This window comes from Martes martes, assembly GCF_963455335.1.
Source record: "Martes martes genome assembly, chromosome: 9".
Taxonomy (NCBI): domain Eukaryota; kingdom Metazoa; phylum Chordata; class Mammalia; order Carnivora; family Mustelidae; genus Martes; species Martes martes.
The window spans coordinates 91,695,469-91,839,647 of NC_137896.1; positions in this window are offsets into that span (position 1 = coordinate 91,695,469).

Sequence of the window (144,179 nt, forward strand, 5' to 3'; positions counted from 1 at the left end):
GTCCACACACCATTTATTAAGTCCTTACTCTTTGCTAGCACTGAGCTGTTTTTTTCACACTCTGACAGTTATATATTATCATATCCATTTTATACTTGAGGTGTCTAAGGCTAAGGGAACCTAAGGAAATTACTCTGGGTCCACAGTTAGCAAATTGATAATAAATATAGCCCTGGGTCTGAGTCAATATCCATACTTTCTGCGACTCTAATTTTGGCCTGAAGGGGGAGTCAAAGCATTCTCTCATCTCCCATATTTACCTTCAGTTTGCTGGGTTAGAGTCAGTTCAAACATAAGTAATGGACATTTACTTATGATTTCCTTTTTATTGTGCACCCACAAAGGTGGTATGGCACACATGGATGGAGGGACCTCATCTGCTTGGGCACTACTTTCCCATAGGAAGACTAAGTGGGTGTTTCATTCCACCTGTGCTCTGAACTTTGTGAGGGATTTTCATTTCACTTGTTGATTCCAGATTTCCCTTTTTTTTTTTTAAACTGTCAATGACAACAGCCAGAACTATGTTGCCCAATACAGTAGCCACTAGCCACATGTGGCTACTAAGCACTTTTAGTGTGGCTTCTCCAAACTGATATGTCCTTTATGTGTAAAATGCACACCTGCTTGTAACAATTTAGAAAAAAAAAAAAATACAAACCCTAGAATTTAAGGTATCTTCTTAATCGTCTATGAAATATATTGGATGTATTGGGTTATCCAACATATAATTTCGCCTATTATTTTTTACTTTTTTTAGTGTGACTATAGAAAAATTTTAATTATATTAGATTAGCATTATATTTCTATCTTACAGATCTGATCTAGAGGCCTGATATTCAGAAACCATCCTCAGAGAAAAGAGGCAGGGTGCCATTAAAACTGCTATTTTGGGCATTAGTCCCATTAGTAGCCTATAAAATGAATCAATGTTCTATAGCATACCAGGTTATCTAAACAGAAGACTAACTTAGGGTTGTGGAATCAATCTTAGGACAAAAAGATTACATGGTCTTGGTGAAGCTCCTCAATAAGCAATAGAAAATGTAAACAGATTCCATAACTTTTTTGGAAAGGTAAAGGCCTGCGTCGATTGTAAGAAGCCTCTAGTACTTCTGTCTTAAACTTCTGATCTAATAAAATGTGTATTTTGTAGAAAGAAAATTAGAAACCAATATTGAAAAAGTTACAAGTTCATTTCAGTGCCCTGGGACACTTCGTAGGGAACCACAGACTATTAGTGGGGCAGCAAATTTTCACAGGCAGTTTGAAGAGTTGAGGGTATAGCTTTTCTCTGGATCAGCACCTTGGGAAGGGTGTCCATCAGGTCCGGTGGGGTGCCAGTGTGTTGGGTATTTTGGCCCTTGGTATGAATTCTCTTTGTCTCTTTATCCTGCATTGTATATAAGGCTGAACAATGGGCAAAGGTCTGCATATTTATAATAGTCATGAATTTGGGAAATGTAGAACATCGTTTTAATTAAAGGGAATTTGTGAACAGAAAAGTAAAAAGGGGTAAGACCACTTCTTTCTTGTTGTGGGAGTTAGGGGAGTAGGTGAGAGGTGTGTTCTCTTCTTGGATTGCTTAAGAAAAAGATCTCAATGAAGTGCAGCAATCCAAGGCTGAGAAAGAAACTTTTAAACATTTGGAAACATTTAGGTCTTAGAAATTGTGGACAGTGTGGGTTAGAAACAGAGAAACAATTACAATGAAAAGTTAAAAGGGCTTCACAAATAGGCATGTTATTATAATATTTCCTTTGGCTTTGAACATCAGAAACTCAGAGATAAAAAGGGTTGGATGAAAATGGACTTTTTTTTTTTTTAAGATTTTATTTATTTATTTGAGAGAGAGGCAGCACAGAGGGAGAGTCAAAGGGAGAAGATTCTCTGCTGAACAGAGATCCTGACGCTGGGCTTGATCCCAGGACATTAGATCATGACCTGAACCGAAAGTCGACACTTAACCACCTGAGCCACACAGGCATCCCTGAAAATAGATTCTGATGCTGAAACTCAAACAAGATTTATGAGAAATAGAAAGGGAAAGAGAGGAAACAATTAGATTGAGCAAAGTGAATACCTACAAATGGTAGAAAAGGAATGGGGTCAATTTGAAGTAGTTTGAAAGGAATTAGAGGGCATTAAAGAGAAATGCAAGTGGGCCCCAGAGAAATGAGAGACAGAAAGAAGGGGACCTTTATGGCCTCAGGAATTTAAACGTTGTCCAAAGAGGCAGTTTGGGAGAAGAGCACATGGTACCTGGTACAGCACTTCTGAATGGCTCCTCAAGGATGGCCGATCTAGTAGAACCGTTAGTTCCTGTCTGGTTACCTGTTGAGAGAAATTTTCTAACAGGAATAACTGGGAGAGCAGGGCAACAATCTGCCCAGAAGCAGGATACTCAGGCTGAAGGAATACAAAAGTAGAAAGCAGAGGCAGTAGTCTTCCAGGCAGAAACATGGCAGCACAGAGCTCAAAGCCTTAAGATATTTCCGGGGATCGAAAACATCTAGAGAAGGGCAGAAAACAGGGACCATGGAACATTTAATATCACGACATTTTCTTGGAGAGTTGCTTGGGTTTAGTATGGGGAAACTTGTTCGTATTGGAAATTGGATATTGTCTCTCTGGTCAAGGCTCATTATTAGTCATTAAGTTATAAAGAAACACAGGGATCAATTGAAACTTTAGAAGGAAATGGACATTTTAAATGTTTGGTACACACTGACAGGGAGGAGGTAATGTCTGTAAAGATTTAGAGGATGGGCAATAAAGCCATTTTAATTTCTAAATATTATACTTTTTTTTTTTTTTAAAGCAGGTGTGTTTGGGGCCCCTCAATGTCCCAGGAAGTTAAGCATCTGACTCTTGATTTCAGTTCAGGTATGATCTCAGGGTCCTGGGATGGAGCCCCACAACACCTTCTGCACTCTGCGGGGTGTCTGCTTGAGATTCTCTCTCTCCCTCTCCCCCAACCCCTTCCTCCACTCATGCTCTCTTTCTGTCAAATAAATAAACCTTCTTATATAAAGCAGGTGTGTTTGATATGCTGTCTTAGAGAGAAAAGATATTTTAAGTAGTAGATTTTTTCCCCCTTAGGATTTTGGAAGCAGAGTGTCAAATTAGTCTTTTGATAGAAGACTTCTCCCAATTGAGTATAAAGTTCACAAGTATCCATTTCTGGCTAAACCAGCATGGATTGATTTATCATTGGTCAAGATAAAAAAAAAATTTTAAAGCTTTTTTTTTTCTTTCATATTTTCTCTGTCTACCATTTTTGTCCCAAATAACACTATCTTCTCCAATCTGGTAATATGAGTGTACCTCTAGGCCCCATAGGATTGGATGTTGGGAGCATAAAACTGTCAAGGGAAATGGTGTTTAAGAGCTGGATGTTTGGAATGTTTCCTGTTATTACTCTGGAATTTTAGAAAACTGGAGTGCTTCTTAAAGATATACATCAGTTGCTGAAGAAGGTATCCCTGGAGAGCAATTCGCATCCCCTCTGTGATTCGCGTGAGATCCCTTTAAGTGGGACTAAGTCTAATTAGAAAATGATGAAGGAGATGGCATGCTTTGTCGATACTGTGTTCCTAAATTTACCTCTGGGGAGAAAGGAAAGTAATTAATTTTGTTTTAGATTTAATGCATCTGCAGGAACTGAATGGATTTGCTGATGGGGGAGCTGATATATCAGAACTTTAGAGGGTACAGAAAAATTGGAGGCATTGTGTACTTTCAGCACATTGGTTATAATCAAGATCTTTACCTCATCTGGTGCACTTGACTGGACGCCAAAACTCTCATAATTTGGACAGGGGATATCTCAGCAGAGTAGACTATGTGCTTTGAGATACACTTAATAACCTATCTGGAGAGATATAGATAGATTTGGGTGCAAAAGGAAAAAAACTCTTCTTGAAAGACCTTGAAGTATCTGAGGGTTTGCACTCCTTTTCCTGGGTTCCCAGAACAACCAAAAGTGGGCACAAAGATTTAACAGAACTTTTCTCATCCTTTGCCAATGTTCTCCCTTGATGGGAAGATTTATACCACTGACTGACCAATAGAGTCTATACTTCCACTTCTTTGTTTCTAAGCTCAGTGGTTCCTTTCCTCATCTATCACCCCTACAGGATAAGTCTGGATAAAGGATGAGAGTGTATATTGGTTCAAAATACTAGAGGTGATTTTTTTGGTATTCATTTCCTTTTTGTTTATGTCCCCCTATTCTTCCCCCTATTGTCCTTATATGTGTCCATACTTGTTTCTTACTTAGGAGACAAGGCCTAGAAGAATAGCCTCGCTTGGCTTTGCCCTATAGATTTGATAGACTTAACTAATAAAAATACAGGACATAGATGTAGTGGGTATACTTTTTCTTGTTCCTCCATTAAGGATAACTAAAAATCCTGGGAATTATGTATAAACCAAGAATATTCTGAAAGGTAGAGAGATGAAGAGATTTGGGGAACCAAGGAATGGAATGGTGTTGAATTCCCTGATTTCCCTGATTTTTTTTTTCTTCTTTTGTATATCTCAGACTTATACCTGAAGAAGCTGGCAAACTGGAAATGCCTATGATACCACAAACACACACACACACACACACACACAGATCCCAACCCAAATGAAGCCTCTTATCTCTAGCCAAAAGACCAGGAAAAAGCCAAGAAGGAAAACAGAAAACTTTTAGGTTATAATCATTCTACTGCAGTCAAACACCACAGCAAAATCTCTGCCTCATGCCAGCAAAGACTGAGTGGGGAACTTAGACTTCCATCCTTATGTGGTTGCAATAAAACACCCTGATATTTCTGCTAGGGTATTGTAGAGAAGGCCAAGGAGTCAGGTTTTCCTTCCAGCCAGCTGCTAAGGAAGCTCTCCGATGCTGTGGTGTCAGTGAAGATCATATGGGGACCCTAGATTTCAATCCCCACATGATGCCCTTTTCTCTGTTAATGTGGATCATATGGCAACTTCATTTCTTAATTTTTGAGGAACCTTCATACTCTTTTCCATAGTGGTTGCACCAGTTTCCCACCAACAGTGCACAAGGGTTCCCTTTCCTCCACCTCTCCACCAGTATTTATTATCTCTTGTCGTTTTGATTGATAGTACACATCTTAGCAGGTGTGAGGTGATATCCCATTGTGGTTTTGATTTGCATATCCCTGGTGATGTCGAGCATCTTTTCATATACCTATTGGACATTTGAATATCATGTTTGGAAAAAAAAATGTCTATTCAAGTCCTTTGCCCACTTTTGAATTAGATTATTTGAGTTTTTGTTTGTTTGTTTTGCTTTTTAACTACTTTTATCAAGTTGTATAAGTTCTTTATATACTTGTGTGTTAATATCAGATGTATGATTTACAATTACTTTCTCCCCTTCCATAGGTTGCTTTTTCATTTTATTGATTGTTTCCTTTGCTGTGCAGAAGCTTTTATCATATAATCCATAAATTCCATTTCTGGGCATATATCTGAAAGAAATATGATTACTGTGTTGAAAAGATATCTGCACTCCCATGTTCACTTCATCATTACTTACAATAGCCAAGACAAGAAAACAACCTACGTGTCCATCAACAGATGAATAGATAAATAAAATATGACACACACACACACACACACACACACACACACACACACACCATGGAATACTATTCAGCCATAAAAAAGGAAGGAGATCTTGCCTTTTTCAACAATATGGATGGACCTTGAGGGTATTATGCTAAGTGAAATCAGCGGACAAAGACAAATTTTGTATGATCCCACTTATAGGTGGAATTTTTTAAAAGAACAAACTCAGAAAAACTATGGCTACCAGAGGCAGAGGCTAGGAGCTGGGGATGGGGGGAATTGAATGAAGGTGGCCAAAAGGTACAAACTTCTAGTTACAAGTAAGTACTGGAGATGTAGTGTACAACATCATTACTATAATTAACATTGTTATATGGTATATTTGAAAGTTTCAATGAGAATAAATCCTGTGCTCATCACAAGAAAAAAAAAATTTTGGGGGGGGTATCTATATGAAGGGATAGGCATCAACTAAACTTATATGGTAATGATTTCACGCTATGTATGTCATCATTATGCCATACACCTGAAACTTACACAGTGCTATCTGTCAATTATATCCTAATAAACCCCCACGAAATGGGAAAAATTACAATCATTCAAAATAAACAAAATGAAATACGTAGGTGTAAGTCCATCAAAATATTTATAGGGTTTTTATGCTGAAAACATAAAATGCTGCTGAAAGAATTTAAAGATCTACATAAATAGACATATTTTATTCATGGACTGGAGGACCTAACATAGTAAAGATACCAATTCTTCCACAGTTACTATCCATGTTAAGTGCAGCCCATAATCTCATAACATGCCAAGCAAACATTTTATACAGATATAAACAAAATTATTTTAAAATTTATATGTAATGGTAAATAAACTGCAATAGGAGGAAAAATAGACTCACCAATGGAATGGAATAGAGAACCTATAAAAAGACCCACACAAATAAGCCCAAGTGCTTTTTTTTTTTTTTTTTAAGATTTTATTTATTTATTTGACAGAGAGAAATCACAAGCAGGCAGAAAGGCAGGCAGAGAGAGAGAGGGAAGCAGGCTCCCTGCTGAGCAGAGAGCCTGATGCGGGGCTCGATCCCAGGACCCTGGGATCATGACCTGAGCCGAAGGCAGAGGCTTTAACCCACTGAGCCACCCAGGTGCCCCCCAAGTGCTTTTTTGACTAGGAATTCAATGGAAGAAAAATAGTTTTGTCAACAAGAATTGCTGCGTGAATAATCGAATATTTATGGGCAAAAAAAAAAAAAGATAGAAAGAAAGAAAACAAAAGAAAAAAGAAAGAAAAAGAACCTCAACCTAAGTCTCACAACTTATATAAAAATTATTTCAAAAATGGATCATGCACTTAAATGTAAAAATGTTAAATTTTAAAATTTTTAGGAAAAAAATAGAATTTCTAGGACTAGGAAAAAACTCCTTACAACTGGCATCAAAGTTATATCCATAAAAGGAAAACTAATAATTTGGCCTTTATCAAAGTTAAAACATTTTGCACTGTGTATGACCCTATTAAAACAATGAAAAGATACTGAGTGGAAGAACTGTCAAAATTCAGCAGTAAAAATTTCAATTGAAACATGGATGAAAGAAATTAAGAGATATATTTATTCACTGTCTTAATTTTAATTTTTTTTTTTTTTAGTTGTGGAGTTCTTATTCTTGAAGTTTTATAATAATTTTTTTCTTGTTTGGCCCTAGTATGTTTCATGAACAGAACACATTCCCAAAATAGTAATGATTACTTCATTTTGTTTTGTTTTCCCAACTCTGGGGTGTGAGGCATCATCCTTTGTTAATGATTATAAAAATCTACTTGTGTTTGTGTTTGTGTGTGTGTTGGAAGTTGTGGAGCCCTTGGTGCATATATATGCATGTGTCTGGATTGTGTGGGTCGATAAAGCACTCCAAGATTCCAATTACCTTGGGAAATGTATCACCTTTTGAATTTGAGGGAAAGTAATCTGGAAGGAAATATTTACAGGGGAGCCTTTGGTACAGCAGTCAAGTAGCTCCCTCTGCTTGGTTTTATTCTAGGTCTTTATGATCTAGTGTAGATAATCAGAAAAGTATTTTGTGGCTGTAGCATACATTCTCAATGGGAGTGATATCACCTCCAACGAAGCAAAATTTTGTTCTTCAGGGTAAAAAAAATCCATATTTCTTTTATGTATATAGTACAATTATATATTCAATACAAAAGCAGATATTCAATACACATGTTGTAAAATATGCAATGAGGATGATTGGGGGAAAAAATCCTCTTGAGGGGTATGAGGAAAAGTTTGAGAACATTGTTCTATAGCAATAAACAAAAGAAATTGATTCCTTTACGTATCTTTGAATCTGTTTTGGCCATAGGTGGTTGCTTAAGGATTTGTGAATGCAATATGCAAACCTAGTAAAGTTTCATGTAATCTTAGCCCACAACTGGCCTAATATTTGAAAATTACACGGTAAATGATGACTAACGTAAGACCAAATAACTTCTACGAATCCATAATAACCGTGATTAACCTCATGATTAAAATGGGGTCTTACGTTTTAAATGAGAAGTGGGAAGGGAAGGAGAGAGAAAGATAATGAGAGAAAGGGAGACATGGAGGGAAGAAGAGGGGAGGGTTGGGGAGGAAAGAAAGAGAGAAGAGAAGAAAATCTCTATTGTTTTTCCAGCTTTAGAAATTTAGTATTTAGACAGAAAACAAAACTATAAAGGAAACCCTTAGTGTTTAACAACACTCAGTCAATCATCAAAAAGACTATCTTGCTGCTCTTCTTAAAGCACATACGCAGAAACTAGAAGCCACGGATATTTGTGACTGGAGTATAGAAAGGCAGACAACCAATGTAGTAAATCATTCAGGGGTGAGGTGAGGGAGGAAATGATATCATGTAATTTTCTTTAATGTTCTGTGTTTTCCCTCCACCACACATTTGATGATGGTCCTTTCCGAGAAAGCACTACTGTTTTTGTTTGCTTTCCTTGTTCTTATTCTGTTATCACATTTCTCTCTTAATGGAGAATTCCAAGCAGATAAGAGGAGTATGAGATAATAATTCTGTGGCAAGCTCAGTAGAATAGCACACTCTTTAACAACAGGAGCAAGGTAACAAGATCAAGTAGATGTGAGCAATGTGCTTTCTACAGGTAAGGAATCCTACTTACAGCGGACCTCATTCCCTAATGACTTGATGTTGTAGGATCCTGCTACCTTTTGCTTCTTGGCAAGCCCATAAGGAATACTGTATGTAACTCATTAACTTAGAATAATAACTTCACAGAATTTAATTACTTTAAATACTCATAAAAAAGAAGGTGAAAGAGGGCTAGTCTCAATACAAATGGGCATTAATGTTCTTGAATGCAAATGATTGCCTTCTCACGCAAGTAACACAAGGTATGCCATCTAAGTGATCTGTAACTCACTGCAAATGGCAACATATTTCACACAGAAGGTATTTATACACCAAGCTAATAGGCAATCAAGGCTTTGAGAAAAATAGGTATCAATGTGCGGTGGGACAAATTCAAGGAACCCTAATTACATTTACATTAAACAATCAAGTAAAGCAAATCCCAGCAGAGATGCAAAAACACAGGGACAGACTTACATGCAGACGAGATGAGCACTAAAATGATCTCGAAATGTAAGGAAGACTCTTCTCCTCCAAAATAATCTCTGGTAGTGTTTATGACATTGTAATTTATAAGAAGAAGTGTATATTTGTCTTTGTCCCCTTCCTAGCACAAAACTCCTCAAACAGTTGGAATTTCCTAAATAATGAAACCAATAAAGCTGTCATTTGTTGTTCATTACAAGCCTTTTCAACCACACCTGAGTTTATGTTAATGAAGTGATTTTTAAAGAGCCTCTAATAAAGCAGCAGGATGGGGGCTGGTTGTAGGGACCAAAGATGTAATTAGAATGTTAGAACTTTCAGCTCCAACTTTCAGAGGCTGGAGGTTGACTTAATCACCAATAGCCAGTGTTTTAGTCAGTTATGCCTAGATAATTAAGCTCCATTAAAATCCCTAAAGCATCAGGTTTGGAGAGCTTCCTTGTTGGTCAGCATGTGGAGATGCTGGGAGGGTGGCACACCCAGAGGGGGCATAGGGCTCCACATCCCTTCCTCCAGACCTTGCACGATGCGACTCTCCCTTCTGGTTGTGTCTGAGTAATAGCCTTTATAATAAATCAGTATTGTAGTAAGTAAACTTGGCCTGAGTTTTGTGAGCCATTCTAGCAAATGATGGAACCCAAAGAGGAGATCACAGGAACCTTGGATTTACAACCAATAGATCAGAAGTCAGGTGAGGATGTCAGAGAATTGCTTGATGTGGAAAATTATTCGACAGGTCTGGTATCAAAAGTGAAGAATTGAGAGTAGAAGAGAACGGAGTCTTTCCTTTCCATGTTGAATTTTAAAACATTACAAATTGTGCAGGCCTTTCAGAAGGCAATATGCAGATATCAAAACATGGTATGCTGGTCATGGGGAATAATCATAATCTAGGTTTCGGAAGTGGAATGAAAGGTCACTAGATCAAGCAGGAAACACACTGATGCAAAAATCATTGAACGTTCAACCAGAGTTTAGTTTAATATACTTTTGTTGTTGCTGGACTCTAGGAACTGAGTCTATAGACAGTAAAAAAAAAAAAAAAAAAAGTGAAATATACACATAATGCCAATGTAATAAGAGAAGAGGTAAGAAAGTTTGGGATAATGATCAAGGACTTGTGCCTTGTCGTCAAAATGACCTGTGAAAGCCTAGGGCAATTTCTTATAAACTTTGTGGTCTAAGGTAGGGTGGGCAAACTTTTACTGTAATGGACCAGGAAGTAAATATCTCAGGCTTTGTGGACCACATATGGTCTCTGATACACATTTTTTGTGTCTTTGTGTGTTTACTGTCCTTGAAATTCACTGACTACATAAAAATAGGTTGTATGGCATATTAGGTCTGTGGGTCAGTTTGCCAATCCCTGGTCTAGGACAAGTTACGTATCCTTAGTGTGCTTCAGTTTCCTTATCTTGTATTGGGTATAATAATTCTCTTGTACTAAATATTAAATAAGGTAATGCTTGCATTACCTTAAAATATGGTATCTGTTCAATAAATGGTAGTTGCTGGAGACATTATGGTAGTTGTCACAGTTGAGTAGTTTACTATTTACCTAATTATTATCATAAAATCACTACTGTTTTTATTTTATTAAAACATTTGTTATAAAATTGCTGTCATTTTACTCCCCAGTGTTGTGGTTGTTCCACGGAATAAAATTATGTCCATTTTGAGGGAGAAGAAAGCCTTTGAGAAGAAAATGGTCAGCTATGTCTAGTAGGTGTAGTAAGTAGACACACAAACAGAAGTAGAAAATGGACTAGGATTAGCAAAAGTATCAGGTAATTTAACAGAAAGCTGAGGAAGAACCCATGCAGCATAGCATTTCTAGCATATTCATTCAGTGTGGGATTATATGTAATGTGGCATTTTAAGTACATACATGTAGTGTTTTTCTTGATCAACTTTCATTAGGTTCCTCTCAATTCTCTTCCCAACTAGGCCTTGCTTTTTGTACTTCCATTGCCTAATTTTAGCAAGAATCCTGCTAAATTGGTACAGGCAGAATTCCCCACCCTCCATTTCTGATCATCCTCAATGATATCTAATCAGATTCCTCATCCTCCACCATCCCCCCTGTGATGTCTTATCACCTTAGTCTACCTTCAGGAAGAATATTATTAGGTCAGTTTAGCCAGAATCCCTCCTAGCCCAAAGTTTCTTAGTAATTTTCCATCCAATGAGCCCCCAACCCTCCATCTCACAGGCTGCTCCTTGGCTATAAATTCCCACTTTTCCTTGTCGTATTCAGAGTTGAGCTTAATCTCTGTCCCCTTTTGCAAAATCCCATTCCAGTTATCCCCCTGAATAAAGTCTGCCTTCCTATTATATAATAAGTGTCATAAATATTTTTTTCTTTAGCATCACATGTAGGGTTAGGTAGAGCTAGATCACAGAGCATTTCTTCAACATAATACAGCAGTGGGTGTTATCCTCTAGGAAAGGATTAACTAACATTGGATAAAGGAGTTAAAGTATGGAAGTCAGATGGGCCTGACCCTTCTGATATTGGGCAAATAATGGACAGATCACTTGATCAAGGAAAAAAAAAAAAAGTCACTCTGGCTGGAAAGCAGAGAATGTGTTAAACGTGGAGGAGATAGCATTGTGGGCAGGATCTTAACATATTTCCAAGTAATAGTGCAGGATTTTATCTAGTGCATGCTAGAGACATATGCAAGAATGGTCTGGAGTTTCTGACTCAGGTGGTACTCAGATACAAGCACATTAATAGGGATTATGATGACAGGAGTAGTGACAGATTGGGCTGAGAAGATGCACTCAGTTTGGACATGCCGAGTTTGATGTCTACCATGGTCATTTAATTACACACATCTAGCTGATTGTTGCATATTCAGTCCTGAATATTGCAACTGAATATGCTAATATATGTATAGTCATTTTACCTAAGTGGAAGTGGGTGAATTTGACCAGGACAATAGGTAGAACAAAAAGAAATATGGATGAAAACAATATGCCCCACTCCTTGATAAAGTTTTCTGTTAAAACCTGAACGAAGGACTAGTTTTGCAGTTGTGGCTAACATAAATCATGCTAGGAGGAAAAGAATGATGCAGAGATAAGGAATCATGCAGAATTTGGCAGATCAACCTGTCCCTTAAAATACTGCAAATCTTAAGAACCACTATATGTTGGCTAACTGAATATAATTAAAAAAAAAAAAAAGAATCACTATATTGCAGAATTTCCCAAAATGCAATTTCAACATGCACTAAAGTTAATTGAATACAAGTCTTGCAGTTATAACCCAAATCAAAACACGACCCACGAAGAAATTAGGCAGGTTGATAGAAAGGTGCAATTTCTATTCTGTGTTGAATTGAGTAAAGCTATCCTTTCTTTATCTACTTATTATCTCACATTGTTTAAAAACAATTAGGCAAATTAAATTCAGACCTTTCAAGCCAAAGCAAATGAGAAAAAAGAAAAAAAAAAAGTACTGTCCTTTTTACTGATCACCTGATCTTATTGGTCTTTAAACTGGCATGGAAACAAAGAGGCAATTGGCTATGTTTGCCAACATCAACATCAATTACGTCAAAATCAGAAGGATTGTATTCGCCATCAGAAATTGCTCCTTCTTAACTGATTCTTCATAGCAGGACAATACACTCAGCAATGATGATGGCCTATAAAATAGAGGCAGATTTTCAATATATTCAGCAGACTGCTGGAATCTTTCCTAAATATTTTGCAGACCAAAAACAATTATATGGCACAAACACTTGGGATCACGTGTAATAAATATGGAGACCAATCTGCCAAAAATAATATGCCTCTTTTTTGTCTCAAATGTTCTAAATTACAGTAGTCAGACAATACTAAGTGGGATGTCAGCTACTTCAAAATAGTACCTGCATACCTACTCTGATGCACGGTGGCTTTCATTCCATTTGGTATCATTGATCCTGGCTAAGAAAAGCATGATCATCATTACTAAAAGCACATATAATATTTAATTATGGCAAATAGTTTTCTCGAATCTTCATGTGAATTAACTCATTTAATTCTCACAACAGCCTTGCAGTTTAGATGAGATATTATCACCCTTTCTGAAGATGAGCATATAAACAGTATAAGTAATTTTCCCAAGTATTTGCCCAATATTAAATAGCTAGTAAATAGCAAAGGTGAGCTTTATACATAAAGTGGCTTGTTTCCACGGTCTGTGCCTTTAACCACTGAATCTCACAAAGATTTCCTAAAGATATAAAATTGGGGACATGGTACGCCAGAATTCAGATATACCAGAGGCAGAACTATTGGTTAGATTAGTGAGGATTGGTTTAGAATATTACAAGATTTTTATCTACTTGAGGAAAGGAATTAGCTTCTTCCTTTTTGGGAGCATCCATTATCATAAAAATGGAGACAGTTCATTTAATGAAGAGAGTCTTTAATGTGTGACAAAATTCAGTGGAAAAATGACATTTCAACCATGGCCATTTTAAAAGTCTGTGAATAATGCTAATTGGCACTTTGGGGCAATGTGAGCTTAGCAATTAGATGTCTCAGACCTGTAAGTAAGAACACGTAGCCCTCAATGAAAACCGGAATGATACTTCCGGTTTTCCATGACTTTTTCTAGGTTAGAAACAACTATTATAACTCTCCAATTTATCTATAGACATGGAACATAGTGATTACTTATGCAAATGTGGAAATAAATGAATTCCACCTAAAAGAGTACAATCAGAGACTATTCAGAGCTTTCTATAACAAGAGAGTTAGCCACCATCACTTGCATTTGGCAGAGACTCAAAGGCTGACAGAGGAGTGGGAAAGATTCAGAGTGATAAGAGGGGAAGACATCATGGGTTATACTTAAGCTCTATTGGAAGTGGTTGGCATGGGGAAATTGGAGTCAGGCTAACTAGAAGTAGCATTTCATATTATTCATTTGGAGAATATGTTTGTCTTTCTCTGGTTGGTCCAGAGAAAGGACCAGTGGGAACAGTGGTGAAAAATGAGGAAGCTGTCAGTCTTAACTAAGTTCTTAACTAAGTTCTGAATGTTCTGGGCTGTTTCAGAGGTTATAGGTCAGAGTTCTACAACTATATTTGGTCTGGCCATGGTTTCTTTATATCTTCAGACTCAGATAAATTTTAAGTAGAGAGTAGGATGGTCTTTAGATCTGTGTAGAAAAATTCTTCAGTGGTAAGAATGGCTACAGTGAAGGTGTAACAGTGAAAAGTTCAAAAGCTAATTATTTAGGAGCACAAAACTAGAAGTCACAAGGTCTGCTCTAACTCCTTGGGCATGTTCTTCTATGTGGAGGTCAGGGCCTGCCTGGAGCTGCTATGTCAACAGCTGCCACCAAATCTCCTGTCATGGGACAGGGATAGGGTAGCCCCAGGTACTGATTGTTCTCAGGGGTACTATTTTATCCCCTTTCCATGTGAGGTGAGTCCTGGATATGAGGCTGTTCTGGGAAGAACATCAAGGATGATGAGAGATTACAGTGATAGGAGAGGTTCTTATAAGAATTTCCATGAAACCAGAGAGTAAATAGAGGCTGACAAAGTTGAAGGCACACTGATTAGTATGAGAGAAGGATGTTCTCTCATACTAAGAGAGTGGGTAGGTTTGTGTGGAGTTGGGTAGGTTTGTGTGGGATGGTAATGTGCTCAAGAGTTAGGGTGTCAGAGATCGAAGATGAGCCAAGTAGATAGATGGTGGATAGTAAAACAAATCTGAAGGAACTGGCTAGATTTTCCATGAGATCTTTAATAACCCATAGATTCCTCTTGTATACAAATGAAGATGGCACTTAAAGGTTGGAAAACAGCATAAACAGCCATATATGGCAGCATAGCACATGTTGAAAAATTCATAGGTGTTGTTGCAATTGTTTTCCATAGACATTTATTAAATACCCAAGCAAAGAGAGCCATATAGATACTATCTCTCCCTTCTGAGAAACTGGGGAGCTGTACAGTAACACTTAAGGAAGGTATAATCAGTAAAAAGAACACTGATCATTCACTCAGTCCTTTGCTATTCATCTGCAAAGTAGAATACTCATAACTACTACTTCATAGGGTTGTTGTTACAATTCAATGAACTAATAATGCAAATTTCTGAGAGTAGTGCCTAACACACAGAAAGTGTTATAAATGCACTATTATTATTATTGTTGTTGTTAATGTTATTATTACTGTTTAGTAAGTTTTGAGATCTGTACAAAAGACCAAAGATACAAAGACAAATTAAGACATAGGCCTAATCAAAGAAGTTCATGTTTGCGAAAGGAAATAGGGGTGTAATCAAATAATTATAATACAATATAAGTGCCGTGATTATGGTTATACACATGCGCCATAGGGACACAGAGAAGAAAGTCACAACCGGAATACTAACCCTGGACTGGGATACACTATCGGTGCAATTCCATTATCATTAAAATCACAAGGTTGTTTTCTGTTAGAGACATCCCAGATGGCCACTGATTAAACTTGACCTGAGTGAACTTTGAAAAGGATTAATTCTGATTTAAGAGATGAGTGAAGAGTTTGCTTTTTAAATTTCTAATTTAGAAGCTCTTTAATTTCACACTAATTTAAGTCAAACTACTTTAAATTGAGACATGTCTCAGTAGGGCTGGTTTGTATTAATTGAGTATTTGCATATGCAATTCATATTTGCTGCCAAGATTTTAAAGTTATTTATCTCAGTTATTGCTCTTGGAGATGAAGTTAAGGAAAGACAAAAGGTTAGTAGTGTTTATTAAACACAAATATATCATTTAATCTTCAAAATATTTTTATCATAAAAGTATTGCTAAATCCATTTAATAAAAGAAGAAATTTTATATAAAGAGGTTGAGTATCCCAAAAATATTTGTCAATAATTCATTTAAACCTGGGTATATCTAACTCCAAAGACAAAACTCTGGCACTTTTTTTAAATCTATGCTACTTCTGATAACATAACCATCAATACTTATTGTCTAAATTAATACAACTATATAATGAAATAATAATGGAGCTCCTACTATAATCATAGTATCATGATACAGATATATATTAACCAAGCTAACAAAAATTTAAAAAAAAATTGATTTTGTCAAAACCATTTTCAATAATATTAGATTATTGGTCTGGAAGAAAAAAACCACATTATGTGGCCTTAAATAGATTAAAGTTACTTGTTTACAAACATCTCTAATTTTTTTTTTTTTTTAAAGATTTTATTCATTTGACAGACAGAGATCACAAGTAGGCAGAGAGGCAGGCAGAGAGAGAGGGGGAGGCAGTCTCCCCACCGAGCAGAGAGCCCTATGCGGGGCTCGATCCCAGGACCCCGGGACCACGACCCGAGCCGAAGGCAGAGGCCCCAACCCACTGAGCCACTCAGGTGCCCCTCTAAATTTTTTTTTTTTTTAACTTAAATGACTCAAATGTATTGTCTCATAGTTCTGGAGGCTAAAAGTCTGAGGTCAAGATGTCAGGGCCTTCCATTTGAGGGCCATTAAGAAAGGATCTCTTTCAAGTCCCATTTCTTGGCTTATAAATGGCTTTCTTTTCCCTATGTCTTCACATTGTCTTCCCTATGTATCTATTTGTGTCCAAATTTCCTGTCCTTGGGTTTTTTTTTTTTTTTCTTTCATATTTAAAAACATTTTAGGGTTAAAGAGATGGGAAGTGGAACATTCATGAGATGCAAACTGGAAAAGGTAAAAGTATTTCTTATATGCTTACCAACATTGAGAATTGTTTTTCTTTTTCACCTTTAACATATTGATACATAAAAACTAGTCCTTTAGTATTGCTTTAATTTACATTTTCTTGCTTACTAATGAAATGAAACTTTTTTATGTTTATTAGCTGCTTTTCTTTACTCTGCTATGAATTATTCATTCATGCCCCTTATCCATTTTTCTAATGATTTTTTTTCTCATTGATCATAAAAGATACATCTCTTCTTTGACTTTTTTTTAACCAAAGTGTTGGCAAAACAAATATACTATTGGATTAAAAATACAATGTATCAAGACTCTATTAGTGAATGCCAAGGGAGGGGAATGATATCAGAAATCCTCATATCAAAGAAGAAAAACAAAATCAATCATCTTAATGATATAAAATAATACTTTCTCATAAAACAAAATACCAAATCTTGATAAAAATATAAGTGCCTAAGGATGGAACTTCTTTTGTCTGATAAAATATATTTATCAAAATCTATAGCAAAAGTATATTTAATAAAAATATTAGAAGCCTTCTCTTTACAATAAAAAAAAGACAAGAATACTAAGTACTATTATCATTGTGTGTAACAAACATTTAAGTGGAGATCTAGATGTTAACCTATTAAACCATGGTAAGGAATAATATGTCATCTCTATTATAATTATATTGGCTTTCCTCAAATTAAAATATTAAGTCAATGCAATTCCTTCAAGATTCCAAAAAAAATTTTCATGGAACTTGAGAAGCTACTTCTCAGTTAATATTTATGGACAAGGAGTGCCTGGGGGGCTCAGTTGGTTAAGTGTCTGCCTTTGGCTCAGCTCATGATCCCAGGGTCCTGAGACGGAGCCCCATGTTAGGTTCCCTGCTCAGCTGGGAGTCTGCTTCTGCCTCTCCAACTGCCCCTCCCCTCCCCTTCTGTTTCTGTTCTCATGCGCTCTCTCTCTCTGTCAAAATAAATAAATAAATAAAATCTTTATATACAAAAACTTATATACAAATATACAAAACTTATATGAATTTTTATGGAGAAAATATAGACCTCTATAGACCTCTATAGACAAGGAGAACAGAATCAAGAGCCTAGAAACTTATCTATGCATGTTTGAAAATGTGATATATAATAGAAGTAGTGATCTATAACACTGGAAAAGATATTTAGAATGATCCCTTACATAAAATGTAATAATTCCAGGTAGAAGCAACAAAATATTTTTAAAAAGGAAAATCTTACAAATTTTAAATGAGACATAAAAAGCAGAAATCTTAAAAGAAAATGAGCTAATTTCAAAACCAAAATTTTTTTCTTTTTTTTTTTAAAGGGAAACACACAGATTTTATTTATTTATTTTTAAAGATTTTTATTTATTTGACAGAGAGAGATCACAAGTAGGCAGAGAAGCAGGCAGAGAGAGAGGGGGAAGCAGGCACCCTGCCGAGCAGAGAGCCCGATGCGGGGCTTGATCCCAGGACGCTGGGATCATGACCTGAGCCGAAGGCAGACGCTTAACTGACTGTGCCACCCAGGTGCCCCGAAAACCAAAATTTTCTTAAATATCAAAAAATACCTTGAAAATTGAAAATATAAACCACAATCAGGGAAAAGAAAGATGAGACCACTATAACTGAACAATTAATATCCATAGTGTGCATAAATAAATATATATAATTTTAAATACCTTTTCTTTAAAAAAGAATACATATATACATATATGTATATGTACGATATGTATATGTACATATATACACACATATATATGTATATATGTAATTTTAAAGTATTATTCTAAAAAAAAGAAAAAAACAGTGAACAAAGGAAATAAAATGAAAAGGAGTAAAAGGCAGCAATAGGCCTTTCACAGATGAAGACATAGAGAGGCCAATAACGATGAAATACAGGAGACATTGATGTTCAGGAAATCCATACTAAGCCACACTGAGATTCCATTTAATGAAAACCAGACTGGCAAAAATTAGGTCATCAGGTTGTATAGAGGGAATAGACTAGGAATGAGAATTTCTGTCTACTGTCGAAGGATGTGTAAGATTTTATAACACTTTTGGAAAACAGGTATATTAGTCAGTAAAGTTGAAGTTGTGAATGTCCCAAACTCCCAGCACTTCCCTTCTAGAAATGTAGCCCAGAAGGTTTGTCATATAGATGCTAAGAAGCACACATTTGAGTGAAAACCGAAACAATGTTCTAGTAGCAAAACACTGGAAACAAGACAAATGTATATCAACCAGGAGAATGGATAAACAACTGTATTTTTCAATAGAATACGATGCAATGAAATAATACCACATTCATAAACTTTAATGAACCTCAGTAATATGTAAAAGAAGGGAGTCATGGAAGAATATTTATGTTATAATTTCATTCATATAATGGGCAAAAAACATCAATGTAGTCTTAAAGATGATACATACATACATTTGCAAAAAAAGCAAGGGAAAACATAAACATAAAATTCTGATTCCCATTCTGGAGAAGAGGGGTATGCATCATGAAATACAGAATCAGAGAGGGAGACTTGGAAGATATCAATTACTGACAGTATCCATTTTTTTTTAATGCTGTGTGGTAGGTCTTAGTGGTTCATTTTATTAAGCTTCGTACTTTATATATTTCATAGTTTTTTTTCTTTTATGTATTAAATATTTTATAATAAATGAAGAAACCTCAAGTATTTATAAGAAATGATCTCTGACCTACATTGTTGAATGCAAAAATAAAAAGACTAAAAAAAAGACAAGTTCAGGGCTGGATATATAAACTGCTACCATTTTTATACATGTAGAAAAATACTGTATAGCATATTTCCTCACATATTCAAATAAATTACCTCTAGAAGTAATAGGCCAAAATGTATTCTTATGTCTCTTGAGATCAGCCAGCATTTCAGTGAGAGATTTAGAAACAGAAAGGTTTAAAAAAAAAAAAAAAAGCTTTCTCAAAGTCACAAAATAGGGACACATGGGTGGCTCAGTCAGTAAGATGTCTGACTCAGTTTCAGTTTTGGTCATGATATCAGGGTCATGGGATCGAGCCCCACATAGGGCTCCACACTCAGCACAGAGTGAACTTGAGATTCTCTCTCTCCCTATCCCTCTGCCTCCCACCCTACTCTCTCAAAGAAAGAAAGAAAGAAAGAAAGAAAGAAATCTTTTTTAAAAAGTCACAAAATAGTGGCAGAGCCAAACCCAAATTCAGTTTTTGCTTTTGCAAATATTTGTTGAGCACCAGCCATGTGCCAGGTCAGGTGTTTTGGATGTGTCAGAGAACAAAATGAAGAACCCTGCTCTCATATAATTAAATTCTAGCTGGAGGAAATGGGAATAAAAAATAAACACAATAATACATCATGTTAGAATGTGATAAATACCCAGGATACAATGATGGGTTTGAAGAAGTTTAGGGAGTAGTGAGACCTGAGATGGGGGGAGGGCTGGGGTACAGTTTTATTACATAGAGCAGTCAGCAGTCTTCACGAAGAGGGTGAGGACTGAGAAAAGGCTTGAAGAAGGGGAGTGAACCAAGTATGGTTCTAGAGAAAGAGCATTCTGGGCAACTACAGCAGGCCCTACGGAGCAGACACAGCATTCAGGCTGGCAAAGTGAAGCCTGCTGATTTGAAGTTTCATTACTGCCATCATTATGCCCCATTGATTATCCTGGATTGTTAGACACAAACTGTGTGAATAGAAACAAATTTTTCCTTTGCAAAATATCAACTAATTTGTAATTTAGTATTTTGTATCAGTTGTATAGGGTCCTAAAATGGGAATATAGTAGGAACCCCAGGAATATCATGCAAGACACGAGCAATTATGGTGTGCAGAGGCTAGAAGACTTTCTCCTCTTTCCTATCATCCACATCTTGAATGTGGCTGAAGTTCATGGGGCACATGTGAGACTCACTTGTTTTTAAAGATTGAATGATTTGTTTCAGAATAAAGAAAATAGAAAAAACAATAATCCCTAAGCCCAGCACACTTTTTTCCCCTAGCACATTTTGAAAACAATGGTGGGAGGCTTCCTCTAAAACTCTCTCTTTCAAAAAAAGTTGCTCAAAGAAAAGCATGTTTACTGGTTTAAAAAAAAAAAAAAAAAGTATCATGGCGCCTGGCTGTAGACCATTTAGCAGACCGTGCAACTCTTGATCTTGGGGTTGTAAGTTACAGCCCCACATTGGGTGTAGAGATTACTTAAAAATAAAAATCTTTTTTATAAAAAGTATCAGCGTATAAAGAAGAAATAAAACAGTTGATATTAAAGATACAAGTTGGTGTTAAAGGAGAAGAAAAATCAGTCCACAGTCTACCTGGGAGATTTGCAGAGGAAAAAGGAAAGAGAACAAGGAATGCAACTTTTATCCGTGCAAAATATGCTGCTGTAAGGACTTAAGTTGTTTTAATCTTCTCTCTGCATACCACTGGTTTTCTTGACCTTGCAAAAGTCATTTCATATCTGTTCATATATCTGTGAAAACAAGGGCAATGATCTCTTCTCTCTGTGGATCCTTTGGGATAATTTAGTAACTTTAATATCTAATACCAATGACTATTCTGTCCATTGCCTTTGTTCTGAAAACTCACACCACTGACCTAATAATGGACAAAATGACAGCCATGTCTGTAGCCACTTGCAACAAAAGACTCTCCATAGTCTCATATTGCAGTATAATGAAGAGAAATTATAAGTGGGTAGAGAGCAGCTACCCAGAGAGAATCCGAGGATGGAATGAAAGGAACAGTCTCAATGATGTCCTTATAAATGTGCCACCAGCCTAACGGGAGAGAAAGCATGCTTCCTAGTTAATTTTCCATATTAGTGTAATGAGAAGAAATAGACAAACTGCCAGCAGGTTCATTTGGCTAATGTTTCAGCTAGCAGACACGGCACAGCTCCCACTAAAAGGGGTTAAAGGTGGACAAAAATATATATTATTCTAAGCTGCTTCTTTTGGCCTTACAAAATAACAGGGTAGAGCCACTATGGAGAGTGGTTTGGGGATGCTACCAATCATTTATAGTTCATTTCTCCTACCAGATTCTGACTTTTTGCAAAATATTTCATTTTAATAAACCTTGGCTGGCTGAATTATACCTAGAGTATCAAGACTACTTTACACTTCCCATTGCTTTCAATAGCCCCCCCTCCCTGAGAAGTCAAATAAATATCATTTTTGTGGATGCTTATTCTGCCCGTTTTCAAAATATAATAGTGAGTATTCATCATTCAAACTAAATAACAGCTATTCAGCCTAAAGCCCGGCTTCTCAGAATTTTGACAAGGAACAAATGAACATAATAAAAATATGTAGTAAATACTTGTCTTTGCATATAGACTGGAAAAACCACTGACTTCTAGCATAAACGCCCAATATCGTAGCCATAGAATGACTGGTTAAAGGATTGTACTATTAGGTTTCAACACTACAGAGTCATTGGGAAAACAAGATGGGCTGTAAAGTATTTATATGGCATATTTTTCTAAAATGCTCTATAATCATTAATTATTTCTGATAACAGCTCTACGAGAATTGTGAGGTGGTTACTCTCTGGTCAGTGCTACTCTGAGGAGTCACCTATAGATAAACTCTGCCTGAAAATTATCCAGGGTGATCCTTCATGGCAAGAGTTGGGCTGAGATCAAGATATACTGTTACTAGGGCCACAATCAACTCATTGACCAAGTTCCTCTTGGTCATTTATTGCTCCTTGCTCATTTTGTTTCTTTAAACCACTGAAATCCCAGGACTGTTTCAGGCAACTCTCTTTCATAATAATTATAAGAATTTAAAGATATTGATTATCTATAAATGGATTACCTTTTACCGATTAGCCACCATGACCACGAACAATCAGCCTGGTATAATGGAAAGAAGACATGATTTAGAATCAAGTCAGGCTCCGCCATTAATAAAGAGATTTGGGCAAGTAACTTCACTTTTTTTGTTCATCTGAAAGAAAAGAGATTTTGAACAACTGATTTCTAAGGTTCTTTCTGGCATTAAAAGCCAGTAATTTTATATCCTTCATGTTCATATAATGGCGAAGTCAATAATTACATCCTTTTTCCCCTGATTATCTTCTGGAAAAAAATCCAAGACTACCTAATACTTAGACCTACCTAAGTATTAGCACTGACTGCTTTTTGGCAGATGATAGTGTGGGCTGACAAAGTCCCTGGTGTTAACTGACACTCGGTTCATATGACAAACTCATATCAGTTGGAGAGGATGTGGTGGAAATGCAGGTAGCTATAAAGCAAGGAACTAGGTGTAAATACATGATCTATTGTGCATGTTAATGAAATCTATCAAGTTTATCCTCAGTGGAAGATAACTGGACAAATACCTGTATGCTAATTATATTTCAAAACTATACGTAAATAGTCCAAAATTGTTGTAGCTCCCTTCATTTAGCTTAAACAATTGGAATGTGATCATACTTAAACATCACATTTCCTTAAGTGTCCAACAACCTGAAGCCAGTCACCCTAATTTAATGCTGTGGGCTGTTGCTAAGATTTCAGCTATGTTGTGTAAAAAGCTGACATCTTTGAGCAGAGTATCAGAAGTTTTAAATTGGTCATTAACCCTTGAGTGAGAGTTCATTTCTGTGGTTTACTAATCTTAATGCAAAGAAATGGGACGTAAACATGTGACGGTGTGGTGGACAATACAGTAAGAGGTTTACAACTTAGAGTTTCATTTAAGGAGAGCAGGTACGGTTAATAAGCGAGAGTGGGTGTTGCTGCTGGAGAAGCAATTCCAGAATCCTGGGACTGATGCCAACAGAATAAAGGAGCAGAGAACGATAGAAAAACTTTCAATACCCTTGTGTGTTTTTCCGTTTTGCCTCTAGTTGATCTTGGCTTCATCGAACCTTATGTGAGAAACTTAATGATCATACCAATTCGTTACCCTCCTGTTTGAAAATTTGGCATCCTCACCTTTGCCATGTCATCATAGTGAAATTCGCTTTTACTTTGGGCTTGGCTATGTGACTTGCTTTGGTCAAGGGGATCTTAGTGGGTGTAAGGCTATCAGAAGCTTCAGTTACAGTTGCTCATTTTGACTTGCATGTAACACTTGATAATTTGTCATAAGAAAAATATACACCAGATAGCCATCGACCAAAGGAGAAGTAGAAGCGTGTCGACCCAGGCTGCAGCTTGCAGTCAAGGCCAGTTGACTTGGAGCCTGAAGCAGGGCCATAAAGCGGCACAACTCAACCCAGAGCTCTATCAGCAGAGCTGCAGTTGGTCTGCAAACCCACAGGAAGAAAATGCTAACTGTTGCAAAACCCTGAGTTTGGGGGTCTTTTGTTACATGGCATTATGGTATTGAATGATAGGAGTTAACCATGTGGTGCCTTCTCACTTTTTCAGAGAAGTTTTTTGGGCTTGATTTTTGAATAGCAAAATAATACATATTTATTGCAAAAAAATTAGAAAGTAATTTTGTCTATTTTGTTTTACTGAGTTTATGTACATATTTAAGCTTATAGCTATTTTAGCTTGGACGTCTACAGAAAGCAAATGAAATAGACATCTAAGTCTATAAAGTAAGTCCATATTAAATAATTTTACTTTCAGGAATAATTGAATTTGAATTGTAGAGATCTGTAGAGAGATATCAAAGTGGCAGTCAGGCTTGAGCATGAAGAAAAGTTCCTTGAATGTGGATTAACTGCAAACAAGTTATATTCTGAACTTATTTGTTGTAGAGTTTTTAATTAAAGTAAATAATCAAGGAAGGCTAAACTAAATATTGCATGAATCTATGTATATCTGGAAATATAAGTCTGTGGGAAGCTTCTGGTAGACAGATTTGTTAAACTCCCTCAAAAGTAGACCCAATAGTTATACACAATTTTCTTAGTAATTTTATTTTAAATCATAATTCCAATTAATTCTTTACTCCATTTTAATTTTGCTTAGGTACAAGGAGACCTTATTTTAAATTTATAAATTTAATCTGAGCTATTATTTGTAGTATATTTTTATTGATTTTTTCCCATTCTTTGAGTTTGCCAGATCATATAAAATCAAACCATCTCACATCAAGTGGTTAGTGAATGAAGTGTGGAGAATATACCGTACAATATCTAGAAACAAAGTCACACGTTTCAAAACCTCTGAGTTACACACTCATGGAAATCACATTAATTGTAAAAAGCACCTTTTCTTGAAGTGCTGTTTTTATGCCAAGCACTGTGATAAGCATTCTACATGGATTATTTTGTTTAATTATTATAGCAACACTTTGAGTAGGCCCTACTAATATTCTCACTTTATAGCTGAAGAAATTAAGAAACTTAATTCTCCTATTTTTCTTAAATTCGTAAGTCGATATTGAAGCAAAGATATTCTGGTGTCTGCTATCAATATAAGGAAAAAACGTCTATTGAAAACAACTGATTTACATAAATGACTGCTGCTTCATTTTAGAACAGCATGGAACAGGGTAGGGATTTGGTGTGACCCCATCTCCCACCCCTGCCACCACTGAGTTATGTCAAAGATTTTCCAAATATCTGCCAACCCATCTAAGTGGAGACACTCAGCCACATTTTTCCTTGTTTGTTAATGATTGATGGTGTTAAATGGAACAGCATTGAAAATCTTGTTAACATCAAGATATATTCAATCTATTACTTCTTCTTGATCTCCTAAGTCACTCTGACATATAAGGAAATTAGATTAATCTGACATGATTCATTCTTTATACAGCCTTGTTTATTACTCTCCAGCACAAGGTAGCTGGTGTTCATCTGGCTGTTGCCAATTGATTTTTGATGATAAATTCTTTTTTTTTTTTTTTTTGCACTGAAATTTAGCTAAAATGTATCATTACTTTGTGATCCCTATTGTGAGTTGGGAAAAGGATATAAATATATTTAATTGTGTTGTTCTGTTTTATTACTAATTCCTCAATTTTAATTTCTAGGTTCTCTTAGCTTAGAAATTTCCTTAATTTAGAAGTGTAAGTTTAAAAATACATATCAGGACTCAGTTAATGGCTTCATTATCAGAGGTTGTTGGACACTAGGAACAAAAGATGGAACACATAAAATACAGCTATAATTTTTATCACATTTAAATTTACTTCTTCCCACTCTGGCTCAAGTATAGCATTGCTTTTCTTTTTTCCTTTTTTTTTTCTTTTTTCTTTTCAGATTCCCATAATGGACTTTTAAAATAAAATTGAAGATAAAAATAATACTAAAATCTTTGCTGTTTGAATGTTCTGTGTATGGATCCTTCAATTATGATAATTTAGCCAAACCACTATTTAAGAACTATCTTTGAGACTCCACTGCACTGATATTTGCCCTGTAGGCACTGTGATAGAGGCAAGAAGACATACACTGCATTTTCTCTGTCTGCAGAGAGCTAACAAAATTATTAGTCAAAATAAAACAAGTAATAAAGAATAGATTAATAGACAATGAAACAGCATTAGGTCACCTAAGGTACGTAGATGTGAAAACCTCGCTAGAAAGCTCAGTCCCCTTGATGCCCCACACTCTTGTTTTCTTATCTGATGGACTGAGAAAGGACACACATTGTTCTAAGGAGAAGTGGAAAAGCTGTTGCATTCTTGTCATCATTTTAAATCTAGCTTGTTCAAAAACCCAAATAAAACAAAGAATGTTGTTTTTTAGGGTAAGGCACCAGCATTCATTCTCTGGCTCTACAGTCCATTAATGGACTAGATTTTTGGCCGCTTGGTCAACACTGTACACTACCCTTTCCCTGAAGCCACTCTCTGAATATCGCTTATATAGAAAAAGTCTCCTAACCAACCCTTCGGGATGCGGAAAGATCAAAGGTCAGCACAATTGGAAAGAAGAAAATTATCTAAGATGATAGTAAATAATGCTTAAATATTCAAAAACAAGAAAACAGAATGGAGGGGGGTGATTGTGTAGGGAGCACAGGTATAGAGACACGGTTAGGAGGATAAACAAAGAACTATGCAAAATTTCTGTCATCATTTTTGTTCCTTTCCAGAAACATGCACACGGGATCTTGTTTTAATCTGCTCTGGCAGCTTTGTCTTGTCTGTCAGTGCTCTCTGCTAAACTTCTCCCAATTTGGGAGCACATTAAAAAATGCATTAAATCAAATTAAATGACATAAGCTGAAAGTGTTTGGCATAGTATTTGTAGAAGATAAATATACTATTCTTCACTATATTTCTAAAAATTCTCATTTATTCCATATTTATCATTTCTGATTGTATCCTATTGTGGGATTTTTTTTTCCCTATTCTTTCATCTTCTTAGGAAAAATACCTTTTGTGTCTGTTTGGTTTTATACTTCCTATCTTTCTTTCTGGGCTTGGTGTAAGGGCTGAAATGTTTTCTCATCCAGCTATCAAGAGTTTTTAAATGCTTGTCCCAGAATCTTTTGATACTTCTACTACATTTGCATGGGTCATCTTCTGTGATGTTCATTGGGGCCTCTGAAATTCACTTTCTACCACAGCATACTGAACATTTCTAATAACCTGAAAAGTGCACAGAATGACATCAACACGAAGCAGCGGAGAGAGGAGCGCAACAACAAAAAATCCAGCTCGGAGAGTTCAAAGCCCTTTTATGCATTCAGCTGACTATTCATAGAGATCCTTTCTTGTACTAGGGCTTGGAAGCAGCTTCTGAAGACTGTGCAGAGGCAGTCTCATTATATCTAGCAGAAGAAGCTAAGCACATTGAAAACACACACACACACACACACACACAAATAGTTTTATTATTACATGTTACACTTTTGCCCAGTATTAACCGTGGAAGAAAACATATCATTTATCAAATTCTTTGAGGTCAGTGAAATCTTGGTGGTTAAAGATGTGAGATAAATAAAACTACACATGTTTCTTGAATATTATCTTTTCAAGTCACTATAAAAGTAGCTTAGAAATATTAGATATATTTTCTAACACTGAGAAAAAGGGGGCACTTCAAAAAATACCATTGATATGGATACTGTTTAAGAAAGAAGAGAGAAAATGGTATTTTTATCCTATTCATTTTTCTAGATCTTACAGCTATAATTATTTGCTATTTAAACTTGTTTCTGATACATTTTGCAATGTTTCTCAGTTTATTATACTTTATACTTTCTCTTTATTGGCATGATTACAGTTTTAATCAATTTAGTTTTATTTTCCTGGATTCCTTAGTGATAAGTGAGGAATTGAACTTGCTTGAAATTTCAAGCTGGAGCCCAGTAAGATCTAACAAACCTAGTACTAAACCTTATCACATCTTGTCTTAACCATTTAGTGGTTTTAAGCATGGTATTCAGTAAGATTTAAATGTGGCGTATAATAATAATAGAAATAAATAGGCCTATGGTTTCACAGTGGATAGATATAAGAACAATCAAGAATATGAAGGGTAACTATAAACCATAAACAGGAATTACTAACATTTAATAGCATTCCAGATACTTCTATCAACAGACAGTGAGACAGGGGCACCTGAGTGGTGCAGTTGGTTGAGCACCAGACTCTTGGTTTCCACTCAGGTCTTGATCTCAGGGTCATGAGATCAAGCCCCATGACAGGCTCCATACTCAGCGCAGAAACTGCTTGAGGCTCTCTCTTCCTCTGTCCCTCCCCACCGTTCCTCTCTCTTTCTGTAAAATAAATAAGTTTTTAAAAAAAACAAAAAGACAGGAAGACAGTAGACATATGGGTGGATAGATGAAAAATTTGCTGCCATTTTTGGTATTTTTAGTTAAAGGCATTAACTTTTACAAGCTATGAGAAGAGATAACGGACATGAAATGAAAAGGGAGATATTGTAGAACTTAAGGCCACAAAGTTTTCCCCAGACACTAGTTGCTTAAAAATATTCCCTCTGAAGCAAATGGGGGCAAGGCAGTCCTGAAATACCTCAAAGATTAGAGTTTGCCTTTCAACCAAACATGTTCAACATTTCTGACATTTCCAACATTTTTAATATTTTCAATATTAACTTCCTGCCCAGAAGAACTCAAAACCCATATACTGATACTTTGACTTCCCTTTCTTCAAAACTATAATTTTATCTGCGTATTATTTTTTACACGTTTAAAGTTCTTGAGGCATAACTTCCACAGTTCTAGGGTTTTCCTTGGTCATTTAAGTGATTCGTTTTCACGCCCTCTTTCTTCCATTGCAGCCTTCATAATTTTGATATTTGTGAATCTGTCACACAAAAAATTGCTCCAGAAGTACTTCTTTTCCTTTTTCCTTCCCACCAGCAATATAAAGTGATTTGCCCCATTCTAGATCAGCTTTCTTTCCTTGTTTTTTGTTTTGTTTTGGTTTGGTTTGGGTTTGGTTTTGGTGCTTTATTTTAAGCTAGCCTTTATTTTTCCAGTGATTTCTCAGAGTCTATAGATTAGAAAGACTGTTGTAGGCAGTTGTATCTATCCAAATATATTGTGGGTAAATTGTTAGAACTCTTTCTTCTCTGTGTCACATATAAGATTTGCATGCACAACAAAAGCACAAATCATTACTATTTATTTGTTGCTCATATAAAATGCATTCCAAAGGGAGGGGGGAGAAATTCTAAATTGAGATGATTTAAAAGTGAGTTCACTTCCCAGGCAACATACCAAGAAGATTATTTCTCTGTAACATAAAAATGACTGATGGCCTTACAGGAATATATGGGCTAAACTATTTTCATTTTTGCAAGGTCCATATTAATATGATTAGTAAACATTTGGAATTTATATTATGCTTGATAAACTAAAGCATCATAAAAATAAAACATATAGCTGATCTTCATTTTAGAAATGAATAAAAGTAATAAAATAATGAAATATAGAAGCATATAGATGACATATTTTTGCATAGTTTGGAATAATTTTATTTTAGAGCAATACTTTTGCGGGAGGAATTTCATCTTCCCTGAAGTGATACCTCTTTTGATAATTATTATGTCTCTCAGTTATAATTTTAGTAACATTGATAATAAGAAAGTCTAGCAACATATATTTCTATTGTTTCCATCTTCCAGAAGTACACAGACTTTTAATAATTAAGATTTTACCCAGTGTGATGTTTTTATCTTTGCAGTAACCATGCAAAGGAAATAAGTGGTAGGAGTTAAAAATGAACACAGTTTAGAAGCTTTTTAAAGTCCAAATAAGAAGTTCTAGAGTCATTTGTGACATAACCTAAGATTTTTATTTCTAGTTGGACATGCAGAAGTCAAGGGAAGAGACAAGGTAGAAACAAAATCCCTAGAAAGAGGGAAGATAAACACACATATGCACATCCAAGTACATTTTTAGGTTTTCACCTAGAACTAAAAAATGTCATTTATATATTTTTCTAGCAATTATTATATTAAATATCTCTAATATGATAATATTAATAACAAATCAAATAAATCACTATGCATTTTACATGTTTAACTATCAAAGTCTTAGATATATAGACACAATTATAATAGCATTACTCTTATAATATTTCTTAACTGTTCATTCTTGGAAAATTTTAATTACACTTGATGGTTTCAAATTTTTTTTCAAATTTTTGGAAGTCTACATTTCTGCTATTATTCCTATGAATGTCTTTTTCTGAAACTTTCCTTTGTGAAAAATTACACTGTTTTACCTAGTCACACACTACCATTTATTTTATTAGATACTTAACATTTATTATACATTCATGAAATGAAAAAGTCATCATATATATTTCAGAAATAATTTACAACTAAAAATTAATCCATATCAGATAAGTCAATAAAATATATTTTTAAAGTTCTGATTGTGATGATCTTTCTTTGGTTTGAAAATCTGAAAGCCTTTATTCTGGATTTTTTTTCCAGTGTTCATTGTTTTTTTTTAATTTTTATTAATTATTTTTATTAGCATATAATGTATTATTTGCCCCAGGGGTACAGATCTGTGAATCATTAGGCTTACACATTCCCAGCACTCACCATAGCACATACCCTTCCCAACGTTCATAACCCAACCACTCTCTCCCTACCCCCCTCCTCCCAGCAGCCCTCAGTTTGTTTTGTGAGATTAAGAGTCTCCTATGGTTTGTCTCCCTCCTGATCCCATCTTGTTTCATTTTTTCCTTTCCTTCCCCTCAAACCCCTTCCCTGCCTCTCAAATTCCTCATATCACAGAGATCATATGATAATTGTTTTTCTCTGATTGACTTATTTCGCTCAGTGTAATACCCTTTAGTTCCATTTACGTTATTGCAAATGGCAAGATTTTATGTCTTTTGATGGCTGCATAGTATTCCATTGTGTGTGTGTGTGTGTGTGTGTGTGTGTGTGTGTGTGTGTGTGTATACTACTTCTCCTTTATCCATTCATCTGTTGATAGACATTTAGGTTCTTTCCATAGTTTGGCTATTGTGGATATTGCTGCTATAAACATTCGGGTGCATGTGCCCCTTCGGATCACTATATTTGTATCTTCAGGGTAAATACCAAGTGGTGTGATTTTTGGGTTGTAGGGTAGCTGTATTTTCAACTTTTTGAGGAACCTCCATGCTATTTTCCAGAGTGGCTTTATCAGCTTGCATACCCACCAACAGTGTAAAAGGGTTCCCCTTTCTCCGCATCCTCGTCAAAATCTGTCCTTTCCTGACTTGTTAATTTTAACCATTCTGACTGGTGTGATGTGGCATCTCACTGTGGTTTTGATTTGTTTTTCCCTGATGGCAAGTGATGTGGAGCACTTTTTCATGTGTCTATTGTTCATCCGGATGTCTTCTTTGCAGAAATGTATGTTCATGTCCTCTGCCCATTTCTTGACTGGATTACTTGTTCTTTGGGTGTTGAGTTTGGTAAGTTCTTTCTAGATTTTGAATACTAGCCTATTTGATATGTCTGTCATTCGCAAATATCTTCTCCCATTCTGTCAGTTGTCTCTTGGTTTTGTTGACTGTTTCCTTTGCTGTGCAAAAGCTTTTGATATTGATGAAGTCCCAATAGTTCGTTTTTGCCCTTGCTTCCCTTGCCTTTGGTGATGTTTCTGGGAAGAAGTTGCTGTGACTGAGGTTGAAGAGGTTGCTGCCTGTGTTCTCCTCAAGGATTTTGATGGATTCCTTTCTCACATTGAGGTCTTTATCCATTTTGAGTCTATTTTTGTGTGTGGTATAAGGAAGTGGTCCAGTTTCATTTTTCTGCATGTGGCTGTTCAATTTCCCTAAGATCATTTGTTGAAGAGACTCTTTTTTCCATTGGACATTCTTTCCTTCTTTGTCGAAGGTGAGTTGACCGTAAAGTTGAGGGTCTATTTCTGGACTCTCTGTTCTGTTCCATTGATCTATGTGTCTGTTGTTGTACCAGTACCATACCATCTTGATGATTATAGCTTTGTAATAGAGCTTGAAGTCTGGAATTGTGATTCCACCAATTTTGGCTTTCTTTTTCAAGATTCCTCTGGCTATTCAGGGTCTTTTCTGGTTCCATATAAATTTTAGGATTATTTGTTCCATTTCTTTGAAAAAAAACTGATGGTATTTTGATAGGGATTGCATTAAATGTGTAGATTGCTTTAGGTAACATAGACATTTTCACAATATTTGTTCTTCCAATCCATAAGCATGGAAAGTTTTTCCATTTCTTTGTGTCTTCCTCAATTTCATTCATGAGTATTTAACAGTTTTCTGAGTAAAAAAATTTTGCCTCTTTAGTTAGGTTTATTCCTAGGTATCTTATGGTTTTGGGTGCAATTGTAAATGAGATTGACTCCTTAATTTCTCTTTCTTCTGTCTTCTTGTTGGTGTATAGAAATGCAACTGATTTCTGTGCATTGATTTTATATCCTGACACTTTACTGAATTCCTGTACAAGTTCTAGCAGTTTTGGAGTGGAGTCTTTTGGGTTTTCCACATAAAGTATTCTATCATCTGCAAAGAGTGATAGTTTGACTTCTTCTTTGCTGATTTGGATGCCTTTAATTTCTTTTTGTTGTCTGATTGCTGAGGCATAGACTTCTAGTACTATGTTGAATAGCAGTGGTGATAGTGGACATCCCTATTGTGCTCCTGACCTTAGGGGAAAAGCTCTTGTTTTTTTCCCATAGCAAATGATATTTGCTGTGGGTTTTTAATAGATGGCTTTGATGATATTGAGGTATGTGCCCTCTATCCCTACACGTTGAAGAATTTTGATCAAGAAAGGATGCTGTACTTTGTCAAATGCTCTTTCAGCATCTATTGAGAGTATCAAATTGTTCTTGTTCTTTCTTTTATTAATGTTTTGTAACACACTGATTGATTTGCAGGTATTGAACCAACCTTGCAGCCCAGGAATAAATCCCACTTGGTCGTGGTGAATAATCTTTTTAATATGCTGTTGGATTCTATTGGCTACTATTTTGGTGAGAATTTTTGCCTCTGTGTTCATCAAGGATATTGGTCTGTAATTCTCCTTTTTGGTGGGGTCTTTGTCTGGTTTGGGGATCAATGTAATACTTGCCTCATAAAATGAGTTTGGCAGTTTTCCTTCCATTTCTATTTTTTGGAAGAGTTTCAGGAGAATAAGTATTAATTCTTTTTTAAATGTTCAGTAGAATTCCCCAAGGAAGCCCTCTGGTCTTGGGCTCTTGTTTGTTAGAAGATTTTTGATGACTGCTTCAATCTCCTTACTGGTTAAGGGTCTGTTCAGGTTTTCTATTTCATCCTGGTTTAGTTTTGGTGGCTTATACATCTCCAGGAATGCATCCATTTCTTCCAGATTGTCAAATTTGCTGGTGTATAGTTGCTCATAATATGTTCTTATAATTGTTTGTATTTCTTTGGTGTTGGTTGTGATCTCTCCTCTATCATTCATGATTTTATTTATTTGGGTCCTTTCTCTTTTCTTTTCGATAAGCTAGCCAGGGGTTTATCAATCCTATTAATTCTTTCAAAGAACCAGCTCCTAGTTTCGTTGATCTATTCTACTGTTCTTTTGTTTTCTATTTCATTGATTTCACCTCTGATCTTTATTATTTCTCTTCTCCTGCTTTCTTTGCTGTTCTTTCTCCAGCTCCTTTAGGTGTCAGTTAGGTATTCTGGGTATTTTTAAAATAAATATGACTTTCTGCCTCTTAAAATAAAATAATATAATGACATGTTTGTGGTTCACATTTTAAACCAGTGTAAAATATAATCTTGCTTAAGAAAATTTTGTGCTGGCTAGCTGAAACTAAATTTTAAAATCTTTGAATTTCTCATATGACCAAAACTTGACTCCCTAAATTTAAGTCATTCATCCAACCCCCACTCTGTTCTGGCTGAATATTAGGAGGAAATAAGTTATCAGAGAAAAGAACTCCACCCTTAATGTAATGGCCCTGAGTCAAAGCCACATGGAGAGCCAGCTCCACTCTGAAGGAGAGCAGCGTTTAGACTCTGGTGAAGCTACCATCTGTCAAGGGCTAGTATTATTGTAGAGCATGCCGACCTCTGTCCAAGATAGTTTAAGATCCATCAAGGATCCTTGTCATTTTCCCCATAAAAATAAGCCAAGTAACAAACAATGGAAGCCCAGCATAGCCAAGGCCCATGGAGGTGTCACCAATATTTAAGACTGAGAAAAAAAACATCCAGTCTATGAGACTTTTCTACTGTGGGATTTTGTGTGAGGATTACAAGAAATAGTAATTAGTGCCATTTCTGTTATTTCATTTTCCTCTTATTTCCTTTAAAATGCCTGGTATTTTAAAAATAAAGGTAACCAGATTAGCCTATGGGATGAATATTTATAAATTAAACTTCTCTAGAAACCATTCTGTAATGGAGATCATATATAGGATTCATCAATACAAATATCAATGTATATCATTTTGATTGGGCAGCAGTCCTTTCTGGGAAACATAAAATGTGTGAAATGCAAATGCATCTGAAAAACTTCAAAGGCACCTTTATCAACCAAGGCATTTGTAAGTGCCAGCAACAAAGTTAGTCTTGATATTACAATTATAAACAGTTTGATATTACTTGTTGCAAATATGACTTACTTTTTATCTCTGGTCATCAAACATAGACTTACTAAAAGCTCTCAGAGTGTTTACCTGTGGAGGAAGATCTTGAGGCTGGTTTTTCTTATTTCATACCATTTCACTTTTCTTATCCCAAAGCCCCTGATTTTGCTACATTTTAACTTACAGAAAGCTAATCTGACAGGTAGAAACACCTAGTGCTACTCATGGGGTTTCAGTCTCTATCCCCATGTTTCCACAGCACTTTATTAAACACTGTGGCTTTCATTTCTCAGAGTCTTTCCGTTTGCTCTAATGCCTGATTTGACATCCCTGGCCCAGTTCCTGGAGGTCTAGTTTGCTTCAAGATGACTCCTTGAAGCTGGCTGCATATAGAGCTAACACTGGCTCCCAAACATATTTGAAGAATAGATACATTAATTAGTCTAGCAAGATCCTGAAATATCTAACTCATACTCAAGGTGTGTTCAGAGCACTGCCGACAAGCAGAGAAACTTATTTAATTGATTAATGAAGTATGGGGCACAGGCCTAATTTATGTAGCTCCAGTGATTTTCTTGACCAATAGTTACAAAAATCATTTTCTATGTCATTTTTCTGAGATCCCATTAAATATAAATCTCCAAACTGGAAGAATTGGAGTAAATATGTGGCAGCCAGATGAATATTTGTTAGAGCCACAGACTAGTAAACATGTCCGCTCATAATTAACGCATCCATTTCACATTTTCTCTCAGTGGCCTCTCCAAAACCCACACCTCCCAATTTTTGTTTTGCCTCTTTATGAGGATCTTCTAAAGGGAGAGGATCCTATCTTATGTTTGCACTTTTTCTCTTAAGGTAATAAAGTTAAATCTTAGTATTGACATTTCATTTTCCCCAGGGTGAATGATTGAAAATGGTAAAAGCATGTATGATCAGGAAGCAGGTGCATTTCTTACAGTGTTCTGTACTCTTCTTTCTATCTGTCCGAATTTTTGAGTTCATACTGACAGGAGTTAAATGTGCTTTATTTCCTCTGAGGAATAAATTTCTCCTGACAACCACTTCCAACCAGAGGAGGGAACACACTGTAAGAACGAAAGTCAGGATTTTACTTTTGCTTCCCCTGGAAATCTTGTCTCCCCAAGGGCAAAAACCTATTTCTGAGGAAACATGAAGAAAAATGATGTTTTACTTGGTGCCATGAACTCAAAGTAGATAACATGTTGATCTTCAGCATTTGTTTTCACATACTGTCTTTAAATATAATCAAAAATATTTAAAAAAATCACTGCATGCTGGGAGGAAATTTACTCAGATTTATTGGTGCAAAAAGAAAGTTGAATATTTTCAAGAGTTTGCTAGTTTGATTTGCCATCTGACTTTTCCTATCTGTGAAATGGGTAAATAATACCTTCTTCATAAAATGTTTATAATAACTTCATGAGGAAATAAGTATCAATTGAATGTGAAATGTAGATTAAAAATGCCTAGAACAGCTCTTCAAAATGAGAAATGTCCCACAAATATGAATCTCATTATTCTACCTTTTTTCTTTTTTAATTTAATTCATTTTCATATTTATTTCTAAAAAGATTTTATATTTATTTATTTGACAGAGACAGAGGGCTAGAGCAAAGGTGGGGGTGGGAACAGCAGGCAGAAGGAGAAGCAGACTCCCTGCTGAGCAGAGAGCCTGATGTGGGGCTTGATCCCAAGACCCTGGGATCATGACCTGAGCCACAGGCAGACGCTTAAGCTCTTACCCTCAGTGAGCCACCCAAGTGTCCCTCATTTTCATTTTTAATTTCTATTTCATTTTGAACTTTCTGTTTTTTCCTCTATTCCTGGGGAGACAAGTTAAAGATGGTACTCAACGGTAAATCTAAAAGATGGAGGAAAGAACCCCTGTCAATGTTGAGCAGCCAGGAGAGGAGGTGGTCGGTTAGGACAATAAGCCAAACTGACCTTAACAACCGAGCCTTTCTTCACCTACTGGGCTAGTGTAATGGAGAAGCAAAAATAGGCAACAGCTCCCTCGTTTTTCATTTTCCCGCTGGAAACATACAGGTTGAGGGTCAGGTAACATGCAATGTAGGCACAAGAAATGATCCCACTGCCCAGGTGCACTAAACAAAAGCCTCTTTTTTGTTGTTGTTGTTTTTTTGTGGACCCAGGACAAGAGTTGGGGGAAGGAGAAGCAGGGGACTAGGATGGGAGTAGGGATGGAGTCAGAGTGGACTGCAGGGGTTGGGTCCTGAGTTCTTAACTGAGTCCAGAAGGCACTGATACCCTGGCTGTGCCCCAAGCTGGGTGTGGGGAGAGCAGCTTTCCGCCATGAGATCTGCCAGGCAAAACCTTATCATTGCTTACCGTCAGTGTGCCTGAAAAATCACACAAGGGATTTTTGCCTGCTGTCAGACTCCTTAGTCACTTTTGTGAATGTAAAATTGGAAAACGACTCGCCCATATTAGAGAGAATATCATGTACTAGAGAACAGGCCCTTGCAATCCTAAATCACAAAGTAGACATAAATGACTTCAGGGAAAAATGAATATCCAGTAACGGGGCGATCGCTAAGGAGATTGTGGTACATCTGCCTGAGGAAACAGTAAGTAGCAGCAATCAGTGTGGTTTTCAAGAACTATGTAGTGGTATGAGAAAATATTTGCAGTATAAAAAGAAGTAAAGAATGTTGGGTCCTGTATTTGATGTAGAGTGAGATACTCTGATTTGTTGGTATACCTGTGTGAGTGTGTGGGAATGTGCATGTGCATGTGTGTGTAAGCTTGAGAGAGTATATCTAACTTTAAGAATAGTATTTCTAGGCAACTTGATTATGAAAAGAGAAACCTCTGTAACTTTATGGGATTGGATAAATTCTCAATAGTGAGCATGTATAGCGCTTATAATTCTTAGATATATAATTATGCAGATAAGAAAAAAAAAAACTTTAATGAATGGTGTCTGAGCAAAAGGAAATGTTGCTGTGGGGAGTCTGCCTCGGGCACACTGGTCACTACCCTCAGCCCAGGTGATGGTGCAGATGAAAGGAAAAGATATCCACAGGTGGAAAGGAAAAGTCATTGGAAACTGCCTCCCTGAGAAATGTAAACTTACTTCTGTGTTAGGCTTTTAGCCCACCTGTTTTTTTCTGTGAAATATTGTGCAAATAATACTTTAGTAAGTCTAATGTTAATTAATGGATACTAAACGAGCAGTGATGTTTGTGAGGACCTGTGGGGGTTGTGGGAGACACCTTTTAAACTAAGCAGTGGGATTATAACCATTAGTGATGAACCAAGCCCTTCTTTACTCCCTGCCCATTTTCTCCTGGGCCTTTCCACCGCCTTCATCCTTTGTCACGTGTGCCCAGTTGAGTAGCCTCCTAAGAGACTTGTCCACACTGCTTCCAGCAAATGTCACCTCTGTCATTTCAGTTGTGATACATGCCATTGACAAGCAAGGGGATTGGAAAATATCAGCACACTTTTTCTATTTTACATCATCTTGACAACTTAAAACCTCCCCAAATAGCACAACCCTTTCAGAATTCTATGTTACTTTTTGATTTTATAGGGATTTGTTTTAGAAGATTAAGGATGCCTCACCTTGGCCTCACCTCCTCCTAATCACTGGCCTTAATCCTGACATTCAAACTTTATGTTCCTCAAGAAATTCAAAAGCTGAATTACTACCATTTAGCAAAGCAAGAGGAGCTGATCCTGAAAGAATGGAGGAGGATGAAGCAGATTTTTGCTGAAATATTGATGTAGCACTGATGCCATCAATTCTTATGTTTCTTTCCAGAATGATTCTTTGTTTACAGCCTGTCTCCTTCCTACTCAAAATAATCCAAAGCAGAAGCAAGTAAGTTTGAGATTTACTGGAAAGCTCAACCTATAATTACGGAGCAAGTTAATCAAGAGAACACTTTTATAACAATATGAATATAAACTTTAAACCAATTATATGTGTAATGAATATAGACAACCCGGTATTCATTGGCAAAGACCAGAAGGTTGGATAGTTTCTTCTTCTTCTTTTTTTTTTTTTTAATTGCCTTTAACCTTACTAGTCACTGTTTTTTCATCCTGATCAATACACAGTAATGGAACTTTTAATATTTTAATAGCTTTGATTACATATCACATTCCACTCAACTAGAGGGAAAACTGGTGCCCATCTCCAAGGTATTTTAAAGGAGCAGTCCATCTCAGAGATATAAAGATAAAATGGAGTCCCAGGCTATAAAGATATGTGGGGCATCATATTTTCAGTAAAAGAGATAAAGAACTTCAATACCTACATAAAGTAAGCAGCCTATGTTCTTTGGTTTCTCTCTTTGATTTATCTCAGATCCCATTATCTCCTGTGGACTCTGGTAGGTCATATTTGGAACAACTATCTACTATGGTTGAGGCCTCCCTGCTTTTGGGAAGTCACACCAGACCAAGCAAGGATGGAGACTGACAGAGAGAGGAATCTGCCTGCCGTCGGTCCTGACTCCACTCTACTCCAGGAGGGAAGACTATTTCTTAGACCTTTGGTGTGTGACCAAGCCAGTTTTCTTAAAGAGAAGATGAACTAGAATTTAGAAGGCAAAGGCTGCCTGTCTAAAGATTTTATTTATTTATCTGACAGACACAGATCACAAGTAGGCAGAGAGGCAGGCAGAGAGAGGGGGAGAAGCAGGCTCCCCGCTGAGCAGAGAGCCGGATGTGGGGCTCGATCCCAGGACCCTGGGATTATGACCTGAGCTGAAAGCAGAGGCTTCAACCCACTGAGCCACCCAGGTGCCCCAAAGGCTGCCTATCTAATGATCAATTTCTTACCTCTCTAATTTATTTTAGTTGGAAGATGAGTGAGTTAAAATCCTGGCTCTGCCACTTATTAGTAGTGTGATATGGGCAAGCTTTTAACAATTCTGTTCATCAAGCATTTCATCTATAAAATGAGGCTACTCCTTAGTACTTCCCATGTGCTGTGGTTGAGATACTAGATGGGTCCACCTGCACAAAGCAGGCCCCCGACACACATGGAGCCCTGGATATGTGTTTCTCTTCTATCATTCCCTTTGTCTCTTTTGCTTGTTGCATAATCTGGGTCTTGACCATTTTTTGACTTGGAGAAATGATTAACAATTTTAAAATGTCAAGCAAAATTGCCTCATCTAAGTTGCTGCTATTTTACATTCAACTTGGATCTAGTCTTTAGCTAATAGAAATGACATGGTCCCTTGGACATACTGTGGATTTATCAAAATTCAGAGCAATTGGTTCTGTGAGCTCCCACAGACCAAATTTAAAACAATTAAGTGAGCATTACAGAGGAGTGGCTGGTTTGAAATTTTTTTATTATATGAGTTTTCATTCCATTAGTGTTATTTTTATTATTTTAAATAAGGTTATTGTTTTGTCATCATTTATCTCAGACACAAACAGTTGCTTAGTTCATGGCGCACTGGTAGCCTTGGTGTCCATAAGCCTTGTTCCTTATTTCATTATTATTTCAGCCTCCGTCTCCTATCTCCTTTATTTCCCTCTTCTGCGAAGGCTCTAGATGAGTCTCAGATACAGTGGGTCTACTTTTTCTCCTGCCCTCCTTTCCCTGGTCTGCTTTAGACACAACAAAATCCTCCCCCCACCCCACCCCATGAAATACATGTCCAGGCTCTCTTACCAGGGCACATCCAGTGAGGCTGGGTCAATGAGAAGTGCTAATGGAAGAACACAAGAAAGGAGGGAAGGGAAAAGCTGGGTGATCGTACTCCTGTCTCTCTGCTCTTGGCAGTGTTGGCTGTGTCCCCAGATTTTGCTGGGCAGCTGCCTTTACCTGATTTTAGTTCCCACCATGTTCCCTGTCTCCCCAGAGGCCCAGGAGGTAGGGACAGTTTTATGGGCCGTGCACACAGAAGGATCCCACACTTGGTTTAATGCTCTGCTGTCACCATCTTGGAATTCTTAAATTTTAAACAAGAGGTCTTGCATTTCTGTTTTGTATTAAGCTCTGCAAATTACAGAGCTGGCCTGTTCTAGCACCACTGGGGGAACCCCCTTCACATTTTCAGCTGTCATCTCTACAGGTCTATGAGAATACTTCTGAGTACCTTTCCTTTTTAAGTTCCAGCTGCCCTACGTGTCCTGGCACCTTGGCTCTGCACCTTCATCCCAAGGGTAGGGGTAGTTTCTACAATTACTACATTTTCTCCAGTTTTCAGTCCTTTCCTCTGACAATTATGCTACCTGTTCTCTGAGTTATATTTCCTATATTAAACTACCTGGCATGGATTCCATTTGCTTGACTGAACTATGGTTTTATAATCAACAAACCTACCGTATTTAAAATATATTTGAAGTGATGCATGCATTTTTCAAAAGTATATTCTGATATTTGTGGGTTTTCCAAATTCATATTAATAGTGTTCTGCTCTAGGTCTTTTTCAGTTGCTGACTTTAAACTTACTACTCTTCTTAAAACTTACTCAGGGTGCTGTATAAATTTACTTCTTCACTTTTGACTGCTTTCTAGTATTCCATCTTTTCCCAAGGCAAAATTTCTATTATCCTTTTCCCCCTAATAAGCGACATCCGAGTTTTCTTCAGCTCCCCACTATGCATCATGATTACAGGAAGTTCACTATTTCTCCTCCTAAGGGAACGCATCAGAAGTTTTGCTACCATCAGTCAGGGTTAGGCTTTTGCTTTTTCAAGAAAAGGATGCTCCCTTTTACTCCTTATTTTTTGGTGTTTTAAATCAGAGATTACGATCGAAACTTATCAAGTACTTTTCTGTGTCAGTTAAAATGATCATGCCATTCTTCTCCTTTACTCCATTAATAGGATGATTTACATAGATCGATTTTCCATTTCCATAGATAAGACCTCACAAGGACATAATATGTGCTTTGTGTCTTCTTAGATACTTTTAGAGCTGATTAATGAATGTTCTCCTTACTTTCAGAACAGGCAAATCTGTTCTGCTCGTGACTTTGGAGAGCAAAGATTCCAAGTAAATCTTGATTTTCTACTCTTACCCTTATCAGTCATTCCTTATTATTTCTATCCTTCTTGTTTCTTTGCATTTACTTTGGTGCTCTTCTCATGGCTTCTTCAATTGCACAAATATTTTCCTCAAAGCCTTAGCTGTATGCCACATTTGTTCATTAAAATTACTTTATTTATTCATTATTTCACTAAATATTTCTTCTTCAGCGAAGAATTATTTAATAGAATTTTTCCAATGTGTGATATTTTGTAGCTGTAATCATTTCCTTTACATTTGTTGATTTCTAATATTATTGCATTACAATAGTGTGTGTGTGTGTGTGTGTGTGTGTGTGTGTAGACTGTATGTTGTATATTTGTGACCCTGAACAGATTCAGTTCTTGAAAATGTTCCATCTTGCTTTTGTATCTTATACAGTTTGCTCAATTTTTATATTTTTGGTATATTAGCTTCTATGTACTGAGACATAATATCAAAATATCTTAATTCTAAGCAGTTGATTTATTTATGATTTTATTGCTTAGGTTTACATACATTCAGATTTTTTTGATGACCTCTTTCTTGTTATTCCCTTAACTAGTATAGCACTCCCCTTATTTTCTCTTTTTATGTTTATTACTTAAAATTGTATTTTTCCTAACATTAAAATCGTTGTCTTGGCTGACCTGTGTACGGTTTATACCTTCAGAGAGGCTTTATCTTCTTATTTTGTAGTCTAGCTCTTTTACACTTATTATAATTACTATTACATTAGGACTTGCTTCTGCTTTTCTCTCAGGTTTTCTCTATCACATATATATTTTGGACTCTAGTTACTGTGTGTTCATTCTTCTTTCCAAGCTGCATTAAATAATTCAAATTTTCTTTCTCTGGTTTGGAAGTTTGTTCATTTGATTTTTCTCGTGGTGACTCACACACATGTAAAGTTCTATGCATACTTATATGTATTTCTTCCCATCTTTTTCTTAAGGATGTCAATATCCATTTTCTTCTTCTTTCTGCTTTCTGTCTGCTAAACCCCTAAGCTTACCAGCTCTCTCTTCTATTTTTAATTTGAGGACGTTGTTTATTTAGATCACTATAATGCTTTGTTGACCTACTAATTCAATGTTATCTCCTAAATCTTGTTTCTTCCTGAATCTATTTCTATTTCTGTTTGAATACTTCTTCCAAGAGTGTTTTCAAAGAAAATTTTGCATAGTAAATTTTATGAAGCCTCATATGCCTGAGAATAATATTTTGCCCTCACATTTAAATTATAGCTTTACTGGATAAAAATATGTGTTCAAATTTCTCTTCCATCAATACATAAATATTATTCCATTACTGTCTGGCATGCAGTGTAGCCACTGAGAAATCTGATACTTGTACTTTTGTGGGCTATCTGCATTTTTCTCTCTAGAAGCTTTTAAAATCTCCTCTGTACTAGATTGTCTCAATTATTGTGACAATAGATACAAGTGTTGGGCTTTTACTTTTCCGTTTAAAACTATATGTGCATTTTTCATCTTTTATACTGAAGACTTTTTAAACTATTCTTTCAACTATTTCTTCTCTCTTAATTATTTTTTTCTCTCCTTCTTGTATATGTATGCTATGGGTAATGACACTTCCCTTTTTATAATCCTTATCTCTTGACTTATCCCTTGTTTTGTCATTCTTTCTATTTTTACGTGTGCCTGTTTTAAAGTATTACTTGAACTTATCCCAGTTATTAATTTTTTCCTTATTCTAGTTTATTTTCTCTATGTCATATCTGATATTACTTATACCAATATCTCCAAATAGTTCTTATTATATAACATAATGTGTCTGCTACACAGTTTTATGCCTTGTCTGTAAGAATATATATTCTGTGCTTAGCTTAAGTTCAAGATGTTCATGGTTCATTATTATTTACTTTCTCTTTTGATTCTTTTAAGGACTTATTTATTTATTGGGGGAGGGGAGTGGACAGAGGGAGAGGGAGAGAGAAACTCAAGCAGACTCCATATGGAACAACAGAGCCAGATTCGGGACTCGATTTCATGCCCCAAGATCACGACCTAAGTAGAAACCAAGAGTCAATCACTTAACTGACTGGGACACTCAGGCACCCCCTCCCTTTTTTTATTTGATAAATAAAAATAAATTTATGTTATAAATTATTTTATTTGATAAATTCTTTCCTAGGTCTTGAGCTCCCAAATGTCTTGTCATTTTCCCCTGTGATTTCTTATTCTCTTGGGGTGTCAGCCCTCTTGGCTTTATTATAAGCCTGGAGAAAGGGTGTAAGCTACAGTCCTATACCACGCCTGTCCAAGTGAGTTTAAAAGCATCTTTGGGACAAGAATTCAGGTCCAAGAATAGGTATTGCCGTTGGGTCTCAGCTCCACTCCTGACAGGTGGCCTTGCCCATCAGAGAACAGCAGTACCCACAGTCCTATTTTCCAAGGGCTGCTTCCCAATGTTGACATTATGTGCCTTCTGGGGTTGGACTTGAGGGAGGCAGGACCAAGCTGACCACCTGTTCTCTCTCCATAGCTGGACTGCATTCACGGATGCTGCCATCTACCCTTTGTGTTCACTTGCCCTCCATGCTTTCCAGAGAAGCAAAGATCCACCTAGTTCGCATGGAGAGAGACTCAAGCACACCAGAAAGCTCTTCCACAGTCTGTTCTCTCATTTGGCTCCTGACCCTCTTCCACCATGGGTCCCCATTTCTTTCCTTCACAATGACCCTACCAACTTCCAGTTCCCCAAAGGTCTTTCATGGTTTTATCTTCAGTTCTGGGTTCCCTCAACCACCTTCTAATTTTTGTCGTATGTTTCAGGTTTCATTAGGTTTAAGTTTCATAAGGATTCATTAGCAGCTTAAACAAAGCCACAATCTTGTTTCTTATTTTATTTAAAAGTCAAGAAATTGTGTTTCTCTGGTATAAATTGACAATATCTCATATTGTGCCATGTTCATTCCCTAGCAAGCTGGACGTACATTAATGCAGACCAGAGCCCTGAAATTGAAGTGATTCATTTTTGTTATGAGGTACAGATTCATATCTCAAGTTGAATGATTCTGTGGTATCATTCAGTATTTTCATTTTCTCCCTTTTTTTACATTCTGAGTGTTTTATAATTTGGGAGTTATTCAGGTGAAACTTCAGAGCTGTGTTGAATTGTTGTTGGTAATTTGTTGATAATAGCTCAGTGGTTGTGCCCAGTAGCAGAGGAGTGTATACTATATATGCTGACATTATAAAAATAACTAATATTTGTTTAGCATTTCTCAAAGCATTATCTTAGTGACTGATAAAACTGTAAAACAAGCTTTATTATAATTCACACTTTCTGGAAAAGGAAAGCAGGCTCTTTGACTTTTTCAGTATCACTCAGCCAAAAATGAAAATCAGGTAACCGGCATAAAGAAAAATCACAGCACTTGGGGTGCCCCAAATGCAAAAATAAGTAGGAACGAATACCAAGTATGCCAGCAATAAACATAGCCACCAAAAGGGGATAAATGCAAAGAATAGATATCTACTTATGGATGCAAAACTTAAAGTACTAGGGTGGTCTGGCTGCCAGATTAGTCCTCTCTGTACTTCTGTTAAATAAAAGAAAAAGAACTAGAAAATGTAAGACAAAGAACATAGGTCTAGTTTAAAATTCTCTTAGCAGGGGGAAAACAGGGGGGGGGGTGCAGAGAGGGAGGGGAGCAACTCAGGGGCTTTCTTTACAACTTTCCAAGGAGGAAAATATTTTGGTTACTACACTTATTTAAAAATTATGTCAAACTAATAGTAGTTCCCTTCTCTCCATGCTACCCTGGAGCCTGTTTCTCTCTCTCTCTCTTTCCTTGATTGTTTCTTTCTCTGTAATTTTTTCCCTTCTACCTTCCCACTTCTCTAGCCCAGAAATTTCTGTAGAGAGATGTCTCTCCTTTTTGTCTCTACTTGTCTCTCATCATTTTCCTATTAACCCCCCCATTCTCTCTCTCTTTTTCTCCCTAATACTGTATCTCAATCATAATTATTATGTGATGATATATCAAGATCACCAACACCATGACATTTATTTCTAAAAAAAGGGAAACATCACAGTGTTTGGATATTTGAATTAATTTGATATTTTTGTGTTTGTCTTTCCAGTCTTCAGATATTTCATTACTTTCCAAACATGACTGCATTATCTGAGAGATTCTGAGCAAGTCATATAGGGAGACATCTTTACTTCCCCGCTCAGTTTAACAAAAATGTCATATATTGGTTGTTCTGGGTTTGTTAGAAATATCTAAAACTTAAAAATCCTTAGCTGAATAAGTCTTTTGAATTTTGTTTAGCTTTTAAATCAGAAACAAGTGTTTTTAAAATTCTTTATCATCTATTAAGATAATCATGTTTTTAAAAGATTTAAGCATAGTAACTCATGTAAATAATTGTTTCAGTCTTGAGAAGAAGCCTCCTGGTTAAAATTCAGCTTCAATTTAGATCGTGTATGGATTTTCCTTTCTGTGAGTGATTAGTTTGGATTTGATTTCAGGTTTGCTTTAGCCTTATGAAATGAGTTGAGTAATTTTTTTTTTTTTTAATTTCTGTTTTTTCCAACATTTCTAACATCGAGACTATCTGTTGACATTTTGGTAAAACTGATTTGCAAACTGTCTAAAACTGATATCCATGTTAGAGGTAAGTTGTTTTGTTGTATTTTTTTTTCAAATTCTATGATGATTGGTCTATTTAAGTATATGAATTCTCATTGCATTTAATAAGTCCTTGTTAATGTATAAGGTATCAAAAATATTAATTTAATTGAAATTTAGTGGCATAAATTTGTCTGTAGCATTCTCTCATTTTTTTTTAAATTTTTAAAAATATTTTACTTATTTATTTGAGAGAGAGAGAGAGAGAGCACAAGCCGGCAGATTGGCAGGCAGAGAGAGGGAAAAGTAGGCTTTCCACCGAGCAGGGAGCCCCATGCAGGCCTCTATCCCAGGACCCTGAGACCACGACCTGAGCCAAAGGCAGACGCCTAGTGACTGAGCCACCCAGGCACCCCTCTTATTTTTTATAACTGTTCTGTATTTGTACTTTTCTTTTTCCTCATTTCCAGTTTGTTGCTGTGTGTTTGTTTGCTTTAGTCTTCTTCCATTTTTCATTTTTTTAAAAGATTTTATTTATTTATTTGACAGAGAGAGATACAGTGAGAGACGGAGCACAAGCAGGGGGAGTAGGAAAGGGGGAAGCGGGCTTCCCACTGAGCCAGGAGGCCAAGGCGGGTCTCGATCCCAGGACCCTGCGATCATGACCTGAGCTGAAGGCAGACGGCTAAGGACTGAGTCACACAGGCGCCCCTTCTTCCATTTTTCTTTATCACGTTTCCTTATGGCTTGTCCATTTTATTAACCTTATAAAATATGCTTGTTTGTATTAACCAAGTCTACATTTTTTTCTATTATTTCATATATTTATAACTATTGTTATTTCTATTTTATTTTATTTTTTATTTTTTTAAAGATTTTATTTATTTGTTAGAGAGAGAGAGAGAGCGCACAAGCAGGGGGAGTGGCCCACTGAGAAGGCAGAGGGAGAAGCAGACCTGCTAAGCAAGGAGCCCGATGTGGGTGGGACTCAATCCCAGCACCCTGGATTATGACCTGAGTCAAAGGCAGTCGCTTAACCAACTGAGCCACCCAGACGTCCCTTTATTTCTTTTTTAAAATTTATTTTGTTTCTTTCTAACTTCTTAAATTGAAATCTTAGTTGTTATTTTGTCAATCTTTCTTGTTTTCTATTACATACATTAAAGGCCGTACATTTCCTCTGAATGCCATACTGGATGCTGCCAGATTTAAATATATAGTGATCTCATTGCCATTCACTTTAAAATACTTTTTGATTTTCATTTCATTTCTTCTTTAGCCCAAGAAAAATTTGGTAGCAGTTTTCCTACTTTCCATATATATAAAATTGGGAGGAGGGACAGGGAAGAAATACTACTCTTTTGTTGCAAATTTCCAATTTTTCTCATAATGTTCAGGAAAATGGCCTATGTGTTTTCTGCTTTAGGAAAATTGTTGAGTTTCTTTAATGCCCAATATGTGATCTGCTTTATTGAATGGTCTAAATTTACTTGAATACAAATTTATTTCTAGCATTTCAGATACACAATTATATTTATCTGTCTATGACCATAAACTGGTTAATTGCTTTATTAAAATTCACTCTTTAATTTCTTTTTGTATTTTCTCTGTTTCAGAGGGAGATGAATTACAAGGATCTCATTATAATAATGGATTTATCAATTAATTTGTATAACTATCAAAAAACTTTTAATGTATTGCAACAATATTTTGTTAGGCCCATGGAGAATTTGTCATTACTATGTGTCTTGATAAATTAAACCTTTGATGCATACTGAATAATATCTAACACTTACTGAGCTCCCTAAACAGCAGACAATGTTTAAGTACTTTATAACTCTAGTAGGTCAACAGTATTATGTGTCATTATTATTCCAGTTTTATGGCAGAGATACCTGATATAAAGAGTGAATATCCAGGAGCACCTGGGTGGCTCAGTGGGTTAAGCGTCTGCCTTTGGCTCAGGTCATGATCTCAGGGTCCTGGGATCCAGCCCCACATGGGGCGTGGGGGGAGTGCCTGCTCAGCAGAGAGTCTGCTTCTTCCTCTGGCTCTGCAGATCCCCCTGCTTGTGTTCTCTTGCTCTCTCTCTCTCTGTCAAATAAATAAATAAAGGCTTTAAAAAAAAAAAAAAGGAGTGAATATCCAGTTATTCTCAGCTAGCAAGCAAAGGAGCTGCCTTAGACCCAAGCCCACACAGGTTGGCTCCTGAGCCATGCTCATTAACCTCCCATACCATGGGGCTCATCCTCAACACCATGCACAATTTCGTTTTTTCCTTGATTTCCATTTTATTACTATTACTATTCCGTGTCTTTTATGTAGTGTTTTCTGGCCTATATTTTCACATTCTTTTGTTTTCACCAACTCAGTGCCCTGCGTTTTTAGGTCCAGCACTTGTTAACATCATATAGCTGAATCTGTAAAACCCTCCTTTAACAAACAGCACAATTCTCCCCTCCACACACATACACATTTTAATTATGGCTGTTTATATTTACATTATATTATTTTCTTATTTATTATATTCTTACTAAATCTTAAATTTATCCCTTTTTTCTCCAAGTTTTCTTTACTAATTCTCTATTATTCCTTCACTTGTACTAATATTCTTCATGCCTCTATTTTCTTGGGAGTGATGCCCTCTGTCCCCAATTGTCAAATGGCCAGCTTTGACATTCTATCATGTGCTTCTCTGAAAAGCCTAAAAGAAGATGAGCTTTTGTTTCTTTCTCTAGAATAGACAAGAAATTTAAAATGTCTATCCCTACCACCAGACACTAGGGGAATTTGGTGGGGTTATAACTGTCTTTTTAAAAAATTGAATATTGTCAATAATTTATACACCATTTAAAATATTACTTTCTTCTCACAAGATTTCTTGTATATCAATTTTATTTTTTTGGCTTTGTTTCTGTGGTGCTAATCTAAAAATGTGAACAATTTCTGTGGTCTCACCTTTGTACTATGAAGTTCACTTATTTTGCTGACTATATAATTGTTAGATAATATTTTCACATAAAGTTTCACACTTTCACAAGCTTATGTTACTATATCTCTCTGAAAATTCAGTATAAGAATAGAATGTTAAATATAATAAACAAAATAAAATTTTTTGTCATTTCTTAGGATACTCCTACTCTTCTGTCTGCCATGTTCTATTCTGGAATTTCCATTATGTAATACCAGATTTGTTTTATTCATTCTTCAACTCTGTCATATTAAGGGCAGCATTTTCTTATCTTTATTACATTCTTTTTAATTTCAGGGAAAGACTATATGAGCAGATCATATAATAACTACATTTCCAAATTGTTGCTCAGTTTCTCCATGGAATTTTAAATTTTTGTCTTTAATCTCCAAGCAATTCTATTGTTCTTTCTTCACTTTGGCTTTAGATCACAAATAATTTTTTTTTAATGTTATAGAGACTTTCCAAATTTTTATTTGTTCGTTTCAGTAAGTCTTATTTGTAAGGGAATCATTCTTCCAATTGATATCCTCTGACTTAGCCTATCTTTTTATATGTTCAGAGGTTTTTTCTGATTTTTATCACTTTATGTTTCATATATATGGATATATACAGTGTATATATGATTTACATATATGTATAATATGTATATATGATTTCTTGGTTATGAAGACTGAGCTCTTTGCTTAGATAGTGTGAGTCCTCAATTCTTTTATTTCCACATCACATATATGTTCTAAAAAAGTGAGATCCTTTGTTGATGACTCAGGATGTGAATTAGAGAATATGTAATGGAGAAGAAGGCGGAAAGAGGTCTGAAGTTCTCTGCATGTAATGAGGAGGGGCTATTTTGCATCTCCTGGGAATTATGATAATGTTTACAGACATTTTGCTTGTGACAACTGTTGGGAGCTACTAGTATCTAGTGGACAGAGGCCAAGAATGCCATTAAGCAACTTACAATCCACTCAACAGTTCTCCACAGCAAGGTTTAACCAGTCTAAGATGTCAATGATGTTGAACATGGGAAATTCTGGTTCTAGAAATGCAAAGGAACTCATGGTTTAGGAAAATCAAGCAACAAAGTGGTCAGAGAAGGTTCAGTAAGAGAGAACAGAGATAAGACCATTATAGAGTAAATACTGGAACTGTTGTGTCCAAGCAATTTTAAAGTTCTCCAATAGAGTGAAATATGGTCCTATTTTTAATTCCCCAAGAACATTTAACAAAAATCTATATTGCTCAACTTATTTTAAGTATTGCATTTCTGATAATTGTCTGTTTGACTTTTCAGTAAGATGCTAAGAATGGCTCCTGAGCAGGTGACACAGAAACTCCCAAAAACTCCCTGTAACATTGTTGTTACATCTAGAATTGTTGTCTTACTTAGTCCTATCAGGAATTTACCTGTCCCAGGTGAAATAGCTGGAGAGAAACACCTAGATGATATGGTGAATAAACTAAATTTCCATGTTTCAATACAAAAATGAATGAATTTCTATTTAGAACCAGTAGAGATGTTATTGGTCAAAAAGAGACTTTCCTTCCATGATGATTTTAAGACTTGGGTTTGATTTATTTATGGATGGACCATACCAGAGTCTTCTGCATCTTGCCAGCAGACAGAAGAGTAAAGAGTAAGGAAGGAACATATCCTTTTTAAATACCTACACCCAATGTTGTGATACCTCACATTTTTCCACATATCACTGGAGAGTACCAGTCCCATGATCTAGATACAATGAAAAATGTGGGGAATATAATTCTTGGCTAGACAGGCACTTACCAGCAATAACTCTATATTGTTATATATTAAACAAGGAGCATGCATTTTGTGGAACAGTTGGCTGTCTTTGATACACATCACAAGAAGATTTTTCATGTCTTTGAATTTTTTTTTTTTATATTAGCTGATATATGGACATTTAAGAAGGAAAATTCAGTCATCCTCTTACGGACATATTTTGGCCTTGTTAGGAGAAAAGCATGTCAATATTTTTTCTTTACTTAACATGCTTTGTTCCTACCAATAACAGCAGAGTCTAGATGCTGAAAATGATTGCCACCTTCAGAGAGGCCTGTGTTGCCAAATTCCCCTTCAAGTGGAGGAAGTCCGAGAATTTCTACCTCTAGAGATAGAGATATTTTTTAGTTCACTGTGCAAGTATGCAACACATTTATATGAGTATGAGTTGTGAGATTTTTGATCCTGGCCTCAATCTTATCTTGCTTACATTATAATCTGCAGAAACTCAAACATATTTGGAATATATTGATTGCATCTTTCCTTAGTTTCTGTGAAAGATAAACTTTTAAAAAATTCTTATACCCGTTATTTCAATAACATTTTGGAAGAAAATGGCATAAATGAATGTACTCAAAGTACATACTGATCACTGAAAGCAGTACTTCTTCCAACATCTTTCTTTTATTATACCGAAATATGAAATCAAAGTGTCAGCCATTATTGTGTGTGTAAATATAGGGATTATGAAATAAAATCTGGACAGATATTTGTTGATTTCCTCAGTTTCTGTTAGAAGTGAAATGAATTTAGTAATAATATTTATGAAAGAACACATTCTAGTTATCAGCATCATTTTTAAGTTGTGAGAAGACCAACAACAGTGGTTTGTGATGAACAAGATATTTAATGTAGTCTGTTTTTTGTTTTTGTGTGTGTGTGTGTGTAATTACTGTTGATGCATTCCAAAGTGTTTTGAATAGAAAGTGTATGGGAAAAATAAGCAGATACTTGACACTCTCACAAAGAGGAAATATCTGAAGTAAATAGCTATTGCCTACATTTTTAGACATGCAGAACATTCCTTTGAATTAAAAACACATTACTTAAAGATCATTAAATCATACAAAAAGAAGTATGAGAAAAGTACTTTAAATTTCCTCACTGAAGACATAGAGAATATATGCATATATACCAGACCATCACATCAAACTCATGAGGCACAAAGGACATAGGGCTGGCCATGCCTAGAAGTCCAGCTAAGCACCATTCTGGGATTTTACTGGTCTTAACAGATATGAGTTAGGTTTAAAGTGAGTAAGAGAAACAAAGGAATAGGCAGAAGTATAATCTTAGAGAGAAGGTTAGAGGGCAGAGTCTTAGAGATCACAAAATTAGAAAATGGCTTTTTATCAAGCAGAGTTGATCCACTTTAATAGAGTGAAGTTTCCTCTGGGCTATATTCTTTGGCATTTGACTTCTTTGTCCTTGGAGTTAATAATTGCAACCAAACAGAATTTAGGGTAATCCTACTCATGATTGATTAAGGGAAAGAAAGATATACCAATTTGATTTCACATGAATGAATCTTAATGAGGCCCTAAGATTTACTGACAAGCTTTAGATCTAAATTCTATGCATAGAAAATATGTTTATTTAGCACCTATTATGGTCAAGACTATGAAAAAGAAACAACAATCTTCAAGCATGTGCAAACTTCCAGAAACTTCTAGACTAGAGCAGAATAGATACAGCATCTATACTAATAACTACACTCTGAGGTAGAAATTAATAACCTCCCTAAGCTATGTGAAGATGAAATGATTTCAGAAACTCACAAAACTGGGATATTGTTTGCATATGGTGGAAGCATCAAAAGCATCATGAAAAAGGGCATATTTGAAGAGAGTTTAAGACAACAGTAGGATTTGAACATATAGCGATTATATAAGAGAATTTTAGGTAGATTTTTTTTTTGATATGACAATTGGAAAGTATATGGATCTATTTGTATGTGGTGGAAGTGAGGGAGAAACAAGTTTGGGAACTGTACTTGGTGTGTTAGCAGAGACCCTTGGATGTTGGGTTGAAGAGTTGAAGCTCTATAGTGCCCAAATGACACCTGTTGCTGATCTGAGAAGAGGGAGAAGGATGGCCTGCTTTAGGGAGGTACATTTAGCTGCACCATACTTGTCTTTAGAAGAAGGGAGGAGACAAGTTGAGAAGGGCTGTTAGTAGGTTATTGCAGAATGATGGTGGTGAATGTCTGACTGCAGTGGCTTCAGTAGAATGGTAAGAAAAATGAGCAGCACAGACGTAACGGGACACTTGGCAGGAGGGGATCTTCGCTGGGGGTGAACACCAGGGAATGGTCCCACAGATGATTCAAATCTGGAGATCTAGGACAGGAATATTCTTAGTTTGTATAAGGAATATACAAAGCAAATAGAGTTAGGAGTAAGTTTAAATACTAAATAAGCTCTGTGGATATTAAGCAGTTACTTTGATATTTTAATATATATAAAAAATGTGTAACACCACTTTCTAAAGATTAAAATAATATAGCAATGACCAAAGACATATTTTAGAGGAAAGTGAAGACCAATTGATATAACTTCCAGTTCCATCCATTATGTCTTTCAGCATCTGATACTGTTTGAATTAATCATCTCATTGCTGTATTTTACCTTTTACTTGATTGAGAAGATTTATCCTCAGGAAGGCCAAAGGACTCTAGTTATGTGAATATTAATGGCTAAGTTGGCTTGTTAAGTTATTTTTGAGAAGTTACCTTTGGCTTTTAATAACCATTAACAGTAAAAACAATGATCATGCACTTTGCAGATAGGTAGAGTTTTCTGTGACCTTCTCCTGGGGCAAAAGAATGGAACAGACAGAGGGGAAAGGAGTGGACCTGATTAGAACTTCGGAGTGCAAAGAAAACAATCATACTGTCTACATCAATTTGAGAACCCAAACTCTTCAGACAAAGAATCTTCCAAGCAGAGACGTGTTAAATAGACTGGAGGCACTAGAAAGTGGAAGCTAATAGAGGACTGTTCCAAGAAATTATATTTTCTTGTCAAAGTGTTATGAAGACCCTGAAGTGAATTTTCAAAATACAAAAAAACACACATGCACAAATAATCTCTCCACAATTAACATTTCAGTGCACATCTTCCCAATCTTTTCTAAGCACGTACATGCCAATATTTAAGTCAGTCATGCATTATAAAGATCTAACTGTTCAGTTTACTAATCAAGATCAGTGGCTGTCAAATAGAGGCAATTTTGCCCCTCAGAGGATATTTGGCATCATCTGGAAATATTTCTGATTATCATAGTTCAGGGTAGTTGCTATTGGCATCTAGTCAGTGGAGGCCAGGGATGCTGCTGAACATCCTACAATACACAGAACAGCTTCCCACGTCAAAGAATTACTGAGCCCCCGATTTCAGTAGTGCTGAAATGAAAAACCCTAATCTTGATTCTAGGGATTTGATTGTTTATAAAACAAAACCTTCGTTTTCATGGACATTTCCTCCATTTGTTGGACTGACAAACAAAAACTTAAGATGGAAACAAAATAACTCATGAAAGGATGCCCTTTGAGGACACAAAGGGGCATGAAAGGTATTAGGGAGTGATGGTAAGGGGTATCATTTTTTTAGAGTGGTCATGGAAATTTCCCTAAAATAGGTTGTCATCTGAGACATATGTGATGTAAAGGAGCTGAGCATATGGATATCTTGGCAAAGGGTTCACTGGGTAGAGGGTCAGTAGGCACAGCTATCTTGAGAAGGAAATGGGTCTAGTGTATTCAAAAGGAGAGCAAGGAAGCCTGTGTGCCTGTAACACAGTGAGAAGGTGATGGGTAGGAAATGAGGTCAGGAGGCAAATGGTTGCTGATTCTATAGTGCCTTGTAAAACATGACAGAGATTTTGGCCCTTTACTCTGGTTAAGTGAAGGTTACTGGAATATATTAAACAAAAGAGAGACATGATCTCATCTGCATTTTTAAAAGTTACTATCTGCCACGTGAATACAGTAGAAAGGAGATCGTGTAGGTTAGTGAGATTGTCCTGCCAAGAAGTTATTGTGGTTTGGGCCACAGTCGTAATAATGGAGAGAATAAGAGATTATTGGATTCTGGATTTATTTTCAAAAGTGGAGCCAAGGGGCGCCTGGGTGGCTCATTGGGTTAAAGCCTCTGCCTTCAGCTCAGATCATAATCCCAGAGTCCTGGGATCGAGCCCCTCATCGGGCTCCCTGCTCAGCAGGGAGCCTGCTTCCTCTTTTCTCTCTGCCTGCCTCTCTGCCACTTGTGATCTCTGTCTGTCAAATAAATAAATAAAATCTTAAAAAAAAAAAATAGGGCTAAAGCATTCTGTCCTTGGAGACTAAGAAGTCCAAATCAGCAGAGTTCAAGGTTGCCAGGACGGGAGCAAAAATTTTGCAAGTGGGTTACTGAGTACGTTAGCGGAAGGAGCCATATCCACTTTATGACCCATTTACTCCTTGGTTCATATATTCTGGCTATGTAAAGGAAAATGCTGTATAATAAATCTGACTCAAATCTTATATATTCCATTACATAAGCTCATCTTTTCAGGATGTTGTCTCCTGTCTGGAACTGGAACTGAGTCATTGGTAAGCCATTCCACCTGTCATTAGCCTAGCCACTTCCTGGTGGTAGGGAAGGTGGCAGTCCAGTTAATTCTATGGCTATGAAGCCAGTGTTGCACTTCCTTTGTCGGAAGATGAGTTCTTGTTAGAAGCGACATGGTGGGGAAAGTTCTGCGAGTCCATGGATGGTGGTGCTGGCAGGAGCATGGGGACAGTGAAGGCAAATCTCTTCCCATAATGTATGTCTATTCCAGTGAGGTTTCATCTCTACTTCATCATAATCAAACTGCTAGCAGACAGTTGGTTAGTATGCCCCAGGAAATGGCGCCATATCAGGAGCAGCTGATCTCTGCTGTTCACAGATGAGTCACTTAGAAGTAGTGACTGCCAGGTCATCCTTGGTGAGAAGACCATGTTGTTGAACCCAATGCATGGCTTCTAACCTTGTCACCATGGCCACAAGGTATATAGATGTATTGTGTCATTTTGTCCACCTGATTCATAAGAGTCTCGCATGTAGTGGATGCCCTTTGAGGACACAAATATCTTCACAGTTGTGCCCATTCTGAGTGGTCCACCCGCATAGTTCACCAGATTTCACTGGAAACACAGTGGCATTGGGAGCCCTTTGATGGGTATGAGCATCAAATCAAAATCAGTAATCTCTGAAAAGTCTGGGTATTTCTTTTTTTCCAGTGTATATTTATTCTAGCAAATGCACTTTTTGGAAAAAGGCTTGGAGGAAGATTTATTATGGTGGGTACTTTTGGCAATAGTGCAAGTACCTTCCTCATACACCCAGCCTTCAATAAAGGGTCTGTGAACTGACTTAGGACAGGAAACTGGATGAGAGGCTGTGACTCTCCATGGTGATTATTTAAGTCAGATCTTTGGCTACCAGACTTAGGGTTTCCTGTTACATTGATCAAACAATACTCCAGTGGGGTGCCCAACTATTATATTACTAGAGACTTCACGATCAAATATTACTAGAGACTTCACGATTACTAGAGACTTCATTGCCAAATAACTCTGCGGGCCAAGGCTTTCTGATTATTGGTATGCCCTGGCTGCCTCTGTCAGTAGATGTACTCTTCCTGTCTTTGGTTAATTACCACAAGGTGGCTTCTGCTGCTCTCATATTTCATCATCCTCTTTGAAACAAGGAAGCCCATCTCAATGGTGGGACCTATGATCATAGGTCTGGAAATCCACACTTTGAAGTGACTGCTGGCTACTGAGCACTGCTAGCTACAGTGTGTTGCAAGAGCCTGGCCAGAGAAATGAAATGGAACCAGAAATCTCATCTTCCTCATCTAGGGGCCTCTATTGACTAATTAACATTGTATTATTGACTGACAAAGAGGAAATATTTACAAGGTCCAAATCCAATATCGTAGAAGGGTGATTGGAATCTGAGGGTTGGTCCATTGATAACCAGTACAATCTCTATTTTAAAAGTCCACGCATATAAATCTGGGGGCTTATCTGGAAGCTCCACAGCAGTGAGGAACCAGAATCCATCTACCTTTTTGCTCTCCCCTTCACTTGGTTTAAGATGTTTTAAGACCACATTCAAATGCTAAGCAAGGAGCAAAATGGAAGAAGGAAGAGAAGCATGCCCTCTTCCTTCAAAGCTGTGACTTGGAATTTACACATATCACATCCACATGCACACCAGATGACACAGGGATACACCTAATTACAAGGGAGGCTGGATTAGACCATCTTTAGCTGGGCAGCCCATGGCTGGCTAAAATTTAGAAGTTCAGTCCCTGTAGGAAAAAAGGAGAATGGATATTGGGCCTCAGTTCATTTACTGCCTTGGTTACATTACATTAAATTTGGAATGGTTATTATATATTCAAATACCTGTCTCATGTACCATTCCTGAACTGAAATGACACAATACCTGTTTCATAATCTAATTTTTCCACTTAAAATATATGATCCTATTTCCATAATGATAAGCACGTCTTACTGCAATCTGAGATTTACTGTTGCATCATGATTTGTGTTATTAAAAATCCCATAATGTACTTGATCTGTCCCTTATTCCCAGACATTTTTGCTGCTTCCAGTTCTCAGTAGTAAAAATAAACTCTGTGTAGATATGACTGCACACATGCTTGATTTTTTTAATTTAAAGTACATTCTAAAAAACTGTATTATCCAGTCAGTAAGTACATGATTTTTTACAAATTGTATGTGTTGACAAATTACGCTTCTGAATGATATAAACAAACTAAAATAGGGTGTGAGAGTTTCCTCACACCCTCACCGCACAATTTTTACTTTGTGTTTATGCCTTGTCCATTTGTTTCAGTGATATGCAATTTTTCTTACCTGTATCTTCTTAAAGTAGTTAATAAAATATATTGTAATTATCTTGATCAGAGATTTAGACATATAAGTATGGTATGTCTCCATTATATTTTTGAATGGAATATGTTTCTTATATAGGAAATAATGATTTTTATGTATTACTTATTTTTTTCTGGGCAAATTATTCTCCCCTTTATGATTCTCCTTGATTTTCCAGTGATAAACTCATATCATCCAAAAATAATAATCAGACTGTCATCACTGTAATACTTCAAATTTCTTTTTCTGTTCTGTTTCCTCAGCTAAAACTTCTAAAACACTATTAAATAAAAGTTGTGGTTCCAGTTGTTCTTGTCTGGTTTCCCAATATAATTAGAATGTCCATACTACATCACGACTAAGCATGATAATGCTATCAGTTAAAACTATGATTGTTTCGTAGTCATTGAGAAGCATCTTTCTATTACCAGCTTGTCATGATTCTACTGGCCAAATTCTCATGCAGTTTCTCCTAATCAGAGCAGCATTCCAGCTAAGATCTGGCTGCACACAGAATAAGGTCTTTATAAAGTTGTGGTGATGGTGGATGGGTTAGCAAAGCTTACTAGGGAGTGGAGGAATTATAGGTAACACATACCTGGTTATTTGGGCTTTTAAATTTGGAAGCACTGACTTGACACAGGCATACCTAAACTGTTAGAGGCTTTGAGGAGAGGGACGATCAAGTCAAGTCAAAAGAAAGCCAATCTCAACCAATTGTTTCTTGAACAATTCAAGAAACTTTACTTTCCGTTGTCCTTATACATGTCTTACACATCTTTTCTTGACTCTAATATCTAAGTGAGAGTTTACACATAATAGGCACGCAGTGCACATAGCTGACTGAATGTGGAGATTCTATTTTTAAGAATGTCCTATAGTGTATAGCACAGAATTCATCTGTAACATTTATTAGAATTGAGGCAGAGAGTTCTTCTTAGATTAAGCATGGTCAGAAAAGAGGATTAGGCTTTACTGTCTTCAAAACTAACACAGAATAGAAGAAAACAGTGAAATACTCAAAGAGGACTCAAGGGAAATTTAGATCCTACACATTTCTTTTTCTGTACCAGAGCCAGGCCGTGTTCCAAATATGACTTATGACATGGTTGTTTGACCCTTTAATTAATATTTGTGTAATAACTTAATCTTTTTTAAATGCTCTTTTATGCCATTATTTCATGTTTTAACATATTAGAATGTTTTCAGCAATTTTGGAAAAAATAAAATTCAAAACTATTTATAAATGTCTCTGAAACATGAGTGCTGTTTTCTATTTCAAAGCTGTAAGTGCTCACACATACAACTAAGTGACCTGTCCCACTTCAGGGCTGTAATTCAGATATAATGTCAAAGAAATATATTGTCCACCTTGAAGCTTTCAGCAGTTACCCTGCCTGCCAATGTAAGACTCCTTTGAGAGAGAGCCTTTTTGAGCGTAGAGTCAAAAAGTTCTACACATCACAAGCATTTTGCTACCCCACCATCTGTGACTAGAGATAAAGTCCATGCCCTTATCCCCTAATAATCTTCTGACATTGATAACTATAGCTAAAGAGAAATGACTTCACATGCAAGCCACATCTTAATAGAGCTTAAATTAGCTGAACTAAATTTAGACACTTTAACATATACCTGATGGTCAGAGTAAGAGATAATAAGTGGCTTCTGTGGTGCTAGTTGGGTAGATAATCCTTGATGTCTGAACTACACTTGTATAAGTTCCAGATACTGTAAAAGTGTAAATGATTTCAACTGTGATCACGGTCCAGACCACAGCATGGGAGCAATCCAGAGGACATTAGCACTGATATAAATATAATATTCAGCAAGAGACCCATTTCTGGCGTACTTGTGAACTATTTCTTTTATAGAAATATGTATATAAAATGTAGTTGTTCTATTACTACTGGTCTCAAATTAAAATAATGTATAATTATATTTTACTTGAATAGTGAGGTTCAATGTGAATGGTAAAAGAAAGAAAGAATAAGCCAGGAAAAAATGATTAACAATATGTGTGGAAGATAGTAAATCACTATTCTTGCTATATAGTGTAAATTTTCAAATCAAAAATTGAAAAATGAACTTCCCAATAGAAAAATAATATAAGGCCTTTTTAGACACACACAAAAAGGAAATAGAAGAAATAGAAGACAAGCATTTTTTTTTAAATACCATTTTTCTCAACTCTTATAATAATAGAGTTTTAAAAAATAGCCATTTTCAATGAGCTGAGAACTCTCATACAATACAAATAACTGGAATAACATTTTGGAAGGCAATTAAGATACATATTAATTGAGATATTTTGCATGGTAATTTCATTTCTAAAATTAAGTGTTATTAGTATTGATTTATATAAAACTAGAGAGATAATAATAGAAGTTTTGAGTCATCCTTAAATTGAAAATACTTTCAATGCACAATAATAGGGAGATAATTTATCCATTCACTTGCTAGACAGTTGACAATACGTCCAGACATGTATTAAAGGTTCTAAGGAGGAATAATTTTTTTAAGTTATTACTTTAAATTGTATGTGCTACATGAGTCATATATGTATTTATATTTTTCTTTTCTCCTTTAATTTTCGTGGATGATATGTATTAGGTGCTATAATTTCAGTTTTACTTATGAGAAAACTGAGATATAAGAATTTAAGTAACTTGACCAGAAGTTTATATCAAGTATATGAAGAATCTGAAATTGAGTCTAAAAGCTCAAGTCCATGTATTTAAGCAACAAACTTTCATAATAATTAACAAAGTTACTACACACTTGCTATATGCCAACACTGTTCTGAGGTCTTCACATATATCATTTCATTTATGGTGATAGCTCCATAAGGTTGGTACTATTATGTGTTAGTTTCTCAAGTAGGGAAATCATGGTGTAGAATGATAAAATAATTCACCCAACTCCTTCATCTAGAAAGTGAAATCCAGGTTTAAAAATAAGCAGTCTGATTCTGAAGAATAAACTCTTAACTTTTAAGTACAGAGGAAATGCTTAATTAACATCCCATTATTGATGTGCCAGGTTGGTTCAGTCAGTGGAGCATGATCTTGATCTTGGGGTTGTGAGTTCAAGCCCCACAACTCACTGGGTGTAGAGATTACTTAAAAACAAAATCTTTAAAAAACATATCATTATTGAAAATGATTTAAGACTTTTTTCAATTATTTCTCATTGATAAATTCTATTAAAGTATGTAATTGATAATATAATATAGCTCTTTTATCACCAAAATACAGATGATTAAATCATTATACAAACTTATAAAGATACAGAAATTTAAAACTGAAATCTAGCAAATACAAAGAAGAAATAAAACAAATCTATTAGAAGAAAACTTTCTTGGAAAGATGAGTGTTTTCAACTTAAAATTGCTCTTCAAATACCCAGTGAAATGAATTAAAAGACACACTGATGTATATGAAATGTAATTATATTTCTAAATTTCAAAAATAAAGACAAAGATATTTTAATTTATTCAGATAGAAAAAACGCAGGTGAAATGCAAATGTAAAATGACATACAAATAGAAAATGTGCATTTAATTAAGCCTAAGTTTCCCAAATATTAAATGCTGAAAGACAATGGAACAACATCTTATAATTTAGTATAAATTTATACTCAGGCAAACTATAGTTCATATGTGAACTTTACAGGAACGTAATATGAGCTAATTGTTGATTCAAACAGTTGGCCACAAAACATACTACCTTTCCTGGAAAGTAAATTTTTGACAAAGTACTGCATCCAATTAAGAAATTAAAAAACACACATGCACAAATAGAAAGTGAAAAAGGCATTATATAAAATTAAAAGCTGAGACTTGTGAAAATAATGAAATGAACATTTACATATAAAGAATTACTGATAGTGTTTTACTAAACAATGAAATATACAGTGAAATTTTTTAAAGAAAATACATCATGCTGTATAAAACGATAAGTTGGATCTAAAATCACAGATTAAATAGGTTTGGAACTCAGGGTTGTTGAGAAAAATTAAGGGTTTGCTTAATTTCTTACTCGGAGAGATCTTTTAGAACTTTTATACATTTCATATTATTATGGAGACTTGACTTACAATCAATAGAAAAAAGCAAAATAAATTCATGAAGATAAAAAAGTAGAAATATTTTAAGAGAAAATAGCAAGAACTTATAACACATAGTATGCATGGCACAGAGAAATTAAAAACGAATAGGGAGACACATTACATAAATAAACAATAGGAAATGAGGGAGTGAAGATAATATTAGACAAAATGTACTTTTAAAAAAGAATAATTAAGAATAAAAAAGTTTTTACATGTCACGTATATGTTATATGAATTACATATGATATATAACATGTTTGTCCAATTATATTTATGATCATATATGTATATTTGTGTATCCATGTATTTATAAATGTAATTTATATTAAATATATAATGTTTATAGACAAGTATTTTTATATCATAAAATACAAAATTCACAAGTTATAAAACTTCTGGATATATATACATGCACACAGAAGAGCATTAAATAAAACAAAACAGCTGCAACACAAAACATCATTTGATATACAGTAACATCAGTGGAGGACATGAACATAAGGTGAAGACTTTGATCACCCATGCAAACACACACACACACAGATTCTGACTAATTGGATAGATATATAATCGACTGATGGAAAGTTTGTTTCAGATAACCAAAAGATTTAATGACATTCACATATAATATATAATTATACTTACCTATATCACAAAAAGCCTACTTATAGCTAACTTATCCCCTATAAATAATGAATACAATTTGCTTTACATATATCCTTGAAGAAGATAAACTTTGACAATGTACTAGATACTGAAAGAATTGCAGATATTCTCAATTTAGAAATTTTATCAACCATATTCTTCAACTTCAATCAGTAGAAGTATACCTTGACTGTGACAATTATTTATTGAGCATATATTATCTTCAAAGCAACGCAATTACTCAGAAACCAGTAGGCTTTTTGCATAAACAATAATGAAGAGAATCTAACCACTTTGAAGTTAATAAAAAGCCTCCTTGGATCAAAGAATTAATCAAAACTGCAAATTGCATTTCAAAGAAATTACAAGTTATTATCAATGAGGATAACATTTACAAAACTAACAAGATATTGGCAAAGCTGTACTGACAAGAATATCTAATAGGCTTTCAAAAAAATTTCAAACAACAAAAAATAAGCAAGTAAGATTAGTGGAATAAATGTAGTAGGAAGTAACTAATAATGATGATAAAGATAAAATAAGCATACTTTATTCAATAATGCAAAAAAAATTGACAAAATGAAGACCTAATTTTGTTAAATAATATCAGTAAAATAGACAAACTTGGATAAAATCACCATGAAACAGAATGAAGGCAAAATCTCAATACAGTATGTGTGAGAAAAGGAATATATCAATATTCATGTATCAGTGATTTTTAAAATATAATTCTAAAATGCTAATCTGAAAATTACAATGAAACAGAATTTTTTGAAGGAATTTGTCATTTTAAAACATTGTTCAAGAACAGGTAGGATAATTTAATAACTAACAATAATAGCTGATAATAATATAAGAAACTGAAATAGTTGTCAAAGAACTAAAGAAAAGTGGTATCTCATGCAAATGTTTTTAAGGCTACGTTTTATGAAAATTCATTTATATTCTAACTGCTCAGTGCATTTAAACAAACATGAAAAAGAACAAACATTCACAAAAAAATATCATGGACAATGTCAGTTATGCATATGGATTTCAGAATCTTAAATATATTAGTAAACAAAAGAAACTATATAATTGTGTGAGATGTATTCTGGGGATGGAAAGATGGTTGAACATTAAGAAATATGTTAATAGAGATTCTTCAATAAATTATATTGTAAAGAAGAAGAGAGAACTCATCTGTTTTTATAATCTACTTTATCCCCAATGACTGTAACAATGCCTATTTTATACCAATTGCTCAATAAATTATCTGAATGACTATCAACAACAAACAAAGGAAAAAATAAATGTATGGTAACACTAGCCAGTATTTTATGGATTGCATACTTTTTACCAGGTGCTGTTTTAAGTGTTTAGTCTACTTAACCTTGTTAATTTCCATACCTCCCTGTGAAATGGGCACAAAAAATATGTGAGCAGAAGGAGGACAGAACAAGTAAAGTTAGAAAGTCTCCTAGTGGAGCTGGGATTCAGTGAAGATAGTATGACTCTAGAGTCCTAGAAACTACACTGTATGGCTTGTATGGTTAACATACCAGAAGCGTTTTTGATGGAATTCAATATTCATTACTGATTTAAAAAAATCTTTAAAAACCTATTGGTTTGTATATACTATAAGAAGCATTTTTCTTAAGGAAAAAAATAAATAGACCAGTATATTAAACCTTTACGCTGACCATGAAATATCAGAAACATTCTTTTTAAAATTAGGAAATAATACAAAATTAATTGCAACATTACTTAGAACTATATTGTAGTTTTCAATGTATCAATAATTAAGAAATCAAACATTGTAAAGCAGTCAGGATTGTTGCTGTTTGCAAATAAACTTATTTTGGTTTTTATTTTAAAATTTTATTTACAAAATACAAAACATACAGATAAGAGTATGGTATCATCATATCCACTGCCAAAATGAAATAGATATGAAAATTTTGCCAGCTATTTCTTTGATCTCTTCTCTGTTAAAAAAAATTGAATGGAATATTACAAATAAAACTAAAGTTCTACTCCTGAAATACACTGGACACTGCACCTGTCCCGTTTCCAAGTTTGTAGTACCATCTTGAAACTTCCATGAACATCTCCCGCAGAGGCTTTTAGTATTTTCCTATACAAATTAGTATCTTATACTATCTTATACTTAATATAATTTACATGTGTTATAACTTACATAAGTGGATGTGTTGTTTTCTTATATAAAGTCCCTTTCATAGCAATATATTTTTGAGAATTTAGGGGCCTAATTCATTTGTTTTAAATGTTAAAACTGTATTATCCTACGTGAATTCAACACAAATGATTTATGATTCTTTTACAAAGGGACATGGAAGTTGAACATTGTTGCATGGGTCTCCTTGTGTACATACTTGAGAATTTCTCTAGAGTTTCCACTTGAATGTATAACTAAAGCAGGTTTCATAGAATGTGAGACAAGGTAACGTGGATTGGCTAGGGGATGGAGGATTCCCTCGTAATGTTCGAGGGTCCTCTATTCTAGGGTAAGGTGAGCTACCTAAGCTGAATTTGCAGGATTCTGATTGGTGTATGCTGTTTCCTTCACGGGTGTTTGTCCTAAACATAGGCTGACTTGGGTTTGGATTTGTGATGTGGGCTGGGCCACTGGGGCAGTGTCCATTTAGGGTGCCCATAGATGAATTAACTTCATTACATATAAATTGTCTTCTTTAATCATTTTTAACAGCTGGTATAACTCACAGACAGCAAAATGTATTCATGTTGAACATAGCATTTAATGATTTTTGACAATCAAGTCCATCGTGCCATAAAATTTCCTGTTATTCCTTTCCATTGCATCTCTCCCTTTTCCTCAACTCCAGGCTTTCTGTCGCTATAGATTAGATTTATATCCAACAATTTTTTGGTCTTTGTAGGTAATTCCTTTTTTCTCTACTTGCCTTTACAATTGTGCTTGGTTCTGCAGGTTCACTGGTATGTATCTAAGTTTGGATATATTTTAAATTATTCTGCTTACGAATTATTCTTCTTAAAACTTTCACCATCTTAGAGAATTCTCAGCCATCATCAATTCTATTGTTTTCTTTTCCCCAATTTCTTTATTATCTCTTTCTCTAAATCCTAATACTCACATGTAGTATTTTCTCACTTTATCCTTAAATCTCATGTTTTATTGCATTTTTATTGCTTTATTCTTTATAATATCCTCAGCTCTAGCTGGAAATTGGTGAGTTCTGTCCCTAGACTTGTCCAACCTATTGGACAACCTATCCACAGAGTTTTAAAATTCATTTATGTATTTAAACATTTTAGACATTTTGTTTAGCTCTTTTTCAAATCCAACTATCTCTTTTTTAGCTATGATTCAATAATTTGTATCCTTAATCACTGTTAAAAAAAATCCACATTCTGTGTGTGATATTTTTCCCATTATCTGAAATTTAAGCTTTCCATTATTGCTATTATTTCTTATCACTATTAAAGTTTATTGTGTTCATCTGCCTTGTGTATTTTGTCATTTTAGATGGTTAGTTCATTTGCCTTCTATTTCTTTCTTTCTCAATTCCTTTTGCCTTAGGTTGCTGAAGTGTCTTTCCAGAGTGATTTTGATTGGCTTCTGCCAAGAACAAAATACATAAAACACACAAAATGTTTAATGCCATTATCCATATTAATTTCTCAGGTTGAAAGTTCGGGATCAATCAATAGCATATACCGAAAGACTAAACTTTGGTAAGTTGTACACTACTGGTTTCAGATCCTCAGGGCAGACTTTTCTATACTCAGCGTTAAGCAAAGAGACACATTTAAGTCATCTCTGATACTTATAATAGTTATTAATTTGTTTATAAAAGTGAATGGAGGGGCACCTGGATGGCTCAGTGGGTTAAGTGTCTGCCTTTGACTCAGGTCATGATCTCAGGGTCTTGGGATCAAGCCCAGATTGGGCTCCTTGATCATGAGGGAGTCTGCTTCTCCCTCCCCGTCTGCTCCTTCCTCTTGCTTGTACTCTCTCTCTCTCTCAAATACATAAATAAAATCTTTGAAAAAAAAAAAGTGAATAGAATTTCTGGATCGAAGTGGATTATCATTATTACACATGACAACATCAGCTCCCCTTTTCTCCAATTCTTCCTTCTTCTGAAGATATGCAGATAGAAGCAGGAACTTGAAGTAGGAATTTCTTAATTTTTTTTTTTTTAGATTTTATTTATTTATTTGACACAGAGAGAGAGATCACAAGTAGGCAGAGAGGGAGGCAGAGAGAGAGGAGGAAGCAGACCCCCTGCTGAGCAGAGAGCCCGATGTGGGGCTCGATCCCAGGACCCTGAGATCATGACCTGAACTGAAGACAGAGGCTTAACCCACTGAGCCACCCAGGTGTCCTGGAATTTCTTAATTTTTATAAGACAGACTGGTACAAAACCCTCTTCCCTTCCAGGAGAGGGAAAGAAAACTTTGTTTTTACCATCAACAAATCCTTTGTAATGTTAATAATAGCTCCAGATATAATCTCCCTTTGAAATATAAACAAATACTTCTAGAGAGGTAAATCTCTGCTCCAGAGAGATCTAAATCATCTTTTAATTTCCAAGGCCTGTCTTTTAATCCAGATTTCAGTTTTCTTTGTTTAGAAACACTTACCATGCAGAAACATCAAAATATTTTCTCAACAGTCGCACAGTCTCCCACTGTGGATAAGTGAATTTTTTGAAAATTTCCTTTTCATGAAGGGTGTATGCAGGCTTTGGAATAGCTCCAACCAAATACCAGGCCTTCTTTCCAAGCCTACAACTCACTCAGTATGAAGGCATCATTTGTTTGACCTGCCCTGGTATTAAAACTTGGGCCTTAAATTGTTGGAGTGAATACTTGGCTAATGTAATTCCACTTTAATGCAATTATAGTAATTTTCAGCTCTTTATTTCTGACATCTGTGGATTTTCCTCTGTTTCTCTTCCATTCTTCAATGTATAGTGTATTTATTTATTTATTTTTAAGAATCTCGTTCAGTATTTTTAAGTGTTTGTATCTGGAAGATATCCAAGTTGTGTGTGTCCCATTGTCAGAAACAAGCAACTGATGGTTGGATTTTGCCATTGTTGTAAAAGGTCACTCAAGTGCCTGGGTAAAACATAAATTCAACAGAAGTTCAATATGCCAGGGATAATCATAGAAACAATAGCTATGAAATCTCATTCACAGTCGTAGCAAACATACACCCAAGGTTATTCAGTGTTTAAAGAAAAAAATAGGGAAATAGGCATCCCTGTCTGGAGAACAAATTTGGCAGTACTACGTAGCGATTAGCTGATGGTCCTTAAATAGTCTGGCAATATTTATACTTTCTGCCTTACAATTCATACTCTAGAAATGTATCAAAAGAAAGTCATGAAGGATGTGCACAATGGTGTTTCTAAAAGGATTTTCCTTAAAGTGTTTATTATAGAGATAAGTAGATATGATTCATAAAATAGGAAAAAAAAATTAAGAATGCTCAACAATAGAGTATCAAGTAAACTTTTTTTGGTATGCAGAATTAAACAGCATGCAGAATTTAAAATGACATTGAATAATAATACTAACATGAGAAAAATTCACAATATAACAATTCGTGAAAAAGCCAAGCACTGAAGTGTATATAGACTTCAGCATGATTTTTGACAAAATATATGAGAATGCTTAGAAAATTTACTGAAAAGATAGACAAAAACTTGAAACAGTATTTCTCTTTGAGTGATGGATTTTTACTAAATATTTCACATGCATAAATATTCTTGTTTCTTTTATTCACTATGAAAGGTAGGTGATTTTTATCATTAAAATACTTATTTTACTAGAGTGCTGGGTGGTTCAGTCAGCTAAGCATCTGACTCTAGATTTCCACTCAGGTCTTAATCTCACGGTCCTGAGATGAAGACCCGGTTCTGTGCTCAGTCTCCTTCTCTTTCTCTCCCTCTGCCCCTCCCCTCCCCCACACCTGCATGTTCTCTCTCTCCTTCTCTCTCAAATAAATCAATAAATCTTTTAAAAAATAATAAAATAAAATAATTATTTTACTGGTCTAATAATTCCATTTTAAAAGATTTTATTTATTTATTTGACAGAGAGAGAGATCACAAGTAGGCAGAGAAGCAGGCAGAGAGAGACGAAGGGAAGCAAGCTCCCTGCTGAGCAGAGAGCCTGATGCGGGGCTTGATCCCAGGACTCTGGGATCATGCCCTGAGCCAAAGGCAAAGGCTTTAACACACTGAGCCACCCAGGCACCCCTAAGAATTCCACTTTAAAGAACACATCAAAACATATTTGTAATAGTGAGTCACCAGCAAATACCTAAACGTCCATCTTTATCATATGGTTAAATAAATTATCTCACCATGTAAAGAAATAGTATGCAACCCTTAACAAAACTTTTTAAAGAATATGTACAGGGTTGAGAAAGCAAACAGTATAAGGTTATGTTAAAAAATACACAGTTGAAGATCATAATATAATCTTAATTTGTGTCTATTTTCTTAGATCAAACTTCATAAGTGTTCTTCAAGATATTAAATAATGGCTTAGGTTACTATAAAATATGCTCTTTTTGTATAACTTTCCTATGCTCTGTGAGATGTCATAAGACTTTAATATCTTAGGAGCAGTGTGTACTTTTGGTTCTTTAGAAGATGCTTTGTCTGCTTGATAGAACACACCCTTGTAAGTCTTTGATATGTAATCACTTAGCTAACTGCATAGCTAGTACTGTGCCATATTGTTGCCACTAGCCACATGTGGCTATTTAAGTTTAACTTAAATAAAATTAAAATTTATGTTCTTTAGTCTCACTAACCACATTTCACGGGGTCAAGAGCCGCATGTGACTCGTAGTTACCATAACAGCAGTTTGCATAATTGCATATGCAAAGTTTAGAATATTTCTATCATTACGGAAAGTTTGACTGGCGAGTGCTACATAAACTTTTCAAAATAATTCTTCAATTTCTAAGGAAATGCAAAATTAAAGAAAAAACAATTAGTGCATCACACTTAAGAGAACAAAGTTGTATATTTTTTTTTTACAATACTGGTTATATGCTGACTTAGAGGATAGTAAGGAAAACACAAACTACCCTACACATTTTAACAAGAAGAGATTTTATACAGGAAATTAGCACATAGATTTTTTTTAAGATTTTATTTATTTATTTGACAGAGAAATCACAAGTAGGCAGAGGCAGGCAGAGAGAGATGGGGAAGCAGTCTCCCCGCTGAGCAGTGAGCCCGATGCGGGACTCCATCCCAGGACACTGAAATTATGACCTGAGCTGAAAGCAGAGGCTTAACCCACTGAGCCACCCAGGTGCCCCTAGCGCATAGATGTTAAAAGTTCAAATGAATACTACCCTGTGAACCAACAATCGCCCTACTGGGCATTTACCCAAAGAATACAAAACACCAATTTGAAGGGGTCTATGCACCTCTCTGTTTACTGCAGCATTATTTATAATAGCCAAACTATGGAAGCAGCCTAAGTACCATCGATAGATGAATGGATAAGGATGAGAGGTCATCTACATGCAATGGAACATTATTCAGCCATAAGAAATAATGAAATCTTGCCTTTTGCAACAACAAGGATAGATCTAGAGAGTATAATGCTAAGCAAAAATCAGTCCGAGAAAGACTGGGGCCAGCAAGACTAAAAGAATATGGAGGATAACATTGTTACTGTCATCTAAAAGCCAAAGTGATACTAACATGAATTGTAAACTTAAGGGCATGTCTATTACCTGCTCATCCTTAACTATCTTTGTGTCATAGAGCTAAAAAGGCATCAGTTGGTAAAAGGAGGGAATATTATAATTTGCAGATTTCTGTGAGCATCCCAGAGCCAAGTATGAAAGAGAGGATTTGAAGCTAAGATATAATAGGTGAATTGTCTATACATACATACACATTAAAAAAAAAAAAAAACAAACCCTAAAATCATCTCATTAGGTATGGTCCTCTGAAAGGAATAACCATGTTTCAATAAAACACATGTATATGTATTGCTCTATAGAATATATATAAATATATATACACAGACATATATATACTATATAATTAAAGCGTATTTCATGTAGTAGCTTTTTTATCATTTCTATTGGTAATGTTCATGATTTTGTATTTAATATTAATGTTAAAACTAATTATTTATTAATTACTAATAGCACTACCTATGTGTCAGGTACTTTTCACATGTATTATCTCATTTACCTATAACAAAAATCCTGTAGAGTATTATTTTACCCATTTAATACATGTGAGAACTAAAGATTGGGAACATACCCAAGGATGTACACTCAGGAAGAAGGTTGATAGAATAATCGAGAAATTAACTTCCATAGCCACCTGGCCATAAAGGAATAATCTGCAGCTGTATGTTCCTGTCACTCTTTTAATATGTGATATTTTGTCTAATCATTGCTTAAGAAATGAGACAAACAGAAAAACGTAATGATGAAAGTAGTAACCCAGTAGTGGGCCTGTAACAAAGACTCATGTAACTGCATACTAACTTTGACTTTTCTGAAAGGCCTTGGAACATTATAGGGCACTCAGTAGTCAATCTATGAATATTGCATTTAAAGCAGTTTTCCCTGTCATTTTTACTTCCTATAATTTATCCACTTACCTATAATATTAGAATCATCCTCCCATTAACCATCCAGGTAGATCATCATTTTGGAAACCATTACAGCTGATTTTTATTATTATTTTTATTCTAGCTAGAGATTATGCATGTGTCAATGAGGACAAAGGCAAATCTACTGGAAGATAAAAACAAGTTGCCAAGTACCATACTATTACACCCAAAACACACATATTTTTAGGACCATGGGTTTTTGTATAGAACTGAAGTTGAGAATCTGGAAGAGAGAAGAATAGGAAAACAAAAGGGAATTACATGTACTGCATTGCTCTTTACCTGCAGCTGTTCTGAATATGTGCTTTCAATTAAACATCAGAGTAAGCCTTTGAGGAAGACATTAATTTGCCTTTGATGGGTAAGAAAACTAAGGGTCAGAGTGTGGGCTGGGTCCTTCTGGCAAAGGCAGAACTGGGAATTCAAGCCACTTTGACCTCCTGAGCAGTATGCTCTCCTCAAAACTAGGTAGGATTCCGGCTCTTCGTTTGGTTCAGGGTTCAGCCCCCATTTACTGATGGAACTCAATTTTAAGAAACTACTGTATTGCTAGGCACTCTCTAGAGTGCACTTCTAGCACTAGGAATGTTGAAGGCAATAAGACGGTGTCACCACCACCACCACCAACGACAAAAAAGCTCTGAGCCAAAAGCCGGGACCAGTGGTGTAATCAGACAGCTGCATCCCCATGAGATCATTATTGCTGAGGATTATCAAGCCCTGAAGAAGAGATACAGGAAACCCACCTTTGCTTTATATTTGCGAAAGCTTTCTTAAGGAGGAGGTAGAAATTTAAAGCATAGCAGAGAGTTGTCCGTGAATAAATATGGAAGGCTTCCTGCCTAGGAGGCTCCTAATGGTAGTGGCAAGTTCTGACCACACTCCTCTGCACCAGGCCCTTTTAAAGCATGCAGGAATTCCCAGATGGGGATAATGCAAATTTACAGTAATGTCTGTACTTGATTTTCGGAATATCATATCTCCCTTGGAGATTTCACAATTACCATTATCCCTGGCAATATCAAAGATTTAAAGAAATATAAAATACATCTTAGGTTTCTTCTCTCACTCGTGATCTGATACAAAACCCTATTAATAAAACTCTTATTTGCCATGATTTTTTTTCAACACTCAAAAAATTAAAACCTAGAGAAGCCCTCATATAAAAATACATATAACACAGTTTCCAATTAGATGATGAAGTAAATAGAAAATTTCACAAATGCCTTTTTTTTTACATGTTTATTCATTTATTTTTACAAATGTCTTTTTTGATGTTATTCCAGGACAAGCTAGTTTATAGCATGGTCAACTATATGTTAGTTAACCTCAAATCTGTTTCCAAATAAGACCTATCTTTTTACAGCCAAATTCACGTGTGAACAAAATAAAATTCCACATCATTTTTCCTTTGGTACTCCAGAACCTGGCTTTATGCATCAGCAGTCACTGAAGACAAAAGAATGGAGGAATTCTAGACACCTTCTTTAGTTGCACCCAGTGGTCACCTTGTCCAATTAATTATATTCCTTCCTTTATGTTTCCATAACAATACCATCCTGAGTCCTCATCATTTATTTCATATTTGTTCCTAATGGGTCAATGAGATAGATTAATCCTACCTATCAGTACCTTACCTCAAATCCTCATCATTTCCCATCTGAATTTTTATAGTCACTCCTTAGCCACTATGTTTTTGTATTTTTTTTTAAGATTTTATTTATTCATTTGACATACAGAGATCACAAGTAGGCAGAGAGAGAGAGGGGGAAGCAGGCTCCCTGCAGACAGCCCAATGCCCGATGCAGGGGCGGGGCGGGGGGCTTAATCCCAGGATCCTGAGACCATGACCTGAGCCGAAGGCAGAGGCTTAACCCACTGAGCCACCCAGGTGCCCCTAGCGACCACGTTTAAGACTCCAGCTTGTTACCAATGCAAATCTATTCTTGTGATTTATCTACTAAAACAGTCCTGCATATAGCTTTTATTTATGAAATTAGTTTTATGTGACAGCACGACATGCAAAGTTCTCCATAATCTATCCTATTCGTAATTTTCCCATTACATTTGCCGTTTATGAACATCACCCTCCTGCTTCCAAACTCCAACCCACATTGAAATTTCTGCCTTTCTGAATGAGCCCTCCTCTCTTACTGCATTTCTGAATGAGCCCTCCTCTCTTGGGTCTCCACTGCTTTTCCGTTGTACCTATTATCTCTTTGCTTCTTATTCTCTTCCCATTTCTCAGCTCTTTAGCACTTCAGTTGTTATTTTCAGTGATTTCTTCTCTGGTTAAGCCCTTCTACTTCCCCAGATAAAGTCAGGTATTTCTTGTTCTTTGTGTGAGGTTTCCAGGCTGTGTTTGTTTGGGTTTGTTTGGGTGAGTCCTGCTTAATTTTTCCCCCAACAGCTTAGTATTTTAAACAGGGCCACGTGAACAACGATGCCTCCTAATTCTCTTTCTTTTTTTAAAATTTCAACTTCTATTTTAGGAACTCTGTCCTATTGCTGACCTCTTATTACTCTGCTTGTCCTCACTTATATCACATCTGCCTTGACAAATAAGACTGTTCAGCTAAGATACAGTTAAAAATAACAAACTCCTATGACCTGTGTGATTTACTGAAGTTGCTAGCACAGGGAAAACTATTGTCAGTCCTCCCTCTACCTTTCCACAGCTGCTTCTGCTGTTTTTCATTCCAGCTTAGGACCCCCTCAGTTTCCAAGCAAATCTTTACTCAAGTGGCCGGCATAAAACACATGCAAGAGAGCTTAAAAATAAGCTCTCCAACCAGATGGGGATTTAGGTTTCCTAGCATGAATGTCAAGCTAATGCATCACTGTTCCCAAGAGTTTCTTTGCTTTATAGTTAAACTTTGGACACTGTGTACCCAGGAAAATCTTTATGCCCATGCTTATTAAACAACAACCATGCACCCAACTGTGTGTCCACAAGTTGTAGGTCTCCTTTTCGTGATTTCAATTTTGATACACCAGGATAAGCCAGATCAGTTAAAAGACAAATTATTGGGGAACCTGGATGGCTCAGTGGGTTAAAGCCTCTGCTTTCGGCTCAGGTCATGATCCCAGGGTCCTGGGATCGAGTCCCGCATCGGGCTCTCTGCTCAGTGGGGAGCCTGCTTCTCCCTCTCTCTCTGCCTGCCTCTCTGCCTACTTGTGATCTCTGTCTGTCAAATAAATAAATAAAATATTAAAAAAAAAAGACAAATTATTGGATATATCAATCTGGTTGCAGTGAGCAGTGCTATTTTACATAAGTAAGATTAGTGTCACTTTTCTGATGTATCATCTGTGGCCAACTTGGCTGATTCCCAGTTTTGATCTACCCCTGTCTCCTACTGATAGGTCTCTCTATACCCACATTTATGTCATCTCCCACTAACTTCAGGATAATCCAACAAAACTCTTCAACTCTCCAGTTTTGGAAACTGCTAGATGTTATCAAAGTCAATGGGGATAAAAACCCTAAAGTATCAGAAAAATTAACTTTTAGTTTTTTCTTATTAGTTTATTTAGTTTATATTACAAAACTAACTTTTACATATCGGCTTCCTTTAAAAAATCCTTTGGCGTGCCAGATAACTAAGAACTCTAAGTCTAAACACAGTTTAGAAATTACCTCTCTACTTCTTCCTCGTAGAGTCTAGTAGAGTTTTGTTTGTAATGAGACAAGATTGGGACAGGTGATCTACAGGCTCTCTATTGTTTTATAATGTCCAACATGTCTGCTACTAATAATAGTCTACTTAGGACTTCCTATGTAGTATTTTCCTGTCTCCAGGTTTCTTATAATTTGGAATATAGACAGAAGGCTGAGAGTGAAAATTGAAGGAAGATCATTAATGGTCAGTATCAGCTAACAGTAAGATGATGATGGGCTCAGTTTCTGATGCCAGAAATAGAGGTTGAATGGTCCCCCAAAGTTGGATTATCCTGAAGTTAATGGGAGATGCCATGAATTTAGGTATGGGTTTCATGTTTGCAGTCATGATAATTGGCTCTAGATCCAAAATATATATTGAGATTGAACTCTACATGCAGAGAAATCTCTTAAATTTGATCACCCATCATTACCCCCACATCATTTCCCTTCTAAGCCATCAAGTTGACCTTCAGATCTAGGGATATCTCCAGTGGCCCCAGAAGAGTTTGAAATACCACTGAACATACTAGCCTACCTTTTAGAACAGTATGGGTTGAGCTGTTTTCTTTCCTTTAGAAGACCTCTAGGTATAAAAATGCAAACCACTTGTCCTGATAACTAAATACTGCCTTTACCATAGGTTTCTTTCTTTCTTGAACTAGTCTCCAGAAAAAGATTTTTACTTTAACAGTGAACTATAGCATCTAAAGCAGAGCCAGAAAAAATATTTCACATAGTTATTGCTTTCGCTACTTGGCTCTCTTGTCAGCGACTCATTTTAAAGTATGGGGATTTTATTAGCCAACTTCCCAGTCTTTCTCTATTTATCAAGCTGTGCTTGGTAAGATGTGGGAGAAGTTGCCAGTTTATAGGATTTCCATGATGCATTCCATGCCTAATAGTTACATTAAATTAAAAAAATAACTGTTGGATATCTTAGGAAACATCTGATAAAGTACAAATAGGTTACTTTGATTTTATTGACATGTGATCTTTAATCTAGCTTCTGAGGTTACTTATGTGTTATGTAATAACACATATTTTAGACTTTCTAGAGATCTGCAAAATTCATGTCAATTTTAGACTCTTGGGCATCAAACCAAGGCTATTTGGATTTTTACACTATGTTACATTTTATGGGACACAGAAACATGATCATATCAAAAGGTCACAATTTAATTGTTTCTCAGACCCAATAAAGGCTCAAAGATTGCCTTTCAAAGTGTTATTAGAGCAGAGAATGCAAGAAACAGTATCTTCATTTGCTTATTTTTCCCTTTACTTCCAAGTGGAAACTTGTAACATGCAGGCACACTAATCAATCAACTAATTACTTATTTGGGGGTTATTTCAAAATTATTTCTCAAAATCGTTGATCAAGAGAAGGTGTTAGGCATGTTCTTAGTGAGTTCAAAATCTAAACAGAGACAAAAACCGGGTCTTGAAAAATTAATAAATAATAGAAACAAAGAACTAAATTAGGTGAAAGGATGTTGGTGAGCAAAAATTGGAGATCAGAGAAAGGTAATATATCAAGAAAGTATTCTTGAAAAAGAGAGCTATGGAGCGCAGATGAAAAGGAGATCCCATTCAATGGCAGCATAGTAGGTGATTTCTATTCCCAAAGTCAAAGGCCCTTACAACTCCTCAGGACCTTGTGAAATTATGATGTCAGAATGCACTGTGCTAGATATTCAGCTGGGAGAGAACTGAACTCTCATTAGTGCTTGAATGTGTAACTTTAATAGTTTTAATAATATAAATCAAACTACTTGTATTGGTTTTTATAGATTTCTTTCTATTACACACGTGAACACTCAGTTTTTAAAAATATATACACTTTTTAAAAATAAAATCTTTTTAAAAAGTTGGAGGGGCATTTCTACCTGGCTCAGTTGGTGGGTCAGTGGAACAGGCAACTCTTGATCTTGGGGTTGTGGGTTTAAGCCCCACATTGGGTATAGAGATTACTTAAAAATAAAGTCAGTCTCTCTCTCTTTCTCTTTCTCTCTCTATATACACACTTTCTTCCCCCTTTGTTTTCTGTCATTTGCTATTCAGATTTTATTTCTTTTGTTATTCTCTGAAGTTATTTGATTAGGGAGACCCCAGGAGTAATCTGGTTACAGAGGTGTTTTCTTGGCGCATTGATCTTTTTACATACTGGATTTAATCCCTTTATATAGAACATTCTCTTCAGCTACAGAAGTCCCCAGTAGATCCTACTGTTTTCCTGCAGCCACTCCCTCTGCTGAAGGAGGCTTTATTCTCCTGCTATATGTTTCTTTGAATTCTAACAGAAACTAATTTTAAGAGTTTGAAAATATTATGGGTCTTATATTTCCATAATTTAAAAATTAAAGATGAAATATCATTTAGCAAGTAACTCCTAGGAGAAGTGACTAAACAAAATTTCTTCATTTCATTACCCCAATCTACCTGTAACCTGTTTTATTTTTAAATAGCCTGGGATCTTTGGCTTAATTTGTTGTTTTTTGACATAAACATACTGTCATGTAAGAATTACTTATGTATTCTTTAATAGCCATATTTGGAAATGGTTTAGTGTATACTATGTGATTTAGTGCCTGATATTTCCATTACCCTGTCATTTAGTTTTATTTATCCATCAGTCCATGGATAGTACTTATTTAAGCATGTGTACAGTAGTCTGTTTCTGTTCCTTGTTGCCCTTGTCTCCTAAGAATGGCCATCATCAATCCATTTGATGCCCATTATCTGCCCTCCTTGTCTATTGTATTTTGATGGTCTTTTCCCCCTTTTTTTCCTTTTCCTCTATCCTCTCCTAGAATGTCCATAATTTGTTCTCCCTGTCCTTGTTTCCATTCTTTTCTTTGCTTATTGCCATTTGTGCTTCAAATAAAATGTTTGCTTTTGTTAGTTTCAGTTCACTTGGAATCTTTCTTTACTCCACAGGGTTCTTTTATATCTCTCTTTCTGCTTTCTTCTCATGATGTTTTTTAGGTGTTTTATTCCACATCTTACCTTTTGTTTCATAAATTATATATTTCGTTGAATTTTATTGTAAGTAGAAACTATGCTATTTTTTTCCTTCACAGATGTTGTAGTATCTGTTTCTTTCGACAAGATATTTCTTAGGCACGGGTCTTGGTTTTGCTTTTAGGTTCCAAAGACTTTATTCTTCATTTGAGAGAGATCTCCTATGTACATTCTCCTTGATTTCTCCAGATGATAGTTGACATCTCCTTATATATACCAAACCAAAGAGGTGGTTGATAGATCAAGTTAAGGATAAGAAAAATAAAATATCTGACCTTCACTTATTCCTTTTCTAATGCTCTCCTCTTCTTTATGCAGATCCAAGTTTCTGATCTATGCCATTTCCTTCTTTTTGGAATAGTTTGTTTTAACATTTCTTACAATATAGATCCACTAGTGACAAATTCCCTCATTTCCTGTTTTTCTGAGGAAGTTTTTATTTTTCCTTTCCTTTTTAAGGGTAATTTCACTAGATACAGAACTTTAGATTGTTGGGTTTTTTCTTTTCAACACTTCCAGTATATCAACCCACTCTTTTTTTGGCTTTGCATAATTTCTATAGAGAACTCTGATGTAATTCTTATATATGCTCCTTTATAGGTATTTTTTTTTTCCTCTAAGCATCTTTCAAAGTTTTCTTTGAAAGTTTTGTGAAATTTTCTTTGTCTTTTATTTTCTACAGTTTGAATATAATATGTAATATAATAGATATTTTTTGTTTGTTTGGGGTTTTGTGTGAGTTTTTAGCATTTATACTACTTAGTGTTTTCTGAGCTCCTGGATTTGTAGCTTGGAGTTTTCCTATAGTTCTTGGATCGTCTAGTTTTTTGTTTTTGTTTTTTTTTTAAGTCTTTTTCCCCTTTTTTAGTTTTTGAAGTTTCTGTTGACATAGACTCAACCTCATTGGTTTTTTTCAGTTGTGTCCAGTCTATTAATGAGCCCATCAAAGGCATTCTTTGTTTTTGTAACAGTAGTTTTGATTTCTTGCATTTCCTTTTGATTGACTCATAGAGTTTCCATCTGTCTGCTTACATTACCCATCTGTTCTTGCATGTTGTCCATTTTTTCCATTAGAACCCTTGGCATATTAATCATAGTTGCTTTAAATTTGTAGTCTGTTGATTCCAACATTTTTGCCATATCTATGTCAGATTCTGATGCTTGCCCTGCCCCTTCAAATTGAATTTTTTGTCTTTCAATATGCCTTGAAATTTCTTGATGAAAGCTGGACATGATGAACTAAGTAAAAAGATTGAAGATAAATAGGACTTTACTGTGAGAATTTATGTTTATCTGGCTAAGAGTTTGGCTGTGTTTACTGTTGACTTACGTGTCAGAGGCTCAAATTTTCTCTAGTGTCCTTGCTTTTATATCCCCTGTTATTGTTGGAGTTCCCTAGACTTTGTTGTTAAATAAAGTTATAAGTACAATTCTTTCAGTTGTAATCCCTTCTTATTACACAGGAGCCCTCTTGATGTGGTGGCAAGAGGAGGGGAAAAAAGCATTTTATAGTCCTATAATTCATTTCAATCCCTTAGTGAGCCTTTATCCTTGGCTATGACCTTCAGGAGTGCTTGTTCGTCCTCCCCCCTCCTTTAGTCTTGCCAAGAAGGTTAGAGGGGACTGGAAGTGGTATTTTTCTTCCCTCACACAGAATGCTAGTGGGGGTTGGAGGTGGTATTTTTCATCCTCCATATGCAAGGCTAGAGCAGGCAGCAGGTGGGTATTCCCCTTCCTCTAGGATGGTGAGGCTTGGACAAAATCCTAGCCATTCAGACTCTGATGAATTAGTTTCTTTCAAGGGCAGGTTCTTGGTGAGAATAGAATTCTCTGGTTGTATTTCAAATTGGTAATTTTTCCCTTCCCCACATTGGAAGCAGAAAGGGATTTTTCTTTGATCTTTTACTTGAGAACTGGGTAGGACTCCCGCAGGTAAAACTCATTAAAGTATGGGGGTCCCCTAGGATTGGGCAGGCCTCTCCCTGGAGTTCTAAACTTTCAAACTTGTCCACATGCAGTCTCCAGCAGTTTGTACAGTTGAGATATTTGTACCCCAGTACTGGTTCCCATGGAGGTGTCCTCTCTCATTAATTATGATCCTCTTTATCTGCCTGTCTGTCTCTCCAATTTTTGACATATCAGTTTGACCTGTGGCTTCAATTAAAAACCACCCTGGGACAACCATCTCATTGGCACCATTTTTATTTGTTGGTATTCTTTAGCATGTCTTTTGCAATCCTAAGGTCATCTATTTCTGAATAATATTTAATCTCAGCCAACTTGGTATGAGCTTGGTACTCCCCCTGTGTCTCGTTGGGCAATATTCCAAATTGCAGTGTATGAGTAGTATTCTTCCAGGATTTCCTCTAATTATTTTTCATAATTCTATACAGTTTTCTTGGTTAGGGATTTGTAAGTTAACCTTCATATTTCTTCAATATCACTGCACTAGATCTCATCAAAGCTACTCTGTTTTGATCCACTCAGTTAATCTTTTCTGAGTTTCCATTGTGTAAGTAGCCCATACTCTCAACACAGACTATATCTATCTATGTACCTTTCTAGGCACATATAGACACATGTATACACACATATACATATATAGGTAATGCACACATATGTCTACCTATTTCCATGAATTTCAGTTGTGTAATGGAAAGTAGGATTTATGTCAGGGTAAACACCTGTGCTCAAGTTAGCATCTTTTCTAGGTAATGTCACGTTTTTTCCACAGCATTAAGTAGCTGACAGGGAGTTTCCGGAACAGCTTGAGAAAAGCAGTCATACAGAACAAGAACTCCCACTATGGCAGCATTTACTAAAGGACAGCCTAGTCCCATTGGGTCATGACTGGGAAAATCGTGGAGTGATGCACATTTTGAGTCTTGACACCTCTGCCAAGATATAGGACAAAGGCACCATCAAGAAGATTTACTCATTGAGTCATCTAAGGGCATTCATGCACAGCGCAGCATGGCTCGCCTACTTGGTAAAAATTGTGATAAATGCTGGCATGGAGGAGAGGTTTTTTAGGTGAGTTGTGTTTTTTTTTTTTTTTTTTTTTCCCACTGGTGGGGAGGAAGTATTGCACAGAGTCAAGTAGATTTAAATAATAACTTTGCATACAAAACAAGAAAAGATTTGCTTGGGATGTGATGGTAACCAGTATGTTCAAACCCAAGCATAAAGGAAGAATCACACAGACTCTGGAGGTAAGCCTGCAATTGCATGGATTACCATAATCTCCCAAGAGGCTCAAAACTAACATAACAGGTTGCAAACAGATTCTTGTCATCTGGTGTGAACACAGGCCATAATCATAAATGGTATAACATGTTTTCAAACAGGTTGGAGTAATACTTAACAGACATTCGTTAGCAGCTCAAGTTCCTAAACACTGAAAAAAGAGAATTATGGGCAAAGACTGGCAGTTGAACACTTGAGTCCATGTTCTGATATTTACTGGGCTGCTCTTGAAGGCTTTAGCTGTGCACATTTGGTTGATTACATAAATAGTTGCTGTTATTCTGACTATAACCAGATTTGATGTTTATAAGGATTTATTAAATATTATAGTCATCTGGTCTGGCAGAGCAATAGGTGGTAGCATATGGTTCCAATGCTTCCTGACCCACCGGCATGAAAGAAGGTTAGGTTTTACAATGAGATACATTATTCTCACTAATTATTTGAATCAAGTATTAAGACAAGGAATTTGCTAGAAATAGAAAATGCATTAGTCTGAGAGAGAAGTTCTAAACTCTACTTCCACCCCTACCTAAGAGACTCTTGTTCCCATTCATAAGAAGTTGCATTATACAACCTGTTAAAAAATTTCAATCTTGATAGCTCATCAACAAATTTTGGCAAGCTTTTCATAAAACTAAGGATATTTACTTCTTATCTAGACCAAGAGGAGCAGACTATTCAGCCAGGAATTGATCTTCTCATGTACCTATTGCTTTGGGATTTTTTCTCATTGTCTTTCATTCTTTTTCTTTATTTTATTCCACAAGTGACTCGGATGCCTAACTAACATTGAGAACCCTGTCTAGAAGTATCTTCTAAGTCCTAAATGGGTTGTGACCAACAAGGCATTAGTATCCACCAGTGGTTCCTAGCCATATGGAACACCACAAGAGAAAAAGGGCTACGCCTACATAGAATCTAAAGCAACCTAAGGGCAAAGATGATGACAAAAAGCAACAGTGAAAGTCTAAGTAGGAAAAAGGGTACAGGAAATTTAAGGCAATTTTAAATGTCCCAAAGTGGTTTCTATTAGAGAAACCAGGATTGGGGTACATTTCAGAGTACTGAAATTAAGAGTCTTCAAGGTATGATGCAGTCCAGGTGATTAGATAAGATCATCAATTTATGTATGATAAGGGAAGTCAGTAGAAAGTGCACAAGCCTGGGATAGAGCTGGAAAGTCCTAAAACAATAGGACAGGTGCTAATTAGGCGGCTGGTGGACCAGACTTGACATTCCTGGAGGGTAGGTAGCAAGTCTCCATTAGAGTTTCCCCACATTGAAATCACTGTAGTCAGGAAACTGTGGGGGTGAGGAGGAGGAAGTGTTAGGTATAGGAAAACATTTTCTAAATTAGTTCTAAAGTGCCAGAGGGAGGACCTTAATTAGGTTTTGGTGTTATAGCCCTAGAGCAAGAAAGTTTCTAAACTCTATTATTTAACACAACAACAATTTATTTCTTTCCAACCTCTCACATCATGAAATCTAGTTAAATATTTTTCAATTATCTCCTTTCATCTAAATCTTCACTTGCTTGCCCTTAGTTCAGAGCCTTATTATTTCCAACCTGAATTAGCGTCCCGGCTTTCTCACAGGGTCTGCTCTGTCCACTCTCTCCCTCTTACAGCCCAGTTCATTCAACATATTCACTAGGGTATTTTTGCAGATGTGAGATACAGCTTAAAACTTTCAGTTGCTACCTGTCACTGATAAGACGAATATTCTCTGCAATGTGTGGCTGGTCCTTTACCATCTGCCTGCTTCTCAAGACTTTTTTGCCTAGGCCCTCCACAAGTGCTCAATTCCAATCAGGCACATCCACTTGACTATTTCCTCTTGGTAATCCATGTTGACATGCGGAGTGGAGGCTGAGAAAGATGATCCCCTAAACTGGAATTCGGAATCAAGGCTTCTAGGGATTAAGAATAAGGATGCCAGATGTAATTGAGTCAGTCTTTTCCTTGTGTCACAGCAGAAGGCCCTCCCCAGTCATCCACAACCCCGTTATGGCCAGGGAGACCAGGTGCCTTTCAGGTCCCATGAGGTTGGGTTTTAGTGACTAGTTACAGTACTTCTGTTCAGTCTCCTCTATAGGATAAGAAGAGGGGATATTACTGAGTTCCCCAAGTCTAGTAAGGATGAGCCTACCTGCTTTCCAGGACTGATTCCCAAGTGGTCTCCTAAAGAGAAAACTATTTTTCCAAACTTCCACTTCATAAAAGATTATTTGCATTGAATCAATAGGAAAGGTAGGATTCTCTGAATTACTGAAGAGGTCAATCTCTATTGATACCAATTCATAAAGAGAACACAAACAATTCTACTCCTTTACAGGAAGAGGCAATGAGAGTCAGCCATATTGCCTCAGGACAAAGTGATGATCTGAGATGCAGAGACATGGAGTTGTGGGGTGGAAAGTTGTGGGAAAATAGGCAATAAAAAATTTTATATTAATGCCTACTTTATTTTATGCATATGCTTTTCTTTTTCCTTGTGACTTTATTGAGCAAATAGAAATTGACAAATATGTCAATCAGTTTCTTTTTCCCTCAGTGTACTGCTCTATAATATTTGTATTGCCATCTGTTTGACCCCATTCAATAGTTCTTATTGAATCAAAATTTAGAAGTGGGGGCAGAATTACGGTTTATTGGTTTTCTAAATTTAGACATCTGAGGAAAACTTATAAAGTGTATCAGAGGGGCGCCTGGGTGGCTCAGTCAGTTAAGCCTCTGACTCTTGATTTTGCCTCAGGTCATGATCTCAGGATTCTGGGATTGAGCGCTGTGGCAAGCCCCACATCAAGCCCCCCCATCAAGGCTCCCGTGAATCAAGCCCCCTTCTTCCATCCCCCCCTTAAGCCTCCCATGGAGTGCCCTCTCCCCATGGAGCCTTCTCCATCTCCCTCTCCCTCTGCCTCTCCCCCTGCTTGTGCTCCTCCTTCTCTCCCTCTCTCTAAAATAAATAAATAAAATCTTTAAAGTGTATCATTTGTACATTGACTTATAACATATTTTATTTCTAAATAGAAAAAGAGAACTCCCCTCTGATTATATCACCTTTCCTTTCACACCGACTGGGAGACTCTTCAAGTATTATTCAGCAGTTTTTTTTAGTAGGAAGTTAAACCGGCACTCTGGTTGCACACATTATTTCATGTGTTAATCTGGTTATACCCAATCTCTACTGTGACCGCCTTTCAGACTGCCCCTCTGATTTACTTGTATTTCAAATAGTTTTAAGAGAATTTAATAGTTTAATAAAGATGAAAGGTAAATTCACAAGCATTCTTCATTCTAAGAGATGCATTGCTTCAGTGCTGTACTCCTTCTATTATTTAGATACGAAAGTACAAGATTTGTTTTACTTTCCCATGATAATTGCTTGTGTATGTGTGTAGCACTCCTGCATGGATTCGTAATTTTGATGCTCCAAAAGATAAGGAGCAAGTAGCAAAATGAAAGTAACACAGCAGATGTCAATTCCATTTTATAGACAAGTAAACTGAGATGTAGATGGGTTTGAAGATTTGCCTGAAGTCACTGTAAATAGCAAAAGCCAGTGAAAACCCAGTCTTTACAAGGCCAGTTCTAGACCATCAGACTATGTGGGTGTCTTAGTTAAGACTTTCTGCTTGCAAGTTCTTAAGAGGGCTTTTTGGGTAGTCGACATGACTTAGACATTTACTATGAATGAACTGGAGAAGTGTCATGGGTCTTTGATAGAAGAATTTACAGAAATTTTACATTTTGAAAGGATCATTCTGGCGGCTTTCATGAGAATAGCCTGTAGAGAGTGAGAGATGGAAGCAAGGAGATTTGCTGGACTGATAATGGGAGCTTGGATCAGGGAAGTAAGCAGGAAAGATGGTGAGAAGTGATCTGACTCTGAATGAATTTTAAAAAGTCAAAGGATTTGCTGATAATCTTGGAAAATGAGATAAAAGAGAAGCAAAAGATAACTCAGTTTTTGTGTGTGAGATGCACAAAGTATGTAGTTACATTAAGTGAAATGGGATAATGAAGGTGGAGAAACTTTGAAAGGAAATATTAGAATTTCAGGCTTAGAAATGTTATGTTAGAAACACTTTTGGACCTCTTAAGTCAGGATGTTAGGTAGACAGCTCTCTGTGTAAACCTGAAGTTCAAGGGAGAGGTCCAAGTGGAAATGTAAGTTTCAGAGTCATATCTGCTTTGTTCTTCTCTCTCTACAAAACGTCCTTTGCTCTTCAGTTCAGAGAGGGAACCGTGTACCTTTTCATTTAAGAGGCAGCATAGACAAAGTAAAATTATTTGGTGCCAGTTCCAACTTACTGACGAGAAAACCTGATTAACTCAGCATTATTCAGGAGTCTATACCTTGACCAATTAGCTACAACCAGGAAGAGGGATTGTGAGGCAGACATGTAGACTAGCCCTGTAGGAGTAGAGAGTGGTTCCTGGATGAGTTTAACAGACCACAATACACAAAACACAAGTAAGAGTTTTGTTTTTTGTTTTGTTTTTGAGAGAGAGAGAGCAAGCAGTGGGGAGGGGCAGAGAGAGAATCTTAAGCAAGAGGGCTCATCTCTGAGTTGAAACCAAGAGTCAGAAAGTCAGAAGCTTGAAGGACTGAGCTACCCAGGTGTCCACTAAAAAGTTTTTTGTTTTTTTTTAAAGATTTTATGTATTTATTTGACAGACGGAGATCACAAGTAGGCAGAGAAGCAGACAGAGAGAGAGAAGGAAGCAGGCTCCCTGATGAGCAGAGAGCCCGATTTGGGGCTTGATCCCAGGACCCTGGGATCATGATCTGAGCCAAAGGCAGAGGCTTTAACCCACTGAGCCACCCAGGCACCCCTCCACTAAAAACTTTAAATAGGTGAGAGAATTTAATATATTTCTGAGGTATAAGAAAACTGAACGCACCACCTTTGATGGGATAGAGACAAATATCTGTTACAGGACTGTGATAGAGTACAAACATGTATATTAACCCTTGATTTGAAACAAATCAAGTAATTCAAGAAAAAACGCAGAGAGAGAAATCTAATCAACCGTCACTAATATCAGAACAGGCAAAACAGTATCCTGATAGAAAAGATGCTTTGTTATACTCAAATTTAATGGCTAAACTCAAATTCACATTTGATTTGGTGATAATATTGAGACTCATTAATGGCTGCTACATTCCAATTTGATATTTATTTATTTGTTTATTTTTAAAGATCTTATTTATTTATTTGACAGAGAGCACAGGGGGAAAGGGAGAAGCAGTCTCCCCACTGAGCAGGGATCCCAATGTGGGGCCCAGTCCCAGGATCCTAAGATCATCACCTGAGTTGAAGGCAGATGTTTAACCTTTCTAAGCCACCCAGGCACCCCCCCAATTTGATATTTAAATCCTAAATCTCAGTTTTTCACCAGATCACTAAATTTTCACTATATTTTACTTAAAATTAACTTCTAGGATACTTATTATAAAATTTATTTCCTTTCTCTTCTATACACTATACCTCTTTTTCTTGATTTTATTTATGATTTATGTAAAAGATGCATTTCATATTTATAAAAGATTTAATGGCAAATTATGATATATACAGAATTAATGATTAAAATTTCTTCTTTCATTGTGTTAAGGGCCTGAATCCTTACTTATTCTGCATTAATGATGGATGACCAAACCTGATTATTATCACTGACAAGAGCCCAAAAGCTATTTTGTAGGGCAACTGATCAGAGGTGGTACCATAATTGATTAATAAAACCACTTGATGGTGTTTTTATTAATAGTAATAATATTTGTTAATAATATTAATAATATTATATTATATTTTATTATTATATTAATATATAATATTTATATATTATATTATATATAATATAATAATAATATTAATAGTAATAATATTTGTGTTAAAGTTGCTATAAAAAAAGATAGTGCACTTTATTAGAACAAACATTCTACTGTCTAGTTAATATCGTCTGTCCCTTTCCAAAGGAAAACATAAAGATTTCTTTTCTTTTTTTTTTTAAGATTAATTTGTTTATTTATTTGAGATACAGAGTCAAGGGAAGAGCAGAAGGGGGAGGGAGAAGGAGAGGCAAAGAGTCTCAAGCAGACTTCACACTGAGTGGAGAGCCAGATGCAGGTCTCCATCTTATGACTATACGATCACGACCTGAGCCAACACTTGACAGTCAGATGCCCAACCAGCTGAACCACCCAGGCGCCCCAGAAAGATTTCTTCATTACATCTCTTCTCATAGTGTGGACCCAATGCACTTGTGCTAAAAGTGCACAGATCTTTGATGTGAGAGCTAGTGGGAAATTTGTGTTTTTAACAAGCACTCCAAAGTAACTCTTACGTGTACTATAGTTTAAAAAACATTTGCTGAGGGTCAATAGCACTGAATTTATTTATAAATTTGATATAAGCAAAAAAAAAAAAAAAAAAGAAGAAGAAAGAAAGAAAGAAAAGAAAAAAGAAAAAAAAAAAGCCAAACAGGGAATCAGATGACAGGTTGTTTCACAACCTTAAATTTTAGTAGGGAGAGAAGGGCACGCATTCTGATTGGAGTGGGCAAGAAGCCAAGATCATTAAAATTCTGACTGGCTCCCTGCCTGATTTCTCAGTGACCTGGTCATATTTTAAGCAATTCATCAATCAAGAATAAATATTTAGTGAGAATGTGCAGCATGCTCAAGGTGTAGTGTGATTTCTTCTGGTCCCTGGACATATGGACATATGTTGTATTTGTGTGATTGATCGTGCACGATACCTCAGTATTTCTCCACTCCATTGGCAGGATATAACCACTACTATACCTGAATTACCCTCAACAGGCTACTTATGAAGAAGAGAGAAAAAAAAAAACTAAATAAATAAATGAGTCAGGTGAAGATATTAGGCAAATCCAATAGGACCACGTTGACTGAGGTTGAGGTTTCTAATCAGTTCTGGGATGAATACAAACAGCCTGAGCTTTGACAGCATTCTCTGAGGCTTTATCATGTTGACTAAACCATCTATTTTAAAATCTATTGATTTTTAAAAACATTTGCTGTATAGACTAGTTGAAGCTTAAAAAAGCAAAGGATTTGGAATCCAATAATTTGGGTTCAAGTTCAACTGAGCTGCTCTTACATGTCGCATATAAAATGTGGATAATTATGCGTCTCTTAGAGGACTGCTTGGACAATAATGCAAATGCATTATTATATCAAGTGGTGAGAGGATCTTGATGCTGTGAAGGGCTGTACAAATATTATTTAAAACAATTAACTATTCATTTCTGGTAGACCCATGACGAGACTAAAGTTTAAATCTTGTCATTTGCACTAAGATTTTGATAACATGCCTTGTAAACACCACAGGAAGTCAGAAATTGGCAGGATTTTTGGCTCAATGTGTAGGGATTTTCTGAGGAGAGGCACAGGGCTAAGATCCAATTAGGGTGGAAAATACCCAGCAAACAACAGGCGAGTATGATGCTAGAAATATCTTGTGGTGTTTCAACACCCTGAACTACAGGATGTCCATGGTCATTAATTATAGGGATTTCATCCATCATTTTTGGTGTGTTCTCTTGAATTCTCTATATTTATCTATTTAGTTGCTACTAGGTGCTGTTTTGAGCAATTCACCTGCATTAGCTTATTTAGTCTTCCCAGCATCAATCTGAGAAACACATTATACTGGCCCCATTTTATGAGGAAAGTAAGCTCCATAACAAGAAGACACTTGCCCATGGTTATACAGAAAGAAAAAGATGAAATCTGAATTTAAAACAAGACCATCTTTACTCCAGAACTCTCACTGTGAAGTGCCTCATTATAATTCCTCCTGGGGTTTTTAATTATTTTGAATGACATATTAAAAGATGTGTTAATTATGTTCTTTGTTTTCATTTTCGTAAGTTTTATGTATTTTAAAATTTTTTCTATTGAAGTATTTTTAACAATTCTAATTGGATTCCTTACACATTGGGTTCTAAACTCTAGAATTGGTTCTCAGAAATAACTAATCCTGCCTTTGATATAGAAGAAATGCATGTTATAATGTATTTTTAACCCTTAAAACATTTTTCAATAATATGTCTGCATCTGCTTTCAGGGTTAAAGATGCCAGAGATTAACCTTCCCTGTGAGCCTTAATCCTGTCCCCCAAAATGGCTATATACGGCGAAGAGAATATAATCAATGGTATTTTCATATTGTTGTATGGTGACAGATGGTAGCCACACTTGTGGTGAGCATAGCATTAACATTTAGAGAAGTTAAATCACTATGTTGTAGACCTGAAACTAATGTAATATTGCATGTCGACTATACTCAAATTAAAAAAAAAAATTAGAAAAAGGCCATATAGAAAGGAAAAAAAAATGATGAGAAGTTTGCTTATCTGTCAAGCCAAGGGAAATCAGTGATCAAAGATGGGGTAAAGGCCAGGCAAAGAACAAGGAAACAACTAGGGGCTTGTCATAACATTACAGACTCTAAGAATTAGTAGACCAAAGGTAGCCCTAATTTCTTGAAATTAAAAATGTTTGCCTAGCCTGAAGTCTCAGCCACTCCCTTGCAGCCAGTGGGTAGGATGGACAGACAGGATCCAGTATGCTGGGAAGAAAATGATATCATTGTCTAAATACATCACAGAATATATTCTAAACATTCTTTTTACAATGTGACTATTGATTTGAGTCCTGGTTCTAACATTTACTTGTTGAATGATCTTAAGAAAGATATTTATTGTCTATACCTAAGTTTCTTCATGAGTAAAAGGGGGATCATAATAATATGTGCTTCTTTAAGTTATTGAGAAGAGCAAATGAGTTAATACATGCCAAATATATACATAAACAGAAAGACGCCTGCCCCATCGTAAGCACTCAGTAATTGCTAGCTATTGTTTTTGTTATGTATTTTTATTTATTCTGGTTCAGACCATACTGCGTGGAAAGATAAACCTGACACAACACTTGGCACAAAGAGGGTACTCAGTAAATATGATTGAATTAAATAAAACATTTAAACTTTCCTCCATGAAATTACTTAACTATTCATAAAGTAGTAAAGTCTCTCTATTATAAGACATCCCATGCAGTTAAAAAGAATTCATAATAATCCTATTCTTATTGGGTGCTGCTGGAAATATTTCCTTTGTTAGAGTCAAAGCTAACACTGACTATTATATATTTTCAGGAAAATACCACATCTGATGGTCTTCCAAGATATATGAATCTTTAGATTTCTAATAAAAGAGTTCTGATCAGAAGGAGAGATTTGGCTCTGGACTGCTCTCTTCTAAAGGAATTCTGAGCTACTTGCCTGACAAATTACTACTAAAAGAAGTGCTTGGTTAAGACATGATTTGTTGTCAGGAATAGGACAGTCTTTCAAAGCAGGTCTTGTAGATTTTAAGCCACCAAATCATGCTCAAGAAAAACTTTGTGTTTAATTGCATTCTCCTCACCTTCCCCAACCCCCACTATCTCTCTCATAAATTGTATCCTACATTGCTATACTAGAAGGATTCAAAATAAAATCTCTAAGAAGTCAGAGTACAAGCAAGCTTGGTCTCATAATATCCAATCCAATTTTCCAGAAGTTTAGGCAAAAGTGATACGTTTGGAGTCATCCTTACCTCCCACTACAAACCTTGAGAAATGCACCCAGCGCTTCTCTTTGTTATGTAAATATCACCCCCCTCTACCTGACTGAGACAGCTTGAGTTTACTTCAATCCAACAGCTCTCCTCTAAGTGATAAGGAACAGTGCAAGGCTTGCATATGCTCAATCCCATTCATTGGAGCTGTGAACACTGACAGGCTCCCAGCCCCCTCCCTGCCCCTGGCTGCCAGCAGAGACACTACTGCCAGTTGCTGTTTCACAAGTCATCCTTCCGCTCCTTCTTCTTCCAGAAAGGCATTGTATTTCATGAAAGAAGGCTGGTCTGGCAGCCAGGGACAAGAAAGTAGAAGGAGAACATAACAGTGTTCCAGCTTATTAGAAATAAACTAATAAGAACAGAAGTGCACTAGTGGTAGTGGAAAGCATCCCCTAGTCCAGGACTGAGCTATGCAATTTCCTCTCCTATCAAATTTACAGTCCCTCGTGCCAAGGCAAACCCTCATCTATTAAGTTAAAATATTAGATTACGTGACTCCTTAAGTCTTTTCTCATTCAAAAATAACACTACTATGGAAATTAAATCAAACATTGGAGTTTTCAGTGAGAAAAGGAGTTTGATGTGTCCAGAGTGCTACATGGAATTTACTAGATAGACCAACATGTGAAAAATTTAGTTAAAATAACTTCATTCTATAAAGAATAAAACTATAAAAATAAAATCCAAAAGGTTAAGTAGGATAGATTCAGGATTTGAACTAAGAGTAGCTAACTCCTTTTCCATAAAACCTCATCAAAATTTCCAATGGAATATTTCCAGGCATCATCTAATAGCTTGTGGAAAGGGTAATTTGAGAATTTAAAAAAAAGTAAAAAAATAAAAAATAATAAATAGAAAAGACCTTTCGGAAGTTACAGAAATCAGCTTTTATTGTTTTTGTAATTCATCCTATATTCAAGTCTTAAAACATCCAACCCAGTAAGTGTAAGATTTTGTAGGGCTGGTTTATTTCACTCTATATGGAAATACTTAAAAGAAAGGGGATAGAGTGGTGCCTGGGTGGCTCAGTCAGTTAAGCTTCTGCCGTCAGCTCAGGTCATGATCTCCCGGTCCTGGGATCAAGCCCCATATAGGGTTTCCTGCTCAATGGGGAATTTGCTTCTCCCTCTGCCCCTCCCCCTACTTGTGCTTGCTCTTTCTCTCTTCTAAATAAATAGATAAATAAATAAATAAAATCTTTAAAAAAAGCGGGGGGGGGGGGGATAGAGAAGATATGTCCAATACAACAGGTTATAGGTATAATACATGCCTTTTAGGATAAAGTCTGGATAAATTTTACCACTAGATAATATTTTAAGTAAAGCTGATGATTATATTTTGAAACAGATTTCCTGCCCTTTTGCCTCCAAATTTTTTTAAAAGATTTTATTTATTTATTTGACAGAGAGAGAGACTACAAGTAGGCAGAGAGGCAGACAGAGACAGAGTGGGGAAGCAGGCTCTCTGCCGAGCAGAGAGCCCAATGCAGGGCTCCATCCCAGGACTCTGAGATCATGACCTGAGCTGAAGGCAGAAGCTTAACCCACTGAGCCACCCAGGCATCCCTGCCTCCAAATTTTAAGAACTTATTTAAGATAGTTATTCTACATGATTTTATCCCACAGTTAATTCACTTTAACATATTAACTCTCAGAGATTTTTCTCTAGTGCTTCAAATTTAGAAAATCTGGAATGACAGTTTCCTACCAAACTTCTATCTTTGGCATCGGGACAGAACCAAAATCCCCAATTTAAATGGAACCACTGGAAATAATAACTATGTCCTTTGACAAAGGTCAAGAAATCCTCCAAATTTTCCTATGTGTAGGTCATAAAGTCCAGACAAGGAGCCAGGCTTCATAAATTGTACCTGGTTTAGAGCTGTAGATCATTAATAGGTAGGTTGTTTTATCTTAAGCTGTGCATATATAAAGAATGAATATGGCATAAAACGTAATTGAAATGAATCTGGTGAAGAGTAATAAGGTATAAGGTAAGAAGGAGATAAGGCCAAATAAATGAATAAATTATCAAATAAAAGGTAATACTCAAACTTATTTTTATTCTCTCAGCATGGGCTAAACCATTTCCTGATAGATGAACTGTATCTGTCAGTTTAGGCTAAATAATGCTGCTATAACAGATAACACCAAAACCTCACAACAACCTTTGTGACTCACAACAAAGATGCATTTCTCTCTGAAGTTACATGTCTATCATGAATTGTCTCTGACTCTGTTTCATGTTGTCTTACTCCAGGATTCAGGCTTACAGAGGAGCCCTAATTTAGAGTATTACCAATCTCATGTAGAAAATGTAAGTAAGAGCTAATACAGAAAGAATTTGTGGAAAATGAGTGTCAATATTTTCTCTTAAAACTCATTAATAATTGATTGGCCAAAGTAAGTTATGTGTTCAGGCTTGAGACCAAGAGAGCTGAGATTATACTCCAAAGAGAGTATACCACTACAAAGAACAATGCTTACAAAGGGGCAATGGGTATATTGAACCATGATGAAACTCACTACCTTGTCCTATATGTCAGAAAAGAAATGACTTAGAGTTGACTATTTCATGCAGCCTCATATCACCTCCCAATAAAAATAATTATGAAAGTACATACCTCTCCTCAAGAAAAAAAAAAAAAAAAAAGAATTGAGAGTGACTGACAACCAAGTGCCAGACTCTTGATTGATGGAGCTACACTGAAGAGTAAACCAAGGAGATAACCAAGTGTGTGTGGTGTAACCATCTGTGACACTTTTCCAGAGGCAATATCCTTTTAGTATCAACAGTGTCCTGAGGTTGTATGTTTAAACATTTTTATAATGAAATATTGACTAAAGAAAGTCTCTCAGATTGACGTTCAACTATATTGTAATTCCTAGGGATGTGTGATATCTCTCTATACATGTTTATGTCTCAGAAATACATGTCCTAAAATCATCAGGAAATAGAGAACTACCTGTTTATTCTGAGATGATGTTCATAACAGTCTGGAGAGGCTCTTTACCCATACATCCATGCTTTAGTAACTTTCTACATTTGGGCAGAAACAACTAAACAAAATTGAGTTGTCACTACTAAACCAAGAAGAAGTCTAAGATGGTACTGTAACTCCAAGTGAATAGAGAAGGAATTCTTTGGAAATTGACATTTTTTATGTTCTTCCTCTAGTGTGAGTATAGCAGAACCAGGCGGTGGGCTGGTAAAAAAGCAAAAAACAAGACCTTTTCACAAAAGATGAGTAATGTGGCACAATTTCTTTTAAAGTACAATTTGTTGATATTAATTCAAATGCTAAACAATGTACATGTTACTTATTTCAACATTTTTCTTCTAGAAACTCATGCTAAGGAAATAATCATAGCTATAAGCAAAGAAGTATTGAGGCAGTTATTTTCTATACCATTTTTAGAACACCTAAAATGCACTAAGCATGGAATTAACCACTTTGGATACATTTTTTATTTAATACTGACAAAAACAGAAGGAAGTCTGAATGATCATACCCCTTTCCCAGGAACTAAGATTGTGATCTAAAGATTTTTAAAGAAGCTTATCCCGTAAGTAGAAGTGGAAGAGTAAACATTTGAATCCAGACATGTCAATCTGGATAGGTTAGATGAGCTTCCCATGCTCTTCTCAAAAAATTAGAAACTACCTAAATAAGAACAAATTAACCACCTATTACTTACATGTAGTTCAAATAGTCATTGAAGAGATAATTACAGTTATCAAAAAAGAATATTTTAGATGAGGACATTAGCAAAATTGGCACAGTGGGTAGCTCCAGAGGTCCATCCATCCAAAGGAACATTGAAAAATCAAGCAAAAACTGTCAGAATCAACTGTGTCAGAACTGCGGAAAATAGTCAAAAGCTTATCGCAATCAAGTCAACACTGAATCAAGAAAAATACAACTTAAAAACAGTAAAAAGTGGCAGTGTTTTTTCTTGCATTTCTACCATCCGCTCCTTGGGGGTAACAGTCTTGAAGATGGCAGCTACTTTCCAGCATGGAATTCTTGTCTGTGGTTCCACAGTGGGCGGACATGCCTTATTCTCAAAGAATTGTTTTCATGGGTTCTAATGTTTCCGGAAGGTACCTGAAGACTGACACAAAGTGTGTGACTTTATTTTGCCTAACAAAGAACTCCAGAGTGGGAAAGGGATAGACATTCCACAAAGCCATTGCAATGCAAATGAACAACTTGTGGCCTGTGGCTAAGGATTATAGTTATGGCAAATAATAAAACATCTAAATCCTGGGAGTAAAAGCTGGGGAGAGAGGTTTTATTTTGTTTTTTTTTGTTGTTGTTGTTGTTTGTTTGTTTTTGTTTTTTTTTTAAGTTCCAAAGTACTCATATATACTGGAGAATTTTTTTTTAAAGATTTTATTTATTTATTTGACAGATCGCAAGTAGGCAGAGAGGCAAGCAGAGAGAGAAGGGAGGAAGCAGGCTCCCTGCTGAGCAGAGAGCCCGATGGGGGGCTCGATACCAGGACCTTGGGATCATGACCTGAGCGGAAGGCAGAGGCCTTTACCCACTGAGCCACCCAAGCACCCCTATACTGGAGAATTTTAAAAGCATATATACTCTAGGGCAAAGCATGTGCTCATAAAAGACCTGAGAAAACCCTAACCTTTCACTGCAAAATATTGCTGAAAGAAATTAAAGAACACATAAATAAATAGGAACACATTTCATGCTCATGGATTGGAAGATTAATATTGTTAAAATGTTGATACTAGGGACATCTTGGTGGCTCAGTTGATTAAGCATCTTCTTTCAGCTCAGGTCATGATTCCAGGGTCCTGGGATTGAGCCCTGAGAAGGGGTCCCTGCTCAGAGGGAGATCTGTTTCTCCCTCTCCCTCTGTCCCTATTCACCACGTGTGCTCACTCCCTCTCTCTAAAATAAATAAATAAAATCTTTTTAAAAAATAGTTGATGCTACACAAAGAGATTTGCAGCATCAATGCAATCCCTATATAAATCCAATGATCTATTTTTTTTTTCTTTTTGCAGAAATAGAAAAACCCATCCTAAAATTTATATGAAACCTCAATGGACCGTGAATAGCCAAAATAATCTTGAAAAGGAATCTTGAAAAGAACAAAGTTGGAAGATTCAGAATTCCTGATTTCAACACTTACTATAAAGCTATAAAGTAATAAAAAAAAGTGGTACTGGCATAAAGACAAATGTATGGAAAAACAATAGAATAGGAAGCCTAGAAATAAACCCATGCATATATGGACAAATGGTATATTTAACAAAGGCATGAAGACCATTCAATGGGGAAAAGGATAGTCTCTTCAACAAACGGTCATAGGAAAACTGGATATCCACAAGCAAAAGAATGAAGTTGGACCCTTTCCTAATGTCATATATAAAAATTACTTTAAAATGAATCAAAGGTCTTAATTTAAGAAGTAAAACTATACAACTATTGGAAGAAAACTAAGGCAAAAAGCTACATAAGGCTGGATTTAGCAATGACTTTTGGATATGGCACCAAAAGCACAGGCAACAAAAGGAAAAATAGACAAATTGGGAATTCATGGAAATTTAAAAATTTTGTGCATCAAAAGACAATGTCAACAGAGTAAAAGGCAAACCCCAGAATGTGAGAAAGTATCTGCAAATTATATATCTGATAAGGGATTAATACCCATAATATAGAGAGAACTCCTAAAACTCAACAATAAAACCACCCAACTAAAAAATTAGCAAAGAAACGAAAGTCCAATAAGCACATGAAAAAATGTTCAACATCACTAATCATTAGGGAAATGTAAATCAAAGGGAAATTCAAATCAAAACTACAATGAAATATTACCTCCTACCCACTGTGAAGGCTACTATCAAAAAAATAGGTAAAATAAAATAAAATAAAATGGCAAGTGTTGGCAAGCATGTGGAGAAATTGGAATGCTTGATACTGTTGGTAGGAATGTAAAATGATACAGCCACTATAGAAAACAGTATGACAGTTTCTTCAAAAATTAAAAACAGAGTTAACATATGATCTAGCAATTACATTCTGGGTACATACTCAAAAGAATTAAAAGCAGAGTTTTGAGTAGATATTTGTACACACATATTCATAGTAGCATTATTCACAGTAGTTAAAAATGTGGAAGCAACTCAAACATCCATTGATGGGTGAATGGATAAGCAAAATGTGGTATATACATAAAATGGAATATTATTCAGCCTGAAAAAGTAAGAAAATGCTGACATGCTACATCATGGGTGAACCTTGAGGACATTATGCTAAGTGAAATAAGCCAATTACAAAAAAGACAAACACCGTATGATTCCTCTTATACTTAGAGTACCCATAATCATACCGACAACTAATGGAATGTTGGTTGACAGGGGCTATGAGGAGATCATGGGGAGTTATTTTTTAATGGATATAGAGTTTCATTTTTATAAGATGAGTGAGCTAGATGAATGGTGGTGATTATTGTACAACATGAATATGCTTAATACCACTGAACTCTACACTTAAAAATGGTTAAGATGGTAAATTTTATATGTATTTTACTATTATAAAACATTTTTTAAAAAGGAACCACACAGAAATTTTGGAACTGAAAGCTGTAGTAACTAAAACGAAAAACTCACAAGGTGGTTTTAATAGCAATTGTGAGCAAACAAAAGAAGATAAAACCTGAAGATAAGTCAATTGAAAAAATTGAAAAGATCTAGTCTGAGGAGAAGGAAAAAAATAAAGAAAGAAAAATGAACAGAACCTAAGGAAACCTGTGGAACATAATCAATTATACTAACATATACATAATGGATCCCAGAAAGAGAGGGGAGAGAGAATGGGACAGAGAGAATATCTGAAAAAACAGCGGCTAAAAACTCCCCATATTTTGTAAACCTCACATTAAAGAAGCTCAATAAATTCCAACAAGAATAAACTAAAAAAGATCCACACCAAAACATGTCAAAATCAGATTGTCAAAAGCCAAAGACAAAATGAGAATCCTGAAAACAGCAGGAGAGAAGTGAGTCATCATGTACAGTGGTCCTCCATCAGATTAACAGAAGAAAGTGAGAAGGCAGTTTTAAATTGTTGAAAGAATAAACTGTCAGCCAAGATTTCTATATCCAGCAAAACTCCCCTTCAAAAAATGAGTATAGTAAGTCTTTACAAGATAAATAAGAATGAAGTTGGATTCCTACTTTATATCATATACAAAAAAAATTTTTCAAAATGAGTCAAATACCTAAATATAGGAGATGAAACTATGAAACTCTTAAAAGAGAACATAGGGGTAAATCTTCATGTCCTTAGATTTGGCAATGGATTCTTAAATGTGACACCAAAGCCTGGGCAACAAAAGAAAGAAATAAATTGGACTTCATAAAAATTAAAAATTTTATGCATCAAATGACATCATCAAGAAAGTGGAAAAACATCCTACAGAATGGGAGGAAATATTTGCAAAGCACATATCCGATAAAGGTCTAGTATCTGGAATACAAAAAAAGGCCTTATAACTCAACAACAAAAGAGACAGCTCAAAAAATGGGGAAAAAGACTTGGACACGTCTCCAAAGAAGATCTACAATAGCCCGTGGCACATGAAAAAATGTTCAGTATTAGCAATCAATAGGGGACTGCAAATCAAATCACAATGAGATATCATGTCACACTCACTAGGATAACTACAGTTTTTTAAAATTGAAACTAACAAGTATTCAGAGATCAAAACCTTTGTACATTGCTGGTGGGTGTATAAAATAGTGCAGCCACTAACAAAACAGTTTGGTAGTTCCTCAAAAAGTTAGATATAGAATTACTATATGACCCAGCAATCCTATTCTTAGATATATATCCCTAAAAATAGAATAAGTACTCAAACATCTACTTGCACATAATTATTTGCAGTAACTAAGAAGTAGCAACCCAAATGTTCATTACCTTATCGAACAGATGAACAAAATGTGATGTATACATACAATAGAATGTTTTCAGCACAGAAAAAAATGAAGTAATGATATATGCTAATACATGGATGTACCTCGAAAGCATCATGCTGGGGCACCTGGGTGGCTCAGTGGGTTAAGCGTCTGCCTTCAGCTCAGGTCAGGATCTCAGGGTCCTGGGATCAAGCCCCACATCAGGATCTCTGCTCAGCAAGGAGCCTGCTTCCCCCTCTCTCTCTGCCTGTCTCTCTGCCTACTTGTGATCTCTCTTTCTGCCTGCCTCTTTGCCTATTTGTGATCTCTGTCTGTCAAATAAACAAATAAAATCTTTTAAAAAAAAGCATTATTCTAGTTGGGAGAAAAAAAAAATTCAGATACAAGGGTAACATACTGTGTAATTACATTATATGAAATATTAAGAATATTCAGAAATATCAAGACAGAAAACAGCTGAGGGTTTTCCAGAGACGAAGGGGTGGGGAATAGGAAGTGACTGCTTGATTGACAGGAGGTTTTTCTTTTGAGTTGATAAAAACATTTTGGACCAAGACAGAGGTTGTGGCTGCGCAGTATTGTGAATGTATCGAGTGTCACTGAATTGTATGCTCTGAAATGGTTGATTTTTTTCAGTTACACATATTTCACTTCAATTTTAGAAACCCATTTTAAATATTTTATGACATTAAAATTGTGAATATGCATATTGTTAACAGAGTATGTATTAGGATGTTGTGCATGTGTATTTGTATACCTGTTTCTCAAATAGATTATATATCTTATAAAGGACAGAGGGGTTTTTTTTTTTTATATATGTTTTGTTCACTACTGTATTGCCAGGACTTCAACCTGGCATTAGTATGCACTCAAAAAACATTTGTTGGATGGATGAATAAGTCTATGATTAGGTGAAGGCTAGAGAGAGAACAAAATGTCGCTTCTCACTATCACTCAGGGAATTGTGGGTGATTTTTATTTTCTTCATTTGCTTATTTGCATTTTCTAAGATTTAGTTCTTTTTAATAAATGTGTAATTTTGTAATAAAAACTAACAACAACAAAGTCCTTAAAAAGGAATGGGATGGTTTTTAAATTAGGTTATCCTCAGAACTGACCCCCTTCCTATTCAGTTTAATTAAACAGACTTATTCTAGGTAAATATTTCTTCAGAGTAGGAAACATACCAGCCACTAAATCCTTGGAGAAAGACATTGAAAATAATTTTCTCAGGACATTATTAAAAATGTCTTAGTGCTCCAAATAAGAAGCCAACATTTCTTTTTAGAAAAATGAAAAAAAAAAAAAAACCCAGTGATGAATAGCAAACATTTTTCCAGTAAAGAGATCTCTGATATTAAGAAAACAGTAGCAGAATTTGATGACTGTGTCATCATTATGGGTGCAAATTGCTGAAAATATACAACAGGACAAGCAAGGTCAACCGATATTAACATACAATTTTTCAGAGCCCCAAGCAAGCAGATTAATGTGCTGCTTAATAAAGTGCAAGCTTTTCAGAGGTGGCTGTTTAATGAACAATTATAGCACCCCAGATGTTAGAGAAGGAATTGAAGACAGCATAGTATTTTGGAACTCATAATGAGTCTGGTTATAATGAAATCTACTTCAGTAATGAGATGACAATAGACCTAAAACATGGATCCCTGAAGCAGTGATGAGCTAACCTTTAAAAATCATTGTGAAATCTAGTTAAGAGGAAGAGGTGAAAGCTCAGATTCTTTAATCTCATTAATTGGAAACTTCCACTGCACACACTAAAAATCAGTTTCATTATACCTGAAAGCCTCAACTATATTAGAAGAAAACTTATTTTTATCAGGATGTTATTTGAAACTGAATTAGGGAATTTAAATTAAGGGGAAAGAGCCTTCAACATCATGGTCACTGGGAAAAAAAAAAAAAAGCAACCGTTTGGACTGGTTTCACGTTATCAGAATTGACTTTTCCACTTTAGCTGGAGACTGTCATATTTCTAAGAGAATTCATTAATGATGTTTCTGAAATTCCAACAAAAATTTGAAGTGAGAAGATGACAGGAACTCCCTGTCCATGATGAAAATCAGAGCCAATGTGTTTAATATGACATCATCTTGCCACATCTAGACTAAAATGACCAACTACAATAGGAAAATCCAACGTATCATCCAGAACTTTTAATTGTAAGCAATAGAAAAAAAAAACCTGGAATTTAATGAAAGGATATTAAATCATTCACAGAATGACTACCCATCCTTGAGATCACACTTGGGAAACAATTGGACCAAGGGCAACTATACAATATGAGGTCTATCCACTGCCATTATTGCGGAATGCTGGATGTTCTAGTTTGCCCCACTGATGCTCATGTACAGAATATAGAATACCGCCATGTTTACTACTACATCTGGAAAACTGATATTACTGCCAACACCACCGTCACCAAAATGGAGTCTGTTTCCATTTCTATGAATTGCAAACTCCCATTTCAAGGTCAGAGTGTATGGGCTTAAAGTTTAGGGCTTACATCCTTTATCTGCCCTTTTGCTGTAAGGGAGGCTGACTTCTCAGGTTCTATAGGAAACAGAGGATCCTGGTTCCTATCAAGACAAACAGAGGAAGTTCCCAAACATGTGATGATATTCCAATAATGGACTTGGTAAAAATGATTAATATTACCTATAATCTCAAAATTTGATTGTTCAATATTAATATATATGTTTCTTGCACTTCAAAACGATGGTCTTGCCTATCATAATGTGACTATCATGTATTGCAAGCAGAACAGCTCACCTCATAACCTTGAAGGAGACATCCAAAGTCATGCTACATACCATGTCACATGACCTACCGAGAGTAGTGTTTCCTTACTTCTGCCTGAATACCGTCTGTATGTAGGCAAACTACTAAGTCATAAAAATAGCCAAACCCATTATACTGAACAATGGGTAAAATGAGGGAAACTGAAATATTTTCTCTGTCTCTCAACACAGACACACACAGATATACACACACACTCACACATCCATGCACATACATGGAAAGCAAGAAAACACATACATATGGTACACTAATTCTGTGACTTAATTCTGAAACTAGCTATGAAATGGATGTACTATTTCTCCTCTCTAGTAACGGCTGAAGGTTACTTTTATTCTCACCCAGCACCTCAAATGGTCAGCAATCTGCCTTCAGTGGGGTGGCTCACAGCTCAGTTCTAACAGTTATGAACCTCAGTTCTAACAGGTTCTCTGTTCAGGGTTGCGGTGGTCTTATGTTACTTGTTACTCATGAACCTAGCAGTAAACGCATGTACCTTAGGGAATCCCAAGGGTATCTTTTTACTCCTCTTTGACCCCAGCATAGCGGCGTTAACAGGAATTCAAGTATCCCTTGATATTTAAGATCTATTATGTGGACAACATCCTAACACTTTTTTTTAGGTATATTTATTAACAGACATGAAAAGAACAAAGTGGCCTGGTAATAGTCTTACTCAGCTTTTAATTCAGGGGAAAAATTGTGTGTCCTTCATAGAAATATTTCTCCAGTAAACATTAAAATCTCTAAATAGAGCTCAGAGTGGAAGCAAATATTGTACCAGTGGACCTTGAGGGCTAATCATGAAATGCTCTTCCCTATAGGTATTAGCCTTCCCCAGAAGGTCCCTCCTGCAGCCAGTAGATTTGAGGCTGGTAAAAACATTTTGACTTTTCCTTATATCTCAGATAAAAATGATATATGCATGCACCACAGGAACCCACATAACTTCTAATACTAGAGAAATGCAAAACCAGGGTTGATAACCCACATGTTCAAAACACATAGTCCTGGGTTAATTTTAGCCAAGCCAGTACTGGTGATGTGTTCTTGGGCGAGTTACTTAATATCTTACAAGTTTCAGTTTTCCCATCCATAAAATGGGGAGAATACCAACTACACAGAGATGTTGAGTTTTTTCTTACCATAAGATAATATACAGTTAAAGTGCTTAGCACATTGCCTACTAATGTGGGTGTTTGATTCATAGAAGCAGGGGCATATTTAAAGTATTTTGTAATCAGTACATCAGAGCCACCAGTTTTCCAGAACAGATGCAGACTTTGAGGCTAGAACAGGATCTTGGGGGCCTAGCATTGGCCCTTGTGAAGGTGGATATTGAAGAAGGTCAGCAGAGGGGCTGGGCAACCAGAGCCAGGCTGGGCGCTTCAGGGAAGCTCCCTGGTAGCAGACCATGCGGGAGCATTTCCCCGTATTACTACTGGCACAGCGGGTGTGAGGGCCGGTCCCAGAAACCAGTAATAGTCATGGAGGCGGTGAAGGCAATGGTGCTAGTTAAGATGAAACATTCCCTTAGTAAGTGTAAGCGCTCAGGTCATGATCCTGGGGTCCTGAGATCCAGTCTCGCATCAGGCTCCCTGGTCAGCGGGAAGCCTACTTTTCCCTCTCCTTCCCCACTCCCTCTGCTCATGATCTCTCTCTCTCTCTCTCAAATAAAGAGAATCTTAAAAAAAAAAAAAAGAGAGAGAGATAAATTATCCAACACATAAAAAGACTCAGACTATGAGAAGTAAAGGGGAAAAAAAAAATCAGTAATGGGAGTAGAGTAAAAAAGAGGAAAGTCATAAATTGAATGCAAATGATGTTCTTGAAATTTCCAAACACTACAGTTGTTCAGTAGCTTTTAACAGCATAAAAATGTGACTCATTATTCTTGGAAATAAGAACACTCCTTAATGTTTAGGTTTTTCTTTATGAAACAATTAATTTTTAAAGGAAATTTAATTTTGTTTGTCAGGACTTTCTTCTAGCCAAATGGAAAACTCTTCTAGAGAGTTAATTATATTTAATTTCCTAGAATTTGTGGGAAAAAAAAAAGAGGGAAAAAAATCAGCTTCTGAGACATGTATTTTGCTGCACAGAAGAAAACAGCACTCATAAGCGACTTTCAGTTTTACTTTTTCTGCCTCTACATTTTAAAACAGTATCTATAATTAAAGATATAGTCTCCTTTTGAGAAACGATATTATTTCAAGTCGCATTTATTGAGCAGCTACCATTTACTACATAGGCAACAGGATACTGTCATTGATAGAGCATGATCTTTGTGAGGGAAACCAATATTTAATGTCAGTGCTGTCCTACACAACAGACAAAATTCCAGGCTAGCTATGTGAGCTCTTGTCAATTTCCTCCTCTTCTGAGTGCTTGAGAAAGATAAGTTTCTTTTCCAGTCCCTAGAGGAGGCCAAGCTTAGACCTACCTTTGATTCTTTGCATTTGCTCTGTCCTCTCTCTGGGATACTCTTGGCATAACAGTCTTCCATTTCAATATTTCCTTAAAGGCCACTTTTTCAGAGAGACCTCATATGACACTCTTAGCCGAAGTAGCAATGATCACCCAGTGATCACTCTAACCTCATTGCCCTGTTTTATTATTTTTGAAATACTTATTATCCAAAATAGGTATGTGTTTATGTACTTATGATCTACCCTCCAAATATAAACTCAACTAGCCAATATTCTGGTGTGGTCACCATGGTATCTTTAGTAATAGAGACAATTCATAGCATATAGAAATGACCCCAAGTAATATTATAAAATAAAATAAAATAGTATAAAATAAAGTAAAATCACTTGGTTTTCAAAAAGTAGGAACACAAAGAAAACCTGAATCATTTGATTTTCAGCTATACAGATTTTGGAATTGCTAGAACTTTACACTACATTTTAAAAACGCTGTCATACACCGTATACTTGCGGGAATAAACATAAAGCTATTTGGGGATGGTATATAACCTATTCCTGTTGGTTCTTTGGCTACACCACTATATCTCAGTAATAGATGAGGTTGCAGGTTGTATTAAAACAATTAAACTTAAGGCTGAAATAATGTGTCTTAAAATTTTCAACATTTTGGAGACCTGTTCTTAAGGCCCTGAACTAATTTGTACTCATCTATTAAATACGGTGCCTCTCATCCAGGCTCATGCTGTGAGGTTGTGCTAATAATGGTTTATCTAATTTTTAAATCCAATGTTCAAAGGGGAAGCAGAATTTTTTCTCTGGCTCCTCGTGGAGAGATAAAATGGCTCTAGGAATGAAAGAACAATAGATCAAATATGAAACCACACATCTAAAGCCAGAGGAAAAGAGCAGAAAGGGAGATGGCCAGATACCAACTTTTAAGGGAAAAGATGTTCATATTGGAAAAAGATAAAAGAAAAAGAAGGAGGAGAACGGGTCTTAATGTGTAAACTTTCCCACAGCTCAGAAAAACATTTCCTCATTGCAATATTTACCAGGCATATCATTGTCATCTAACTGCTGACAGATAATTTTAAAAGATCGTGTACCCAATAACAACAGATATTTACATAACAGATACCTGATAGAAAATAAATATTCCAAGTACAATTACAAGAAATGTATAATACAAGAAATGTAAAACACATAAGAAAAATCATAATAAATATAATATATATTTGTATATAATATTAATAATATATAATAAATATAATATAAATGACAATACTTCATTGATTTTAATAAATAAGGATATTGTATGAAGTTAGTGTTGAATAGAAAGATTGAATAATACAAAAATGAAAGTAATTCCTAAATTACATTTATTTAATTCAAATTTAATTCAAGTCAAAGGCTTAACTATGCATCTTTTAGAAATTTAAATTTATAAATATAAATATAAATTAAAATTGTTCTAAAATTCCTCCATATTCAATTTAGTTTATTAGTATTTATTAATATTTAGTTTATACATGGGGTGGTGTTTTAGGTTAGCTCTAAATACTCAAGTTTGTCCATAAATGGTGTCAAAATAATTGGCTGTCTATGCAAGGGGAAAGCACATTTTACCTTACTTTATGCATCAAAATAAATTTCAAAATAATCAAGAACTTAATAGTAAAACATGAAACCAAAAATAGACCCACCTCCAAACCTGCTTTTCTCCAAACAATTATATTCTGGAAATATAGGTATATGTCATCATATTAAATAACTGCATATTAGTCCATTACTTATGCTAAAATTCAGTTACTTCATCTTTTTTTTTCTTCCATCATTGATATATGAATATGTGTCGTTATTTGTTAACATTTCTTCTCCCTTGCAACACAGTGAGTGCCCTGACAACAGAGATGTTCTCCACCATTTTTCAGGCTGTAGTCCCAGGGCCCAGCTGCAGCATTTGAAACCCAGATTTATTAAGAATTTGACTGGTAAAGATAATGGGTGATACAGAAATTATGGGACCTGATTATTATTAAACCATGTGACTGTAAACCTGACATCATTTTATCTTGATGAAACTAAGGACCCAAGGAAGTTTCGTGAATCAATTTTTATCTATTATTAATAAGAGAAATAACATATTGATTCTTCAGCGGGGTCAACCGAGTAGGTAAGGCCGCTTATACACAAGTACTCCACTGTTTCTACAAAATAATATCCTGCTTTGAGTTCCCCAGAATGGACCTAAGTAAGAAGCAGCTCACACTGGAGTCACTCACTGACTCATTAAGATTTCTCTACAGAAATTTCAAGGTAGTCAAACTTTAATGTACAAAGTTTGCCGAACAGAGTTACTGATAATAGAAAAATGATGGATAGAGCCTACATGAACAGCAATAAAGGAATGGTCAAATCAAGTCTGTGATTAGCCATGTCTAATTATGAGAAGGCGAGGAAATGGTGACCAGTGGGCCATCTCTAGGGCAGGCTCTATTCAAATGACCTGTGGTGTAGAGATTTTGTTTTTCAATCTCCAACCTATTTCAGACTGACATTTTACAGAACACAATAAAAAATTTTCAGCAATAACAAATTGCTGTAAATTTTCTAAGCACTTCCCCTGATACTCTGCACTTATCTGTCTGTGGACCAATTAAAAACTGTTCAGAAGCTGGCATCAGCCTACAAACCATACTTTGTGTAGCAGAGTTTTACACAACTTTGGTAAACATGCTCATTAATTCAAAATTGAATTTTTTTTTTAAATTTGAATCCCAAATATGTCAAATATATAAACGGGCTTACTTGGAGTGTTTTCCACTCGGATATTATTCATCTCAAAGTAAAACGTCCATGTGTAATAATGACTACACTTCAGAATATGGGAATTATTTGTGACCAACTGGTTCTGTGCCACAAATATCTAGGCTGGGGACTCTTGTTATTCTAGCTTTTGTACAGCAAACACTAAGCTGATATTTAGACTATTTTATAATACACCAACTCCTCTACCATAAATAAAATATCTTGATTTTTACCTTTATCTGTCTATTTTCCCTCTATAAATAAAACTATAATTCAAGTCTGTTCTTAGAAAAATATTAGCTAAAGTCCATTAACATCAGGAAACAAATAACTAATATAATCCTGGCCAAGAATCCTTTCCAAAGAGCTAATTAACTTCAAGTATTTGGAGCCAACAGGATTGCCCACCCTCACCCCTAGAGAGGGCAAATAGGCCTTATTTCCCTGTAATACACTCACAGGCTCTGTTAATAGTTAAAGTCTGGCAGTCAAAACCCAGAGGTTGAGTTTTTAGTGCTGTTAGATTATCCCAGGGCAGCATCAATTTCTGGCAGTGATAATGCATGCAATGGCTTTCCGGCAGGACACGGCCACAGGGTTCCTGGCAAAGCCACTGAGCAAGGTTTTTGTAAGCAGATCCATATCATTTTTGACAGGACTAACATATGGCTTCGAGTTTCTGGCCAAAGCCTCCTTCATGGTTCCTATCAGAAGGGACCCTACATGCTCTCTGGCAACACTGCCATGCGATGTAAAGGATTTAATTCCTGGAAGTATATTGCCATGATGATTTGCTACAGAACAAATTTCAAAGTTGGTTTCCTGCCAACACAAAATTCTATAGGTCATGTCAAGGCCAACACCACAGTGGGTTTTCAGCAAGAAGATACTGAGCTGATTTTTAATAGCCCTCATACTCACACTTTGCCATATTCTTAAGTGTTTCCATGTACATTGAGCGTAAATGAAATATTTTCTACATGAAAGCATATTACCATCACGTAATGTGTTTTGTGCGTGTACATATGTGAGCATTCTCCAGCACCTCTCACTTTTTCGTCTCATGGAGTGAATTGCAGTTATTTCAAAATTTCACTCTAATTTACAAAAGCCAATGCATGTTCCTGCTAACAGGGAGGATGGAAAGAACAATAACGTCCCACAGTGCAAAATATAATTCAATTCTTTCATCTTTTCATTCTGACCACAGACTAATTCAGCAGCTTAACTGGCTGCAAATTTCTGAAGGCAAGGAGCCCTGGCCTTTGAAAGGTGATTAAAGTTCAAGATATAAGACAGGAAGTAGCAATATATCCTTCACTGGGATGATGCATTGTTATATTTTCCTAAAATAGCATGACGTACAGTGTGTGTATTTTAAATGCTCTTCTAATCCTGCTCTCATGACTCTGAAATTGACAATGTCATTTCACATTTTCTGAATACTTTCCTCACAACTGGGTTCACCCTGCTCAGGGTTAAACTCAGTAAGTATGGATTCAGGTAACAGCTTTCTCAAAGAAAAGGTTATAGAATCACTACATTTTATTTGATTTATATAAAATATTAAACACACTGACAAGAGAAAAGCGAGCCTTCCTCAGCTCAAAATAAAACAAAATGCTTTTTAAAAGTGGTTATTATTCAACAAAAGCAAACAACTTTTTCTAGGTCACTTCCTTTCTGTTTCATGTTGCCTCTGGGGTCTTATGATAACAATTAAGTCGGTGTAGCTCTTAAAATTGGTTTATTTTCATCCCCAGAAAAACTCCGTCCCTCAACCGAAGCTTATTCACACTTGAGTAACCCTTGAAATACAAGCAGATGAACTCTAATGTGTAAACCGATGTGGGGAAAAATGTCTAGGTGAAGCACAAAGGTACAAGACTTATTGGCAAGTGTAGATTGAATATGTGAGACTTGTTTCTCCATTGTTCATTTTGGTATGCTTAAGAGATAGAGTACAAAGTAAAAGTTAGAAAAAATCAGGAAGGACATTTTCTGAGTGCCCTTTGGGACTAGAGCACGGTATTGATGGAGATACTATAGTTGTAATTCCAAATCAGCTCTTACGTTGTCCCTTCACCAGAGCCTGAACAAGAGCCCTGAAGCTGACTTCTGTCCTTTCTCTTTCACAGCTGCAAAGGCATCCTCAAGTAGGTGGAACTCTGGTTGTTCTTCCATAACCATTCTAATACTTTTAGAATTGTCTTAGCAGAGAGTAAGACACGATCATCACAGACGTTCAATATTTCATTCATTTACTTGTTCAATCAGTAAATAGTAATTGGGTAGAAAATATACTTAGATCCACTCTTTGGATGTGGAGTGTCCTTATGGGGTTCAAAACTCTGAACCTCATCCTTGGACCATAATAAAGGAAGCCTTGTCAATTATAATTAATTTTTGCCTTTCCAAAGAAATAGGTCAAAGAAGAGGGATGGAGAGAAAAGACTTACAGTGCCATGGAGTTAAAAGCTCAAAATTTTCCAGTGAACCATAGTTGAATTTGGAAAACAGCATGTCATACTACTCTACTAAGTAGAAGTATAATATAATTTAGTGTAAAGAATATATAACAATGTGGCACCAGGAAAAAATAATAACTTATAAACACAACAAGCAACACTTGGTTTCACAATGCTGTGTTAATGCAGGATCATTTCACACTAACTCACTAAGTGCCAATGTTTCCAGCCAAAGAGTTTAAAGATCATTGATTTGTCTGGTGTAGATAACCAATGGCTCAAACCCAAGAGACAGCTGAAACCCAGAGGAGAAATAAATCTGGCTCGAAGAATCCCTGAAAATGAACTGACTCTTAGGTGATAGGAAAAGACGTGGTCTTTGGCCTTTCTTTGACTTTCTCTGTTGTGACGTGGGAGGTGTGGGTTTCTTGGTTGGTAATTATAGCCAAGTAGGTCAATAAGGTTCAGGTTTTCTCCTGAGATCAACAGAGGAGTCAGACTCTGTCCCAACAGGAAGGGGCCACCATGTAAATTGATCTCGGTTAGGTGAATTGCTCCCAAAGTGATGGGTGTGTTTTTAAGCAAGAATAATGACAGAACTTTTGGGGTTTCACATGGAAATACGCCCCCTTTTCCCCTGAGAAAGGGTAGTTACTATAATTTTCAAAGTACTTATTAGGCACTAAAGAAAGTTTTCACATAACATTGTTATGCTATTTTAAGGACGAGGAAAGGATCTTTCAGAGTTAAATAAATAACACAAGAATGCAGAGCCAGCACCTGGCAGAGGCAAAGCTGGCGGGCAGGCTGGCATCTCTTCCAGTCAGTCGCCCACCCCCCACCCCCAGGAGACTCTCCCTGGGCCTGTAGTTCGTTCTTATCAGTGGGGGGGGGGGGGGGATGGCAAAGGCATCATTTTTCCAGTTATTTTAGAGCACAGATTTTGCTAAGTGCATTTCTCATTTCTATCCTCACAAAACCCCCATGGTTCCTTTAGGTAGGGTCAGGAATATTGGATTTCTATATGAAATTCTAAATTCTTAAATCCATGATGCTTTTTCTCCCTTTCTTTCATAATTAAAAAAAAAATCAAAAGTAGTGACAAATTCTCTAATTAGGACTTTTTTTCTCCCAAGGAAAATAATTTTAGATCAACTGTTCAGCCTTCATTAAAGCCATTACCACTCTATGGAACAGAAAATATGTTAGAGCTTCCTACTGCTGTGTTTACAGCTGGATTGTCTTCTATTCCACATTTTATCAAACTGTGGTATAATCAAGGTACAGGTTAAGGCAACACATTATTGGGCTTCCCAGGAGAAGTGTAAATGAACTCTGACTTGTATATTGGCTAATTATTTTGTGTGCTACATCATTAGCTATAGAAAGTCTTTACACTTAGATGTATTAATGACAGGAAAATTCAAGCCTATCATTTTTAAAGGGCACAATAGCATTATCCAAAGACATGTTATAGCTGAGCCATGGAAAAGGGATTTCTTCAATTCTTCTCATTTTATAACTGTTTCCTGACTATAAATGTTGTAACTGTTTATTTCAGAAAATGCAAGAAGATACTGAAAACCACCAAGAAAAATATAAAAATTGCTTGAATCTCATAACCCAGAGATAACTACCATTAACATATTCAAACTCTAAGTATATGTAAAATATGCAAATATACTTATAAGTTCACAAAATTGGGACAGTAGTATGTCATGTTTATAGATTAATATTTTTCATTTAATAAACAGGAACACATCCCTAGTTATTAAAATATTTATATACAGTTATATTTATGGATATAAAATTCATAATATATCAACATTTATTTAGTCAATACTCTATTATCATTTACTTTGTTTCAAGTTTTTGAACTATTATAAATAATCCCAGCAGGAATACATTTATAAAAAAAAAATGGTATCAATCCCTGTGATGGTTTCCTAAGAATAAACTAGTGGAGTCAAAGAATATGTAGTATTAAATTCTTTTTTCTAAAATTTTATACCAATTTAATGCCTAGCAGCAGTGAGAAAACATTGTTTATGACTCTATCATTGCTGAGAGTAGCTATTATCAAGACTTTTAAATAATTATCAATTTAACAGATTAAAGATTTTATCTCATTTTTATTTAATGGAAGGTCTTTTTGATTATTACTGATTATTAAAGTGGAAAATTGTTCAATATAGTTATTAGTCATTTATAATAAATTATATTTTACTTTTTATTGTATACACTTCATTCATTCATTCATTCATTCATCCATCCATCCATCCATGTATCCGTTCATTTGTTAAGTGGCTACTCTGCTGACTGCAGCCTCATTCCAGCTGCTGGAAACACAGAGGTGAACATGACAACCTCCTGCTCTCACAGGCACACATGCTCCTGAAGGGAGACAGATAAACAGAACTTCAAAAACAAACAAATTAACTTCAGCCCATGTGTAATCGTTTCCTAGGGCTGCTGTCACAAATTACCACAAACTGGGTGTCTCAAAGAATAGAAATGTATTTACAGTTTTGAGGCAAGAGGTTTGAAATTGAGGTGTCAGCAGGGCCTCGCTTTCTCTAAGGCTCTAGTGGAGTCGACTTCCTTACCTTCTTCCAGTGCCCAGTGGCCCCGGGTGTTTCTTAATTTGTGTCATCGTCGCACTAATCTCTGCCTCCATCTTTCCTCTGTGTTTCCTCGATGTCTCTCTCTCGAATCTCTCTCTCCTTTCTCTTAGAAAGACATCCGGCATTGCCCTGAGAGCCCACCCTAAACAGTATGCATACATCTGAACTCAATGTTTATCTGCAAAGACTGTATTTCCAAATAAGGTTATGTTCACAGGTACTGGTGCTTAGGACTGGAGCATAGCTTTGAGAGGGTCACCGTTCAACCTGCCACACTGTGCCAAATACAAGAAGGTGCAAAGACCGTGTGAATTTCAACTTCCAAGACAGAGAGTGGTCAGGGATGGGTTGGGAGGCCTCCTTGAGATGCGGCAGCCAGGAAAGACCTTGCCGGGAAAGTCACCACTAAGCTGAGACCCAGATGAGCCAGCCACACAGAGATCTCCAAGCAGCAAACAACAGCCTTCGTGGTATCCCCAAGGACTAGAAAAATAGGAAGGGGCTGGATCATATAAGACTTTATGGACCATGGTAAAGAGATTATAATTGATCAGGATACAAAATTATCTTTTAAAATAACTGTTATTGGATGCTTATGTGCCAGACAATACTGAAACGAGTTTTATAGAACTTAACTTCCCTCATACATACACAACATACACACAAAAAAATAGCTTTCACAACTTCTGAAAATAAGAAAATAAAGGCTTCAAAATTCTAAATAATTTTTTAAAGTTATAAAGATACTTAGGAACATTTCTTATTGTTTTGTAAGTGCTTATTATGTTAAGTATGTTAACCTATAATTTTTCCAATTTGTACTTTCTTTTTTTTTTTTTAAGATTTTTTAAATTTATTTGACACAGAGATCACAAGTAAGCAGAGCAGCAGGCAGAGATAGAGGGGGAAGCAGGCTCCCTGCTGAGCAGAGAGTCCAATGCTGTGCTAGATCCCAGGACCCTGGGATCATGACCTGAGCCGAAGGCAGAGGCTTAACCCACTGAGTCACCCAGGCACCCCGACCAATTTGTATTTTCTTTTTAAGATAGACTCTGGGCTTCTTAACCAACAGGTACTACCTATTGATACACTTAATTACCTATTTATCTATGTACCTATGAAACTATATTTTATTTTATGGATTCCATCTTTCCTGGTGTGATTAGAAAAAAAAGAAAAAGAAACATCATCATCAGGGATTACGATAAATGGTGGCCTGTCTTTTATTCTGATAGCCTTATGCTTTCTTTTCTTCCCCGATGTGCGTGTGTGTGTGTTCACTTATTTTACATGTATTTTTATCATTCATCTGAAAGAGGTTTTTGAACCAGAACTCAGAACTTTGGTTCTTCTGACCAATAAAACAGAAAAAAACTGGTGTCATGATGAAGGCCTTCACTCTGGTACATTTGCCCTAAGCCCCTGTACACAGCTACAACCTCAAACCTAAATCCACGGTGGCAAAAATCATTTTCTGTGCTAGAAATGGTATGACCTTGTCTTTGTCAGTACAGGCAGCTAGCAAAAAAATACCATATACTGGGTGGCTTAAACAAACATTTTTCACAGTTCTAGGTGTCTGGATATCCAAGTTATGGTGCCAGGATAACTTGTGTGTGTTGATAGTCCTCTTCCTTGTTTGAAGGTAGCCATCTTCTCTCTGTCCCCTCATATAGCAGAAACGAGAGAGAGAACCTCTGGTGTCTCTTCTCCTTCTTATAAAAGCACAAATTCCATCATGATGGCTCCACCCTCATGACCTCATCTACAACTAATTACTTGCCTAAGGCACGTGCTCTCTCTCTAAATGTCATCGTATGAGGAATGAGGGTTTCCACATAAGAATGGTGGGAGTGGGGGCCGGGGACGCATTCAATCCATCGCAAATCTCTAGCTCTTGGCTTTTCAAATGACAGAGCATTAATGTGGCTTTGTAATAATCTTCTCTACGGGCTTCTTGCGATGGCACATTTCTTTCTGAGAGGGAAAGTTGTGAGTCTGTGTTTGGTATTCTCTCTTGTTTGTTTTTATTCTGTCCCAAGGCTATCCTATATATCAGATTTACTCTAAAAATAATTACTTTTTACCTGGATTCCAAAAGTGATTCAGGCCCTTCTCTTTTCCTTTGGCCATTTTGAAAATGTTCAAGGAAAGGATAGGGGAAGGGATGTTCTTCTGCTGATTTTATTAGATGCTTAAAATTAGAACTATTTCTATATTCACACATATATAAAACATAGCTACTAATGAAGTTCTGACTTCTCATCAAAATGAATTTTTCCATTAGTACCACTTGATTTCTGGAGTTAAACTTTTATCATGGATGCCACTGGCTTCAACAAAGTCTCTTGTTTGTTTTCTAAGTCAATCATATGCTGTATTTTCAAAAAAGTCAGATCTCCTAGTTGTTGGTTGTTGGTCAGATTGCTAAGCTAACACAATCTAATATCAGATAAAGTCAGAAAGAAGGGCCAGTGATATTGAAGTAGCTTAATTGGTTTAGTAACTGATTTGGCAAAAAAAAAAAAAAAATCAGAAGACTACAAATTATTTAAAAACATCTGACAATATGTAAACTGTTCACATTAAGCAGCCAAACATATGAGAGTGGGTCCATAAGAACATCAAGAAGCACAGACCTTTAAAACCAAAAATGGCATGTTCTCAGAAAACTGATTCCTATGCACTTATATGTGACAAAGAAGCCATATCTCAGTTTGGTAGATTTCAAGCACTCTATCAACTTCCAGCCCCAAAAGAAAAAAGGGTGATTATTGATATGAAACTCAAAACAGAAATCATACAGAGAAACAAGAAAAATCCTACCAATTTTCTCACATAGAAGTAACTCTTGTTTAAGCAGCTACATCAGATCCATTTATATAATTGTAAAATATAGACGGTTCACTTTAAGTTAGAGATTCTGAAAACCATGCTCAGAATTTTATGGGAGCTCAATTATTTATTTTATGCTGCTTTCATTCTACTTTCCCCTTATATAGTAACAATACACACAAATTCCTCAAAACATGATAAATAAAATTAAATCACCCTATTATATCCACTAACAAGAACAAGGAGGTTAAATCGTTTGTTTTTGTATGGGTTATCCTTATTCTTTTTCTTGATTAGAACAGTTAAGGAGCTGGAACCTTTTTTTTTTTTTTTCCTTCCCTTTTCCCCCCTTCTTTTTCTATGCCATCTGGGTAGGCAAACCCAATTAGCACATGTTGAAAGCTAGCAACACCTTTTCCAACATTTCAAAGTTTTGGCAAGCTTTAAAAGTTACTGTGTCACATAAAAGCTCATTTGGCACATTACAGGGTTTGCAGTATGAATTTATCATATGGAATGATCATTTTCCAAGTGTATCGAGAACATACAGCACAATTGGAATTGGAAAGATCAGTTGAAATAAACTTCATCATTGTGGTTCTAGGATCAATCCACTCAATCTCTTTAATGGAGTTCTTCACCTTCTTTCCTTATACAAAAGAGAAAAGAGCTATGGTCCAGAAAAGCCCTGGCCTTGGTCTGAGACAGTCTTATCCCTGGCACTCTCTCAACTCACTAAGGAAATCTTGGAAAGGATGGAGATGAAGGCTCCAAGTTTACACTACGGGTTTTATAAAATTCCCCAATTCTTATGTCTTTCTCATTATGCTAATGGTTTCCAACGCTTCTCAGAGCTCAGCAATCATTGCTCTCCTCAATGATTATATACCTGGAGCTGGCTGCCAATTGCCCACTAGTTTCTCCCTTCTACGTCGGTAACATGCATTAGAGGAATTCTCTGGTGCATTATGCTTGTCTGTTGTGGTACATATGCTATATTGCCTTGTTTGCCATCTGTTCCAAACTCCTTTAAGGGTGCCTTCCTTTACTGAAGAGGCTGGACAACAAAATATTACATTTCCCAGGCTCCCTTGCACCCAGAGTTCCAGATGTTATTTAGGACCCACATTTAGATACACTTGCTTGAGCGTTGAATCTGTAATTAAGTTAAGTAGGGAGACAGGCAATAACCCTTGAAACATCCATTTCCCTGTTGCATATCAAGCAGCCATAACAGGGCTCGGGGGTCAATAGTTCTGACAGCAGCTCTATATCCCTGAATCAGTACCCAAACAGCTGAGTCAGCAGCTACCCCATTTTTAAGATTCTGGATTGTGGCCAAATTGGTACTTCTTTTGGTAGGCTGGTTCTATGGATTTTTATGCTGGGTCCTTCTATGAGTTTCAGCCCAGACCCTGCTCTGCCAGCTTTTCCAATGATATGTGTGAGCCTCTACCTCCCAGGATTATATAACTTCAGGTTTTAAAAAACCGGTTTTCATTTGTACTGAATTCTGACTCATACAGCCATATTGTACTACAATGAGATTACTATGTCCTTGATCTCAAACTACGTTTATGAGATGATTTAAGCTATACCGTATATTGTCTTTTATCTCCTTCTTGCTTACACAGAGAGGAGAACATGAGGAATTATTTTGGAATTATAAATATCTCAGTAGTTCAAGAAGAAAGTTTATTCTAAAACTCTTGGCATCAAAGAAGATCAATCTACAACTATTTTTGTGTGTGTTCCTATTGGTACAAAGAACTATACTGAAAGCATACATCACATAATACCTCCATACATACATACCCACATCTTAACTGCCCAATGCATACAACTGTTTGGATGCTCCATTGTAAACCAGTCTCCTCTCCCTAACCCAATCCAAAAGCATGCTAAAAACATGAACAAAACTGACACTGGAACTAATATTACCATTTCTCTATGGTCATATGTTATTCTTACTTTTAAATCATCCCTAATATCTTGGGGTCGCCTGGGTGGCTCAGTGGGTTAAAGCCTCTGCCTTCAGCTCGGGTCATGATCCCAGGGTCCTGGGGTCGAGCTCCGCATTGGGCTCCCTGCTCAGCGGGGAGCCTGCTTCTTCTCTCTCTGCCTGCCACTCTGCCTACTTGTGGTCTCTGTCAAATAAATAAATAAAATCTTTTTTTTTTTTTTAAAATCATCCCTAATATCTAAACAGACTCTATGTCTTATTAATCCTTCTATCTCAGCCATTCTTTATCAAGGGCAACATGTTAGAGGGGAGCCAAATAGCTCCACTCTCCTACATTCTAGCTCTCTGTGAGTGACATCCTCTCATTGTCCTTAGTCTGAACAATGAGCCCAGTAATTCTAAGCTATAGTGTTGGAAGACAGCTAAATGAGAACTTTCATACATCAGCGGTGACTGGCATAGTAGCTGCTCCATAAAGGGTTGCTTCCTGTCTGCAGCCATCATTCTCATTTCAGTCATATCATACCTGTGGTTTTAATAACCTCTAAATATTTCTGGCTGGGGCAGAAGGCATTTAGATAGAGAGCTTATCATATAAGAGGATTTTGAGGGGCACCTAGGTGGCCCAGTCAATTGAGGGTTGGACTCTTGGTTTGGGCCCAGGTCATGATCTCAGGGTTCTGAGATCAAGCTTTGCCTCAGCCTCTGCACTCTCCTTGTCCCACTTCATCCCTCCTGCTCTGCCCCTCCCCTGACTCGTGCTATCTCTTTCTCTCTCAAATGGATAAATAAACAAAAAGTCCTTTTTAAAAAGATTGGGTCAGTCGTTAAGCCTCTGCCTTCAGCTCAGGTCATGATCCCAGGGTCTGGGATCAACCCCACATCAGGCTCCCTGCTCAGTGAGGAGTCTGCTTCTCCCTCTCTGACTCCCCCTGCTTATGTTCTCTCTCTCACTCACCGTGTCTCTCTCTGTCAAATAAATAAATAAAATTTTAGAAAAGAAAGAGGTCTTTAGATAAAAAGAGCGAGGTGCCTTATGCATGTAATCTTGGGTTTTCACCATAAATTCCTCCTATGATGCCATCAAATCAGTTTTAAGTCTTTACTAATAATGCAAAGGTTATCGATAACATTTCAAATATTTGCAATCTTTAATTCCTATGTAAATTTCTACAGTTTTAACGTATTTGTTTTCCTAATTATGTTATAAACTGAACTCAAGACTTAGGTTTCATCCCTTCCTGCATACCATACTATAGGTTTCTAAAAAGTTTATATCGACCTGATTTGACATGTAGTTTTAGAATAAGCCACATTCTTGAATCATTGCAATATTTTAAAATTCCAAAATAATTCCTCATGCCCATATCTTTGTCTCTCTGTCTTTTTACTTATTTTATGTTTTGGTGTACTCCTAATACACAATTTTAATTTTTTTATTTTTGTAATTTTTACTAATAGATATCTTGTTAGAACTTCTGTGATAAGAATTAAAATCTGTCTAGTCTTACAGCAATAGCTATTTCTGAAATTATACTCAACCCCCCAAATTCTGATTCACTTGGACTAAAAAGTCACGCTTCAAATTGTCACCTTGTCACAGGTGAACTAAGGAAATACTGAATGGAATCAACTTATTATGTTCATATATCAGACTATCCTAAAGTGATCTTTCAGTGGCTGACACATCTCAAGTGTCTTAATTAATTTTTTTTTTAATAAATGAGATGAAGATCCTTAAAAGCACGGTGCTTGCAATAGAGAAAAATTTTTGCTGTTCTTTGAAAATAGATTAGAATCAATGATGGCTCAATATGTTTTTTAAGATTTTACTTATTTATTTATTTGAGAAAAAGAGAATGAAGGGGGGCGGGGAAGGAGCAGAGGGAGAGGGACAAGCAGACTCCACTCCGAGCCTAGAGGTGCTATGCTTGTGAGGCTCAATCCCAGGACCCCAAGACCACAACCTGAGCTGAAATCAAGAATTGGACACTCAACTCACTGAGCCACGCAGGTACCCTGATGATTCAATATTTTTTAAGCAAATATCATTTCTCATAATCTTTAGTGTATTTTTTATAAAGTTATTTATAAATATTATTAACTATTGGAGCTTAACGAATACTTCAGTGTCATATATTCTCTGCATTGCTCTGAAGAGGCACACATCTAGACAACTTTGCTATGTAAAAGTAGTCTAAATGTTTGGGTGGAATTAGGTAGTTGTTGGATGAATGATGATTTACCAATTCCATCAGTGGCTTCAGTGGTTAAACATGTCAACATGGCCATTGCCTTGCAAAGGGTCCCTGCTTTCATACACATCTTGAAAATACTTATGTAATGTGGAGCATGTTCAAAAGGCTCATTCCTACAAGGAAAAGAAAAAAGCCAAAATCTGAGTTCCCAAAATGAATGAAAATGTGTTCATTCCTCCCACTTCAGGGAGGTGTCAAAAAAGACTGTCAGTTTCATAATTATGCCTCTTGAGCAGATGGGCGGTAAGACATTCTATGACATTTGAGAAGAAAATAATTTTAAAACCCTAAAAATAATAATAAAGGAACTTCTAAATAAAGTGCATGCTCCAACACAGAAGTAAAATATCTTAAAGTAGAAATGGGTTTTTTAGAACAACTAGAGACCCATTTGTTAGCTAGACCTTTCTATGTTTACAGTACATACACCATCAGGTTTTACAGCAGGTCATAACAAAAGACAACCCTGCAGAATGTTCTGGAATAGCTACATAAGTTTGGAGCCGATGAATTTATGTAGTATGAATCTACAGTTTGCTTCTGCTTTGAATCAACCACAGGAAATAGCTGATGCAGAGAACAAGGTTAAAATTACAATATGAAGTAGGGGTTGGGAGAGGGATGGTTAATTTTCAGCTTTTGTTTCATTCACTCAAAAAGAACAAGTAAAACATAATACAAGGAGGAAACACACAGCTCAAATTTCTATCACAACCTGAAGGCTACCTGGCTCTCTGAACTGCCAAATCTATTGATAGACGATAAAGATTTCCATTCTCTGAATCATCACACCCTTTCAGAACCCTGTATTTTCCTGTCAGTGTTTCTTTGGGTCCACTGAGTAGATAAACACTGCAGCTTTAGGTGTGAAGTCTATCTGAAGAGGCATAAAAAAGGATATTGACAAGTCATTTGTTCTCCTGTCTTTTGTGTCAGATTCAGAAAACCAAGGGAAAGCAAAAGAAAAACCAAAAAGATTTCAAAGCCTGTATCAAATTTTGGTTGATTTAGCAACCTGACTCCTGCAACTACCGGGATGGTTCTAATAAACAGATGGCCCTCACTTTCAAATATAAAATGTTTTTAAATTACACAAGTAATATGTGCCTATTATAGAATAAGATAGAAAATAAAGAGAAGTTTAAAAAAAAAAAAAAAGAAAGAAAGAAAATAAATGTCGTCCACAGTTCCACCACCTATCGATCAGGACTATAAGCATTTGGTGCTAGTTCTTCCAGGCGTTTTTCTATATACACATAACCGTATTTGCAAAAATAAGATCATTTTATGCTTATGGTTTTGTGGGTTGCTGTTCCATGTACATTTCTTTTTTTTTTTTTTCAAGATTTCTTTTAATTTATTTATTTGAGGGAGAGAGAGAGAGAGTAAGAGAGAGCATGAGCAGGGAGGAATGGAAGAAGCAGGCTCCCCATGAGCAAGGAGCCTGACACTGGGCTTGATCCCAGGACCCTGAGATCATGATCTGAGCTGAAGACAAACGCTTAACCGACTGAGCCCCCCCCAGGCGCCCATCCATTTACATTTCTTGATAACTTTCATTGTCATTAGATTCTTACCATTTTTGATGGCTGTTATACTGTTTATATGCACATGTAGTAGAGTAATATAATATAGAGATAGATATATAGTTCCTACTACATTATATATGCTGTTGAGAGATAAAATGAAGCATATTATAAATTTTAAGAGTTTATATGGGCACTTAGCTATTTGAAAAAGGTAAACTGGAAGTGGTTAGCAGCACTTCGCTGCCAGGAGCCAAGGGAGAGACTTACATGGAGACATGTGGACACAAAGAAAGGAAAGTATTTGAGTGGCTCTATCTTACAGCCTAGTTGGTTGTTTGTGATTGATTGTCCTTGGGGTTGTGATTTTGTGACCCTCTCAGATTTACAGACTTCAGTTTTGGTTTGCTTACCTAGGCCACAGTGGCTTTACAGCCATCCCAATCTAATCACCTCCTCCTTTAATTGAATTAACAATGCGAACGATGTATGTGCTACTGCATTCTGGACAGTGTTAGTATTTCGCTTGGGGTTTGTCTAATGTTTTGATTTGAATACTGCTGTGATGAATTTTCTCATATATACAATGTTTCAAATAAATTTTCTAAATAATTGAAATAGTTTCCTTAAAATCTTATGAGTAGAGTTGCAAGGTCAGAAAGAATGTAGATGCATACTTTTAAAATTTTTTATTACCAAATTTTCTTCTAGAAAAGTTTCCTCTAATTTATGCTATTTGGTTACTAGGGAAGCCAAAAAACTATTAATAATTTTGTTGGAAATTTCTATTTTTTATTCTGCGAATCCTTATTCGTGACTTTCTTAGGATTTAGTAGCACATAACAGAAACCACTACAACTCTTTCAAGTAATTGGAATGTAATACAGGGTATCATATGCTTATAAAATAATTGAAAGACTTGGAAACAAAACCTGCAGCCTGAACACGCACAATAGAGTAGGTGTTCCTTGTAACCCACCGGGCAAGGCACCATGCCCCAGCTTCTGTGAGAATTGGCTCACAGCTCTCCATTCCTCCCCAGAATTTTTTCTGGCTGAATGGGAATTGTCTCTCCCTGGAGGTTAAGTCACACTCCTCCCCAGAAGAAGCCAACAGCCAATAACTGATTGACATGAGGTATAAGAAGCCAGATCCCTTGCCTCAAGGTGGTATGGTTAATGCCCCAAAGTTCCCTTCAAAGCTCCCCTCAGGTGCTAGCTACATTCTTACTTAGTCTCTCCATCCCCATTCTGCTTCCCTAACTTCCCTTTCTCTAAGAGCATTCCATCAACAAATCACTCACAGAAAAATCCCCATTTTGGCTCTGCTTCTAAGGACCCTGACTGAACACAATATCCCTGAGAACAATATTGCAAAACTGACCAACCATGAAGGCTGGTGAGCCAACTGAAAAGCTTGGGAGTCGGAAGGCTGCTTTCCCAGTGCTGCTCTAGTTCATATATATATATATATATATATATATATATGCGCATATATATGTAAGCGAATAGCCTGGATGTTGTATCTTAATATCTATAAAGCTATGGAGTGTCCATCGTGTCACCACTACTGTTGCTGCCACAAAACTAATCACCCGCACAAATGAAATTACCTGCAGAAGCAGCAAGACGGCAAAAGCATGTCTTCCATCTCACAGGTCTCATCTACATTTTTGTACTCCGTACAAAAAGAAGTACTTCACACTTCTTTGCAGAAGTTTGGACCCCAAGCACTATGGAAGTCTGATGAACATTGTCTTCAGCTTCCCAGCCCCCACCAAGCTTTTAAGATATTAAGGTTAGTTGCAGGGTTTAGAAAGATTTGAGTGGCCGGTGTGGCACTATTTACCACTGGGACTCTGGTTATTTTCTATGATGGATTCCTTCCGCTCCCTCCCCCATCTGATGATTCTCGGTTCATCATTTGTGTCTTAATGTAATTTATGACGATTTTTGACATTCAGAATACATTTTTTTTTAAATTGCCCTTTTCCTTATAGTTTCTCTTTGCTGTTACCCTGAGAACAGCTTTCCCTATGAACGTTATAAACAAAAATATTTCTTATGTTCTATTCCAGGCCTTTCAGAGCTCTGTTATATACATTTCACTGTTTTATATTAGATTGGCATATCCAGCGAGGTAAAGACTCTAATATTTTTTCCAAGGTAAGCAGCTAAATATGTAAGCAAAGATTATTGAATAGTTAATTTTTTAGAGTCAAACTTGAATGTAATCCTTTTTGATACTTTAAGATTTGTGCTCACTTTTATTGCTAGCCTGTCTGTCTGACCCCAGCTGTAGTTACAGAATGCTTTACAATAGCCAGCAGAAAAAAGCAAACTCTGACATTCTTTTTCCAACTTTGCTGCAGTATTTCTCAAGAATCACTTTGTCAAGTGCTAGAACAAATCATTTGAGCATTGTAAGTGCAATTGCATTAAATTTATAAATTTTTTAAAAAAGCACTTATGGTGTTGGATCATGTTATTTAAGATGATTGGTTTTTGTTTTTTTTGTTTTTTTTTTAGTGTGAGGGTTAACTTTTAATATTTTCTTCACATAGGTGTCACAACTCTTTTGTTATAAATTTTACATGAATAAATTACTTTTTCTGTGAGTCTTCAGGCTGGAATATTTATTTCCCCATTTATTTTAGTAAATGGATATCCTAAGAATAGAGAAGAGCTTTCAATGTTTATGTAACGGTACCTTTATCCTGTTTTCTGTCCTGTCAAGGATATAGAGAGCTGTGTTTAGGTCTTCTATTTCTGTCCATTTTTTCCAATGCGGTTCATGAAGGGAAATTTTTTCTTTTTAAATAAACTTAATGACAGCTCTAGCTGTCACATGCACATGTAAATCTCATAAAATAATGTGGGTTTTTTGTTTCAAATATTGATTTTAAATTTAAATTCTCTTTTTTGTTTTAATATTGTGCCCACTGCTTTGACTTTGCTTGTGCATATCTTTTGCATTTTACTTTGGAGTTTTGTATTTTTTTGTTTTTTTTTAAATCATTTTATTTAGTAGCACCTGGGTGGCTCAGTTGGTTAAGTGCCTGACTTCAGCTTCAGATCGTGACTCAGGGTCCTGGGTTTGAGCTTTACCTCACATCAGTCTCCCCATTCACCAGGGGGTCTGCTTCTCCCTCCCCCTCTGCCCCTCTGCCCTGCTTGTGTTCTCTTGCTCTCTCTCTCAAATAAATAAACAAAATCTTTTAAAATACAAAATAAAGTATTAAATATTATTAATTTATGTTATCAATATAAAATTAAGTATGATCAACATACAAAAAGTTGTATATACTTAATATCTATAACTTGATGTGTTTGCAGATAAATTGATGTCCATGAAATCATCATGATGATCTGTGCCATAAACACATTCATCACCTCTAAAAGTTCCATATTTTTGTATAGACTTTCATTCCTTGATTTTTAACATTGGTCTATTAGTTCATTTAAAATGATGGTGTAGGGGTGCCTGGGTGGCTCAGTGGGTTAAAGCCTCTGCCTTCGGCTCAGGTCATGATCCCAGGGTCCTGGGATCGAGCTCCACATTGGGATCTCTGCTCCACGGGGAGCCTGCTTCCTCCTCTCTCTCTGCCTGCCTCTCTGCCTGCTTGTGATCTCTGTCTGTCAAATAAATAAAATCTTTAAAAAATAAATAAATAAAATAAAATAAAATAAAATAAAATGATGGTGTATAGTGAGGATTATTTTTTAGCGTAATCTGAGATGTGTAGAGAAAAGCACTCTCACATAACCTGAGCAAACCAAAAAGGAAGGAGGAAAGTAGAGGTACCAGTTTGACAGCTGGGAGTGGGGTTGGGGTTAAAATAATTTTCTACGGGAGGAAGCCCATCATGGATCATGAATAAAGTTAAAACATCAGTCAACAACAACATAGAATCACATTACCTAGAAATTCAGGAATAGATTGCCAAAAAAACCAGATAAAATATTTTGAAGATTTTAAAGTGAGCAATTCTGAAGACAAGAAGGGCAGCACACTGCTGCCTTTTATTATAAGACTTATAAATAATTTGACTTAAAATATGTAAATGCTTACTTAGATAAACGTAAATTTAAAACAGACAAAAGAAAAAGAAATTGATTGATATAAGGAAAATAAAAATATCACATCATTTAAGATAATGGTAACCTCTTGAAGACTGAAAGACAAAATCTTGTAACAGCGTTAACCTCTGAGGAAAGGCAACAGGAGAGGGGTAGAAAAATGTATATTTTACAACTCCCTGTAACGTTTGATTTTTTTTTACACCGTGCACACACTTTCTTTCATAGTAAAGGTGTTATATGTTTTTAATTTTTTAAAAAAGAAAAATAAGAAATTGTTTTAAATAGAAACAAAAGAATTTTGTTGAACTAGAGTAAACAAGCTAATTAGAGAGTTGCACCTCATTTTACATTGCAGACATATGACAAAAATTTGTGTATGAGTTGAATTACTTTAAACAAATTAAGGAATCTGAATACTTATATATATTAAAAAAAAACAAAAACAAAAAACAAACCTCCTGTGGTAAAACCAAACAGGAAATATGTATCCCTATCTGTGTGTTACATTGCAACAAAAAATTATAAATAATGGGTGCATTAGCTTCATACATGCACACACACACACACACACACCAGATAATATACTTATCTTTATATTGTATACATACATAATATCTATCTTAGTGTAAATAGATCTAAATCCTACCTTAATTCTAATTAGAATACTATTTCTCTATCCTCGGGATCATGGGATTTTCTTCTATAGTGAATGTCTAGCAATTATGCTTCTTCAAATACTGTTGTAAGAGATCACATAGTGGAAAATATCCTGATGGTGAGCATATTTGAAAAGGGTTTTGTTAGCTCTATACTCAGTCATCTGGGCTTCAGAAACTCTCCCCTTAGCACTTGACGAGGAGAAAGGAAAGTGAAGATAGGATTGGTTTCTAGTTGCCAGATCTGTTGACCCTTTGGGAATGGTGGGGAGTAGAGAGGACATCTCAACAAACCCACCCCATTGCTGGGAGATTGAGTTTCTGTATTTACAACAATCATTGTGACTGCCATCTTTTCTGGTGTTAAAACAGACCTACATTCTCAGGAAGCTGCTATGTGGTTCCCGCCTCCCACCCATTTCTTTAGCCATAAATATAAGAATTGTGAGATCCCAGCTGCCTCAACTTCCTCATACCCAGTGGGCAAAGATCAGTTTCCCTCCACATGGGTCACTCTTCTTGTCTCTAGTCTTTGTCTAAACGAGGAGAAAAAAATTAACCTCCTGCATTCTCTGTTGAATTCTGCTGCATCGTGATTCATTTTGGCAATGGCAATATTTCATGTTCACTGGGAGTTCTCTTCGTAAGTTGTCCCATCTCTACTGCATTTGGCAGAAATTGTTAGTGTTTGGCATGTACATAAAACGAATTCAAACACCAATGCAAAGCTTTTACCCTCTATCTTTTTTTTAATGATTTATGTTCGAATTAATAGAATTAAATCTTTCAAGAAATGACCCAGAAATATTTAAGAGCTACATTTGACACATCTGTGAGGAAATTTCTTTTGCCGTCTCCTAAGTTAGAAGAAAATGTATTATATTTCACGGATTAGCTAGGTAAGCAGTCTTTTTCATTTGTAAGTTAACAGATTATTTTATTGTCATATGGAAGTTTTTTTTTTTTTTTTTCCTTAATATAAGGACAAAACTTCCATTTGGGAAGTGTAGGTGAGCTTGTAAGGTCATTAAAAAAGGACTCCTGGATGTACTCATTATGCATCTGTACATGTTACCTAAATAATTGTCTAGAACATTTCATTAGCTGTCTGTTGTGGTATAAAAAATTACCACAGATATAACATCTTAAATGACACAAACTTAGTATCTTATAATTCTGTAGGTCAGAGGTCCACCACAGGTCTCACTGGGTTAAAATCAAGATGCTGTCAAGGTTAGGTTCCTTTTTGGAGACTTGAGGTAAGATTCTATTTCCTTGCCTTTTCCAGTTTCTAGAGACTGCCTCCATTCCCTGGGTCAGGGCCCCTCCCTCCAGCCTCAAAGCCAGCAGCAGTAGCCCCTCTCTGAGCCTGCCTTCATTCTTGCATCTCCTTCTCTGACCACAACCGGGAAGGAGTCTTTGATTTTGAGGACCACCATGGAGAACTGGGCCCACCTAGATAATCCAGGGTACTCTCCCAATTGCCAGGTCCTTACATTAATCACATCTGCAAAGTCCTTTTTGTCATGTAACATATTCACATATGTAACATATTCATAGATTCCAGGGATTAGGATGTGGACAAATATGAAGTTTTACAAAAAATCATCAACAAAACAAAACAGAAACAACAAAAAAACTACTTACAAGGCTCTTGATCAATCTGTCTTTTCGACCATTATAAATGGATTTCAGATCATTTTCTGAGACAAAGTGTTAACTTGGAGTTTATGGAAAGTTCTGGTATCCTCAGTAGGAGAAGGCAGGGCCTTTGGTCACAGATAACATCTTTTCCAGGAAACCAATCCTGCTTCTTGACAGGGCCCCTCAAATTTGTTGATATTTAAAATGGTGCATTGTTCAGTAGGAGAAACACCAGTGTTTAAAATTCCATGTAAATTATTTGTCTACCAGACAACATAAGACCTCAGCCATGTTGGGTGGAATCTGATGGGGTTGAGCCTGTCATCATCCTTCAGGCAGACTTACTCCCATAGGCTAAAGACGTCCTGGGAGCTTCTCCAGGTCCCCTGTTGGATGCAGTGGTCTCTGGACATATAATGATCAATGATCAACAGACTCTGTAGTCTACCTCCTATTTCATTTGTTGGGATTACATTTTCTACACAGGCACCTTTCCATTTGGTAGCCAGATTGGGAGGAATCTCGCCCTGTCTCAAAGTCTTCCTTGATGATTACCCTTCCTCAGTGCCTCTCTCCAAAGCTCAGGGGAAACCTGAAGGACACAGGTGCCTTCCAAGCCCTTCCTTACTACGCCGTGTCTTCACTGCTCTCTCCTCACATCCTCACTGCAGGTGCCCAACATCGGGCAGATGTGCGTTTTCTGCCTCTCCTGCTTATTTTCTCGAAGTGGTTTGCACAGCAGATGTTCCAGTAAATGTTTTCTCCTTCGTCTTTTCACAATGTTGCTACAAAATAAGAACTGTATACCTGCTATTGCCCTTCAGATTTTCAAAGAGAAGACTCTTCACAGCTCCCTTTCCACCTCCTAGGAAACTGCCCCCGCTTCCTTCTGAGCACAGGTGTAACTTCTTAGAAGTGTGTGTCCCATTATGCTTCTTTCATCGGCTCCTTTTTCCACTACTAGGTGCCTTTCTCTACAGCCTGATTGCTGCATAATTCTTTTCTGATTTCAGATTCTGCTGCTTCTTCTGACCCAATAGCATGGCCAGCGAAACAGTTTGCATACCTGTCCTCTTTCATCCCAGAACTATTCTTAGTCCTGAAAATTTATCACCCTGCTTTGGAAAATGGCAGGTACAAGGTCAGGTATCATCAAAAAAGAAAAGCTCATTACATTAAGTGAGCATCTCTATTAATTTTATTATAATAATATCTGCAATAATGATCATCTGATCATATACATGCATTTTATAAATCTAATATAATATTTTAATAATATCAAATCCATTAAGTGTTAAGTTATTGAAATGCACTTACTTGTTCAGTCTACCAATATTTCTTGGCACCTTGTGCCAACTGTGTGTTAGGCACAGAGGGCAGACACCACCAAGTCATATTCATCTTGCGTTCACAGAGCCTAATACTCAGCTCAGCCTACCATCGACATCCATTTAATGTGTGTGGAATATCCATAGAGCACCAAAGCAGCAGCTGAATAAAATAGCTCTTCTCTTTGTCATCAAAGGACCATATACTACCGCAGTGTACTTACCACTTAGCTTTGGACAAATCTGAGACCACATTCAGCCTCTGACATGCAGTGGCTACATGCCCATGAAGGAAATGATCATTTCTAAATCTCAGGTTTTTCCCCTATTAATTTTTTTGTAAGATCGGATGAGGCAAGTCTGCAAAATCATCCCACTCGTGCTGGGCATAGAGGGTCTGTGGTCCATATTCTAGTTCTCGAGCTCCTGGTTTTGTTAGCCCTGCCATGGCAGGCACGTGGTTAAAGTGCCCAGGGTGGGTGGAGGAAGAAGGAGGGAATAATTCCGCAAGTTTCCCAAAGCGAAGATTCAGAAAATGTTCCCCAGAAAATTCAGAAGCATCCTTCCTTACAAAGACCAGGTGAAGTTATAAAATTAGAGAGCTGGAGACAGCTGAGGACATAATGTTCATGCCAGGTATGGCTCCTGGGCTAGGTAAGGCTCTGAGGGTAAACCGACCAGTTCATTAAACGGAGTCTTTGCTCATGTGGCTGTTTTGGTCAGTGCAACCTGGCCTTTGCTGAAATGGTTTACGGGAAGAAGCCTCCGTGGCTGTGGCTGGGTCATCTTGCTCAGGGTCGGGACCAACATGGATGCTGGGTTTCAAATACACTTCAATTAAATGACTCATCAAGTATTAAGCAGAGGAAATCAGTAACTGCTTTTACGCTAATGCTAATGGAAGCTCCTTTACCCAACAGACACATCAGACCCTCTTCCAAAGATGTTCTCTTTTCATACAGGAGCATGGGATTGTCCGATAAAATATAGAATTCTCAGGTAAATTTGAATTTCATATAAACAATGAAAAATATTTTAGTAGCGTTGAATTTATCTCAAATATTGAACCAGAGATACTTGTTTATTGTTTATCTGAAGTTTAAATTTAACCAGGCATCCAGTTTTTTTTTGTTTTTGCTCTGGTTTTGGCTACGTCTGACAACCATAAATGAGGAAGATTCTCCTCAGGCTATTTGCTTCTTACCATTACAATGGTATTAAAGAAACCCCTTTCAAACGAAACTCACTAACAGAACACAAGGATCAATATGGCCTTAAAAACACCTCATGAAAACCATTTAGTTCACTAGCAAGTTTTTTTCTTTTTCTTTTTTTTTTATCATCAACAAATTTTTAAAAGAAAGTTCCAGAAGTGATTCTTCTGAAAAAAAAAAAAAAAAAAACTTTGGAAACGTCTCTAGCATGTGATCAAATGAGTTAATATTTTAAGGCATATTATTTCCAATAACTTTTATAAAAACCCAATATGATCACTACAGTTGTTATTCCCACTTTACAGATCAGAACATTAAGGCACAGATATTTTAAATTTGTTGATTTCCCTGGAGTTGGGATTCAAGCCCAGGTTTTAACAACTAGAGTGTGTACCCATAAACACCATGCTATTCTGTCTTCAATTAATGTAACTTAAGACATAATATCCCAAATTACATGCAATGATAAGAAATCAGACCTCTTTCTGCCATCTCAAAAGATGCTGGACTAAATTATCTAAGCCTATCAACCAATAAAAGTCAGATGACACAATGTCCCAAGTATTATAATAAATACACATAAAAATGCTCCAAATTGGCTTCTCCTTTATCGAGCAAATCTTTTGTTTCCACAAGTAAATTAAAATAATGTCCAAATTAACTCTCTACTCTCAATTGTTTTTATCTTGCCAATTCCCTTGCCTGTGCTCAGTCTTGTTTGGGCCGTGCCCAGTGGAACCAATGTGGCTTCTTCAGTAGTGAGTGATCATTCTAACACCAAATTGCTCATGTCCTCCACATTCATGATGTTCCAGTGAATCATCACAACACATATCACACACAAATATCAACGTATCAGCCCAGTGAATTCTCACCAGAATTCTAAAATATGATCAAATCTCCGACTAGTTTCCTAACAGCTCTCTTGAGGATCTATCATTCATTATTCTGTTCATCTCTCTTATTTAAAAGCTTTTTTTTCCCTTTTGGCTTCTGTCTTTCTGGCATTTCAGTGCTAGATTGATGTGGACTCTGTATAAAGGAAATAGTCTTAATTCTTTTATTGTCGGAGATCCCCAGAATTTGAATAGGCAAACTCTCTGCTCCAGTATTCTTGAGAACTTGGAAAAGTCCCCAGGCTTTTGTATCCTAGGGCTGTTTCTGATGGTTCTTCCTCAAGCTGTGACCTCTCATTAAGTACTTTTCTAATAGCCATGCCTATCCTCGGCTTTGGAAATTTGCTACTACAAAGATGGTAGGACATATTCTTCCAATCTCATTTTTCTCCTGTAGCATACCCTTTTATTTTTCTTAGTTACCATGTCAGGCACTCATCCCAAGAGGAAAAGAAAACTTTGAATTCAAAACACAATGTTGCCCGCTGCTTGGACCCTCTGAGCTAGACCGTTCCACTGAACGGTCATGCTTCCCTGTTCCTGGAAATAAAGCCCTAGCTCTATCAAGACTTTCTGTCCACGTAGGACTGGACCTGAATGGGTTTAGCTGCTTGGCAGTCTGAGTCTGCCTCAAATCCCAAAATGATATCTTCCTGCCCAGACCAGATTCTAGCTTCTAATTTTTTCTACTCCATGGGAGATCATGTCTAAAAGAAATGCAATTAGTGGCAATAGCAGTTCCAGTTCTAGGAGAAACTTTCCCAGCCTCAAAGCAGGTATCTCATCTTCATCAAAGCAAGATCCTTTTAGAGACAGGCAGGATACAGCTCAAGGAAAAATGTTATGTCAGCTGATTGAAATGTTTTTACCAGTGATTCAGGTAGGATTTAGCCCCCCAGGTCCCAGTTCATTGCATATTTTCTTAATCTGCTGAGCCAGGCAGGACTGTGTTTGGTTGGGGAGATAATTGCATTACAACTGAAGCTGGAAATATAATTAATTATAATATTATGGCCTATTATATTTAATACTATTAGTATTCCATTATGGAATTGGAGCTTTATGGAAATTATTACAGAATTACCAAAAAAAATCACTTATACTTGTTTGTAAAAATGATAGATGAAACACTCATATTGACTTCGAATCCCTCCCGAATCCCCATAGATATCAATAAAGGATTTTTAAGGCATAATCTCATAAAGGAAAGGGAAAGGAATTAACAACAATATTTTAGAAGCTAGCCACAGAAGGATGAGTGGTACCTGACTTGGCATAAGACCCAAAGTGTAGAAAGCTTAGAAATCACCAAGCCTCAGAAATTGTTAGCAATGGGTCCTCTGGAAATCAGAGTGAAGGTAGGACTAAAACCAGAAGGATCCCAATCTGGAACAGAATGGCAAGTAAGAGAAGATACGACAGCAGGTAATGGAAATTAGCTACTGTAAATACTATAAATAAATATTTGGCTACTCCAAATAAAAGATAAGTAAGATTGCCAGCCCAATGTTGTGCAGCTGCTGGATTGTCCCTCTCTCATCCTGGTAGAAGAGGGGAAACTGAGCACCAGTACACAAGGCCCAGTTGGCCATTGGTCTATGTACACAACAAAAGAAAGGAGTTCCATGAATATACATCAAATGGTGGGCCGACCAGTCCTCTCCCAGCTCTCAGATCCCTGGTATTCTCCTATTCTCCACCAGGTCAGCGCCCTCCTGGCAGGACCTTAGGTCCTCCTGAGGAATTTGATTAGCCCCAAAAGAAAGGACTAAGGATTGTAAGGGCCTATTTAGCCAGAGCGATGCCATCTGGTTAAACAGTGATTTTTTTGTTTATGCAGTAAAACTTAAACTGACCCTGCCCCCACTCAGGGAACTTACTGAAAAGCAAGTCTGGGAAACCAGTCCCAGGTAACAAAACCCAAATACAAGGGCGGGTCAGGCCAGGTGGAGACATCCAATCAGTGGGGCGGGCATACTGTCTCCCTAGCTACCAAGGTGTGTGGGTCCCGCCTTTTGGGCACCAATTCTGACCAAGGTGATAGGTTAGTTCAAATATCTACTAGAGTAAATTGTAATTCAATTGGCCACCCGTGTGTGACCTAGCATGACTGTGCAGCTTTCTCTGTGTGTTACAATCTCATTGGCCACCTGTGCGTGGCCAGGCCCAACCACATAGCCCCTGACCTTAAAAGCTAGTCTGTAAGGCAGAGAGAGGTCAACTCTTTGTAAGAGATGGCCCTGGCTGGTCAGTTTGATTCTCGATGCTTGGCGCGAAATAAAGCTTTGCTTGACCTTCACTCTGTATTAGTCTCGCTCCTTTGATTACGGACCCAACAGGATGATGCTAGCAGATAGGCTTTAACAAAACAGCCCCGAGAGATGATATTTCAGAGATACTCCTATCTCAGTCCCTACTTACAGCATTTCAGTGAGCTTTGTATATAGAAACAAAACAACCAAGGATCGATAGCATATGAGGAAAACTTCTAACATGAAATTTGGAGGTTCAAACAGGAAACAGAAAATTAGAGGAAGCTATGAAGGGAGAAATTTTTCAAAACTTATTCTAATGTAAATGTACAATTTATATTTATATAAAATGTTTACATCTCTACGCCAATATATATTATATCTGGCATAAATCTATAAAACTAGACATACAGAATGTTTTTATAAAAGAAAAAAAGACTGACAAATGGAAAATGACCATGAAAAGTGGGTGTAGGGCACTCATAGAGCTTAAGAGTGTTACCTGGCCTTTGAACATCAAACATGCAAATTTGACTGCCTCCTTCCCTTAATTATGGTTTGAGATTGGACAGTTCATTTCTTCCTTGGAGTCCCTCCTTTGTAACATAAGGGGTAATGGACTTCACCTCTTATCATTGTTCTGGGAATTAAACCAGAAATGAATATCAAAGTCTGAGGAAAGTGCTAGCAGATAGGGTCACATATGAGAGACTCAGGTTTTGTAGCTATTCTAATCACCATTACTACTAGCTCGTTATGCACAACAGAAGCAAAACTTACCGACCTATCATTACCAGTGTAAAAATCTCTGCTGTCTCCACATTTATGTACATTTCTGACCACAAATGAGAAATGGTAGACTCCTCTAGAGGAATGGAAGTGCATGCATTCTGAGACCAGGAGAGGTCCTGCTCACGGCCATGCCCGCCCTCGGTGAGTGGTGTTGCACCGAGTCAGGAATCCCAGAGCAGGTAAGACTGGAGAACAGAGAGCATACATGGATTAGTTCTAAAGAACAGACAGAGACTGTAGGACACCCCCATTCATGGCCGAGAGCTTCGGTTTGTCCTCATGGACCCTGCTTTGGTTCTACGCTCATCTTCAGAGCATCACGGCAATGTGTATTGGCGGGACATTCAGCTTTTCCCTGGAGTCTTCTGGTCTGCCAGTCCCTCCTCAGGGGCGCAGGAGCACAGTCCTAGGTAAATGGAATGAGATGATGCGAGGAAGCACAACAGAGCTGATTCGTGTTAAGGATCAAAACAAAGCGCACCAAAAAAACAAAACTCAAAGGAAATGTCCCAATGCGGCAAAATCAGAAAGCCCTACCTAAAGCGCAGTCCTAGCTACAGCCAAAAGAATTCTCCTTGAGTTGAGGTGATTTTTCTCTTTCTCTGCGGCACTGTTAGTGGGTTTGGCTGACCCTGGGCTTATCCCACGCTGTTTTGGTGCATTAGCCTGCTGCTACCGTCTCCTACACACCAGAGGAGGCAGCCTTGGAGAAGTAAAACTACTTGACACAATTTGATAAAACAAAGCGCAGTGTTCCAGGATGTGAAACCAGACAGGTTTTAAACAGGTTGGCCCGTTCTACTATGTGTTCTTTTTCCTACTCTTTCTGTTCATATTGTAAAAAAGTGATGTATATATTACTCATAAACATTTCCGTAACTATATGCTATCAATAAAGTCTATGTAGTTATATTCATTCAAACACAGAAAAGCTTCTCTGCTACAGAATAGTTGAAATGGATGCAAATTCTGTGACAAAGAAACAGAATTAGTGGGTGGGTGGGTGTTTAACATTTCAAAGACGTTCCCTCCAACCCCAACAGATGTATCCACACTAAGACTTGCTATTTTGTTAAATAATAACCTTTGCACCACTCCAGGTAAGGACAGTGATATTATGGGGGGAAATGGTGCATTAGAAGAGTTTAGACCTTATATATATTTTTCCATTCTAAGAGTTCCCTGTTGTGTCAGACACCAATTGGAGAAATAAAAGTTACATTGTAATTTCAAACATGATTGATACTCAGGTAAGGAAACCATCCTCAGTACTCTATTATTTGTTTTCAAGGTGAATTATATTCTAAGCTTATACAGTTCCATTTCCCACTGTTTTGTATAACAAATGTAAGTTACATTTCCTGAATTCCAAAAAAGAAAAAAACCCCTCTATTCCCCCTAGATTGCCAGCTCATTCTTCCCAAGGCACTGATTTTATCCTTTCACTTCCCCAAATTAAAGCAATAGTCCCAAACCCCTTAGCCACAGGGACTTCTCACCACCTAATTGTATCTTCTTATCCAACCACCCAGGCCCATCACCCCCACCTCCCCCTCCAAGGTCCTTTACCTTGTTTTGCCTCTGTGGGTTTCAACCACTGAGCTAGGTATTTTATAGAGATCATCACAATACAAAGTCTTCCAAGTACACATTTTAATCTTAAGTTTCAAGTCCAATTTCTCCCAATTTTTGTCTATACAATAGCGTGTCTCTCTCATACTTCACGATTTATAAGCTATCCTGGGAATTTTAGATTTTTCCACTTTTATGTTGTTAGCACATAAGGTGGAGATATTGAAAGTAAGGAAAGCATTATTATGGAAAATCATAATTATTGTAGTTATTGGCAAACATTTAATATAATCAATGTTCAGAAATGGAGAAGCCACAGGACATTTTAAGTGCTGTTAGTAACCTGGTCCCCCAAATGACATCACCTGCAGCCACATGGCAGAACCTAACGATAAAAACTTTTAAAAGCACTCTGGTAGGCATTTATATGTAGCACAACAACCCAGAACCAAGACAGTCAAGGTTTTATATTAAGGGACAAGTGCAATTCGGCGTTAAGATAAAGTTCGAACTGTTGAGGCTAATGGAGTATTTTCAGGAATAAACCTGCAAAAACCTGGGTCATATATCTTTGCATTGCTCCAGGGTCCACACAGAGAGAGAGAAAAACAACCAGGCCGCAGGCCCAGACACATTTTACAGTCGTGCCCATTAACTCTTAGAGAGAATGCAGACATACCACCTAATGACAGCAATTTCCAGTCAATCTAGCAAAAGACATGACCTGTTCTGGGTTTCCTGGAGGTTATAAGAACATTGACTAATTTATTGAGCCAATATAATAAGATAACCAGATGGAGAAGCTAATGGGCTGAGACACCGACAGTTAAGCATTATTTGCTATCACTGGTAGAGTGGAGAGTAGAGTATATTATAGGCCAGTACTTACCTTTTAATTAAAATAATACTGTTTTCAGCATTATTTTAGCATAGCAGTTAGGCAGCATGGATTCAAACTACCCGCCTTCTTATTTTTTAAAATGTTCTTTTCCTTTAGCTTCTTTGGGGATGCCTGCTTGAGCAAAGTCCGACAACCACAATAGTAGAGTATTTTGATCCAGCTGCTTAAAGCTTATTTAATTGCTTGCTATATAATTGCTTGTTTGACCCTACCAAGTTAATATTTAAAAGATAAAGAAGCAGTATGGCAATAGTCACAAAAACAGGGAAACTTAGAACTGAAAATAAAATCTTTCAGGTGTATTCAGACCACGACATCCCATCTCTGATACCTTCTAACAGTTATTCTGTAAATCACAGAAATTTAAAATATCCCCTTCAGGTTTCTGTTTTTAAGTACTCCTCAGTTGTTTCTACAACGAGACACGAAGATCTTGCCTTAAGCGCATCCATTTCAGGTGCCCAATACTCTTCTACACCCAATTGTACGATCAACGTTACAATCTTGAAAAAAACTTTCTTATCATCTTACACCCAGAGTCTGATCACTGACCCCATGTGTCTTTGAGATTCCCTTGTACCTCAAAGCCTTGAAGGTGTCCTTGTATCTCCCTTCCCACCCGTAGAGTTTTTCTCTCATCTTTATCTTTGATCTTGTTTCAAATTTTTAATATGGACAATGAAACACATGTCAGTGCAATTTCCCCTTTGTCAACTTATTCCGTCCACCATTATTTCTCCTCTGTGGGCTCCAGTCACACCTATTTTTAACTTATTCTGTCTCTCCGCCCCTAATTTACTGCTCTCCCTTCCCTGCCCCTCAGTTATCCCTTCATTTCTTTCTGGTCCTATCTTTCTCTCTTCTTTTCATCTTTATTTTTTTCTTTCAGTCTTCTGAATTTGCTGTTCGGCCCCTCTCATTTCAATACATCTGTGTGTTTTGAGTCATAGTGTTGATTTCAGTTTTATTTTTCTGGCTTTAAATTTTAGAAGACATAGACACACTAGTAAAATCAGTGGCAACAAATGCACATGGGCACACAAATAAAAAACCTTTATTCCTTCATCTGTCCCTCCTTCCTCACAGAAATTCAAAGTGGTAATAGCCAGCCTATTGTACTCACTGTGTCCGTGATGGGAATTCCAGGGATGTCCGTGTTTCTTACCTCCAAACACAAGTATAAGGGCACTTCTCAAAATTAATTTTGTAATTCTTTACTTTTTAAAAATGTTATGTCTCAGGGCTGCCTGGGTGGCTCAGTGGGTTAAGCTTCTGCCTCTGGCTCAGGTCATGATCTCAGGGTCCTGGGATCGAGCCCCGCATTGGGCTCTCTGCTCAGCAGGGAACCTGCTTCCCTCTCTCATTCTCTCTCTCTCTCTCTGCCTGCCTCTCTGCCTACTTGTGATCTCTCTGTCAAATAAATAAATAAAATCTTTAAAAAAAAGTTAAGTCTCTGCTCCCTTTCATTACTCTGGGGAATGGAGATTTGACTGTACTGCGTGTGAAAGAGTTGTGTTTCTATTAGTGCTTTGAGTTCTTCTACTGGGACTGAAGCAGGCCAACAGAAGAGTAAGAGTAAGCTCTCTTACGAGTGTGAACAAATCTGAAAGCATATCATCACCAGAGGCTTTAATATTGACCTTCTGTATCATTGTGTCCATTATACCCTTTTTAAGTCTGTTCATACCTTGCAATATTCACTTACAGTGCTAGTTTTTGTACCTGTCTAAGCACAATATCGATGCCTCTGTAATTTCCTAAAATCATATTATTTTCCTACAGGCAGCTCAACTTTTCTTTATGTATAATACTTTAGGAAAATAAATAAATTATAAAATTTATTGTAAAATAAGTGCATTTTTTTTCTTTTGTACCAACACACACACACATAAAAAGTTTGGTCCACTAAATATTATTTGTAAGAATAAAATTATACTTGAAGAAAGGTACTTTTAGAGACTTCCTTTAAATAGACTACTTTTTGTTTGTTTACTCCTTAAGTATAGGAGATAATATTCCACTACAGGTACTTTATTATTTTTTTTTAAGATTTTATTTGTTTATTTGACAGACAGAGATCACAAGTAGGCAGAGAAGCAGGCAGAGAGAGAGGAGGAAGCAGGCTCCCCAGCGAGCAGAGAGCCCGATGCGGGGCTCAATCCCAGGATCCTGAGATCATGACCGACCCTAGCCGAAGGCAGAGGCTTTAACCCACTGAGCCACCCAGGCCCCCCTACAGGTACTTTAAATAACAAAATTATATTACCTCTTGGGTGTGGTCTAGGCTCCCACTACTGTACTGATTTGTCCTCCACAAAGTCTCTCTAGGGAATCGGTAAAATAAGTTCTTCCGAACGTTCTGGACCATGAAGCATTAACTCTCCTTAAAGAAACTGTAATTTACCAACCTCCAAGATGCTTTGCACCCACTTAAGATTATTAAGCCTGACATGAAGTCTTCATTTCCATGCTTAGTTCCACTGGCCATTTGTTAACCCTGACATAGGGGAGGATGATAATCCTCCCTACGACTCAGTTTGTTCATGGGAAAATGGAGAAAAAAAGAATATTCACTCCAGAAGATTATTGAATAAGATAATGACAGAATAGGTAATTTGGACCAAAATTTCTGATGAGGACAACTATAAAGGCTATACAAAAAAAAATTTTTTTCTAAAGGTACATGAGCACATCAAGAAACTAACAAGGTGGGGAACTGTTGAGCCACGATCTAGTAGTGGTAGACAGAGGCTTAGGGAATTGATCCCATTAGGGCAGCTCTTCACTTTGGGGACATTTGCTAATGTCAGGGGAAATGGTTGAGAGTCAGCGGCTTATAAACACTTTTGAGAACCTCATGTGCCAAGGGAGACAGGAATTGGGATTTTTGAGTTCACGTACGTGGGAATGTGGTCCTGAAGAATGCCCCTCCGTTTAGATAGAGGATCTGCAGGGGCTCATACCAGGTGTAAAAGTGAACTAGAAACTAACATTCCATTCAGGGGACTCCAGTTCAAAATTGTCTGTCTCAATACATGAAATTGAATTAAGGTGATCACATAGTGATAATGCCCCCAGGTGTTCGGCAGAAGTTGGTCATATTAAAAAATATAGATGAATGTGTAGGTTTACATCATAGTCATGATCTCAAAGAAGATTTCAAACGTGGGATTTTACAGGTAATAACTGTCAGCATAATAACTAAACAGTCTCAAAAGAAGATTAAATTATTTTCCCTCTTTTCTATTTTTCCTTTTTTTTTTCTTTTTTAAATGGATTATAAAACAATCATAAAAGAGCTGCAGAGAGGGCAGGCATGTGCTTTCTCCTTTCCCATGTCCCTGAACTAGAGGGAAAAAGATGGTTTAGCTGGAGAAGTTAGTGAGACCATACCAACCAAATTCCACTGATAGAAAGTTCAGGAAAAATCTCAGGTGAAGGAAATGTCTGCCCACCTGCTTTTCACGGCCAGCACTTGGTTAATTTTAGAATGTATTATCTGCCACAGATGAATAGGGTGTTTTCTCTAGCCCAGGATTTGGCTCACAGTCGCATTTCAGCAAATGCTTTTTGAATATAATGCTGATTTGTAGATACTTCATTTGTGGAATGAGAAACCTATTCACACAATAAATGAGGTAATATCTATAAGCACATCAGCACAGTGGTCAATCCTTAGGCAGCCTGTGGTAATTCAGGCAAAATTTGGAGTTGAATGCCACTGTGCTTCCCATCTTCAACATGTTGTTACTGAATCTCGATACACTTTGTTTTCCAAATTGAAAATCACATTAATTTTTATTAACATTTGACTTATCCACCTTATCATCATAGCCATGTTTTATATGGAACTTATTTAAAATACTTTCCAGATTTGTCTTGTCTATTAATCGGCATAATATTTGAACTTAGGAAGTGTCAAGGTTAAGTATCTTACCTAGATATAGAAACAGAATGACAAAGTGTGACAGCAGGAATTGTATATGATATGCCCTCCTACTCAATCATGTGTAGCATGTCACTTCTCGTCCAACTTATCATGAAAGCCATTGAATGTATCTGACAGGACATATATTTGACTGCTGGAATGATGGACGTCTCTGAATGTGTAGACCTGGCTTGATGGGAGAAGATTATGAATGTGTGGCATCAAGGGCAGGTTCCCAGCAGAGAAAACGGAATTTCTACCTGATGCTGCACCAGGGTTCTGGGATATTTGCCCTGTATGATGGCTGACAGTTTGCATGTGTCTTAACTCTGGCAATCAGTCAACCTGCTCTTGATAGGTAATTGCCCGCGGGAACCTAATTTTTCCACATCAATTGTCACACATGTCTCTAATATTCTTATTCACCATTAACTAGATTGACGATGTTGTTTCAGACAAGAACAGGAAAAGGAAGGAAAGGTTTCTCTTTCTTCCTCGAAAGACACAACATTTCGGCTGAATTATATAAGTAAAAAGCTAACAAATCTTTGGAGCAGATACTTAAGATGCAAATAGATGACAATGCCCAATGTCACATTCATGCATTGATCAGTATGAAATTGCTAATAATATATTATGTTGATGCACATGAAGTCAAGTTATTTAAACTCCTGGAAGGAGGGAGCCATGAATGCATTTTAAAAGTAGGAGCTTTCGGTAACCACTTGATGTGGCTCTTTGTCTTTCTAGTCTTTTTATTTTATATGTTTTAAGCTAAAATAAATTATTTATTTTTCTAATTATAAAAATAATATATGTTGTTTATGACTGGAAACAAGATGATGATTGATATAATGAAGAAATAAAAATTACTAATAATTCTATCATAAGTTTTGATATATATTTTTTCAGATATATAAAAACACACACATGTACATATTATTTATACATTATCACTCTAATGGGTATTTAGTATTCATTTTACCAATTCTGTATTGATGTACTTTTGAGTTTTTTGTAGTTTTAAACTTACAAATTACACTTTAAATTATAACCTTGAGATTACATGTATGAAGATACATTTATTTTTTTATGAAAAATGACAAAATGGAATCACTGGAATGAAACATATACAATTTTAGACTTTTTTATATCTAATGTTTAACTTCTCAGAATTTAGACTTCCAGGAATAGAATAAGAATTTCCAGTCTCTCACCCCAAAGGGTTTTTTTTCTTTGACAACGTAATAAATTAAGAAAAAACAAGATTACCTTTGCTGTTTGCTTTGGACTTGATTTGATTACAGATGGATAAAACATGTGTTTTATTTTTATTTTTTGTGTGCGTATTTATGTGTGAATGTGCATGTGAAATGGTTGTTTAAAAAATCATGATCATCGTTCTCGTATTTTTCTATGTAATTTACATTTTAAAGTTTTTATTTTGAGGTAATTATAGATTCATGTTGCAAAAATAGCGCAGAGTTCTTGTGTAAACTTCACTTCTTTTTCCAGATATTTATATCGTACATAACGATAACCATCAAAACCAGGAAATTGACGTTGGTGTTTATAGTTAGGAGGCACTTTCATCATTCCGTGTACCTACCGTTACAAAGATTTCTCTTATGCTATGCCTTTATTATCACACCACACCCACCCCTTTCTCCTCCACATCCCTTTCCCCTAGACACCACTAATCTGTTTTCTGTCCCTATAATTTTGCCATCTTAATAATGTTACATAAATAAAATCACTAACTTATCCTTTTAGGACTCTCTGCATATTACAGTTATTACACACTTGTGATTATTTCTTTATGTTGCAGCTTCTTTTAAAGGACCATTTTAAATTTTGAGATATTCCTTTTACAGAGTGCTGTATTTTATTTATTAAACAGGTCATTTTATGGTGTCTAACTTTAGAGTTTTCCTAATATCAGTCGTTTATATTATTCTCATGCACTTAATGTGTATATTTTCACATTTGTTAAATCATTTAACATTTCACATGTAAAATTTCACATGTAAATATCTTCACTTTGGTTTTGTTTTGACGCATTGCAAAAGAGAAACTCCAACTTAATTTTGTTGTTAAAATAATTTTCCCAATATAAGTAGTTGAATGACCCATATACTTCTCCAATTTGAAAAAGACAACTTTACAGAATACTGAATAATATATACACATGCATATACATACACACATTTGCATAATGACTTATACACACTTACCGTAGTCTATCAGGTCTGTCTTTGGGATTTTCAAATTTCAGTAACCTTCAACGTTTCTTTTATTGAAGTCTCTTGTACTGCGAGTTATGCGTAACCAGCATTTATGCTAAGGCTCACACATTTATCGTGAGGTATGCTCCTAGGTATTTTCTAAGTTTCATTCTCTCATCTGGCCCTGATAGTTTCTTGTCAGTTAGTATCATTGGAAAAACCCCTCATCACTTGCACCCAATCAAGTCTGAGGTGAAACAGTGTTTCCTACTTATCCTGGTGGGAAACAAACAGCCTTCCCTAGGCAGTAGGCTTAGAGGAATTCAGCAGACATGTCCTCTGCCTCCCCAGAGTTCCTGCCTCTCTGGGGAGCCTACCAGGTACAGCTGGCAAAGACAATGGCCCAGTGGGGAGTCTGGCTAGCACACAGCACCCGCTTGCTTGTCTTTTGCTTCTCTTGTCACCGCCCAGCAATTAGGTGGTGTTTCTCTAGAGAGCCTTCTATCCAAACTAATCTCTTCACAGTAGCTACTTAAAACCTCCATCTTTATTCTCAAACCTCCACTCTGGATTTCTCTCACTCTCAGCAGATGACATGTTACCTTCTTCACAAGGGAAAGAGAAGCTCTCTTAGCTCGTAATTCCCTCAACTTTTTACCATGTCACCTATCACATTACCTGCAACCACCTACTTTTTCCTTCATTTATAATAAAAGAGTTGTCCCTCCTTTTTATAGCTTATTTCTCTACCTACAGTCTTGTTTTCTTGGAGACCTTGCCCTATTGATTTCCCCTCTTGTATTTCTTTAATAAATTTCTATCTTTGCTTCTTTCCCTCAAAATTTTTCTAGCCTCTCCAATCTTAAGAAAAAAAAATCCAATTCTCACATGTCATGTCAAGTTGCAGCTCTCTGCGGTTACATGACATTTCTAATTATTCATCCTGTTTATTGGTGTTTTCTGACTAGCCCTGTCAGAACACTGTCCATTATATTGATCTTTTCAAATACCCAGTGCCAAACTTTCTTCATCAACTTTTAAATTTTTCTGTTTTCCAATGTATTCATTGTGTTATTACTACTCTTTCTATTTTGAAAGCTTTTATCCTCTCTATTTTTAGTTATAGTCTTTTGGTATCTAGATCTTTTCTTATTACTTATTTAATTAAATGTGGAATGTATTAGTTAGTGCTTCTTGTTTCATAATGAAAGTATTTGTTGTTAGTATTTTTCATCTGATTTTACCCTGAGATGCATCTCATATGGTTTGATATATGGTCTTGTCATCTTCCTTTTTTCTTTAAAGCCTATAATTGCAGTTTTGTTTTCTCTTTGAATCAAAAGTTATTAAGAATAGTGCTTTTGGTTTCCAAGTACTTTGATTATTTCAGTTCATTTCATTATTACTTTCTGGAATTATCTAGTGAAAGTCAGATAATGTGATCGCCATAAGACATCCCTTGTTACCTCGCTATTTATAAACATTCACATACATTTAAAAACAGTATATATTCTCTGTAGGATATAGCATTTAATATGAAACTATTAAAACAACATTATTATTAAAGATAATACTCCGTCCTTGGCTTTTCAAAATTATTTTTTCTATTTTGAATATATCAAGTCTAAGAAAGCTAAGTCAAAGTTTTCCACTAAAATTGGTGTTTGGGCAATAACTTCTTGCTTTTGAATGCTATATATCTAATTGTATAAATACTTATAACAAAACAGCTTCACTCTGGAGTGAAATTTTAATCAAAATAATATAATCCTCTTTATCTAATTTTT